The sequence below is a fragment of the Alosa alosa genome, chromosome 1 (genome assembly GCF_017589495.1).
Source record: "Alosa alosa isolate M-15738 ecotype Scorff River chromosome 1, AALO_Geno_1.1, whole genome shotgun sequence".
In the NCBI taxonomy this organism is placed as follows: domain Eukaryota; kingdom Metazoa; phylum Chordata; class Actinopteri; order Clupeiformes; family Clupeidae; genus Alosa; species Alosa alosa.
This window is the reverse complement of record NC_063189.1, coordinates 22,064,970-22,182,723: the sequence shown is the minus strand read 5'-3', so window position 1 is coordinate 22,182,723 and position 117,754 is coordinate 22,064,970. Positions and strand designations below refer to the sequence as shown.

Genomic DNA, 117,754 nt, shown 5'->3' with positions numbered 1-117,754 from the left:
GGATAAGAAACTCGAATGCAGTCTGAGGGAAAGTTTGCGAGTAAGATATTTAGGAAAGCATCGATGAAAAAACAAGTGATGTTTTGTTGGGTTGGCACTACGTTAGAACAAATCATCACCAGAAGCTGCACTCTAACTCGGACCACTCTGCACATTGTCAATTTTCTTAGCCCAGCTACCAGACAACTTTCAGTCCGTTGCGTAACGTCACAAGTTTCTTACTCGCCTGGACTGAGGATGCGCAGAACCGAAGTCGACCAACAGGAAAAGAGGCTCAAATTATTGTATAATTATTGTATCGTTCAAAACATCAGCAAGAGTAAGCTAAACTGCTAAAAGAGTAGGCTAAACTGTTCAACCATATTATTTCAAAACGTTCCTGAATGACTATGAGGGAATGTTGGCAGCAAACGTTCTAATATCCATACTAATTATCCATACAACAATGGGGTCATCCCTATGTTCCCCGGGTCCTATGTTCCCCGCTCGGGGTTAGTGTTAGGATTCGTTTTTTAAAAAAGGTTCCAATGTTCCCTGGTCCCAAAGTGGGGAACAAAGGACCCGGGGAACATAGGTATGCTCCCACACATATCCAGCGCCAACGCCAGGTCAGTGCTTCACTTGACTCTCCCCCATAGGTACCACACTGGTCTTGTGTGCGTACACTCTTGACTCTCCCCCATAAGTACCACACTGGTCTTGTGTGCGTACACTCTTGACTCTCCCCCATAAGTACCACACTGGTCTTGTGTGCGTACACTCTTGACTCTCCCCCATAAGTACCACACTGGTCTTGTGTGCGTACACTCTTGACTCTCCCCCAGGTAACACACTGGTCTTGTGTGTGCATACTCTCCATCATAGGTAACACACTGGTCTTGTGTGTGCATACTCTCCATCATAGGTAACACACTGGTCTTGTGTGTGCATACTCTTTTTTGGCTTCTCTTTTTACATTAGACCACCACATTTTAACCTCCTCTATCATACACACACTCACACACACACACACACATATTGATTTCAGCACTGACAATGATCATACACCTGCTCATCAGAAAATACAATTTTCCCATCTCAGGATGTTAAATGATCTATTTTATGTGTTTTTCTTGACATGCACACCATTTTTGGAACACTGTTACCAAAGTGTAGTCATTACAAGGCAGATGTCTGGAAGGCAGGCAAAATGGGAATTCCAATTTAAGTTTGTTTAGTCATAGTACATACATATACGTTACATATCATAACTAAAAACTCCAGTTCGATTTGTAATGCGAATGCGGTGAACCCAGGCAAATCTGTGAGCACATTTGAATTTGCTCTGTAGATCGATCTGGCCACCCTCCCATTCAAGCTGATTTCTAAATCACCATAAACCTAGGAACCAATCACAACTATTTATTTATCCAGCAGGGTTGACACCAGAGATGGCAAAAGTACTCACATCCCGTACTCAAGTAGAAGTACAAATACTTGTGTTAAAAAATACTCTGGTAAAAGTAGAAGTACTGATTTGACTTCTTTACTCAAGTAAAAGTAACAAAGTACAGGCTTGGAAATTTACTTAAAGTATAAAAGTAAAAGTAGTCTTGTGAATGACAACCATTACCTGGACCACACAAATGTTACTAGAGTGCAAGAGTGCCAGTCTCTCTTTTTAAATCTTCCCGTAACCTGTTGGGCCATTTCTAGGCTTTCCCCCCAACCCTGCCCTCTTCTTCAGAGGGCAGTGTGTTCTTTTGGCCTACCATCAAATGCTGGACATCTTTTGAAGCACTGGCACAGAGTTATAGAGCCTAGAATATTGTTTTTACTTTCTGCCGGATAACAAGCATCTCTGAACTGACTACATTTCAGCCCTCTAGGTCACTTGATATGATTTTAGAAACACAACTGAGCCCTAGCACCAGGTCTTGCGAAGCTGTGTGCAAAAGTAGATCCATATAGAATGAAAAATGAGTACTTTAGACCATTATTTGCCAAGGTATGCTCATGCATTTTGTAATGCCCTATGGAAACTCCCCATAGGACTTTTGGTTACCTAAAATGCACAATAAAACTATGCATTTCTGAGGTTTCTTGTAGATTATTTGGATTGTATGTCAGGTTCTGATATAGAATGATTACACAAAATGGAATAATTACACAAAAGTCTCTATTTTGCATTTTCTTTGTTGGCTTCATGGGTATGTATAAGATGGACTATACATCTGCACAACTAATATTGGATAAATCAACATGAATATTTAATTCCTATGGATTCCTGTGAATATTTCAAGACCAGTAATGTAGTGGTAAAATAAGAGGTAGGTAAATTATGAATTCTGTGATCATGGTAAGGTGGACTGCGCGATGCGGTAGCTTATCAGATTTTTAGAAAAGGCATTCAGAACATGTTTGATGATGATGGAGGTTACTGTCCAATGTTATAATAATAGAAGTGGCATTAAGTGGTTCATAGAGTGTTGATGAGTGTACATATTATTGTTATTGTGGATAGGCCTAATATAGTGTGATTTTTAAATGTTAACAGTTGTAATTGGTGAATAAACTCTTTTGAGAGCTGGATAAACTCTAATAAGAGGTGCATAAACTATTTCTGAAATTTGTGGGTAAACTGCATTTACCTGCGTTTAGCCTCCGTTACATTCCTGTTCAGGACCCAATGCTGCATCTACTTTGCTAAGGATATAGGCTACACTGTATTTTATTGCTAAGGATATAGGCTACACTGCAGCTTGAAGTTAGGGAAGCACCTAAGGCGAGGAGAGGAGGAGGGCATTTTTGACTAATTTAATTTAATTGAGACATACTACTATATGTGCTAACGTTAACATTACTGCCATCAAACTGCAATGATTTGCCGCGAATGAATGCCGCCCACATCTGTCGAGTCATCTTGTAGTGGTGCGTCAAGTGCAACGTAGGCCTAGCTTATATTCCCATCCTCTATTGATGACACGAAAAATAATAATGGTAAGTCCACTGAAATTATTTGAAACTAAAGTAACGAGCCAGTTTTGTAAAATGTAAGGAGTAGAAAGTACCGATATTCTTGTTAAAATGTAAGGAGTAAAAGTAAAAAGTCGCCTCAATAATAAATAGTAAAGTAAAAATACCTGAAAAATCTACTTGAGTACAGTAACAAAGTATTTCCCATCTCTGGTTGACACTGGCCAGGGAGCAACATCACACACCTGCACACACACACACACACACACACACACACACAGACACACAGATACACAAGATCGCGACTCTCTTGTAGAGAATATATCACCACTTTTTTATATTGATGACTATGGATCCGTTCGAAGAAAAAGGCATCTGCTTTAGGCGTCTTTTAAGATAATGTTAACACTACGGTATGACATTAAACTAGTTTACTTCAGCTAGCAAGCTAATGGTTGACAGACAGCACATCAATCACACCAGACATTATTGATGGTTATTACACGGCTCTTCACAAGGCAAGTAGAACGCTCCAATGACTTGAATTGGATTTCCCAAAGTTCCAGTTCCAGTCAATGGCAACGGAGTTTGTGCTTCTAATTCAGGTATTTCAAATCACTACGCAAGGACTGGAACTTCATTCAAAAGTGAAAGCAGACGGTTGATCAGCTGTGTTCTAAAGAATGTTTGATTCAAGTTCAGTGTGTGTTGTTGCAAACTATTTGTTACAGTAAATGCCACGATGAACGGTAACAAATAGAGTCCGGTTCGCCCTTTTGGGACTTATTTTGCCAATAATGACCGGCGTTCTATACATTATCCCATACTTACAGCATGGGTATAATCAGATAGTACAGTGTTAATTTCTCACAAGAACAGTTTCATCTGCCATCTTTGTTTACTTTTTTTGGTTTTGATCGTTTTTTAAAGTTATTGTGCTGTCAATATCTTGTACAGCAGATGCGATAGCGAAATTTAAATGTATACCTTATCTAGCGACAACCTTTTTGTTGTAAACAAAATCATCTGAAGTGCGCTCAGGTGACGTGATCGATTAAAAATTTGGTTTTGTCAATGGAGGTGACGAAGCCTGTATGCAGTGTTGCCAACTATTTCAAATAAAAAGTAGCTAAAGCCAGCTCCAAAAGTCGCTAAATGTCGCTAGATGACGTCACGCACTAATTTGCATATCAATTACGTCACCAGGTCGTGACACCCCCCAAAAAAAAAAAAAAAAAAAACGGTGATTGCCCTTTAATTCCCCTTTACACCTGTTTGCTTTTCTCCTAGGCCTACTCAAATAGGCAACTTTAAGAGCCTAATTTAAATATATTTAATTTAATATACTTGTATATTAGGGTAATTGATACACTTTACACTTCTGTAGGCCTACATCTTGTCATAGTATAGGCTACACCAGAATGAGCATTAAGTGGCTGAAAATCAGTAATTTCCAACCTATTCCCAACTGCTGCATTTGCTTTGCACAGCTTGAAATCTGATTATAACTTCACCATAGGCTACACACAATTTAACCTTACGACAATGGCTATATTTTGGATTTATTTAGTTAATGTCACTCGGACAGACCGACAGAATTGTTTTTCCCTCAGCCGACAGTCTGTCCTGCATTGACAACATTGAGGCTACATAGCCTAAACAAATGCTTTAGGATTTTCTAACTTGTATGCTCGATTTTGAACTATCTGCTTGTGAATGTCTCCAAGAGCGCCAGAAAAAGTAGCTAGATTTGTCGCTAGTCGCTTTTTACAAAAAAAGTCGCTTGGGGGGTCTGAAATCTCGCTAAATATGATGACAAAGTTGCTAAGTTGGCAACACTGTCTGTATGTTGAGTGTGGCTTAACGATGAAATGAAATTGAAAATAAATAAATAAAATAATAATAATCATGTTAAAATTAGTCTAATTTCCAACCGGCTGAAAAAGTCCAAGGGCAATGATGACCCGCGTGAAACTGCCAATGCAAGACCAACAAAGATCTTTCACTGACCAACTCAGATTTAGCACTATTGGCAGTCTGGAGAGCAGAGCACCGGAAGAACAACAGTCTGAAGTCATGATGGGCGATCTTCCTGCTGATCAGCAGCTCGGTGGCTTTAGCAAGACGTTTGTTGCTTCTCCCGACGTCTTTGAAAGTAATCAAAGTTAAACATTGATTTATGTATTATTATTGATATCATCCTCACAAGTGATATCAAGTCGTGTTAAGTCGTGTTGGAATTCGCCTGCCCCCTTGTGTGTAACTCACCGAGATGAACGACTTTTGTATGTACACTGCATCAGCCACGCCCAACAGGAAGTGAGGTATTTGGGATTTTGTGTGTGTGTTTTGTGTGACACATGCAGGATTCCAACAGCCAATCAGATTGCAGGATTCCAATAGATCCCAAAGGCCAATCAGAATGCTTGATTTTGGCAGCCACTCAGAATGCAGGATTCCAGCAGACAATCAGAATGCAGGATTTCCGCCAGCCAATTAGAATGCAGGATTCCAACAATAGTTCCCCCCTCCCCCCAGTAGGTATGAATGGCATTTTTCAGGATAACTACCGTTGCACTGCAGATCACAAAATGCATGTAATGAACTGGTCACTATAAGGTAGCGCCACCTACAGCGGTGCTTTGCCGGTGCTATGCCCGAAAATAGTTCCAAATCTAAATTGGTCTAGTAAATCCCTTCGTGTTAATTTGCATTGATATTTGTACTCGATGTGAATGTACAGGTTACGAGAAATAATTATAAAAAATCTTGAGTTATTTGATTCACTTTTGCAACGACATGCTAGCTGGAATCGCCGGATTACAGCGACTAAGCTAAAGCTAACCGGGCCGTTTCTAGATTAGGAGGCTGGGTCGGCTATAAAACACTTTGGCTCACTCATCCAACTCTAGGGACTGCGGGGAGTGACCCAATTTCACCTAGGGGTGGCGTATTCCTTTAACACCATCAGTGTCATATGTCACATCCAACAGGAAGTAAGTGCTTCCAGTTTATAAAACTAGCAAAATAAATTGCCGCACACCCATCAGCACATCCAAGCTCCTTTGTGAAGATGAGAAAAGCTTACAGAAGGACAACCATCAGTATAGCACTCCACCAATCAAGCCTTTATGGTGGAGTGGCCAGACGGAAGCCATTTTTTGCCGGCAGTTTGTCAAAAATCACCGGAATGGCTCTCAGACCGGATGAGAAGTAAAATCCTCTGGTCTGATGAAACAAAGATTGAACTATGTAACTTGTAGCCTACTTTCCTTTGTTAAACGGTGCTGGAAAGCGTGTCCCTGTCATCATTGCTCTCGTCTCGTTGACTGGTTGTAATCTCACCCGAAGTTGCTGCACCTTCCAATAACGTTGTCTGAGCTGTTAGATCTATAGAACATCTACTTCCGTGGATAACATGGGCTGATACTACATAGGCCAGTCATTACTTTTATAATCATGGGGCAACGCTTTGGGCGAACTCGATGTAAGGTAATTCACAAACGAAACAGCGCTGAGACTCTACACAGCACAGCTCAGAGTCTCAAAAAGTCTCCAAGAACGCCAGAAAAAGTAGCTAGATTTGTCGCTAGTCGCTTTTTACAATAAAAGTCGCTTGGGGGTCCGAAATCTCGCTAAATATGGCGACAAAGTTGCTAAGTTGGAAACACTGCCTGTATATTGAGTGTGGCTTAACGATGTCAAATGAAGCACTGAAACCTTCAAAACTGAAGCGCCATCAGGAGACAAGACACCCAACTTTGGCTGGTAAGCCAGTTAACTACTTCAAAAGGGGAGTGTCCCTATGTTTCCACAGCCCTATGTTCCCACAGCCTAACCCTAACACTAAGCCTAACCCTAACCCTAACACTAAATTCTTAGAAATGTGGGAACATAGGGCTGTGGGAACATAGGGCTGACCCCCTTCAAAAGAAAAGGAAACGGACTTCAGCTACAGAAAAAATCTAGCAAATTAATCTTTTTTAATGTGCCCCGGCCTGTTACAAGTATGTCTTGGTCGAAGGCAAAAACCCCCGGTGTACATCATGGCACAGAATTTAATTGCTTTCTCAATTTTACCCAATGGTTTATTTATCCAGTCTTGTTGTTTAAAGTAGAAATCTGGCAAGTTTTCACATAGAACTCCATTTTTCAAGGTCACGAGTACTGTTGGTACGGGAAAAAAAAGAAACAGTAGTCGGTTTTACCTAGCTCAAGCTACTACAGCCAGCAGCTAACGTAGCCGGGCAGCGCTACACTCTGGGGGCATGTCTCTGAGCTCCCATGTACATGCCCCCAGAGTGTAGCACTGTAGCTGCCCGGCTGCGGCCAGATCGGTCCCAGTGTTCTTTACTATCTACTGTATGTCAGGGTACAAAACGCTATATGCTATTCAGTTGTAAACATCTTTTTGCTATAGCTGGTGCAAGTTCAAAATCTAAGTATTTAGCACCGTTTTGCTACGGTTTTCTGACCGTGTGCCAAGCAGCAAACTAATGTATAGGATAGGAGGTTTTTTCTTGTGTTTTTTGGTAACATTTGTTCAAAATAACGTTGGTAGAGGTTTAAAGCAACTATTGTTGCAAACTTTTCTTCAAAAATCGACTCTAAACATGCTTCAATTACGTTTGTATCGGCAGCCATTTTGCACTGGTTTTAGTAGGTACTTTTGCCCATGAATAGCCTGACGAGCCAGACCCACATTAAAAAGCCATGCCATTTTTTGCCGGCAGTTTGTCAAAAATCACCGGAATGGCTCTCAGACCGGATGAGAAGTAAAATCCTCTGGTCTGGTGAAACAAAGATTGAACTATTTTGCCACAATTTCCAACAGCGTGTGTGGAAGAAACCATGCACTGAGCTGCACTGATGATTGTCATTCTGTAAGGGTTCTCCCATGTCCACAAAGGAACTCTGGATCTCATTCATAGTGACCATTCATAGGGTCCTTTGTTACCTATCTGACCAAGGCCCTTCGTCCCAGATTACTCAGTTTGGCTGAGTGGCCAGATCTAGAAAGACTGTTGGTTGTTTCCAACCAGAGTTTCCGCTTGAAAAATGGTGCCGGTGGTTTCGTTTTCCTGACATTTTGATGATATGCCGGTCAAATACTGTATCCTATTAACGCTTCTTAATTAGTCAAGTTGAGAAAAAAACTGGAGACAGGCTATGTATCTTAAAGAATTACATAATCAGGCCATATAGAATGCAACATGTTCATTAGCCTAACTTAAACATGCTAAGATAGTGCCAATTTAAAGATCTAGGCAGTCTCTATGCGGTTTTCATGGACAGCAAGAATTTGCTTTGTTCGTTGTTTTAAATAGGCTACATTGTTTGTTGCTGCTACTCACGTTATCTCCAGTGGTTCAACAGTTTCATGTAAATGAGCGCTCACACCACTACCCCCTAATGCTATGCCTCTTTATTTGATAACACTAAATTTAGAAATATTTCCCATTCTGGAAAATGTTTAGTTTCAATGATACCATTTGATTGTGCTGCAAATTATCCGCGGACCAGCAATCTCCTCGTTGAGGAGGCCCTAACCCTGCAGATCATAGACAGAGAAAGCATGCTCTGGAAACAGAACACAGTTGCATGTACAGTTTAGCCATGGGTCTGTCTACACGGAAGATGACAAGTGTCTTGGTGTGGCCACACCTCCACTTCCAACGCCACTGATTCCGACAGATACGCCTGACACTTCGGCTTTTTCACTGGTGGTGGTGGAGCTGACTGGACATCTGAGGCTTCAGGCGTTACTGATTTACCATCATCCATCGCGTCTGGCCTCTGAAAAAAGCTTTTAAGGCTAGTCTGCCTGGGCCTGGCCATGTTTGAACCGTCTCACTCATTTGTTCGTTGTTTAACAGACGTTTTAAGATGCTTTATTTGAAATGCAGCATATGCGCGTTGTTTAATAACTTTCAAATGGTAGAGCCTGTTCCTTTAAAACATAGCCAAAAAACGTATTCTTGCTTTAGTATAGGCCTACATTTTAGGCTTATTCTCAAATTTAGATTGTGTTAGGGGGATGGGATTATTAGCCAATTTCAATCGGACAATTTGACTGGAGAGATTTAGTCGGACATTTCATTTTTTTTTTCGGCCAATGTCTGGCAATTACCGGACAACGGAAACCCTGTTCTCAACTTTTCCATTTGAGAATGAGGAAGTGCTCTTGGGCACTTTCAATGCTGCAAAAATGTTATTGTATCCTTCCCCAGATCTGTGCTTTCAAACAATCCTATCTCACAGGTCTACAGACAATTCTCTCAACCTTGTGGCTTGGTTTTCACTCTGAGTGACCTTATATATGTGCCTCTCCTAATGTCCAATGAATTCATAGGCACATGGTGGACTCCAATCAGGTTGTAGAAGCATCTCAAGGACCATTGATAGGATGCACCAGAGCTCAATTGTAAGTGTCATAACAAGGGGTCTGAATACTTCTGTAAATGGTATATTTCAGTCTTTTAATTTTTTTTTACAAACTTACAAAAGACTCCAAACACCTGGTTTGTGGAGTATTGGAGGATTATGTGTAGAGTGAATCCATTTTAAGATGAGTCTGAAACATAGCAAAATGTGTAAAACTTGAAAGGGTCTGAAAACTTTCCGGTTGTTCTGTATCTATTTGTATCTATTGTACTGTATCTATTTTGGAATTTATGACGTTTTGTTTTCATTTTAAAAATAGATCATAAACTCCATGGTAGTTGACTGCCTCTTGGAGTAGTGAGGAAAACCCTTTTTTTTATCTTTCACACTTTCTTGCCTTGCATTTACTGAGGAAAAGTCAATCACCATTTAATGGCTACAGTGAATTTCACATCTCCTGGTGGGTGGTATTTGGGCATTGAAGTTGAAGAGTCTCCATCAGTGGAATTACGCTTTTGCACATCTCCACCTGTCCGGGCGTCTCTGACAGCGAGCCATTTTATCTGCGGAGCATCCGTTTCCCCCCAGGGAAATCTGCCTAGGTGGTCTTAACCTCTAGCGGGGCTTAGCTGCAGGAGTGAGCGTCAGAGAGCTGGGAGGAATGGGCCCCGCGTGGCAGGCTTTATTCCTGGCTGTATGCCTGCCCACACTCCTCCCGCTCCCCTCTCCCTGGATTTTAAGCGAACTCCAAGGAGTAATTAATAACGGCCATGCCAGATTTAAGCGTAGCCAGCATTTAGTCGATGGAAATAAGATCCCACTGGAGTAAGGTCACGGAACGCAAGAGTGTGAGGCACTGCGATGGGGATTCATTGATCGACCCCACCTGATCTATCGCATGTGTGTGTGTGTGTGTGTGTGTGTGTGTATGCAGATATGCATGTGAATATTATAAGAATATGAGTATATCCTAGTGTAGCAAATACACTTACTAGTATATTACAGTGTTTCCCACATAATTGAATTCTATTTGTGGTGGTAAGTTTGCAGAATTAACTTGAATGTTAACAGTTTTTAACAAATTAGCGCAGCGTGGTTATGCTAACAGATTTAAGCAAAATTTAGCCTGTTGGCTTCTATGCATTGCAGGACTGTTAATGTTTTCTTTAAACAGGCGTGTAGGTTCTTTTAGAGACAGAGACAAGGAGAGGCTGTACGAAGGTGCACATAGCTCTACTATGAACAAATTCCATCCGATTTAAATAGTACAACATGGAAAATCATTGTGTGGTGGTCAATGTTGATATTGTTGTGGGCCGCCACAAATGAGTCAATGTATGGGAAACACTGTATTAGTATCTTATTCACTACTCCATTATTTGAGTTTTATACGTTTCGTTAATCATAATAGAAACACTTATGTTCTACTCATACAAGTACCATTCGATATGGATGAATTTGGGAAATTACTTTTATTTTTTAAATGCCATCTCCGTAGACAGTAAACAGTAGAATAAACAGTTGAATGTAGCATTATGGCATAATTCCAATGTTGTATTCGACCAGCTCCAGTTTCACAAGGCAAAAAACAGAAAATTGTTACAGCGCAATACAGCTGCACAATGCTGTCAACAAATGTAAATACACAAACTGTTCCTATATATTTTTTCCATTAAGATTTAAGTTTAAAAATAAAGATGAATAGAGGATATTGAATATTAGTCTCTAATACACTATTAAAGACCAGGCTAAATGGAGTGTATGAAATAGGCTGGAAGGGAACAGGCTCTGAATGAGATGATGAGCAGTCATGAAGAAGACTTGATTGACAGAAAAGATTGTTGTGCATTCTGGAGGTGTCTCTGATGAGATCACCCTGCCTGCTTTGCTTGAGCTGGAAAAGGAGAAGGGAAAAAAGCAAGGGAGTGAGAGAGGGAAAGAGCGAGAGGGAGAGACCGGGGGGAATAAACAGAGCGAGATTAAGGCACGTTGCGCCTCGGCACGGCGTCGACCTTGGCTGTGTTTATTTAGAAACCCGCCTCATTTCCTCTCCACTGCTGTAATGTATGGCGCCTCACCTAGCACACATTAGCTTTCCCCGGTGACATGATACATATCGCCCTGAACCACCCTGCCTGCCTGCCTCCCAGCTCACCCAGCCGCGCTACGCCAGCCAGCGCTAATTGGAGTGTACACTTCCAGCCTATCTGACACCTCAGCTACTGCTGTCAGTATCCATATCTGCACTACCTGGGCGCATTCCTTCAGTGCTCCCTCAAACACACCCCACCTGTGATGGAGTGGGGCTCTTTTGGAGGTGTGCCGAGGAGAAGGAATCAGAAAAAGGAAAGAAATGTTATAAATGGTGGACTTTTCTAGAACTATGCGCACAAGCCACCTTCATATTAATGGTATTTCAGTTAAACTGCGATAGATAAAACTTTTCAAAAATACAGTTGCTATGTGCATGGCATCTAAGCTTATATGTATTGGTGTCACATAACCTGGGATAATATTTTTGTCTTTGAAAAGGAATCTGCATGGGATAAAATCCTCAGCTGTAGGTTGTTAGGGCTAGTCGTTATAGTTGTAAATGTATAGTACAGGAAACTACAGTAAAAAGGTTGGGTGGTTGTTTTTGAAAAGGGGATTCTCTTCCTCTATCTGGTCTTAGATGTTTCCCAGTTTATAGAGATGATTTTTGTCACACATTGTCAAAATTACATAACATGCCCATTTTAGATCCGATTTCCCATTTAATGGTTATTTTTTTATTTGGTTGATGTTAATCTGGACTCTGATATTAATGGTGATGAGTGATGTTATGTAATACTTTTGCTTACTTTTTCAATTACTTAGACTAGGGTATTGGAATTGTGGCCAATCTGCTTAGGAATTGACTGACAGTAATTTCAGGACGGACAGGAAAACAGTCATGAGAGTGGTCAGAGGGGCCAGGGAGGTGCCAGGTGCTTCCTTATGATGTTTGACTTCATCACCTCGGCAGGCCAATGGTGTCTTTTGAGGGAGTGCACCACTTTCTGGTTGATGGAGGATGGAGGTGGGAACTGGGGAAGCATTTGTGCTTTCAAGCCAGTATCTGCAAACATCGAGCCACACGGCTCTCATCTGTGCAAGCAGGTGGGCAAGCAGCCTTGGCAAACACTGACACTTTGGAGACACACTGCTAAGCCTGTGCAGCAGATTCCGAATGTGGCCAAGACAGAATGTGTCTCCTTCCTCTTCCCTCACTGATGTCCCTTGGTCCCCTCAGTGCTGAGAGCCATGGAAAAGGTCCTGGCCGATCTGCTTAAATATCAGCCTCCCTAAAAAAAAGAACAATGGCTTTGTTGGGAAAGCATTGCTGCTGAGAATGTAACACAAACAGTCAAATCAGACACTCTTTGGGTTACTAGGTTTATCAGTCCCAGACAGAGAGAGGAAAACAAATGCCCCATCCAGGTATTTGTAAAGGGTTGATTATGGGACGTATCTCACAAACTGAAGCATTGATTGTAAAGCAACAGATATAGAACGAAAAATAAAGTTTGAGTTCCTTGCATACACCACACACTATCTCCCTCTGCCAGAGAAATGTCGATGGAAAGGGCAGTAATACTTTATCGGTCTGTCCTCAAGGAGCGGAGTTCAAATATGCGTCTCTTCTAAAATGTAGAAAACAGATAATCATAAAAAAACATACCATCTCGATTAGGAAAAAGTTCAAAGTGAGGATGTTCAAATGCACACAGGGTGCACATAAAATGTCATAAGTGCTCTACAACCTGCTCCATGCAGCCACCACAAATATTTTGGATCAGTTCACTGTGTGTGTTCACACACACCTACACAGTTACTCAGAGGCATACTCACAAATATATTGCAGAAGTAACTCTGCCACTTCCTGAATTGTTTCATTGGTTCAAAATTAGTAATGAAATACAATTGCTTTTTAATGCTCTCTACTTTGTAGCCTTCCACCATTTGACCTCATCCTTCTCTTTCATGTCATGAGACATGTCTAGTTTGCCACCCTTCTCTTAATATCCACACAGTGGAAACCCAAAATCCATGTAATTACACCCAGTGCACCAGCCTGAACGTCCAGGTTCTTTAGTCTTAAACAGAACTCACACACCCCTCACATACCACTGTCATCACTTCTCCCCTTGCCGTCAGGGTCAGATTCGGGTACCTCATGGTCAGTGAGAATGGGTGTTTTCTATTGGCTTTAGAGTTTGATGGGGGCCTAGTTTGACTCGTCTAACAGATGCGTTGGAGCTGGAGGACAGACAAGCTCCATTTAATCCTCAGCCCTCCGTGGCTAGGCTCAGGTCCCCAGAGTGACCCTCATCAGTAAAGCAGGAATGATGTCGCTTTAATTAATGAGAAAACCAGTATGTTTCTATATTTCTTATCGTTTTCACTTATCGTTGACATTTTTCTTCTGTCTCTTTTGATTTCTTTTCTTTCGAAGATGTAGGATCTCATTCACTAAGATGTAAAATCATACTTGCCATGTGAATGGAAGGAAATGTTGTTGAGAAGTGTTGATGAATCTGACACATTCCAAATCTGTCAGTTATCTCCATAATGTTTCCATGTAAGGCAAAATGCACATCTCGACTAGAGGGATGCAGTCAAGTTTGAACAATGAGTTAGTGCAGTAACTCCCTGTTAAAACTATGGCAATCTGACAAAAACATGAAAGTACTGAAAGAAAAAAATATTCTGGCAAATAAGATTTGGTTGTATACACATTTTTATTATATTTTTTCTCCAACACCAACACTTTTTGATGCAGAACTTTTTGATGCATGTTTTTATGAACTGTATAACTTTCATATCATCTTCAAATGAAGTTTGATGGAATATATGGTCATGTGAACGACAGATAAACATACCTGTCAGTCCTGTCTAGGCTATGCACGATGTAGATCTGTGGTTAAGATCAGAATACCACACGCAAATTTAAATAAAGCCTTTATAGTGCCACATTGGCAACAATAGTCAAAAGTCACCAGTTAATATGTCACAAGCTTTTTATCCATGTCAGCTGGGCTGCTAGTGGTGTGTTGGCAAGGTTCTACATGCTTTTAGATAGGTAGCCTGCTAGTTTTAGACTAAACATATACCATATTACAATTATGTATCTTCAAGCAATAATATATGGGAGGCCGTGTTATACTGCAGAAATACCAAGGACAGGACAAGGACTGATATGAATGGCCAGCTGAAGTATATTTGTGATTAGCTTTGATATGTGTTTTGCTTTTGTTTTACGTCCCAATGCATTATGAAACATCCACAATTTAACCCAAACCCCAATTGAAACAGTTAAACTTTAAGACCTAGAACTGTTGGTTATCAGTTCCATTTTTCAACCCACAACAGCCAGTTTTTAGTTCCAATGACATTTTACCTGTTATCTTTGCAAAGATGTATCAGATTCTAAGCTTGACGAAGACTGCCGTTCAGTCTGCTTCAGAGAGCCGGAATGCAACTGATGAATTTTGTACAGTGACTCTGGAGTATGGAGCAGTGAATTATTGTGAACAGAACTCTAGAGAATAGAGCATTACAATAGAGAATTGAAATGTGCTGTGTTATAATTGCTCATCACCTATTCTCAGAGTGGCCTCACAATAGCACAATTTTGTGGTCACCATGATGGTTGTCATGAAGGCGTGTGACCCCCCTACTCACACAGAGGAAATGTATGTATGAATAAAAACATGGCGACATGCCACAAGGGGTTGTGGTAACAAGCCTTCATGGGGGGAGGAGGGGGGGGCAGCCCTGGAGCAGCGGGGTGTCAGTCAGTCTGTGGTGGGGAGAGATGGAGGGAGATGAGAGGAGGAGAAAAGGAAGGGGGGAAAGACAGAGAATGAACCGTCACGGACGCTGATATACGGAGCCCAGGCCATAAAACAAACATGGGGGAAGACTGGAGTGGGTTGGGGGAGGGGAGCGAGCTGAGACCTGGGGGCTTTAGCACCGTGATATAATGAGAAGCGCTCTCTCTCTCTCCGTCTCTCTCTCCCTCTCTCTCACCCTCTTCTTTTTTTCCTTTCCTTTCTGTTTTTTTCTACTGCGCGGAGGAGCAGGAATTAATTGCGGAGACGATGATGGCGCGGCTCAGGAGCGGGTCATTACAGCTCGGCTCCTGCGTGAGCGCCACTGGGCGCAGCAGGGAATGCCATCAACGCACCACCTCACCCCCACCCCCACCTCCACCCCCCTCCGCTGCAGACGGCCCTGCTGCTGCTGCTGCTGCTGCTGCCAGGCAGCCCCTCTCTCTGTGCCAGCCGGACAGGGGACGCTCTCTCTGCTTTTCAATTATCATATGACGATTGCACTTGCACTCCTCTCGCTCATCACCAACGCCATCCCACAACCCCCAAAGCGATTACAAGCGTGAGTCCCACTCACAATAAGTGAGCACAGACGTGCCAAATCTCCAGATAGACCTTGGATTATGGAACAGCCCTTATTAAAGGCAAGGCAAGGCAAGAGAAGGTAAGAGGTGGCTGTGAGCCGGCTGGACCTGTGGCTTGGCTGCAGCCTGAGTTATTGGCCTCCTGTGCCGCAGGTCTTGCTGGGTGATTTGTGGGGTCTGACTCCCACTGGACTCATTGGGTGATCCTACATTCATTATGGAATTCATACTTTGGGTGCCTGAAGTGAAATGAACTTGACAGGGTTTTTTTTAGATTTTTTAGATTTCCTGTGTTTATCCACTGATGGGTTTGCAGAACTGTAATTAAAACACTCATTGACATTTATTTGAATTCAATTCAATAATTAACATGTTACAGTCTCTTTGCAAAGATTCTCATGTGTGACTTAGAATGTTGTTGGATGTGTATATCTGACAGAAATACCGTTATATTCAAATATCTCTTTTTTTTTCAGCTCTGTGCTGCTACAGCTGCATTTTCTTTGTGTTTGGACTCCTTGGCTCTTCCAGAGATCCTTCTCACCATGCTGGATTTAATCCATTGGTCACATTGCCCTCTAGTGGTTAAATGTATACATCTCACACACAATTCATGAATGAAAGCACTTGACAATGTCCATTAGTTTTGTTTTACAGCTCTAAGTTGGGTTTTAAATCAGAGCAAGCAATGACAAATATTTTTCAAATAATTATTGATTGACTACTGAAACACTACAGAATAGTTTCTCAGGAAACCAGAGCTAAAGAGTGACAGTTAGTCAGTTATGAGATACAGTGCGTCACCTGACAAATAGGTTAACATTGAAGCATGGTTTTATCTCTAACCCTGGTGTTGACAAGACAGTAGGGTGCACAGATTCATATGCAAAGAAGCCAGAGTGTTAAATGACCAGAGCTTTAATTAGTAATTAAGCTTCCTGCTTGTCCGATCAACACACCTGCCCTATCTGTGGTAAATGTAATTAAAATTTAATTGGGACCTCGGCAAGGCAAGTTTATTTATGTGCCACAATTCACACATATTGGTAATTCAATGTGCTTTACAAATGAGCAGATAAAAGATTAAAAAAAAAATCAGTTAACAAAAAGCATCTGAGAACAGATTCCTTTTAAGTCTGGATTTAAAACAGTTAGAGCACATTTGATGTCATCAGGAAGATGGTTTCAGAACTCTGTAGCATTGCAGCTGTAAATACCCAGTAAGGACCATAACAGACATATGGGCATTCTCTCCATCTGGTTTATATCGCTTATTTATTTATTTATTTATTTATTTATTTATGTATTTATTTATTTGATATTATTCTATCGGCCTCATAGCATCCATTTCTACCAGTGTCCAGAAGCCAAGTGGCGTTTATGGCCATTGAAACGAATGAAATGGTGAGTATAAAAAATGAAAGCAGCAGACCCACCTCTTTGATGGGGAGTTTAATGACCCCGTTCAGTGCTTTTCCTTCCTGGGACTCTGCCAATTAAAGTCCTAATGAGACTGGTGCTGTTAGCCGTGGGGAGGCAGGAACCCGGCACATTTGCACATGAAATCACTTAGGGACGTCTTGCTGAATGAAATATCATTAAGCTCTGCATGAGTGCCGTCTACAGACACGCTAACTTAGTAACAAGCAGAGCTGACCACTGGACGACGGAAGCAGGTGGGAAAAAAACTTTTCTCTCAGATGCTGTCAGATTTGTTGTGGGCTCAAATGACATACAGACTGTTTTGGAGTGTTTGTAGAAAATCCATATCCTTTATGTGGACAGTTTTCTTTTATTGTAATGGCAGTTCAACATGCTTCTGAAGGAACAGAAATACATTGGTATTGTTGTATAAGACGCATGGTATGATGGAAAATGTTAGTTATTGCGATGTGTATGCAGAGTGGGAGGAAGAGGAGGAGGGGACACTTCTGTTAATGTAAATATTTATGTTTAAATATTTGCCAGCCCCACATTCTGCCTTCAAGCACACACCCATATGAAATTGATTTCTGGACCATCTGGTGCCTATGAGCATTCAGCTACACACACAAACACTCATGGTACATATACTATGTGGACAGACACAGAGGAAGGTCATAGCCAAGGACACATCTCTGAGAGAGAGAGAGAGAGAGAGAGAGAGCAGTCCAGGTGTCACAGTTTTTTACCACCAGTACAAGCACATGATCGTGTTGGAGCCACAATGTCTGCATTTTAGTCATTGTGCATTTCAGTCATCACACTCATCAGCCAATTCTAAATCACTGCCTGAGATAAGATCCAACATAAATTTATATATACTAGGGCTGTCAATCGATTAAAATTAATCTAATTAACATACTCTGTGATTAATTAATCTAAATTAATCGGATATATATTATTTTTGCTGTGAAAGGATTTGAAATATTTAAATTCAAATGAATCATTGAATAATCAGCATTAGTGACATTAAAGTTCAAAAACTCTTTTATTATTATTTTCACTGTTCAAATAATGGCCATAATAATCTAAGATATGACCTAATATGCTGAGGAAATAAATTCAACAGTGCTTCGGGAAGTTTTTTTTTCTCACATACAAGGCATTTCAGGCCACAGATATAACCTAGGGGACACAATGAAAATAAATTAACACTCCCTTCAATGTCGACACTTATTTCTTTGCATTGATGTGCGACTATAGAGTTGATGAACTCCGGTGATATGCAAATTCCTTGCTGCAGACATTGCAGAGGACTTTATTTTCAACACTTTATTTTTATCAACATCATCAGGCCATTTTATAAAAGTAAATGTTCCAATCAATGATCCAGGCAGCACGTTTTCTTCTCTCTCCTTCATTTTACAGTCTAATTTTTACTGACTAGAATGGCTCGGGGTCAAAGGTCATACGGAATCGATAAATCTGCACTAATTTTTTTAATCAGTTATTTTTCTCAAATTAATTAATCGAAATTAATCAGTTATTTTGACAGCCCTAATATATACTGTAAATAGACAATTGTCTGTGCATCCATTTACTGCATTTAAGATTGATGTTGTCTGACATTTATTTTGCATTTTTGTCATTTGTATGTTTACGTATTTTTTGCCTGGCACTCTGTCACTACTTTTATACTGGCATGATGAAATCAGAAACAGGTTCTGCCTTAAAGAGGAACACCAGTATTTCAAAACCTTGGCCCTATGCCAGTGTTTCTCAAACTTTTTCAGACCAAGGACCACTTAACCAATATAAAAAAACTCACGGACCACCTAGCTAAAAAAAAAAAAAAAAAAAAACAGTAGACCCACTTCAACAGTATATTACACAATAGGCCTACTCACTAAACCACCTTGCTTATTGTATTTGCACTTTGCTTGATTTAAACTGGCATAGCTTACATAGGCAGTGTTGCAGAACTGTTTGGATTTACATACAAGTTGGGATAGCTTATGGACCACCATTGGTCCCCGGTGCTGGACCACACTTTGAGAAACACTGCATATATTTTTAGGTAACTGGTGCAGTTTCAGGCTAGCATGCTAGTACCGGTGATGACTAAGTGGATGCAGTCCTGTGGGGCATGTCATCAAATATTGCAGAATAAGTTCAATGGCATTGCCAGTGTCTGCCAACATGGACATGATTCCTATGGATATGTGTCTGTTTATCTCAGCAAATGTACAATGCATTTGATCATGTACATGTTATTTGCATTTAGTGGCTTTCTCTTGACATGTCCAACCTTATTAGCATACTTAACTGCATCGATTCCCATAATTTTGTCCCTACTAAAAATCTGTATAAAACATCTAAAAATACGGCCTTGGTTGGAAAATACCAGATTTTCTCTTTTACACCTGAATCAGCTTTGCCTGTTTGTGTTGTTTGTGCTGCTGTTTTAGGCTGAAGTTAGACAGATACTTTGCTTCAATTTCAAATTCTCAATTCAGAGTTGGTCTGGACGAATTATATTTTCAGGGGTCATAACCATAGTGAAATTAAACCTAAATTGGGACGTTAAACTTTTGCCTAATCATTTCCAGAAGTACAACAAACAAATTGTTCTTGTAAATTAAGGTTTTCAATACAGTTGTTTCCTCAAATTCAAAGAAAATACATATATCTGTGTCATCTAATACTGACAATACTGCAGCCAAAAAAGCGGTGCCAACCGTCCTCCATCCTCCTCATCTGTCTGTCATCGTATAAAGCACACCCATGCTGAATGAGCGATTGCCTGGGATTCCGTACTCTGGAAATCACTGGCAATGGGAATTTGCCAAAGCAAATTCAAACGTGTTCTTGGATCAGGCTAAGAATTTCCACTCACCAGAAACAAAACCATTTCTATCTTTAGCCAAGAATTTGCTCAACTGCGAGCCAGCAAGTAATTTTGTCTCAGAATGTCTCAGAATTGGGAGGAAATAGCTTAGCTATTTTACACTGGACCTGAAGGTGACCATAAGGACAACATGTCTTTATGCAGTATGTATGCATCTGTGTTTTGAGGGGGCATGTATGTGTGTAGCAGGTGAGGAGATGACTTCATGTCAGTGTTATCCAAAGGCCCAGCTCAGCTGCTGCCATCCAAGAGATAAGCAGTGGGGAGACAGCTGCAGTCACCGCCAGCCGCTCCACAGCCTGTTGCAACACACACACACACACACACACACACACACACACGGGCAGCACCACTGTACCTCAGCACACAGACAGAGAGAGGGTCAGTGACAGGGGAAGGCATTTGAAAGATTACCTTAACCAATACAGTGCATTTAATTTCTCAGTGATGCTGTCATAACTAATGACAAAGTTAATAGCATTTAAAATGATAATTAGCCTACATGAAAACTGTCATTTTCAGTGCCACAATAACATTTGAATTGAATCACACTTGAAATGTGTAACTAATCATAAGTTCCAAATCTTTCAGTGCAATGGATAATAGTGAATGCCTATGAATCATAATCCACTTTATTTCAGTCACTTTAGATATTGTTTGCATGCTGATGGTATTGTTATTAAACACATTTAAGCCATACTCAGCTACCATGTTATAAATACAATATAAATGGGTGTAGACAATGAGGACTATAGTGAGTGCAGTGTATGTGAAGACTGCAAAAACATTAGGTTGAACTGAGAATATAGATTGACATAGAAAAATGATCCCTTCTTGCTCTTACAGATCACTCAGCTTTGAAGAGGGCATCGCAGCAGCGCCTTGTTTAAAGAACAGGTGCCTAAAATAATCTGTGCCGTCCCTCTTAGACGCTCCTCCAGGTTAGCGGGAGTTTTAGAGTTCGGTTTGTGGGGAGAAAGTACCAGTCAGAGGCAGATCAGACTGGGAAGGGTCCCCTTCATGTGTGTGGCACAGAGACCCTCGTGGGGAGCAGGGATTAACGCACACAGATGTCGCGTGCCAGCTGGCTACACACAGGGGCCTCACAATCTCCCCCTCAGAGCCCCACTGCCCTCCGCACACACACCAGCATAGAGCGCTCCGTGCCCAGTGAGCTCATGCTGACATGTGACAAACAATTGGGGAATTCTCTCTGCCACACAGGTGGTCCAGGAGTCTTCAACGCTCCACTTTTTGGATACATGAATTTGAAATGAAATATTATATATATAACACACACACACATACACACTACCGGTCACTTAATTGTCAAATGGTTCTCCAATGTTTTCTCAGTTAGCCTTTTAAAATGATATCATATTAGTAAACAGAATGTGCCTTTTATGTGGAACATTGGAAGAATGGTTGCTGATAATTGATATTGGGCAATGTAGATATTGCATTAAAGATCAGCCATTTCTTTCTACAACAGTCGAGAGTCCTTTTGCAATTATATATATACTTCTGGTGAAAAGTTTGGGGTCACTTAGAAACATGTATATATATACTAACTAATATAACCAAATGCCAAAGAGCATTTTAAGCATTCATTTGTCTTTCACATAGGGCTATTTTTAAAAAATATAGCCCACGTTCATTTTAGGTTATAAATCCTGAGATTCACAAGTGGATTTACCAGTTTGCTGGTGGTGCTGGAGGTCTTTGTTCCACCAGTGGGGGGCATAATTTCCTCCTTGTTCAGAAGTCACATAAGAATTTTAAAACAATGGGGCTTTCTCCCTCTCTGTGTCCTGTGTCCTAAGACACAAGATGTCTCCTGAAGAGCAGCGGTATTATGCTGTGGTTTTATGACCAGATGGCACCAGAAAAGCCTCACTTTTGCAGCCAGGTTAATTAGTCTGCCCAGAGAGCTGGGATCTGCTGACCTTAGAATATGTGTAGAACCCAGGTGTGACCCACGGAACAATAGAAACCTGAGCTCAAGGCTCCAGCCTCCCTCTCTGTCAGCTGGAAGTAGTTTCTATTCAGCTGCTGGCCAATGACCAAAGCAGAGAAAGCATGTTTACTCATTAATGCAGCTTGTATCTAAGATGATAAAACTTCAATTCCATTCAATCCATTTAATTAGCACTGTGTTGCACATTTCCTCTTTGTACTGTTGGATGATGTTTAAAAGAACCATATGTAAGATTGTGGCCAAAACTGGTAGATAGGTGGAGGGTGACGCATCAGGCCAATGACATGACAAAACACAACATCAACATCAGTTGAGGGCTGCAACTTCACTTGACTAAATGACAATATTCACTTCACTAAATGACAATATCCTGGTCGGACTACTGTTGTCAGTGATATAAGTATTTGAAATGAACATGATTTCTTAATGTCTAGTGACATTTCAGGGCCATTTTATGATTAATTGAAATGCATTTCTTACATACGGTTCCTTTAAGTAGATGATGCGTTGATGATGTACACATTTGTGTGACACTCATGGCCAGAGCTGAGTAACTGAGCTGCTCTGAAGTGGCTAATCCTTAGGCATATGTGGATGGAGGGCTGGACAGGCTGGAGGCCAGGTTCCTGGAGCAGCATGGTATCCCAATGGGAAGCATAGACCCTGGGGATCATGCAGGGACCCATTCTCTGGGGGGGGGGGGACTCCACCAGGCCAGGAGAGAGGTGAGGGAATAATAGGCATGCAGTCATCTCACTCCCACTCCCCCCGAGGACTGAATAGAGTCCCATAAAACCCAGCATCTCACCAGAGGAGCTGACCACAGGCACCTGCACACTGAGTGCGGGAACCACAACCTACTGCTGCTCCCCCAAGCACTTACCAATAGCTCACGCATGCACGCACGCACGCACGCACGCACACACACACGCACACACACACCCTTTCTTTCTAGCAGGGAGGTCGCCATGGGAACTGGGGTTGTCCTCTTTGAGCATTGTCCAATCAGTGTTGTGCCTAGAGGAGCACCTCTGTGAATGATTATTCACCGAGAGACAGAACACTGTGCACAGCTTTAGAGCAGAGGCCAGGGGAATGTCATATGGCCGGTGAATCTTCAAAAAGAAAAACCTGACTGAATGTATCTCTGCTCAAATCTATAAGATAGATAGATAGATAGATAGATAGATAGATACTTTATTGATCCCCAGGGGAAATTCAAGACAAATAGGAATTTTTGTTGAAGAGGATTTGAGTGGGATTCTTAGCGATGCTCCTTGTTTTGGTCTTGGTGGCTCCAGCACCAATGTTGTTTGCCCCCCTGCTAGTCCCCACGGTCCCCACAGTCACCCCTGCAACCCCCTCCCCAACCCCCTGCTGTGACTTAAGCAATTAGGCTATGCAGGCCTTGCACTAACGACTCTCCCTTGTCTTTTAAGATAAGCACAGGAGGGGGCATTCTGGAGGTGACATCTTGTTAGAGAGGAGCTTGCGGTCACTTGCGTATTGGCACGGGAGGTGTGCTGTGATGGTGTGGAAGTGTGTGTTTTTGAGAGGGGGGTGTCTTGAGAGGTAAGGCTGTGGGTGTGTGGGTGTGTGTGTGTGTGGTTGCGTAAACATGTCAGATGTGGTGTCAACTGTCACTGATGGGCTGTGAAAATTGTCAGCTCTGGGGACAGTGTGTGAAGCACTTGGGTCCCTCTACACTGTATGTGACAGTGGCTGTGTGGAGCCAAGGCACATGATCAGACCAACCCACTGCACATATGGCCACCTTTTTGGTAAAATCTTGCAGATTTTGGAAAATGGTGTGGAATCATGCACCTACAATTCATGTAATTTGTTTACACTCTGTTTAGTGATTCAGTGTGATAGTTTTGAAAAACAGCATGGAATCTCAAGTCACCGATCAAGGTATATGATCGGGGATACAAGACATCTAGGCTGCACAACAGGTAGCCGTGCAGTGTGTTCCAGCATTTGCGGCTGACCAGCTGATCATCTTAGGTCAGTGTTTTCTAGTGTTACTGATCCACAGCTGATGTCTCAGACTCAGTGAAGTGTGAGGTTTGTTAGTTTGCCCGAGCAGTGGTCTAACTGCAGCCAAGGCCTCTAGGCCTTGTCCATGTCCCCTCCACTTCAACAGAGTAAAAAAGAGTTAATTGTTCATTTTAATCTCCCTCTAATGCACTAACATCTAGACGAAGTGTGAATTCACTCAAGTGACAAGTGTGTCCATATCTTGATTGCCCCCTAGTAATTTAGGGTGAAGCCCTCCCTCCTTTCTCACTGCTGAGGTCAGGGTTGCTCACCCCTGAAAGCTGATGGAACTGGCAGCAGAGACCGGAATGACAAAAGAAACGGTCTGCCGTACCTGACACCTCTGAATCATTGGTCATTACTCGTCCATAGTGAGCACAGCAAGAGTCTTACTGGTTCACTAATCACACTATGCAAGCAGATGGGCACCTGCTCTGAGCAGGGTTCTGCTCAAGGGGAGTCAGGGCTTGGGCTCACTGAAGCACTTTGAGATGTTGCCTATTGTTAATAGCAAAAATTAAAAAAATAAAAATTGAACTGAAGGACCATGACTGAGAATAAAATGAAGTGTAACACAGACAAGACAAAGGGATGGGGTAAGAAACCAAGTGTAAACTTGTTTGAATTATAGTTTCAGCATTCTTGTAGTGTTGAAAATGCTGTATATGTTGTCTTCCATTCACCTAGTATTTGAGCCATCAGCATCAAACACTACCATAAGCTTTACCCAAGGATTCAGCGCCACACAGATGTGTCTACAATTTCTCCCCTGAAAACAGCCCTGAAAGCAGTACTACTAATGGCAGTATGCTAAAAGGCTCACTAATTCCTACAGAGAAAAATGACATTGCATAATGCAGAAAAGAAAAATGATAATTATAAATTACATTCAGTTATATGAAAGTAGTTAGTTATACAGTCAGACAGTTAGCTGACGACATACATTGTCTTCATTGAATCATATCCTGCCATGGGCTGTTCTCAAAAGTGTACTCAAATGATATGTCCAACCATCCCAGGACAGAGGAAGCAAGAGGAGGAACTGCACTCCTGCTCTGGATATTCCCCAATACCTAATGGCCATCTCCTCTTATCAGCTGGAGCATTTGGTGTCATTTCACAATGATGAATGGTGTTACAGATTATGTTAACGTCACAAGAAACTTTGTTTCAGATGTTCACTCCAACACACTTCCACTTCCCGTTTCAGAGTTGTCCGTGGCCCATTGCCGTACATTTGTCAAAAAAGACAAATGAGGGCATTTCAAGAATGTTTCATTTTGAGCCTTTTGAAAACAAACGTCTTACCCTGACTATCCTCATCACATGTTTGTTGTGAAATGGATAATCCATGATCCTACACAGCCCCACAATATAGGCTACCAACCCCACATACATTCTATTAATACTCTATTACAGCTATGTATCTCACATGTATTCTATTAATGCTTTATTACACTTATGTATTTCACATATATGTAATCTGCAATATGTTTGTATACATGGGCTTGTAAATGGATGGCAAATTTGCCCATCTATATGAGATTCCTTATCTGGGCCTGGACCCAGGGCTGGCCTAGAGGACTATCTGTTCTTTTGAAAAAACACTTTCTATTTTTTGGAGTTGGTATGCAGCTCTACTGCTTCTAGCTTTTGTTGTGCTATATAAAGAAAATCCTTACTTCAGGTAGAACTTGGCAGGAATGATGACAGTTTCCTGTCTCTTTCATACAGCTCATCTGGGTTGTGACTGGACAATGTAGTAGAATGTGGGCAGCAGGGTATTGTATAAGTTATCTTATTGAGTCTTTGTACATATAAACGCCAATAGGGGCCAATGTCCAGAGTTGAGTTCAACGGAGATAGTTATGAGATACAGGCTTGGGAGCCTGTCTTTTGTCTTTTGTTCACTAACCCTGTTGTGTGATATAACTAACAGGTTAGTATGACTACTACTACTATCTACTATCTGTGTACCCACAATTTTGATCTTTGTGAAATCTTAGCATAGAGCAGAACACACAATGATAGTGCTAGCTAAAATGAATAGGGCTTAAGATTCACATTCAGTCTTTTGTATGACCTGTCTCTTTTCCCAGTAGTCTTGGTAGAACTACTGACTAAACCAGCCCCCCCCCCTCCCACCTTTTCACCCTTGCACCCTTTCACCCGCCCTCTTCTCTGCCCCTCCTCCGCTGTGTGTAAAAACAAATCTCCTTTTCTGCTCCCAGCCTGAAACTATTGAGTCAACAAATGTCATTGCAGCTTGACTTGGAAGGCAGGCAGGGCAACCAAGCAGTTTAGTAGACATAGCAGGCCATCAGGAAAGGGGTGGGGTCTCCTTTTAAACTGGAGAAGAGCCAAAGGCAGATTATTTTCAGACAAGAGCCACCTGTTTAAATGTGCATAGGACAGAAAAGTGTTTCCCTCTCTTTACCAGAGGGAAAGACTGCTAGCTTTCACATTGGCAGCACCATTTAAAAATGATGCAAGGAGCTGCAGCAGCTGGAATAATAGTGATAGATTAAACGTTGTGTTGTTGTTTATCTGTTTTAATTCATTTTAATTTCAATCTTCAATTTCAATTCCATTTCAATTTTTCACTTTTGTCTGATGGAGTTTTCAAAGCTCTGTTGTTTCAGAACATTAATACACTACCATAACAAGCAAATAAATGTAGCTTACTTTTTTCTATATGGTCTTGGAAGGAAGAGCACTTAATACAGCACATCACATGGTGTTGGCAGCCATTTTAGATGATGCAAGAAATGCTGTTTTACATTTATATTAAGATTGGCTGTGTGATAGTGGGCTTTTATTGTTTTAATGATGTAATAACATTATTTTTGTTCTTTTGGAGTTTGAGTGTTGTCACCTAAACAAACCGTTAGAACCAGCTTCCTTAGATTGACTGTGTAGTTCATCTTGATGATTTAGAGTAGGCTATATTTCACAAAAAATGCATAACCACTGGCAGCAATGTTGGTTCTGTGCATGCTGCACATCTAGCAGCCAGTATAACATTTCGTTTCAAAATCAAACCTCATCCTTGACAACTTGCATCCTGATGCGTGCCGCATGTAAAAATGCCTCAGTCACACACACACAACTCTGTCTTCTCCACTCAACTGGTTCACACTGCTGAATTAGTCTTTTTAACCCCCCCACCCTCCTTCACCTCTCCACCACCAGCCCGCTCGCTGAAACCCACGTGGCCAATGTAAACAGGAGGTGGGCCTTGGCAGACACATAAAGAGAAATATGCTGCCTCTGCTGAGCCTTTGAAAGGTTGGAGTGTTGTCTTACCCCTGCTCTAAAATGAGCCTGTGAGCCGAGGCTGGGCCAAAATAAGACTGTGGCTGTGGAAACGAGGGCAGGGCTGCCTCGCGGGGACAAGTGGAGTCTCTCACCCTGCACTCAGAGCAAGAGGCAAAGGCCATGCCAGAGGGGAACTCCCCTGACCAACACCGTTAGAAACAGAATACTGCAAATAGTCGTCAGCGAAAGAGGCAGAAAGAGATAAAAGAAGAAAAAGAAAATAGCACCCTGCCTGTTGCTGAGTCTTAGTATGACTCACTCTTCCTTCCTGTTTCTTGGAGGCGGGTGCTTTTTGTCAGCCTTATAAACCCACAGTTGTGGAGTGTAAGTCTTTTTAATATTTTTTCTTCACAAAGTGAGGACAGCATGGGACTTTAAGGTGAAGTTCTGTTGGATCATGGATTGAGTCCTTAAGATGACTAACATCACTGGATATTTTTAAATCGGTTTTCTTCTTTTCATGGTAACTCTTTCATGCTTCTTCATTTGTTTTGTCTAGTCTTACCCTCCTCCCTTCTGTGGTCTGACTTGTTGGAGCCATATCCTGTGCAGTAATCCACTCCAGGGCTTCGGGCCAGCCTCAGTAGTGTGCACTATTGTGTACGGCTGAAAAAAGGAGGGGGGAGAGAGAAGGAACCCTGGCCCTTTGTGTGGGAAGGACTCAGCAGGAAGGTGATTTTGCGATTACTTCAGCTTGCCAGCAGAGCAGGTTCTCTCAGATCCACATGCACACCACTGTCCAGTCTGCCAGCCACAGCCTCAGCTAGAACTACATATAGTGAGTGTGTGTGTGTAGGTGCTTGTGTATGTGTGTCAACGTGTGTGAGACTGAGTGTGTGTGAGTGTGCGCCAAGTGGCCAACAGCGTCGACGCCGGGCTTCTCCTTCTGATGATGAAGGCAGACGTCAGACTGGCCCATGAATATTGATGTGGAGGATAGTCTGTTTCATAGAAGAACAGGAGGAAGCAAGATGGCTGCCCTTTAGGATTTGTTAAAGAGGAGAGCCAGACGGTTTGCTGGAATTCTACAGAGTGGAGGGACGTAAACTGAGGTGAGAGTTCTTTTCTGTGTTTCTCCTTGTCTTGTCCTTCTTTTCCTCTGGCTTGAGAGTATTTTCAGCTAATGTAGGCTTAGCCCTTGCATGCTAATATCCTCTGTAGCACCGAGAGCTAACATAATAAGGAGGGGATATTAGATAAAGCTTCTCCAACATGGCTGACATTTTTTTCTTTTTTCAGCTAGTAGAAATAGAGAGATATCACAGTGATTTTAATCCTTTACCATGGTCCACTAGACAGTTCTTGGTCTAAGGAATTTTACTGCTATAAAAATGGTGACCTTTGAATAGCTGCTGGTTACCTTTCTTGAGGCTTTATCACCAAATACATCTGCTATTAATGGAACACTCAAGCCCCCAGCTGAAAATGTATCTTATCTCTTAAATGCCTCTTGTCCTTATTTGGATATCTGTGTTAGGAGTGATAAATTGAAGGTGTTTTTGGAAGGGAAACTATTTGTGCTGATTTTTTTTGTTCTTTTTTGGGTGGTGAGATATTTTTGTTACAATTATTTAATGTATCCAAGTTAACTCCATTAGTGTTTTTTAATAACGAATATACAGGTGATGGTTTCCTGCTTATCAGTGACTATGGATGGAATTTTGAGCAAGTGTTCTTTTGGGGGCAGTGGTGCTATAATGGCACTGAGCCTGTAGTGGAGTTGAGCGGGGGATAGTGTAGCTTCTGGCTTTGTGCATCTCGTGAATCAGCTTTCATTGCATTCACTGATGAATGACAAGCAGACACAAAGGCAAGCGTAGTCCAAGGAGAGGGGAGAAAAAAGAGAGAGAATTGTAGTGGTGGAAGACAACAAGGTCAGGAGCTTTAAAGGAAATGAAACCCAATCCCTGAGCACCATTAGCTGAGGAATTGGGAAGGGAATTTGGGAGCTTTTTTTTACAAATAAAAGAGAAATTCTTCTTACCACACATATTTATTATAGACAATGAAAGAATCCAAAATTAGATAGACACAAACAAACGAGATTCAAAAATGTAGTGCTGGAAGATACCTAGAATCCTTACAGTGTTTGAAGAAAATCATCATGTGGTTTAAGAAAAAAATGCTGGCTTTGCATTTTCCACTGTATGTGTATGTTCCACATCCATTCCATGCCTTTAAAGTTCACATTCCATGATCCGTTTCAGGGGTCTGGAGAATATTTGCCTCTCTCTGGTAGTAGGCTCTGGACAAATTCCATACTTAGATGTGTGGGGGAGGGACCAAGTTCTTAACAGAGATTCAAAACTAACAGAAAAGTTAAACAGTCACTGCCAGCAAACTTTCAAAGGTATTTACATTGCTATTTAATGTTAGCATTTGCCCAACTACACTTTTTAGTGCCTAAAGTTGCTGTTGCATCTGCATTTAAGACAGCAAAAAACCAAACCCATATGTATTGGTAAATACAGAGGTTTCTGGGGTGTTTGGCTTTGTGTTACTGCTACTGATGAACTTTACATTTAACTATGGGGTGTGATAACTTTAATAAGAGCAGTAATAAAAGATTTACATTTGTGTGGGCTGGTTCTCACACATCACTCTAAACATGGTAAATTGTTTTTACAACCCCAGCCAAGACCTCTTGAACAAATGAATTGCAAATTAGCTTTCTCTGAAGCATCTGAGTTCACTTACACTAACATTAGGATTAACATCATAATTACCCATTAGAATATGACTGATGAAGGGCTCACCTTCTGCTCATCAGGGTTTGTGTATTTGACATGTGTATTCCCTCCTTGCACTTTCACAGTGGCAGTTTGATGTGCTAAAAAAGCTTACGCCTGCAGGGGGTTACAGCCATGAGTCTCTAACAAGGTGTTGTACACAAACCTCTGAGAGATGGGAGGTACCAATGTTAAGGTTTCTTTAATGAAGGAATCTGGTTAGATGTCAACCCTGCAAAAGCTACATACCCTGTAAAATCTCAATAACAAAAAAACTCAACATTATTGTTGTGTTGTTGTAATAATACATGTTATCCAGCATTTATCCAGCATGTGTTGCAACAAGAGGTTGCTGTTGAATAGGCTATTGACAGATGTGAATTTCCTCACCAAAGGAATACAGTTTAAGACCTAATCCAGCTGTTTGGAGAGCTGATAAAGAAATGGTAACGTTGATTGTTACCTGGTGCCCTCCCTTTAAGCAGAAACATTCCAGCAGAGCTGTGCAATCCACTGAAATGATCACTCTCTCACATGTATCTGGATCTAAAGCTCACTGCATTCATAGCAAAAAGTGAAGCAAAAACAAAGTATGGTCAAGTCACTGTCAAACGGCACTAAAAGCAGTTATTATCATTCACTGGCATTAGTATATGATGAGTCACGTTGCCCAATCCAGAACAAGAGACCAAATTGTGTTAATCCATTAGAGTTTGTGGTTGTATGGTGCTGAGGCTTCCAGCATTCTGTGCTGAGAGCTCACTGTCAGGAGCCTTCTATGTAACAATGGCAGAGTGCTCCACCCAGCCCATGGCATGGCACTGTTTTGATATGGTAAGCATGGTCGGTAACTGCACCGTGTCAACATGGTTCCATACTCAAGCCCAGTGCAAGTGAGTCTGACATCAGGGCTGTTTTGACTGGGAGAGCACCATAGACTTGTCCGGTTTTAGCTCACTTTGTGGAAGACGTGTTGATATTGTATAGATTCTGTGTGGGTACACTGGGTTCAGTAATGCATCATTTTCTGATTGGGTTAAACTTAGAAAGCAAAGATTTACTATTCACAACAAAGCTTAGACTGTTCTCAGATATCTCAGATTACTGACTCTGTCTTTGGGAATAGATTTAAGTCTATGTTTTTAAAGATTATGTTTTATATCTTTGCACAAGCAAGCAGCACCATGTCAAACAATTCACTGAAATATCTGAATTAACAGTGAAGAATTTACTACAGTGGTTGAATCAAATTAAAATACATTGGGTTGCATAATGTATGCACTTAAATCTAACAAGTATTTTGTAGAACAACCCTTCCTAAATTGAAAGAATGTCTAGGCAGACTAATGATTTATTTTACTTTGTGATAATTATTTCTCAAAACATCTTGTGTGGAAAAATGATTTTTCTCTAATACATTGTGCAACAACAAAAATGTGCTGTGCTCAACACCGCTATGTTGCTAGCTTGATATGCTTGATCCATGCATGGAAGTACAACAGATCTGAGGAGACCTCAGTGGGGAGGTTTGCCTAATGGAGGAGAGTTGGATAAATCAATCAGGTAGGCATGGGCAGCTCTCATCAATCAGCACAGCCTGATAAACACAGCATGGAGGAGACTGTGGGGGAGACTCCTCTCTAGTGTGGAGCCTCAAAAGTTCCCTCCACATTCCAGTCGATTCACCAACTATATCTGTTTTTGTAAGAATGTTCCACCACCACAGCATTCAACAACAATGCTGCCTGTTACAATGAGCCAGGCTGACCTTTGACTTCTGACATCAGCTTAGTGCATCATATTTCTAACCAGAGGCCATTCGGATCATGACATGGTGGAACAGGTTTAGAGCAGTTCAAAGAGCTTTAGCGTTTCCTAGTAACCAGCTGCTGGGTCCCTGATTCCAAATAGAGAGATAGGTGGTATTGATCAGCCTGCTGCTGTTGCATTAATCTCTGCAGCAGGCACTGGGGATAGGCTCTGAGGTGCCATTTTATGTGCCTCCCTGTGTCTGTCCTCTCTTGGTTGTCCTAGTTGACTATGTCTCTGAAATTCACTTCCATCTTGTTAATTTTACTACCGTGTTCATTTTGAAACAGCAGCACTCTCACATGTGGGGAAACCACAGACTGGTTTTTAGGCCTTCCTGACTATTTGTGAGTGACATTGCACAATTCCTTTGTCTGATTAAGTAATCTGACAGCTTCCAGTTTATAATTGCTGACACTCCCCCAGTGTAGCCTTAATGATGTCCTCGCTGCGGAATCTAAAGGCAACCCCAGTGCTGGGCGTCTCCTGTTGGAGTGGTTCTTGGCACGCTGGCGTGTGTTGGCGGCGGCGTGTGTGTTGCGGCCAGGGTGGGAGCCCGGAGCCCCAAGCTGGACAGGAGCGTATCAGTGTCAGGGTTTACCTCAGGGGTGAGCCGGCAAGGGCGCCACTCCGAGCTGTCTCCACGTGAGCGAGCGCACATGGCCGCTCTGTTTACAAACACTATCCTAGCATTCTGGCACGCTCGTTGCGTAACCACCTCAGTGAGTAGCATCCCTGAAGCCATCTACCCGCCCGCTCTAGATGTGGGAACACCATCACCATCCTGTCATGGGAAGTGGAGAAGGGGTGGGGTGTGTGTGAGAGAGATTGTGTGCCGAGTTAGGTGGGGGGTGGTGGAGTTGGGAGGTGTGGCGTTGCTGGCCAAGGTATCTAAAATATAGAATGTGTCCACGCCAGGAGCGGTGGCTCATGGAAAGGCCGTCTGTCTGACAGCAGCAGGGTCACCGGTTAGTGGAGGCCCAGACATGGCTGGATAAGGCAGTCTGCAATATGAAAACATTATCCAAGACTGAAATGTTACTTTATTAACTTTGAGTTAAAAAGTTATTGATTGATTGATTATAAGGTGACTTATTTTCTTTTGATTGATAAATGGCAGATCGCACATGTCCTCTATTAACCCGTGATTTGTTCCTTATCAACATTTCCCTCAGACAAAAGTGTTCACTTCCCTTGTGGTCTTCTTCTGGAGGTAGACGTTCTTTTAAAAGGTGTTCATGTGATGTAAATGTGGTTTCCAAAAACTGTGTGGGTACATTACGCTTACCATGTGTGGAAATTCAAAGAAAAGGTTATCTAAACAGAAAACACGAATATCTAACTGGGTCACTTGTCTCACTCAGAAAAATGTATATGAACATTTGGCAGTTAGTATTGTAGATAGATACTCCTATCTCTCAGATATGGTTCTACCGATTTGGCAGTTATTTCTTATACGTATATATTTATGTCAAAATTACTTTTGTGTGTTAGGTTTGAAAGTGAAGGCAGACAGAGGGATATACCACATGTGCATAAGACACTTTGAATGATTTTGCATACATATACTCTCAGTTCATTTCTTGTAGACAAATCATTGTTTCTACAGTTAACATTGATTGTGAGGTGGCTTGGCCAGATCTTACAGTCAAACCTTCAAAAGTCCTTTACTTTACGGTGTATCTTACATAAAGTACAACAAGTTTGAAAGGGAAGCTGAAAGTACCCAATAGTCTTTGGAGGTAATGGGTGAAATGACTAATAAGCTTAGCCTGTGATTCAGAGCAGGGAAACTTCAAACCTATCCTCATCATGCATCAGTCATGTGATCCTCAGCAAGCTCCTCCCACCACCATATGAGAGATGGGACTCTTGACAACTACAGCCAACTAAACACATTCAAATGTTTGCCCTGTCTAAAATGGCTGTCAAACAGACCAGGGAGGGTTGGGAGGGGGAGGGTGGTATTTAGGCCTTCTATTCACACCAACGAGAGTCAGCTGGCTATGAGTGTTATCCAAGACCGTAACCTTACCATAGTCTTTCAGTGACATCACTAGCTAGCTACTTCTGAAGGTCTCAAGCATACGCTCAATATTAGGTTTCCACTCAGGAATGTGAAGCCATGACAGCTGGCTAGTCTGGCTCATCCCCTTCCACTGACAGGTGTGTGTGTATGTGTGTTTGTGTGTGTTTGTTTTTGACAGTGTGCAGATGAACATATTTAGGATAAGGTTTTTTTCAAATGACCTACTTTGATTCTGAATAAGTTGGTGTCAGTGTGGGCGCTAGCATATTCCCTGTGCTAAGATGTTGGAGTGACATGTGGAGTCCTGTCCTGACAGGTTTGCATTCCCTCAGCCCTGTCTATTGATCAAGTAATCTACCTTAATCTACCCACATGACAGCCCTATCCCTACACCTCTTGAAACAGTAGAGTCCAGTATCATTCTCAGCTTTATATTAGAGACATTCAACTTGCTGTTTGTGTTTCAGAAGTTGATTTGGTTGATTAATTCAACTGTGCTCTCCTACTGAATAGCAACAGCACTCACCTACATCATCACATCAAATCACATCACAGCACTTACAGTGATGACTTGTATTTGTTGTTGCTTTTGGCCGGTGTGCCCTTCTCTTGGACGCCCTGACTCATGGTGAGACCATCCTTCACTCTGAGTGATGTGCAAGCCATAGCTTCCATAATAGGAGAAGACTTGCGTCACGTGCCTGCACTCATGGGAGGGGAAAAGACACCATAGCAACAGTCGTTGAGGTCAGGCTGCCTGGAAACCAATGAGAGCAAAGATATTGATACATTCCTTGCCAATATCAGATGCAGAACACATGACTGATTATCTTACCATCTACTGCATTTGAAAGACATCAAAGCTTTCCTAGCTATTCCTGTCACCCTACTCATATGGAATAGAGTTCAATCAGAGAATTAAGACTCTGTTTCAGGGAAGGAATTGCTTGCCATTAAATAGTTGAATCAACTGTATGTTTGCATTTATTTATTGGGGAGCTCTTTAAAACTGGAATCAGATGCAGAAGAGTTGTCTGAAGAGAAGGTTCCCAGCTTGCTGCTGTTTCATGGGTGCAGTGTTTAGATTTCCTCTCATGTGACTGACCCATGTTTACCACCAACTTCCTCTTCCTGTTTAAGTGAACGCTTTTCTGGGCTTGGATTTACACAAACTGAAATCAGACATTTAACCATGTCTTTCTGGACGAAAAAAGGGATCTTTTGGTTCTTACAATTGCAGATACTTAAAATAAAGCTATAAGCAAGTTTTTTATTTTGTCTTTAGTCTTCAAAAATCAGCCATTAGCTCACCATACACACTGAAAAGAGGCCAAAGCATTACCAATTAATTATATAGTATGTGGGATTTCCTCTTGACTATGGCTAACATTATATAATTTCTATAGAATAAAGAAGACATCTGAGAGTAATAATGTTCATATTTTAAATGGGAGCCATATTGATATGAGGTGATTCATTGTGTACAGCTCATGTGTGCTAAGGCTCACTCCAGTCAGCCATACTAGGTTAATGTTTGGAGCAGATGGCTGTGAAGCACTAATAAGGTGGTCGTCATGGCTACCGTGCACCCTGAAAGAAATTAACTTTGCACTGAGCACAGTTCATCAAGTTAGTCAGATATATTGACTGGTTTCCAGACAAAGGAATGGAGAGAGAGGGGAGAAGTGGAGTGTGCATTGTGGGGGTGGGGAATAGCCTTAGTGTCTCATGTGGTGATGTGTCGTGCATGCTTAGAAAGACCACCTCTTAATTAGATCCTCAGTGTGATGAAGGCTTTGCACACAAACATAAGTGCACAGACTGACAGCTGAATCTTTGGCTTCATACAGGCTTTTGGTCAGACTCTGCTATTGTTAGTTGATGGTGGTCTAATCCAAATCCAAACAATCCCCAGAAATGCCTATCTAAACAAGACAAATACAGCTCTGTGACTACTTTTTTCCTTTCTCGTTCTCTCTCACTATCTATTTGTCTGGGTCAACTGGTTCAGGGAGGTAAACCCCAGTTATACAGTTACACGACCTGATGTGAGGTAATAATCAACCACTACCCACTATCGCTGACCTCGGAGACCTCAGTAGAGGTGGGATCAGATACTGTCAGCACAGAGCAGCGCAGATGAATCAAAGACACTAACACTGCAGCACCCTTCAGACCACATCACAATGGTTGCCCAGCAAGGCAGCATAGTGGTGGTGGTGGTGGGCTCAGTCATGACAGCAGTCATGTGATATCAGCAGTTAGGTCCTGGAAAGAAAACTCTGTTTAAAACCAGTTCAGGTGATGTGTTGTTTTTTTTTTTTCAAAAACACTGACATGGAGGGGAAAGGGCCAACAAAAGACAGCAAGGCCTGGTTTGGGAAATAGCACCTTAAAGCTGAGGCCTCCTGTCGTTTTTAAAACAATAAACTGAGACAGTTTGTAGGCCATTGAGACATGTTGTGTTACTCATAGAAGCAGTAACCTGCTGTGCAACCCAGCTAACGTACAAATAATTCAGATGTCTTTTTATCTACCTGTAACCAGAAAATCTTGCCATGCAAGCTTTAAAAGCACGATATGGAGTCAGGTCTTTGACATCATATGACTGACTGGGAAAAGCTGTCAGACTGGTTATCAATGAGCACCCTGGCAGCTGAACAGAGGCTCAGTGCAAGTCCTCATTGAACTCCTAAAACCCTCATCTGGGCTGTTTTTACTTCTCCTATATTAAAGCTCATGGAAACCAGACATCACATGCCATTTTGTATCTCTTTCTCTGGGCCACTTTGGTGGCAACAACTGCTAATTCATTTTGGGTTGCACTGACTGAAGTGGGGCCCTTTCGTCTCCAAGCAAAACCACACAAAGTAGATTTCCTTGCTGTTGAGTCCATGTCAAAGCTAGGTTATGGGAGGCACACACTGACTGATGTTCATTACCATTACTCCATGCTCTGAGCAACACAAAGGACTTCAATGTGATCGGTACCACACAGCCACATCTGCCTCCTATTACCAACAAAGAACAATGAGGGCTGGTCTGGCCCCCACTCTGTTTCGAGGGGCTTCTCCAGGGGTGAAATTACAAACAGAAGTGTATATCCACCCCGGTTTGAGGTAATCTATTAATCTAGTCTCCAGATTTCTGGCCTCCACAAGAACACAAAGAGGATTTAGAATGGCATTACCATGTGTGTTGATGTCATTAGGGACATGCCCAGGGCACCGTTTCATACTGTACAAGGAAAGACAGGAGAAGACAGAGATTATCAGCACACAACTTACAGTTGTCCATATATCTCCTGTGGAGAGGGGTGTACAGTTGCAGGGAATTTAAAAAGTGAATACAGATATGTACACAGAAATTGTACACAATATAGGTAGGTGTGTTTAACCTGGTATTTTAAGTTCTAGGATACCAGAAAGCTATTTTGAAGATGTCTGCTGTCCTTACAGCATTGAAATAATTCTGAAATCATTTCTAAAAATTATTAGAAATTTGATTTCCCCCTGTTCTGAATGTTTCCCCATATAATAGTTATATGTAATAGTTCCATATGATAGTTGGTCAGTGTTATTGGTAATGTATCTTTCAAGAGCTCTGTCATCACCTTTGTCCTCCTCATTCAAGACCCTTGTAGAACAATACTCTGAGTGAATAACTGTTTTACCCCAATGGCCTAAAACACCTTCTTGTAAACTTATAACTGGGAATACCCAGTTAAAAGCACATATAGGTTGAAAACCTCACAGACCATATGGTGGTTTGAGACAAACACCAATTAGTTCCAGAGGGGGAACTTTCCTTTTCTCTCCATTGATATGCAGATCCCATCGCTTGGGTTACAACAGAAAAAGGTGAAATGTTGTGGACGGAAGGACAATGCCAGACCAACAAAAGATAGGCATCAGCTCGAGCAGTGGAGAGTGGGGCCAGAGGCAGCCCCAGGCAAGCTGGCAGCAGCAGGATGCAACTGTTGTCTGTTAGGGCTGGTGTGGCATGTGTGGCTGGTGTGTGCTGTTGCCCAAGCAGCTGTTTGGGTCTCTGCTGTTGTTTACAGTTCGGCTGAATGAGCTTGGATGGAATGAGAGTAAATGTGTGGTCTTAGCAATAGTAAATATTTTTTCATGGTCACTGACAGCAAATCCCAAAGTCACCTATTATATCCCTCCAGCACATACCGGTACTCAAAGCAACAATGTATTTGCTTTTACTGAGGCTAACATTGAGGGCAACACTGTAAAAATGAGTATAGACCCTTTCAAGAGAGTTCCATTATCAGCATCATAGTTGTCCCCACAAGACTTCCTTTTTAACATTCCATATGTTATCTTAATGCAGAGGAAGTAGATCGGGAACCAAATAGAACATTCAAGCATTGTTTTTGTTTTTATTGTTGAAAGGGTCTATGTAAGTACGTACGTATGTATGTACTTGCCAAAACAAAAAAAATAAACTCCATGATATGTCTCTTTACACTTATTTGTTACCGTTTCGTCGTGGCTTTTGCTGAGAAACAAATAGTTCGCAACACACGCTGAACTTGAATCAAACATTCTTTAGAACACAGCTGATCAACCGTCTGCTTTCACTTTTGAATGAAGTTCCAAGCACAAACTCCGTTGCCATTGACAGCGGTCATTCTTGTTTTCAGAGGTAGAACTTTCGGAAATCCCATTCAAGTCAATGGAGCATTCTACTTGCATTGTGAAGAGCCGTATAATAAATAGTGTATTAACGTTTTTCATGTGACGTATTCTAAGTTCTATAGCTTTGTTTACATCCAGCTGGTAGGCAAGGGACAAGTTGAACCCATTGAACATCGTTGTCTGCAGCTGCCTCTCAGTAGGCTACATCTCTGTATTTCAGCAATGTCAACATTTCAGGCATCAATAAAGGTGATGATGAAACGTTATCCCATTGTTCAATATTTGATAGCCTGTCACAGGAACGTTGTTTCGCTAAAATCGCCCTGATTTGGTGCATTGATCTGTATCGATAACGTTATGGGAGAACCTGCATGTAGCCTAATGGTAGCCTAACTTTTTTCTCTGTTCAAAACTCGGTTTACACGAAGACAATAGCCTTTCTTAGAAGCTGTGAAATTTGACCAGAAAGGAACATGTCTTCCTTCTGAAAGCTGACACAAAATCAAACAATATTTGATCATTTAACTTCAACTGAACAGCGACAGGTCTTGGTAGGCAGTAGACTCAGCAGACGTTAAAACGGTAGCCTATGTTCTAGCCAGAGTCAGTCAGCATCATGTAACATTAATGGCGTTAGTCATGAATCCTGTAACATATTATATCATATAACAGCGATGGCTTATTCAAGACGATCTGCATGGATATATAACCACCCAGAAAAACTCAGAATGTGAGTGATAAAGTTCATTAATTGTATGAAACTTTTTATTAGTTATCCATTGCAGCATCGCCTATATTAGGCTGTTATGCTAGCTCAGCCTTTAAATATGTTGTTATTTTGGTCATGTGGACTTGATTAAACGAATAAAGATAATTCATAAACTGCTTATTTCTTACATGACTGAAGCAGTAGCCTAGGTTCAACAGTGGTGTTTGAGGTTGCTGTGTTAAGTTGTTGTGTGTGATCGTTAAACAATTAGGATCAAATCAGTTTATTTTGACATACGGGAGTTAGCCTGACCTGTAACGTTAGCCTATAGCACATAAGCCTATTCTGTTTTCATTTATTAGCATTTGTTGTGATTATATAATCAAATGACACTCATGATAACTTGAAATAGAAGGACAGAAGATAGGTGATTGATGTCCACAAGCACGAATTTCACGAGACAAATTAGAACAAACTGTTCCGGTAAAAATAATCTTGCCATGTTTAAAATGCTGCACTTTTTTTTTCCTTCATAGCCTATCTCTGGCAATTCATTTTTGGATGACTGTAGATAGTAGTATTTTAGCCTACGTCTTCGTAGACATTATTGTTTTTCGCAGTGTTCTGTAATGCACTGGAGCTGCCCAGTTATACCTCCTCTCACCTCACAAAGACACATGTCTATTACAATTCTCTCCCACAGCCTGCCAAGCCTCTCTCATCTAAAGCCTCTTGGCACGGCAGGCAATGTGGAGGAAAACTGCATGCAAATATGCCTCAGAAGTAACAGCCCCCACCAGCAGACACAGAAGCCTTTTTGTTGGGAGCCCAAAAGGCGTATTTGTCACATGTTGGGAGTGCTGTGTGCCATGGTTAGCCATATGAGGTACTTTATAACCGTCCCCAGCACATGTGACACATATTACAAATGTGAGGTGAGGAACAAAACGACATGTGTACTCCCCTCAACAGATCTTCCATGGGTGGCAATCTCCACAGCCAACACTGGCGAATACTCTCTATATTACGGTCATTCAACATTTTGCATTTACTGGTATGTTTAAATTAAATACATTGTGTCTCCACTGAAATGCTTTCGGGATTGCTACTACAACCAATCAGTAGTTTCATACTGTGCTTAATGTTTCCCCTAGTCACTACTGTTCTTGGACATGTGATATTTACCTTGAGCAATGTGATTACACAGGAGGCAAAGATACTATACTGTAGATACTCTGCTTGAGTTTGCATAGTTTGCCAACCGAAGACCCAGTGGTGTAGTCTAGTTAGCTGTAGTGGGTATACTTTGATCAACCCCAAATGTTAATACGTATCCTTGCCTATTTTTAGTGGGTATACTGAGATGTCAATGCTTTTTAAGTGTGTATACTGCATAGCCCTGTGTATCACGCAGACTACACCACTGTGAAGACCTGAACTCAGGGTGCACTCGGTACACCTGATGAAGGCACCACTTGTTTACTACAGCCCGGTGAATGACAGTTTGGAGCCTTCAGTAATGCAGGCGGAATGGGAGCCAGGGGCAGAGCGCAGCTCTATATTTGTGTGAGGGATTTAAAGTGCTGTAGCATGCCAGTCATCTGACCCAATTACACAGAGGAAGGGAGCTGAGGATGAGGTTTCACTCAGATGCAAGAAGCAGGCGTTTAGGTGTTTGCGCACTAGACTGATTTTTTTGCAGTCCCTTGAACCTTTTGAGAAACTACCACTTTAACCATTCTAGCTACCTTGGAGTGGGGACTTTTCCCTGCACATAGGAACCATGACTGATGTACTTACATGTTTATTGGTCAAGCACAATAGCCAACTTAGCCAATTCAGTAGAAGCGCCATTTTTTAAAAGTCCATGGAAAATCATTCAACTTATGTTTAAATTTGCTTAACATACACACTGCATGAGGAAGCTGCAGAGGCTGACTACTGTCACGCAATAAATGCCTTCTGGGCACATACAGAGACAGATGAAAAAAGCGATGCTGATCTGCCGGTTACCCTAACGTCAATTTGATGGTAATAATCTGCCTATAAAAATGTATTAAACCTGGACAGACACACAAAGGCTACATTTTCCAGCAAAATAGGGTAGGCTATGTATATTAACATTATTCACAGCATATTTATTGTCCCTTAGTTTAGTTGTCTGTTTCATTACTTTATGTTGATGTTAGAAATAGGCTGCTACTGTACCATGATGTCAGTTAGATGGTAAAATAATATGCCTGGTAAAATCACTGATAGATTTATTTGCTGTTATCACCTGGACATCAGGCTACATTTCCCTTTGTAACAGGGTAGTGATTGTGTGAATGTAAACCAGAAAACAGCCCTTTAAAAACTGTGTAGGGTGTTCTTAGAATCTTTAAAAAACGTCTACTTGTTACAACATTTGCTATTTAAAACCCAGAGGAATTGGCAACCAGTGAATGTAAAACCAGCTAAATGAATGTTACTGTTGCAGGGTTATATACTGCATGACTTCTGATGCTGTTCTAATCCATTAATCCAGTCAAGTACAGTGCCTTGCAATGCTGCCCTCAGTCATTCATTTCATCTTGTGCAATGTGATAGGTTAACTGAGTAAAACATATTAGGATTTTGTTGAATATGTTCAATTCATCAATTTTGGCGCTGAAATAATGAAGTGGCTAATTGTGTGCAGAGGAAACCATCGGAAACAAAACAGTCATTCAGTTTTTCTAACACAACTGAGGAAATACTTTCAACTACAACCCATTTTCCCAGGCATTTTTGAAATGGCCCAGGGCTGGCCACTGAGCATTGCAATCACATGTAACAAGACCTGTATATAAGAGCATTTTGTGATCTTCTGAAGTTCTATTGACTGTTTCAACTGACTCAAAAATGCAGTATAAGGAAAACAACAGCTGAGCAGCAGCACAGCAAATTTGTTCAATGTGTTAGCAGTTACTCATGCTAACCAACATTTCTTTCATTATGGGGAAGTTTGGCCTCAATCATGGAGATGAAATTGGGGAAACAGTAAAACATAAAACCCACACTAAAGACAAAAACTACCTTCACAGCTTTTATGGGCTGGATTTAGAATCAGACAGACCTGTGATCTCGACTCAACAAAGGAAGTGTTTTTCTTAAAAAAAAGAAAAAAAAAAAGAAATTTACTGCCACTCTTTTCTTCAAGTGTGTTTCCCTGTGCTTATCATCTCTGAGGAACACGCTTATGGGGCTATTGGGTGTAGAAAGAGGAAGCACACACTCGAGATAATGCTTTATTTTTGGAGGAAAAGAAAGAAACGGTGGCTGCCGTGTGATTTACGAGGTCTCCCGTATCTCCCCTGGACGTGTCTGTTGGGGCTGACCCTCGCCACCCGGGCCTGAACCTGAGAGTGCACAGCCACGGGCCTCACAGCTGTCGTTATCAGTGAATGTCACGTACGGCTGCCAAGTCTCGCCATAACGACCCTCTCTCTCAACAGCCCTATTTCTGATCATGGTTTGACAGCAACGTAGTGTGTTTTGACATTCATTGTACCTGTATGCTATCCTCTCATTTGTTTCAAGAGATGCTGAGGAATCAGCACTTCCCAATTTACTTCTGTGCAGCAGCAAAAATGGCAAAGCCAAAGCAGTAGTCACTTAGGAGGCATTTAAGTTTGGGCGTGTAAGATCGGGTCCTCCCAAGGATTACCACAACACAGACACCACAACAACCAGACAAAAATGCAGTCTTGCCCCATATCTTTGTCTTTATTTACATGGCCCACCAACTGGTTGCCTGATTCCACTACAGCCGCCAGCATGTGGTGAAGTTCTTATTTGGCACCGGGCTGCACATTGTCAAACCCCAATAACCCTCCGTCTGTCCCACCCCTGCCCTGGGGCCAAGGAGCCAGTAACCTACAGAGTAGCTATAAATACCGGTTAAAACATAGTCTCAAAGGCCGTAGCAGTGCCCAGCCTGTCAAGCCTCTTAAAGCACTGGACAGAGCAGTTTACAGGTGTGCAAAAATAAATGTCCAGACAGACCTTTTTTCCCTCTGAACTGCAACAGGAAAAGGGCTGTGGCACTCCAGAGACTAGGAAAAGTAGAGGGGTCTGGGTGGATAATTACAGGCCGTGACAAGAGTGTCACATCAGGGAGAAAAAGAGGGAAGACAGGATAGACAACACAACACACTGAGAGCAAACCACACCTCAAAACAGTCATGGCATTGCACGCCACATGTAAATGACAAAGAATGTGAAAAGGCAATAAAAGTCAGATGGAAAATAAATCAAAGAAAACATGCAGATAAATCAATATATGCTACACAAAGATCTGTTTTTTAGTTAGTTAATGTGCAGTTCCTTAGCTACAGCAAAGGAACTTGGAGCTTAAAAATATATTTTTAATTAACTGTACACAGGATGCAGTCCTATTGTTTCAGGGTAGTTGTAGGCAACATGAGTATTTTTGTTTTGTGCGAGTGTGTGTGAGTCTATGTGTATGTGTGTGTGTATGAGTGCTCAGAGCTCAGCTGGGATCTCTGGCTTTGTTATCCTCAGCTCTCAGAGATTTTTTTTTTTTGTTTTCGGAGTGGGTGTATCCAACTGTGACAAGCTGCTTGGCTGTCCCGGGCTGGCTGCAAAATCTGGAGTGTCGCTCCAGAGTGGATTGGCACCAGGGCCAAGTGGAATAACCCATCACAAAGAGATTTAGCCAATCTTCAGAGCTGACACAATTTACAGTTAAAACTGTGTACTGGTGTACATCTGTTTCCAACACCTGGACATTTTTCCAAAAGAGTTATTTTAAGTAGTTTTAGTATTTTACATTGAAATAGTACACTGGTTTCAAATAAAAGTCACACAGAGAAATCGACTTTTTTCATTCTATGTGACTTGTGGCATTCTTCTCATGGGGGTTCAGGTCAAATGAAATGGTTCCCCCCCCCAGAGCCAACAAAGGGGCCATGTCACCTCTCATTAGCGGAGCCTGAAAGACGGGGGACACCCACTGTACCCTGCGCCACCACCAGGGTTGGCAGCAGCCGAGAGGAGGTGATCCCAGTGCTGCTGGGCCTGGTGGAGAGGCGTCATCGGGAGCGCATGATAATACAGTTGGAGTGGAACCAATGTGTTGGTTCTGCTTTATTAATCTCACATGCACCCCTTGTGTATCTATTCTAAGGCACTAGGCTCAGTCTCAATGATAAGCCTGGCAGGAATCAGAGGTATAAACAAATGTCTTCTTAGTTTTGTAGCTTCTATTTTGGTTTTGTAATTCTCAGCTCAATCGTAATAGTCAGCAGTTTGCTGTTGCCTATAAGTGGCAGATACATACAAACAGATATATAAGACACATTCTGTTTACTAATCTGATATCATTTTAAAAGGCTAACTGAGAAAACATTGGAGAACCCTTTTGCAATTATGTAAGCACATAATGTATTCTGAAAACTGCTGCACTGATTAAAAAAAACAATGCAACTGATCTCAGCTGATATTCTGTCTATAATGAATGGACATTTCTAAGTGACCCCAAACTTTTGAACGGCAGTGTATGTAAACAAACATAAACCATTCTGTTTTCCATTATTTGAGACTTAGCCTTATTAGTTTATGAAAGTACTGGTAACCTCTGACAGACACAGGACAGACAGCTAGAGACCTGATTTGTTGGAAATGTGTTGATGCAATTTTTTAAACAGTGCTGTGCCATCTTGTTGCCATGGCTATGTTTTGATCGAGGTTACATTCCAGCTGGCCATTTCAGGCTTGGCTGGAAGAGCTGTCACTGAGGAACCCATTTCCAAACAGAGTCTGGTGGCTTGGCTCGTTAGTGGAAGATTTAGCACTTTAACACCAGGGGCGGTGTATGGCAGCAGTCCTGCACAGGATGACAGGCGGGGGGACATTGTTAACTTGCCTGCCTGCACCACGGGCCCTGATGCCTGAGTGCTAACTGTGTTTCTCAGATGTCATTTTACAGTCTGAACAAAAATGCCAATTCTAAAAAAAACAGCAATGGTTAGGGATGTGAGAGCAAGAATGGCTTCATTTCTTTACTTTGAAATATTTCCCCTTTTTTATGAAAGTCATAACAAGACATGTTGAATGGTTATGACACTTTCTGTGAGTGAAGTCAGAGTTTTGTCCATATTAAAGGTGCTCTAAGCGATGTTACTCGGTTTCTAAGCTAAACATTTTTTTGTCACATACAGCAAACATCACCTCACCATCCACTAGCTGCCTATGCCTTGAATACACTGTAATACAACGCAGTCTCTTTGGACAGCCCAGGCTCCAAAACATGGTTCCAAAACAAACTTGGTCCAGCCTGGACCATAAAAAGTTTAAATTGCACGGGAGGGAGGGGGAGGGAGTAGCGAGCTAGCTCTCTGTTTTGTTTAAATACAAACAACAGAAGTGACATTACCCAACATCGCTTAGAGCACATTTAAGTTAGATCAGCAGGTGCTACTTCAAGCTGCCCTTCCAATCAGACACCTGGAATAAATTTGCTGAAGATCTGTTCTATATTAGCTTTCCTGTGCACTCAGTAAACTCCTTTGGTATATGGTTCTGCATAAACTCCAACTCCTTTTGACAGTTGATCCTTCATCTTTAAATCCTTTCCATCTTGTGTACCTTGCCCTATACATAAGACGGCCTTAATTGAAGGTCATTTATAGGCTTTTTTGTTTTCTTTGAGTGATTCTTGTGTCCCGTATGTAGACCTGACATGTGCAATGTAACAGCTGCAGTTTTGAAGGTGACAGTTCCTCTCCTATGATCATGAGCAAATGTAATCGACTCCAGATGTCATAATCAGCTCCAATGACGGAGCATCACGCTGCCAAATGAAACATACTATGCTAGCCCAGCTACCTCAACTCTTTCCAGCCATACTGTCCATTTATTACCTTTTTTTTCTTTTTCTTTTTACTGCACTCCACAGCTCCTATAGACCGCTCAGTCCTAGTTCAAGGCGAGGGTGGGAGGGCTGCAGAGGTTTTCGTGGGAATTGAAATCTGGCTTCAATTATGCTTTCAAAGGTTGGGGACTATGTTTTTCTTATCTCTCCATGGCTGCATAGTGGTTGTGTTCTATGGCCCTGTGCAGGAGAGGACATGATATATGTGCCAGTCAAATAAATAGTGCTGAGCACGGATTTCAAGGGGTGTATGTGGATGACGCTAAGAGAGAGAGACATGGCTGATTTAGGATCATAAATATATTCTGGTGGATGGGATCTGCTAGTAAAAGAGTATTTGTGCTTTAATTATGTTTTCTAAAAGATCCCCTCAAAGCATCCAGTTGGACTGTGATGAGCCCACCTTAGCACTTCGACACACTAGCACATTTCTTAACCTGTTAGATCGATTTATTTTAATGATGAGGCAAGACATCCAACTAGGTGTGTTAGCATTGGGAATGCATTCCTGGGATTTTGGAATAAATGGACCGTTGCGCAATGGAAAGGTTTTCAATATGAGTGACAGTGGACTGTGGAAGCCGGTCATAAGGCTACTTGGGTTATGGCTGGAGAGTCCTCCCCCATATCCCCCTTTATGTGCAGGCTGCCATCACATACGAGAGCACCACACAGAAAGCTGTGTTACTAAGTCCCATAAATCCCAACCACGGGATGACAGTGTTGCTCCACCTTAATGGCGCTGTCCATCTGAAGGCTATGGGAGTCACTGGGATATTTTACAGGAATCTGCCTCTTCTTGGGCATGGCTCCGCCCTGTTGCGTCTGCAGAGAGACATCGCATAATTATGATGGATTAGACTGCGGCTGGGTCTGGGGTCTGCACGCTGTAATTGTTTCACAGATGCTGCGGATGTGACATACATTAATAATCACAGCCTGGCAGTTAGAAATCAATGCCATCACAGAATTCTATATCTGCTCCTGGCAATGGGGGAGGGGAGCACAGAGAGAAAGAGCGAGAGAGAGAGAGAGAGAGAGAGAGAGAGAGAGAGAGAGAGAGAGAGAGAGAGAGAGAGAGAGAGAGAGAGAGAGAGAGAGAGAGAGAGAGAGAGAGAGGCACGCACAGATGAAGATGGGGAAAGACACTGTTTGGGCTTCTACTGAAATGTCAATCCGTATCTGTCTGGTCAGTTATCTTGAACTGCAGCTCATGCATTTGAATCTGCTATAAGTTTTTAAAATTCAGATGGCGAGTAGTAGATAGGTACAGTCCTAGTAATATTAGAGATGCAGTGAATAAATCGCAATGTACACACACAAACGAATCACAATATGCTATAACATGGCAATAAAAAACTTTCTACCATTGAAAGTGACTAAGAATTCCCAGTTTACACACTTTGTTGACAGGGCTACGCCACCGTCACTCATCTTTTCAAGCCTTTTTTAACAGGCTTAATGGTAATGCCATCAGTTTCACACAGACCTCCTGTGTCTGCTGTCTAAGTTGATTATCACTATGCCCTATTGGACAGCACAGACTTGTAGAGCAAGCCATTTTCAGCTCTAAGTCATAATGAACATCACACATTTGTCCAGATCAAAAGACTATTAGGTCAGTAACACCAATATCAGCATCAACCACTTGGCCTGAGAATTCTGAACTTTCTGAGGTTTGCATTGTTGTCAGAGATCGTTTTCCCTGCAGCGTAACCATAACGGAACTAACAGTGCGCCTTGCCTGTACTAATGAGTGATTCAGCCTCCCACCCCCTGCCATGCAAGCAAGCAGAATTATTCATGGGGTGGGATTACAATAGGGGGTGGAAGGTGTGGAATATCACAGCATAACAGCTGATGTGCTGCAGAGTCCCACCGCCATATCTACCATCTGTAAACACTGCTGCAGACAGAAATTAATTTGATATATGGAAGGTAAGACCTCAGATGCATGCAGTATTCGTTTCTGTCCATAATTCTTAGAGGTGCAGGAAAGTCTTGAGTCTAGAATGTCTCCCTGTCAGATTATTCGAAAGTAGTGAAAATTCAGAGAAAGGAAAACTGCCTCAGACAAAAGAGAGTTGAAACCCAAGCTTTATCCGCTGCTTTGTAACTCCTTCAATTTAAACTCTTGGCCCCCTGGAGACTTGCCGGTTAACAGGAATGAGGTCAGTGTCTAGCCAGATCCAGACATGGGCCTTTGTTTTGAGCATCTGCCTCAAAAGGAGCTCAGGGCCCGCTGGTATGCTGGCGAACAAAGGGCTGGCCCTCCCTCTGTAAACACCACGTTGCCCGTGAGCTGTGGCACACCGACAGCTGCTCAGGTTCACCCGTGTGCTGCTGGAAATGTTGAGCATTCCAAGAATGCTGCCAGACCATTTTTCCTTACTTTTTTTTCTTAATCAAGTCCATCATTGCTAATGATCCCATGTGTCTTCTATAGGAAGATACTGGAAGATAACAATCTGGAAAATGTTGATGTTTCAATTAGCCATACTGTACAATCTATGTAGCCATACTGTACAACAATATACTAGTATAGAAGATCCATTTATCCTATTCAAAAATGAAACATTTGTTATTGTTTTTTAATAAGATAAATGCTAGATTTGCAAATACAATTTTTTTACAAGGACATTTTTAGGCTTCATACCTTTATTCAGATAGGATAAGGAAGAGTGTTAGGGAAGTGAGTAGGAGAGACATGGGGTGGGATCTAGAATCGGATTTGAACCAAGTCCCCATGGGCATTTGGACCTAAATGTGGTATGGATGCTGCAGCCACTTGCGCCACAGCGCCCCCTAAAAAAACAATACTTTTATGTACTGCAACACAGTTACGTGTGAATGCTAGTGCTATTCTGTGTGATTTACAAAAAAGCCTAATCATTGTTCTCCCATGATATTTTCATATCATGACCTTGTGAATTACTGCAAAATGAATACTTCAAATCTATGCACATACATATGTAACATACCTGTCTACTATACCATATTCAGTTCACAAATAATCAATATATTTATATTTTGTGTTCCCTTTTCGCAGGACGCAGAGAGGGCAGCCTCGTGGATGGACTCAGAGCAGACCAGATGGAAACAGAAAAGGCCAGTCATGCGACGGAAGAAAGTCTAAGTAGAGCACCATTTGGCGTTACACACCCACAGACAGAAAAACTGATCAGCCAGCTGCAGAATGGTAGCCCCTCGCCTGAAGCTGGCTCCCCACACCAACTCAATGGGGACGCCTGGGGCCATTTCAAGCCCAGCAACGGCAGCAGCCTGGGAGCCAACCCAATGAAGAGACATCGGGAGAACTGTTCCAGCCCTGCAAGTATGCAGGGCCTATTTGACCAGGCAGGAGTGTACGGCGTGAATGGAGAGATGAAGCACAGTCTGAGCGAGCAAGCGCAGCTTGGGCCCCAGCAGCCCAAGAGGCCACGAGTGAACGGCAACAAGGAGCTGACAGCATGGGAGAGGACAGAGTCTGGTGGAGCCGAGGACAGGCTGGATGGATTTCCAGAGCTGACCAAGCTGCCACCACCGCAGTCAGGTGACTACGAGTGTGACAATGCTGTGCAGGATGGTAAACTGGACAGCAAAAGAAATTTTAACCTCACCAACGGTGACATTTTCTCACTTTCAAGGAGTAAATCGGTGTCAATTTCTAATGGTGCTACAGAGACCCAACCCTCCATGGTGGGCTCACCCAGTGACCTCTTAGAAAAAACTCTCTCTCAGTATTACCCTCAGCAGGTGTCTATTGCCCCGCAGACTGGCCAGTCACAGGCAGACAGAGAAGTCTGCTCTGCTGTCATTAGTGAGAGGCCTGAACAGAACACCCAGGCACCTTCTCTCACCTCAGGTTACCCCATTTCATCCCAGATGCCTGCCTCTGAACAGCAGGCTAGGATCTCCCCAGAGCTGGGCAATGGTGGCTTTAACACCCAGTTCATGAACGGATTCTCCAGCAACTTTAGAGGGGAGCACCAGCAGCATCCTCAGAAGCAGCAGCAGCAGCAGCAACAGCACCCTCTACCAGAGATCCCTGACCTAGAACAACCTCACAGTCTGGACCAGGCACCTGGAATGGTTCCTCCACAACGGGTCAGCCCTGGCTCTCAGGCCCAAAATGGCTCTGAGTGCTTCCACAGTAACCCAGAGGGCCCCAGCATTTTCTCAAAACCAAATGCAGAGTTCAACCAGGGCCCCTACCTCCCCTCGTTAGACTCAAGTACTCCTCTTCACACAAACAAGGGCAGTGGATTTGGGCCCTTTAGTAGCTCAGCGAGGCCCCCAAGCACTCCTGAAGGCCAGCTGCACATGCAGTATGGTGCCCAGCAGCAGCAGAAGCAGCAGCAGCAGCCTGGCCTCCCTGGCCTAGCTGAGCATTCCACCCTGCAGGGCGCTCCTGGCCAGTCCCATCCAACAATCCCCTCCCTACGGACGAGTGCAAATAGGGAGCCAGAGTCTCAGGCTGGTTCGACACCAATGCAGGGTCAATGTGGCACACTTGAAAGTGAGCTGTCACTGACCCACACACAGGAAATGTCACAGAGAGCCGAGGCCTGTTCTCAGATGGGCTGGATTGACTTAAACTCCCAAGCCACTACACAGTCCCCTAGCATGCCATCCATGTGGGGTGGCTTCCCCCCTCAATCCCCAGTGGGCCAGCAGCCACCACCTGCTCAGCAGACCCAGGGGCAATCACATGACCCCAGCTCCACACAGGGCTTCCTACCACAGGGCTTTAATCAGCCTGGCTACCAGAAGCAGCAACAGGACTGTCAAACACATGACTGGCAGCAAAGGGGCTCTAAACCCTCACCCACTGGGCCTCTGCCAGGGCCACCCAAACTTCAGCACATGCCCCAGCAGTGTAGTGTTCCACCACAGCAGGCAGACAACCAGTTTTGCGCTCAGCAAGAGCACTTATGCAAAGACCAAGACCTTGAGCAGATACTGTCACCCAATTTCATGCCCTCTCACCAGCAACCATTGCTCCCTCCCCACTCTCAGCATGAGGGTCACCAGGTGACTAACGCACTTCAGCGCCAGTGCTCTCAGGATAGCACCTCGAACATTACATCCCAGCCATCAGACCCATCACAGGGCCCCATAGACCCCGAGCTCTTAAACCGCCTCAAGATGGAAAGCTACATGAGGTCAGAGAAGCAACAACAGCAACTGAAGTCTCCAACATACAGGGCTCAACCAGGGCCATCTCCGCAACCCATGTCCAGCCCATCTCACAGACCCAAATCTCAGCCTTCACAAAACGACCAGGCCATGTTTGGGTTTGGCAGTGCAGAGGGGCCTGGTATGAAGGATAACTTCAAATTCAACAAAGCAATGGAGATGCAAAAGCAGCAGCAGCTACAGCTACAGCAGCAGTATAGCCCAGGTCCCAGTGCTCAGAAGCAATATCCTCAGCAGCAAACTCACAGTCACAACAGGATGCCAAACCACATGGACTTCCCCTCAACTCGGATGCCGCCACCTTCACCACAACAGGCGCCTGGCCAAATGTACCCCAAACTGGAACACCCAGAGGCCTGTGCCCAGTATCAGCGTGACGCCCTGCCCAGCCCTGGGCCACAAGGGGATTTTCAGAGGCATGCTGCCCTGCGGATGCACCTTCTTCAGAAGCAGGAGAGGCATGCTGTCCCACAATGTCCTAATGACCTCCGCCACGCCCTGCCAGCCATCAAGCAGGAGAATGGCCTGAGATTTGAGGCCCCTCACATGCCGCCTCAGCAGCAGGGCAGGGAGCTGCTACCAAACGGTGGAGGGCCAGTGATGGTGAAGCAGGAGCGGCCATCCTCCACCTGTGAGCAGAGCCAGCAGCAGCGGAGCATCCTGGCCACCATGGAGCAGCAGCTCCGTCAGTACCAGCTCTCGCCCGTGTTTGAAAAGAAGTCACTAGTGGTCAAATCGCCAAATAAAGTAAAGGTAGAGATGTCAGGCGGGGTGACTGTGCTCTCAACAAACGTTGGCACATGCGGTGGTGAGGACAGGAAGCCACCTGAAGTGAAAAGAGAGCCTGGGCTACAAAGCTTTTTGGAGTCACCCATGAAGCTGTTGGATACACCCATAAAGAACCTCCTGGACACTCCTGTGAAGACACAGTATGAGATTCCACCCTGCCACTGCCTTGGTGAGACCATTACCACTGTTCTATTCAATCACACAGTCACTGCAGTCACATACCAAACTAGCAGTCTAGTCATCTAAACCCATCAGTCTAGTTTGAACTCACTTGTTGATAAAAATAGATTGTTTTATGATATCATCTTGGCAATTACATTGTTATTATTGCCAAATCTCTCCAGAGCAAATCAGTGAGAAGGATGAAGGCCCATATTATACTCATCTTGGGGCAGCTCCCAATATCGCTGGCATCCGTGAAATGATGGAAAAGAGGTACGCCTTTCATTTCGCTTGAACTGCTCAAAACCATCATCCTCACCGTTTCTTTCAGTCTGGTCTAGTCTAGTCTCTACAGTTGAATCTGTACTTACTTGTTCTACTTACTGTCCACAGATCTGGTTTCACTGGCAGCGCCATAAGGATTGAAAAGGTTGTGTATACAGGCAAAGAAGGCAAGAGTACACAAGGGTGCCCTATTGCCAAATGGGTAGGTCGAATTAACTTTATGAATAATGTGTTCATTGTTAATATCACCTATAAAACTATAGGAAATGTAACCTGATTCAACAGCTAACAAAAAGCATAAACATGCATAAAGGGTGTGTTTCTGTGTATGTAGGTTATTAGGAGAGCCAGCGTGGATGAGAAGCTCTTAGTGCTGGTGCGCGAACGTCCAAGTCACAAGTGTGAGACATCCTGCCTCGTCATAGTGATACTGATCTGGGAGGGTATCTCGATCAGCCTGGCCGACCGCTTGTATTCGGAGCTGAGCAGCACACTGACAAAGCATGGTGCCCTTACCAACCGCAGATGTGCCCTCAACGAGGAGTAAGAGACCAACCATAATCCATATATTTAGATCCAATTATCATCTACATGGTGTCAGTTCCAGACAAGAACACAAGAAGCATAACCAGTTTCATTCAAGTACAGAAGAAAACTCTGCTGGTGTGCTATTCAAACCAGACCAAAAAGCTTACATAAAATGAGCCAAAAAGGTTGCATAACAACAGTTTGGTGTTAAATGGTCCACAGCGGTTGATTCCATAACTAAAGAGCCTAAGGCTTCTTTTTATGCCAGTCAGAATCGAGTTTACATGAATAATTCACCACAAAGGCACTGGTGGGAGATGATATGTCAGGGTATTGCTATAACCTTACAATCTAACCTGCTCTAATGTGTCTTAGCTCTGTATCATTTACCACAACGCAGCATGATCAAGCTACCTAAAGTGGCAGACCAGGGAAGCATTTGGCAGTCATATATTGTCTAAAACAAACATGAGAAAGGAGTTTTGAGCAAGACCGTCTTTTGCATTAACACCAAATTGTCTCTAAGCGAACCGGGCATACACTCACATCAAAAACAAACTATTTTACACCACTGACAATGTTCAAAATAGAATGACACTTAAGTATAAGTATATTGATCCTGTCAGGGAAATTTGGTCTCTGCATTTATCCCAATCTGTGAATTAGTGAAACACACACAGCACACAGTGAACACAGTGAGGTGAAGCACACACTAATCCTGACGCAGTGAGCTGCCTGCTACAGCGGCACTCGGCGAGGGGTTAGGTGCCTTGCTCAAGGGCACTTCAGCCATTCCTACTGGTCGGGGTTCGAACCGGCAACCCTCCGGTTACAAGTCTGAAGCGCTAACCAGTAGGCCACGGCTGCCCCAACTTCTGTGGTAGTGTAGTGGTGTCTACAGACAAATCGAAGTATTGTAAACGTTGTAAGTGTTTCGAAAGGTTATAAAGAATGTTATTTTACGAAGGGTGTGTTTTTAGGCTACCTTAGCTGACTTCCTGTCACAGGCACTTTGAAGGAATGAATGCAGCGCAAACCACAGTCAATGAACGCAAGAGGACAGTCGGCTACTCTCCTTTCGCGTTCATTGACTATGGTTTACGCTGCATTTGTTAATTGACTTGTTAGACGCGAGTCGTCTACTCTCGTGTTCATTGACTGTGCTTTGCGCTATTTGCATTGCATTTGTTAAGCCTTTCCTTCAAGGTGGCCGGGACAGGAAGACAGCTAAGGTAGTCTAAAAACACACCCATCATAAAATAACATTTCACTTACAATGTTTATAACCTTTCGAAAAAATGTTACAATGCTAAAACAGCCTTCACTAAAAAAGCTCTAGTAAATCAAAAGCTCTACAAATCAAAAAAGCGGGTTTACATGTGTATTATGAAAGGTGGGGAGGACTCTCACTGTAGCTGACTTGGAGTGGACATTGAACTAATGTGATCATCTACAAATGTGACCTCTGTGCTCTTTCCAGGAGAACATGTGCTTGTCAAGGGCTTGACCCTGATGCCTGTGGAGCCTCCTTCTCTTTCGGCTGTTCCTGGAGCATGTACTACAATGGTTGTAAATTTGCCCGGAGTAAAATACCTCGCAAATTCAAGCTTCTTGGGGATGATCCCAAAGAGGTATATTGTATCTACATCTTTGTCACTACCAAGCCCGAAGCTTTCTTCCTGGATTTGTGTCTATAGTTTTTTATTTTATTTCACAGGAGGAAAGGTTGGAGTACAACCTCCAGAATCTGGCAACGATAATGGCCCCAATGTATAAGAAGATGGCACCAGATGCTTATGGCAACCAGGTGAGGTGGCACATAATATTAATATACATCAAAAGGTTTTCAGGGTACTGATAGGTTGCAACAGCTCTGCACATGCCAGTCGAGGCTGGTTTAGTTGACCTGTGTGCTTTTCATCAGGTGGAGCATGAGCATCGGGCTCCTGACTGTCGACTCGGGGTAAAGGAGGGGCGACCGTTCTCTGGGGTCACTGCCTGCCTGGACTTCTGTGCCCATGCCCACAGAGATCTACACAACATGCAGGGAGGCAGCACTGTGGTAAGCTCTGCTAGAGATGGCCAGCAACACTGATCTGCTTAGGTCCATACCAATCTTTAGAGATCAGGGTCAGCCGATGGCCGATAAATCGTTCCGATATTTTGATATTTGGCTGTTTTTGTCCCTCTATTTGTATGATAAATCATGATAAGATAAGAATTTAAGACCCTCAGTTTTCCCCCAGGAACAATGTTGTTGTACTCTTCCAAATGTCTGCTGGTAATTTAATTGATACAAGGGGCAGTGTGTGTCACAGGTGTTCCACAGCAAAAATACTGGGCAGCCCGCAGATGCACCTGCCTGTTAATCGGCTTAATATACTCGGATATCGGCTGAAAAAATGCCAAAAATCGGCCTTATTAATCGCCCAACCGATTAATCGATTTACCTCTAGCTAATAGTATCCCCATTTGCAAGACATATTTTAAAGCAGCATATGGCTGAACTAACTTGCTCCTCTTCCCCAGGTTTGTACACTGACGAGGGAGGACAATCGTGAGATTTCAAAGATCCCTGAGGACGAACAGTTGCATGTGCTGCCGCTGTACAAAGCCTCCAACACTGATGAGTTTGGCAGTGAAGAGGCCCAGCAGGAGAAGACCCGCACCGGCGCCATCCAGGTGCTCAGCAACTTTCGCCGGCAAGTGCGCATGCTTGCTGAGCCTGCCAAGTCCTGCCGGCAGAAAAAACTGGACGCCAAGAGAGCTTCAGCTAACAAACTGGCTGGCCTCCCTGACACACCTAACTCTAAGGGAGACAAAACCGCTCAAGCAAAGAAACAGAGCACTTATGAGAATCCTGCAGGCCAGAACACACTTATATCAGGTATGTGCAGGGATAGGGTAGGGTTCAGTGTTCAAAGTAACACATCAGAGTTTAAATTGCCAAATTATTGTACAACCCCAAAACAGAAAAAGTTGGGACGTTGTGTAAAATGTGAATAAAAACAGAATGTAATAATCTGCAAATCTCTTAAACTCATATGTAGTTGCAAAAACGACACAGGCAACATATCAAATGTTGAAAATGAAAATGACCATTTCAAAATATATTTTTATTTTGAATTTGATACCACAACATGTTTCAAAAAAAAGTTGGGACGGTGGTAACAAAATGCTGGAAAAGTTATGTAATGATAAAGAAAACAAAAGGAAGAATGTTTCACAACTAATTAGGGTAACTGCCAACACGATTGGGTATGAAAGAGAGCAGGGTCTCTTAGAAGTAAAGATGTAAGGGTATTCATCACTCCAAATATGTGCACAAATGATGGAACAATGTAATTTTAATGCTTCTTAACATGAAATTGTATTTGTAAAGGTTAGACCAATCAAAATGTTCTTTTTGGAAATCATGTACTCATCTGGGCTAAAGAGGAGAGGGCCTATAAGTATCCAACCTATCCAACTTGTTTTAGTGATCAGTTCGAACATCTATGATGGTGTGGAAGAGCATTAGTGCCTACAGCATGGGCATCTTGCACATCTGACAAAGCACAATCAATTCTGAATTATGTATACAGGTTTTGAGCAACATATACTGCCATCCAGGCAATGTCTTTTCCAGAGAAGACCTTGAACATTTCAGGAAAACAATGCCAAAATGAATTCTGCCAATATTTAAATAGTATTTCTCCATTGAGGAAGAATTCAGGTGCTAAAATGGCCTGTCTGCATTCCAGATTTGTCAATGAATGAAAAACATGACTAAGAATACCCCATACTGTTGAGCAACTGAAATCCTATATCGGGGGAGTAATGGGACAACCTTTCATTCTCAAAACTCTAAAACTCTAACAAATGGTCTCCTCAGTTCCTAAAAATGAACTGAGGATGGAATGAAGAGGTGAAGCAGCACAGTGGTAAACATGCTCCCGTCCCAACTTCTTTTTGAAACATGTTGCTACCATCAAATTCAAAATTAACATACATTTTCCATGAAATAGTCCAAATTTTCATTTTCAACATTTGATATGTTGTCTATGTCCTTTTTGCTGCTAAATATGGGTTTACAAGACTTGTATATTATCACATTCTGTTTTTATTTGCATTTTACACAACGTCCCAACTTTTTCTGTTTTGGGGTTGTAGATGTGCTGATTAATAATAATGTTGCACTGTCTACAACACATGTTAACATGAGACTCTGTTCTGTGTTCCTCTCTTCCCACACAGGTGTCCTTGGCGCTTCCCTTCAGCATGGGCAGCAGCCACACCCTCTTCAGCACCAGCAGGCCGCCTCGCACCCTTTCGCACCCGCACCCGGCTCTCCTCATCCCGCAGGATACCCCCGGTTCCCCAGCTCTCCCAGTCCTTTTCCCAGCACTCCAAAGCCGGGCAGCTTGTACCCGCAGTCACCCATCTCAGCGAGTCCCTACCCCTCACCTCTACATGTACCAAATTCTTACATGAATGGAGGAAATCCAGCCAGCCCCTATCCCAACGCTCTTACACCCAATAACCTCTACCCAGGATATCAGTGCAATGGGGGAATGGCAATGGAGAACTATCATCCCTACTACCCCGGTAGTCCAAAGCACCTGGAGATGTACAGGCAGCAGAGGCCACCCATGTACCCTGAACAGCAGTATGGGGGTCATCAGCGTTACGGGGTTAACTATCCCCCACGCTACAGTGAGCCAGGCCTGCAAGTCAATGGCTTTGGCAACTGCGCTGTTAGGCCTGGGGTTCACCCAGTAGGGCCATACCCTCCTTACCCTCCTAGTGGGGGACCTGAAGCCCACTTTTTGGAGGCCATCTCCCGGCCTCCTTCATCCCATCCCAGTTTGGACTATGCATCTGTGAGCAAAGGCAATCAGTTCAGTAGGTACCCCAACACATACCTGTCACAGAATCCTCAGATGTTTGCTCCAGGCCTGGACCCCTTGCGTATGCAAGCTAAGCCTGACATGAGCTTGCATGGAGCCAACGGTATGCCTCAGGGGCTTCCACCGCTTGGAAGTGAATGCCTGACGCCTGGTGCCCAACCTCCATTTGGGCTGCCTAACGGCAGCATGCACAGCGCAATGGTCAAACAGGAGCCTGGTGCCCCGATTCCCACCACACCAAAGGGGAAGGAGGATGTGTGGTCAGACAATGAACACAACTTTCTGGACCCTGACATTGGTGGGGTTGCAGTGGCACCCAGCCACGGCTCCATCCTAATTGAGTGCGCCAAGAGGGAGCTGCACGCAACTACACCTCTCAAACAGCCCAACCGTACCCATCCCACCCGCATCTCACTGGTGTTCTACCAGCACAAGAACATGAATGAGGCCAAACACGGACTGGCTCTCTGGGAAGCCAAGTTGGCAGAGAAGGCACGGGAGAAGGAGGAGGATGCAGAGCGTGGTATTGAGAGCACACCGAGCAAGAGCAACAAAAAGGTGAAGCGTGAGCCTCCAGAGTACTCTGAGCTGGTGGAGCCCCCCTACAAGCGCTTCATCCAGACCCTGACCGAGAGGTCCATGTCCTCCACCACCAACACATACGTAGGCACAGCACCTTACGCCTTTACCAAGGTCACAGGGCCGTACAACTGCTTCATGTAGGCATGTGGGCTCTTTACAGTGTGAAGTCTCCAAATGCAGAAACACACACTCATCATTGGTGCTGGAAATGGTGCTAAAATGCAATGAGAAAATGACCTTGGTGTCGCTGCCTATGAGCTTTCGATAGTTTTCTCTCTCTGTCTCTGGGATATGTGAGTGACTTGTCACCCAGGAGCAAAACACCACATCCCCAGAACAGTTGGAGCAAACTTCAGAGATCCACTGATGACAGATCAGATCATGTCACCCCTCCAGAGATCAAGCTTTACTGACTAACCCTAAGGAGGTATTTATTTAATATTTGGTTACTTTTTACAGGATTCACACTGTTCTACTTCTCTGGTGCTTCTCTAAGTCCAATACATCAGGACAAATATTACTGGAAACAATTTGTTTCAAAAAGTTTCATTTTGGTGGCTTTACATTTTTTTTTTTTTTTTATCTAAAGGAATATCTCAAAATAGAGATGATTTTCACAGAAAACACTGATCACATTCTCGGTGCTACAGGTAAAGAGTGTCTTATGTTAAAATGCCTTCAAAGTCAAATTGGTGCATACACACTGTCATTCAAAGGCTACTAAACAGTTATTTTATGATTCGTTGGTGGGTAATGCCAGAATATCCTCAAAAACTTAAACAAATGTTTTACAGTGTTTTTGATATTGAAGGTATGAGGGTTTATACCTTCAAATTTGGCCTCTAACTAAAAAAAGGCTAATTGTATTTCTTGAATAAATAAATAACATGGTTGGAATTGGCCTGCAATACTCGATAGAATCATCATGCAAAAGGAAATTTGTCTGGTGCTTTCAGACGTTTCACAAATCCTTTACATGTACTTTCTATTTACTGTGTTTTGAGCCATTCAAAAGGTGCATTTTTTTACAACAGTAATATTTTTAGGAGTCAGAATAAATCTGCCAGGAGGTTTGTATGTTTTCCTTGAGGGTAACCTTTTTGTCAGAAATGATAGTTCTAGGCCATTGGCCCACAGAACAAATCTGGAGTTGGTGCTCATTCATGTTAATTTTAGTCATGTGACTGTTGTGTTGATGATCACGTTCCTCACAGCATGCAGGTGAAGCTCAAGGAACAGGGTTAGGTCTATGTTAGCATCATGGTTTTTAAGGCAGCTGGCTTGCTGTGGGGTCCTCAAATAATAATTGTAATCTAGCTGTATAATTAAAAAGTTGATATTTGTACAGTAAATTAATTCTTTTTTTCTGGAATTTAGGCTTTAGATTTTAGTACTGTAAAAACGTAATTTTCTTGTTTGGGTTTCAGCTGAGTTTTGTTTCAAATGGTGCTACTCGACCTGCTACAAACATATAATGTGAGAATCTTTATTGGGGCAGTGAGAAGGCTTATGAATGATGTACAGTACCTACTTGTCATATACCTCAGAACTAGTTTGGCAATAGGATTATGATACAAAGGCTTTTTATTATTTCTCTCTGTCTTTTTTCTTACGGCTTCACAGCACTTCACATTTTAACAGTTACAGTTACCACAGTCTCACAAAACTTTTAGGCCAAGGCAAGGTTAAGTTCATTACCTACTTTCTTCACACTTGATCTATTAGAAAGTATTACTTGAACTTCAGGCTTTGATCTAATAGCAAAATCAGGGATACTTCAGCTTATTTCTGTGCATCACAACATAAACATTGCTTGTGTCCTTTATGTTGTCTCCTCTCCTTCAGGGATTGGCCTTTGCATCATGAATCCCTATGAATTTATTTGTACATACTACAAAACACACAAAAGTAACTTTGTAAGAAACATTGAAATTACCTGCATTTTGTACTTATGTTTTAGTAGATTGTCGGTTAACTTTAAAACAATGAATTTGATGGTATGATCATATGCACTGAGTTGATTAAAGGGAAAGTATGGCATTGACTAAATAAGTGAAGCACTCGCTTTCTACTAAAAAAAAGAAGAGTAAAGCCAGGGCAGTTATGACCATAGATGCACATTTGCGTGCTTGTGTATAGCTAAAGTAAAATTTATTTATGACCACTAAACATTTATATAATACTTTTTCTCCCTCTCTTCCATTCAATTCAATGTGATATTTTGTGGGGTAACAGTTATGTGTGAAACATTTTCCCCATTCTAACATGTATAAACATTTTCTGGAAGCACTTCAATTCTTTTTTTTTTTCAGAAAATTAATACAATTAAAGATTACAAACATTTATTTAAAAGGTAGATTGTAAATGTGTTGTACATACCATGTGTTTGTATCACAGAGGTTTCTATCTTTGTCATTTTAAATCCCTGTCATCACATAAAAATGTGTAGAATCTGTAGTTTACCAGATGTACCTACGGCCCATGTTTCATAAACAATCATTGATTCATCTCTATCTATGGATAGATTTGGTATTTTACACAGACCCTGATCAGTAGACCACGGTGGCTGATGTAAAAGCCGCAGCAAACTGTCAAATAGCAACTACCTTAACAGTTCCCACAGTAGAGTCCTGTTAGCTAGAAGTCAACTAGACAGAATGAATAGTGATGAGAAATTCCATTTTTTTGTAAAGTGAAAATTTGATGTTAAATTTCGGTGTACAGGACCCAGCTTCAGTAGCAAATTGTGGAGGAGAGGGGAAAAGTGATTAGGATATAGCGGGTGACAAGCATAGCCATACTTGAAAAAGCTTATGAGTTTTTCTGAGTGGTGTCAACATTACTTGAATGACTTTATGAGTTTGACTAATGCACAAGAGTGCACAGCTCCAAAATTAAGCTAGCAGTTCATGTACACGTGTTGGTATTTTGCAGTTAGACACTAAAGGTTAAAGATATATTCTGCCTCGGTCCTTTTTTTGTTTTTTGAATAAAACTGCTTCTCTTGTTCCCCCCGAAGTTTGGTATGCTTAAAATGGAATGTGGATGGGTATACATACTGTAAGTATTGTAATGTACTGAAGTACTGAATGCAGTTTATTTGAAAGCTGTTTATTATATCATTCCTGATATTGCTGAGATGTGGGTGTTTTTAATAAAATTTATATTTATTTAAAGCATTTCAAACCTGTGCTGCTTATTTTTTTGCTGTTGAGTAAATGCATATTTACTAATTGCATCACAAAAATGACATGTATTGCACGGTTTATTTATTAGTCAATAACGAAACTCACCCATTGGGTTTTTGTCACCAAATTAACAAAATGCATGAATGAATCAAACTAATATGGAGCGATCATCTTGGCACATTGAAAACTGCTTGGCAGCTTTCATTCAAATCTTCATGAAACTCACTAACAAAAACATTTCCATACCTTGATACTAAGACCACTCTTTTCCTGAATTTGAAAATATAAAAAAGATCAGATTTTGTCAGAAATATCCAAGGCCTGCGATTATAGACTTCAAAAATTTAAAAATCAACTTAAAACAATATAAATATGCATTCAAATAAAGATGTGCAGTGAGTGGACACTATCTAGTCATACAGTACTTCAATTTAAACCTTGTTGTGTTAGACGGCCTTCTCAGTAAGTGCTTCTGCACAGGTTTCTCCCAATTGCGTCTTCTGATCAGAGGCCATTTCAGAGAAAGTGCCACTTATCCACTACAAAGGAAATAAGTTAATGTAATTAACGTGTCCATTCTACTGGGGACCACTTATAAATACTACTGTACACAAATAATACTACACTTGCCAGTTCCAGTATCAGCACAACATTCTATTTGCATACACATTTTTTAACTAAAATATGACATTCACTAAGGGTGTACTTTTAGAAAATATTGGAAATAATATGGGAGTACTTGAAGATAAGACTGTAGTTCCATATTTTAAGAAGTTGTCAAAAACAAAAGGTCTCACTCCCTGAAAGAAAATGTCTTTTCCCATAAATGCCATTTTCTGTCCAACATTTTAATGTGTTCACATGCTTAAATACATATCCCTATGTCTTAAACAATTTAACTAACACTACATGAACATTGCATCATAGGTAAGTAGCACATCTCCACGTACCTTCTGCAGACACTGATAAGGCCTCTCCACATGATGGAGCCTGTGGAAGACAGGAGAGAATAAACATAATTTCCTGTGCCTAAATGGCCAGTCTGAATTGGTGTAAGTGTGTACTTCTCTCACCGACTGGACAATGGCACTGGCTTCCTCCTGGCTGCATTTGAAAGCACTGTCACAGACTGAGGCATTCAGGCTGTTTTGAGACACGGATCAATCACATTAAAACTTTGTGACACCAGATATACCGTATAATCACTAATTGTTATTTTATTCCAACCAATTACTGATTCTGGTATTATATTACTCAATATGCTTAATTATCAATGTTTAACAAACTCACAGTTAAGTACAATGCTAGAATAAACACCTGCCACATTATGCCAGATGAAAGGGCTGACCGCTTCAATAAGGAATACTAAATAATGGTGTGAAAGTGCTTCAACAATATGACATGTCACACCAGTTCTCACCAGTTTATCTCTCCAGCTTCAGCCTGCTTCTGCACTAGGGCCCTCCAGTGGTCATGGGTGGACCTTATGACCTGCACGGCAAAGTCCTGGAAATGACAAAGGACAACAAACGCCCTTTTAGGTTCTCAAACTCAGGAGAGCCTCAAAATAATGGGATGATAGAACACACACCAAGAGAATCTTCAGGATTTCTCAGAATGAAACTGAGTGAGCTGAGCATGCACAATAACCCCCTTACCTTGTCCTTGAACTGTCCGTTGAATGCAAACTTATTCTCCGGCTTTCCATCTGGCACTTTGTATTTCTTAAACCAGTCAACAGTGGCTTCCAGGTGACCTGGCTTTTTCTTACGAACATCTGAAATGCCTTCCCACATTGAAAAAAGGAACATTGCTATAACTACTCAACATCGAAAAGGCTTCACCATAATTACAGTGATGTCTTACTCAAACCCACTGTTCAACTCTGGGGCATCTGGATCCTCTGCATTAATGGCAATGATTTTCCAATCAGTCTCTCCCTCATCAATCATGGCAAGAACTCCCAACACCTTTACTTGGATCACCTCCCCACGAGAACACACCTGTAGGACACAGTTGAATGAGTGCACACACATAAGGGAAAAGACTTGTGCTACATACACAAACAATTCCGGTACACTGAAGGATGTTGAACACTCACCTTGGAGCCAATGTCACACACATCTATTGGATCGTTATCTCCACCACATTTTGTGTCTTTGTCTGTGTGATTGGGGTCCTCCCATGTCTGACTCAAAGACAACACACACACAAAAAGGAAAAAGTGATAGGTGTGTAAAAAGAAAAGTGCATTCAAACAACTGAAACACATTAGCTGCAGTTAAGGAATGAGGAACAGCTAAGTGCAAGTGGATGTGGCATGGAGTGGAAAGAGGGGCCCTTGATGCACGTCTATTTTAAAGGCAAAGGGCCAAGTGCAAGCAGCCCGTTTTTAATAAGTGAACCCGAGGGCATGTAGAGCCTCAGCTCAGCCTTCAATTTCAACTTCTCTGAAAGTATTAAAAAGCCAATATTGCCAGCCAGATGGACCGGGGCAAATGACTCTACAGGCACCTTGTAAAAAATAACTGTAAATAATGCAAGGGCAGACACCATTCAGCCACCCTCGTTACTAATAAACAGGGGCCAAAGCCAGAGTTATGTAAAAATGTACCAACCCTGTTCTGATGCTCGAGAGTAATCTCACCTGAGGGAGAGCTCCATAATTCCAGATGTAACCTCGGTGGGGAAACACATTGGCCACGTATCTTAGCTTGCCCTTTTTCACGTCTTGTTTAATTGGGTTTAAATCTTCCTTTGTTGCAATCTGATAAACAAATCAAAGGAACAAAGCTATTCTTTTTGCTCCTTTTTCAATCATAACATAACTATCAATATTTCTTTATTCGTCGATCCCCAAATCATATGAAATTGACATTAAAATTGTATAGTTTGGGGAAATCATTTATAGACAATGTTGATTCTTAAGAGATTACTCATTGTAATTTGAACGATCTGAGTGAACGGTATCCCTTCTGTTTGACAGAAAAAGGTCTAAGAAAGTGTTTGTCTCTCTGGTGTTGGTGTAAGAACAACAGAAATGACCAGAGAATGTCTAAGAATGCATCTTGTGGGGGGGGGGGGGTTAGGGGGCACAGACACATAACTTAATGGGGTTGACATTTGCATCGATGCACCAAAATCAAGTAGAATTGTCCACAAACAGTGCTTCACACTTTCATATAATGAAAATACATCACTGGGTTTTGTACATATTGCAGATTACCTCCATTTTTGCATTTGACCAACGAGGCACTTCCACAACCATGTTAAACAGGAGCTGTTTAATATAAGATTAGAATTTTAATGTCTTGACTTTGGACAATTTCTCCAACAAATGCTATTCATGACTTTTATCATAAGTAATTGGGCGGTACCTGATCATCAGTCTTTAACTTCTTTGATGGTATCTCATTTTCCTGTAGTGAGACAAAGGCTTGCTTAACAAAAAGAAAAACGATACAACTCCACAACGTGTTTTTATATGTGTAAAAAACGTATATATATACATATATAAGCCTACAACTTCACTCAATTATGGACTAAGGACAAACCTGTTCATCTGTTACATAAAGTGGAATGTCATGAAAAGGTGAGATGTACTTCCCATCTGAGGTTTCTGGAATAGGAAAGGAGAAGCATCAAGAACAATGTCCTGCATGCAGTGTCAGTGATATTACGGTTTCTTGGTTTTGTGTCTGATTCATTTCCATTTTGACCCAATGATTGATCAAATACCCCTTAAGCAAGACTTTTGTATATGAAATGTAGCCTAGGCTACACGCTATTGTAAGATGTCTGCTGAACGGCCCTTCAAATTTAAGATGTTAAATCTGTATTATAAATTGGGTTTATGGGCCTACATACCAAACAGAAAAATGACACAAAGTTGCATTCCTCGTGGTAACATGTTTCACCTTGGCTACAAACTAACCTACCCCTATAGGTCATTGATTGTAGCATCTCAACAGATATTAGCCTACTTTACTCACGCAGACAGCTAGCCTACTCTTTATGAAATAAAAGTCCAATATGTACCCTTATGTAAATAACTGGAAATCTATAGACAATTGTGCGCCACTAGTGTGTAACGGTTGATAGTAGTCAGGTCGTTAGGTCGTTTTCTTGGCGACGTGGATGTGACCATTTCAAGAAGCTGCTATTCCGTCCAAAGATGCCATTCCTTGTGGGATGCATTTTGTAAGCGAGGCATGCCTCTGCAAGTGGAGCAATGAATGAAGTGCATTTCTCTACATTAGGCTATTCGACTTACTAAAATAAATCCTGTAGTCTGTCGAGTTTGGCCGTCCTCTCTCTTCCGTCTGATAATGCGTCATTTTTCTGAGAGAGGGGGAGATAATTCGTGAAATAACTTCGTTTTTACAAATGGTCTGTGCGTTAAAAACGGCAACTGAATACCTCACCGAAGAGCGTAGTAACAAAAGCATAATTCAAGCCTTCATATGTCCACTCAGTTCCTGCTTTCGTGTTACAGTTTCCTCCACATGGTACTTCCCAATCGCTTCCTTAAGCTCGCACTGCCACCTATCTTTACACTGTGGAACATGTTTCCAGTAGAGGAACATGGAAGACAGCGACCTTTGCCAACAGAAAATGGCTGACATCCGTCAACAAACACGAAGCGCGTAATGTTTTGCAACATAAATTCTACTCCAGAAATATGTTTCTTAACTCAGTAGCCTATACCAATCACTATAAAAATGTTTTATAAAAAATCTTGACACTAGACTTTGCGCAAGGATTGCCAATTCCATAACATAGCCTAAATAACAGGTCCATTTAATTCCTACAGTAGCCCAAGTTAATTTTCAGAGTGCTTTTTAAACTGAGAGGGCTTTTTGAAAAAGGAGTGCAGCACACTTGTGGTTGAAACAGTCAAAAATAGTGGCACAACTGCCAGTGTTTGTTTTCCTGACATCATGTGCTGGCTTTAGTAAACACTAGCCTATCTGTATGTTTTAGTGTTACCAAAGTACACTAAACCCAATGTCATTATGTAACTCAGGTTAGGTGTGGGTGTGTGTGTGTGTGTCTCTCTCTCTCTCTCTCTCTCTCTCTCTGTGTGTGTGTGTGTGTGTGCATGCGCATATGCGTGCATGCTGGAAGAGGTACTTTACTCTTCAGCATTTTTTTGGTAAGGTAGTGTCCCACACTTGTAGGCCTACTAAAGTAGCTCAGTTTATTTCAGCACCCCTTGAGAGCACCAGCATGGCATCGTGCTGCCTCAGATTGTATTCACAATGGTCACTATAGTAATGGTCTATCTGCATCGTAGGCCTTCCTTTGTGTATGTATTATTTTTAGCACATCCTGAAGAGTGTAATGGCCTAAGTGTAATTAAACCAGCAGATTCAGAGACTACAGTCCTTATCGGCTGTCTGTGCTTGGTGCTGAGTAAACAAACATGCACATTAGATTAATCTCTCCCCTTCTTTATTGTCTACCTCACTATTTGTTCAAACAAAAGATATCAGGCACATTCAGTGCCAGAAAACTAGTAAATATGTGTTGCACTACACTCTGACATCTTTTGTATCCACCATTTCCATGTCAGGTTTCCACATGAAGTGCTGTGTGTAGGCTATGTGTTACTGATCTCACTAGTAAAGGTGAGTGACTGTGATGTAGGATTTCATCTGACATGAGACCTGCTGTTTACACTACAGAAAAGTAAAATGGCACATCTCAAACAACCTTCCATTCTCATTGCTCGGGCACTGATGAAATCAAAAGTCGGCCTATGAGACAGGTATTTACTAATGAACTCTGGGTACTAGATGTGTTATGAACGATTCATAATGAACTCAGTCTGTTTGGTTTCCTGATACAAGTCTTGTCTTAGTATTTTTGTATACTGTATATGGAAAGTCAATGGTAGCATTTAAACTCTGTTGGTATTATTTACTGAATAAACATTCCACACTGTGCATTGCTAACGTTTTCCCCACATGTGCAATATATGTGGCACCTGTGAATTTACTGGCAATGGTCATCTTTTTTCACCACCACCTTCCACAACAGTTGTTTACTGTGTCTCCTGGTAAAATACAACCACATTTACAATGCTGACATTAAAACAGGTTTAGAACGATTTTGTTGAACAAAGTGTGATGCTTATGTGACCGAATATATTTCTATTCATGTAAATAATCTTGTTAATAGTTACTGAAAGTTACAGAGTACTCTCAGTTACTCCTCCCCTCACTCACGCCAAGCTAGTTAGCTAGTATTTCTGAGTCATGTGAGAACAGAAAACTTTGTTTAAATAGGTCGCTAAACTGCTACAGAGAAACACTTTGCTGTGTTAAACATTAATAAAAAATATTACTATGATGGATTTTATTTTACAGACCCAGCAATAAAATACCGCTTCCCCTTAGTGTGTGGCCTTCTCTGCCATTTGAAGGGGCTTGTTGTCATAGTTCACCACTGTCAATATCTCAACATCTGATAGCAGAGCTTTGCCAGTGTTTACCTTGGCTTCAGAGCATTTTATGATCCTGTTTCATGTCACATTTCCCTTGGCCATTATTTTACTCTACCTATGAGGTCATTGTTGATCATACCTCTTTGTTCAGTGCTGAGCTGACTTAAACCACATGACAGTGTCCTTAACAAAATAATGGTTGATATGATTAACCATTTTTTAAATACAGACTTTGGTCTACCTCAAGTCTTTACGTGTCACAGTTCTACTAAACAACCTTTGAAACCTTTTCAAATCTCAAGAGTGATGTTATGCTGGTAGGTTTAGAGAAGTTAGTTATTAGTTTAATGTGTTGATTTACTTTTAAATGGCCAAATAAGAGCACAATTACTTCAACCATCATGGCATTTCTGGAATATCATGGAATTTTGGAAAGTCCATTCCAGACATGGAAAGTCAGGGAATTTTATCATCTTTGGGCCAAAGTCATGGAATATTGTGTAGCCGTGTAAAGTTTAAAAATACAATAATGCAACTATATTTCCATAATTTGTGTATATCTGGTTATTAGCTTTACTACTTGTTTGAGTAGCTCAGCTTTGTTTACTCAATGCCCTTTTTATTCATCTTCTGCACTAAAAAAGTAAAAGATTCTTGAAAGCTACGCGCTTCTCTGAAATCATTGGTTGGTATATACTACTATTCGTTATAGCAAGTAATGGAAATTCAGGTTTTTTGTCAGGGAAAGTCAGGGGAATTTTACAATTGACTTAGAGTGAGAACCCTGTACATGAGGATACAGCCATGAAATCCAAGAAGTAGGATTTTTAAAGGAGACTCTGAGCGGTGTTTGAATGTTGTTTAGATAGATAGATAGGTAGATAGATACTTTATTGATCCCCAGGGGAATTTCAAGGTCTCAGTAGCATACAGACAACACACACACATTCACTACAGCAGAAAAAGTAATGAAAAGTATATAATATAAAAAACACAACTAAGCAATAAGGACAGTAGAAGATAAAGAATATACTAAATATACTAAAATACAAATTATACTAACTAACACTTAATCTAAATCAATTCTAAAAAACAGTATCCACATAGTGGGTGATTAATCAATCAAGAGGAGCTTGCAATGACTGAGGCAGGGACTGAACCTGTGATTCTCTGTGCATAGTAAGGCAAGGTAAGGTGCTCTGTGTGAGTGAGTGTCATGGTGATAGTGCAAATGAGTAAGTCCAACAGTGCAACAGTGCAAGAATAAAGTCTATATATCTATATACTGTGTATAACTATATTAAGAAAAAGTGTGGCCACAGTTCGGCTATGTGGCATGGAGGGAGGGGTTATGCATATGTGCTAATATAGCACGCAAACAGTGAGGCAGAAAGACAGTGGTAAAAAATGGCTAGTGGACAGACAGTATCCAAACATGGAGGGGGTGAAGAGGCAGACAGACTATGCAGAGAAGTCTATCTCTCCTCTTCCCTTAAGTGAAGCATTGAACAGTTCAATTGCTCTGGTTTCTGCTTGGCCTTAGAAGTGTTCATCAAAATTTACATGTCACCTCTATGGCAAATATGCAAATAAGCTACTATGGTCCACAAATCTCTTTACAGACACTGTGTTGAGTTTTAATGTTGTGGCACTTGAGATATTCAGGTGGAAGAATAATGCATAAGGGCTACGAGCACTTCCAACGTCTTCCTTTCCTCTTCTTCAGTGGCATTATCTGTTGTTCCATGGCACTTTCTCTCTCTGTTTTCTGCCTGTTCTCTCTGTCTCCATGGACATAGGTACCTCTAGTGATGACGCATAGCAGTGCAGGAGAGGGGGCGTGGCCTCCAGGTCTCCTCTGTGGCAGGTAAGATAGAAAGACCAGGGGGAGGAGTTACCTGTATGCAGCAGGTTGCTAGTGTACACAGCAGTGCTACACCTGTTGCCTTTCCCAAGCACGCACATAGTGTCTCTCTCTCCCTGGGCCAGCCAGAGAGACGACAGGAGGGGGGCGAGGGGTTCACCATGGATCCCAAAGAGGCCAGCGGGATCGAAAGGGAGAAAGAGGAGAAGAAGGAGAAGGAGAAGGACAAGACGATAAAAAGGAGAAGCAGGCTTTTACTCAGGTACCTAGAGAGGAGGAAAACAGACACCATCGTGGACGATGACAGCTCCAAAGGCGATATTAATATTGGGACACTGATCAGAAGGAGCCAGTCGGATAAGACAGAGTACAGCGCCAAGCTCAAAGGTACGCTATCCTTAGACCCACATCACATATGCTGTGCTTATGTTAGCTCTAGTGAATAACACTGCCAGTGAAAATGCCTTTCATCTCAGGTTCTACTAGTTCCATAATGTGACACCGTCTTGTGGTGTGTATGGCCTGTGCATGTGATGCTGAGCACCTGTTGTATGTGGAGGATGAAGCAATTCCTTTGGGATGATGTCATGTCACATATGCAAACCGGCCTCCCGGTAGTGTTGGGAAGGGCCGGCCAACAGGCTTGGCGTAAACAAGAAGGAGAAGTAACCTTTGATTGGGACTTCACTATGGCAACTCCACTGTGCATAATATCACTGAGCTTACTACATGGAATCTATATGTTGTCAGTGCAAGAATAGCGAAACACATGACAGGGTCCATGCTATTAGTAAAGCGAACATTGGGGATAGCTGCAATTATGTCCTTCCTCTATCTTTTGATGGATCAAATCAACTGGGCTGCAATGTCATAAAAAAATACTACTTTCTGAGGTTACAGAAAACGAGACCTCAGCATTTCAGGAGAACCTGCCATGCCTGTCTCTATGACAAAGGTCTGTGTGTCACACACAATAGGAATGCAGACCTGCAGGCAAGACAGAAAATCATTGGTAATGCTTTAAAGAAAACTATGATGGCAATCTTGTGCTACTTGTCTGGTTGGTATTTACAGTGATGCACTAAAACTTGTAATTAAGAATGGTCTGACAGACTTAAGTGTATAGTCACTGATAAAGTGAGGCAAACAAATAGGCCTTTCTTTTTGTAATGTTCTAAATGCCAGGAGATCAGCTGGCTCGTTATGTAGGTAAAATAGTGGCAGTAAACAGCACATCAGCACTTTCTACAGCTTTCTTGTTATGTGCCTGAAGGCAATACAATATCCCTGTCTGCAAAACCCCTTACAGCAGGTTCTAGTTTGACTGACCTTGGTCTACTCATTTGGTCTTAGCCGTGCAAGAGCTGGGATGACTTCACTGAATGAGGAAATATAGGACTTGCAGAACAATGACTTCCCTTCACGGTAGCACTGGTTGGTTAGGTCATAATAATTACAACCATTCACTCTTTCTGGTGCATACTCTCCTTACTTGTTTAGCAGGTTTAGCATCTTAGTTTATAAATCAGCATTTTTGTGTATGGGTATGTGTGTGTCTTGTCATGTAGGTGTGTATGTGTGTGTGTGTGTGTGCATAGCTAAGGAGAGAGTGCCCTTCATCAATAAATCTCAATATAGCTCAACTCACATGCATGCCACCTCCAGAGACAATGTGAGATGGTCAACCAGATGCTTAAACTAAGCCAGGCCTCCCTCCAGATCTCAGTGAGGGGAGAGAAGATTAGCTTCGTTCAGAAGTGTCTGAAGTCAACTGGTTTATTAGACATTCTCATGCCCCGCACTCCACAGGTATAGTGACCTGGCCAGAAGGGAAATCCTTCCCAACCACCTTTCTCACTCCTGAGGTTTGGTTTGGACTGCTGACATCCATCAAAGTACCATTGTTTATGAAGACAGACCCTGGTTCTCAACATGTCATTTTCCCTCTTGGTGACATGCAATCCAGCTAGGCCAGTCTTCTGGAAGCTTAAATGGGACAGTCTGTGAAAGGCTATCTACTTTCATGGGAAATCTCTACCAATGGAGGGTATTTTGCACTACAGATTTAAACTGAAGTTCTGTCTGGTTTTACTTTGTATTGTCTTATACAACACTATTTGAGGTCAAGTAGATGCTGCCAAATGTGCTGCTTTTTTGTCAAGTTATAGCTAGAGGCGAAAAAAAAAGGAAGCTCAGTTCACATTCTCACGGGTGGACCCTTTCACTTCTCATTGAGGCTGACGAGCATTGCTTCCAGTAGGACTTTGAACATTCTCACAGTCAGTTTTTTTCTCACAAAAACACGTCTGAATGTCCATGAGCTGTCTAGTAAATGAGAATAGTATGAAAGTATTTAGCATTTAAAGCAGTTGAAACATAGTGGACACTTGTAAGGTGATATCATGGGTGGGGGCGGCAGTATCCAGTTTACTCCCGTACGCCTCTGTGAGATTGACAGGCTTATTGTCCTCTATTTTCATTCATAGGAAAGCTCACAGAATACCACTGCCATCCCTCTCACCAATGGAACAAATATTGAGTCACCAATATAGCAAATATTTTTAAGCGTATAAAATAGTTGAGAATTGTAGGAAGGAAAGCCCTTTCAAATGGCATTGTTTTCATATGGATTGTTTGTATTCCAGATAGGAATGTGTTACCTGGGGTAATAAATGAGAAGATTCTTTAGAGATATCTGACCATAACATATACTGGCTTTCACTGTGCCCATCACTTTCTTGGTGCCAATGACTGTCTACGTCATACACTATGAGCTTCTTAAGCTTTCTCCAAACAGTATGCTGTTTGACTGTTTGGAGAAAGAGTTTATGTTTGTGCTCATTGGATGTGGGCGTGGCATGAAGTTGTCAGGTACTTCCTCCAGCTGAAGCAACTGGAATGTCTGCAGTGCCATGACATTACATCACCACGGTGATGACTTCTGTAACCTGATACCAGGACATGTCTGCCTGCCTCTCTTCCTTCTCTAGCTCTCTCTCTCTCTCTCTCTCTCTCTCTCTCTCTCTCTCTCTCTACCAGTGAATTTAGTCTTTCTTGTTCTTTCTCTCTCTCTCTCTCTCTCTGAGAGGAAGAAGCGAGGCGATGAGGTGGTGCGGAAACATCACTCTTCCCTGAACACACGTTCAGGCCTCGTCTCAAATGCAAAGTGCAGGCAGCGAGAGACAGATTAGCCGCTCTGAGCGATAAAAAGAGAGAGAGGAAAAAAAGAGAGAACCTGACTGAAATTCTAATGAAGGTGGCTGGCATCCAGTCAAAGTCATTAGATCTGTGTATCCACGGGCTGGAGTCTGGCTGCATGTCAGGCAAACAGAGCTAGATTTATGTGTACTTTCACGTCCACCTACTGTTCCATACAAGACACTTCTCATTATATAAATGCATATTCACATGTTCTGTAGGTATCATATCATTTTAATTTTCAACCAGCCTTTTTTAAGTATTAATATGCCCTTAATATACCAGCCATGTAATATTAATGGAAAATCCAACAAGCATTATTATTCGCCAGAATACTCATCCTTCACTGTGTACATTTCTTGTCCCATCAGAGAAGATGGCTCCTCATGACCTCTCGTCCCTTGCACTTGACCCCGAGGAGGTTCGGCAGAGGAAGATGGCCAAGAGGGCCAAGGTTATTGAAGAGCTGGTGAAAACTGAAAGTGATTTCTTGACCGACCTGGAACTGTGCATTAGAGAGGTGTTACAACCTCTTCGAGTAGCTCAGGTACAGTCCTGCCCTCACTGGAGAAAACATATATCACATCTGAGCATTGATTCATGCAACATTGCATAGGACAACTTTTTTTTCAAGAAACTGATGAGAGCTAGTGGAACCAGTGGAGTTTGTTAACAGTATATCTTTTATCTCTGCTCGGCCTGTAGGTAGTGGATGTGGACCGCCTGTTCACCAACATGGAGTCAGTGTGTGCCGTCTCAGCTGAGCTCCTACACCGGCTTCAGGAGGCCACTGCCGAGCCTGACCCCCAGGCAGTACTCACAGGTAACCTCTCAGCAGTCAAACACAGGGGCATCGGACTGGGGGTAAAACCACTACTGATTATAGGGGCCCAAGGGAGGTAAAAGTCTGGAATATATTTTATTTTACCTGGGTTGAGGAACATGGGGGCCCATCAGGACTGCCTATGCAGGGGCCCAGGATCTTGTGCTATGCCCAGCAGCTTTCAGTTGTTTCCGCACCACTAGATAAGGTGTAAAGTTGCTGACCTGTCTCTGGAATAAAGCTGAAGTTCACACAGTTATGTTAAGGGGGAAGTATTCAGTATAACAGAAGCATACCACCACTGAGAAATGACACAATCGCCTAATGTGTGAGGGATTTCACCTGCTCTGTTTTGCTTTGTGTTCACACATCAGGAGAGGTTTTCATCCAGGCCAAAGCTGTATTAGAGGAAGTCTATAAAATATACTGCTATCATCACGATGATGCCAACACCTTGCTCAAGTCCTATGAGAAGGAGAAGGAGATTCAGCAACAGTTCAGGACATGTACAAGTTCACTAAAGTAAATGCAGACATTTTCATTATTTCATTTCCAGTATCATAATTTGAAATATCATCCCTCAGAGTGATAATAACTGTGTTTAATTTCACTTTACAGGAAGATATATGAACAAGAGTAAGTACACATTCTGACAAACCATGCAACACATTTGTTTATGACAAAAATCTTTCAAATGTGTTTGTGAATATATTCCTTCAGATGTCTATTTGGTATGTGGTTGGTACTGATATCTCCTGAATTTTACCTCAGAGGAAAATCCAACCTGCTGGACATGGGCTCTCTCCTTATCAAGCCGGTCCAGCGGATCATGAAATATCCCCTGTTACTGGCCGAGCTTTGGCAGGCTACGCCCGATGACCACCCCGACCGCCAGCCACTGCAAGAGGCCCTCACTGCAGCCAAGATCATAAACCTGAACATCAATGAGTTCAAGAGAGGGAAAGACATTGGTAAGGGTGATCTCATAGGGGGCACAGTGGCAATGCCAAAAGCCAGTTGCCAGCCTCAGTGTACTGTATCTCTACTGTTCTCTGCCATATCTTCTCATATCAATGTGAAAAATCACTGCCATTTTGATGAATAGAAATAAGTACAATGTGTGAATCAATTGTGTACTGTCTCTGTGTTCAGTAATGAAGTACAAAAGGAGCGATGAAGAGGGCACCTTGAAAGGCAGGCTGAACAAGTTCAGCATCCACTCCATCAGGAAGAAGTCAGATAGGTTTACAGGTTACCTGAAGTTCCTCACAGGCGTCGAGCCACAGGTACTGATTAAAGCACTGAAGTGCAGCTGTGTTTGTTTGTTAATGTTAATTTGTATGTAGTCATTTACATTTGAGGATATACATTCAGTTGAAATTTTATGTTATAGACATAAATATGCCACATAGGTTTCCCACTGGAATGACAAATAACACTATTTTGTATGTAGGTTCGAGATGAACTGTTTGATAAGGAGGAGAAGTTGTTTCGCAGCCTGGAGAAATCTGTGCGACTGCTGGTCAAAAATGTCCTGTATTACTTGCAGCAGGCACAGGTACTTTCCCCTAAAACCACTGAATAGTTCTCCTAGAATGTTCTTGTTCTGTTTAAGTGTAGACAAATTATGAGGTTTTAATTTTCTCTACATACAGTAGATGTGGCAAAGGTAACACCCTCATGTCTTTCTTTTTCAGGAAATGGTATCTGTGACCGCACAGAATGCCGATGATCTTGGAAAAATTATGATGGATCCAGACGTAATAGACACCCATGGGTTTCACAGAACCAAGAATGACAATACTACCATAGACCCGTATAAGCACTTTGTGAGTTGTTTTGCTTAACTTGTATCAGTTTGAAAAGATGTATGAAATCCACCTTATTTTTATGTTTTCTTATATTTTCTCTTCTCTGTTGGCTACACCTGCTTCCTTTTTTTTATTTAACATCCACATTTTTTTTTTATCCTGCTTCTCACTTTTACCAGCTGTCCACCCCCTATTTAAAGAACATCCATTGCTGAATATTACTTGAATTTCCCCTAATAAGTATCTATCTATCTATCTATCTATCTATCTATCTGTCTGAATATACTTATTTTCTACTATGAGATACATTACCTTGAGCGTGTTTGCTGCAATGTTGTCTTGTTCTGAGTGCGAGTGTGTTTCTGTGCTGCTGTCCTCCACAGACGGAGAGAGTGGAGCGGCAGGTGTTGGCCCCTCTGTCCTCGTTGCAGAGCATGTTCGCCGCCCCGCAGAAGCTCATCCAGAAGCGCTACGACAAGCTGCTCGACTACTGCAGTCGTCTAGAGTCACGTTCTTCCCCCTCCTCCTCCGCTTCCCCCTCTTCTTCCTCTTCTTCCTCTTCCCCCTCGCCTTCTGAGGAGTCGTGCCTGGCGGGCCGAGACTACCAAGCCCTCAATGCCCAGCTGGTGGAGGAGCTGCAGAGGTTCAACGCGGCCGCTTGCAGCATCCTGAGCAACTGCCTTTTCTTCTTGGTGGCCCTACTACAGCAGCTGATGGAGATGGCCATGCAGAAATGCCCCTCCATCCACCAGCTCCCGGTTAGCACCTGATACATAGATAAATTAATGTTATTTCCATCTGGTTTGCCAGAGAAGGTATCCTAATTTAAGGTGGTGACCTAGTACAAACACCAAAAGAAACAAGCACAATGAATTTAGAAATTCTGCCTTCTTCAGTTCGATTCTTAATTAGCAATATTAATATTTTTCATTGTTTCTCATTGTGATATTCAGGCACCTTTGTCAAACATCAGTGAAGTCCAAAATAGTATCATGGAGGAGATTGGTAATCTCGCTTTCGTCAAGGATAATGCACAACGCTTGATGGAGAGGAAAGTGAGCTTCGAGAAACGAGACAAGAAAATAGTGGTAAGTGATGTCAAGATGGCAATTATAGAAATATAAAAATAACAACTCAAACAAGTATTCTACATGTCTGTTACCCCTGTGTGAGAGCCACTGTAAAACGTGTCTGGCATGATAACAGTGACAATTCAACAGTGATAATTACCCTGAATGGGGGTTTCAGCGCAGCATAATCACCTGAACACCCTCTTTAATAACTCGTCTCGGCTTTGGCTAGCTCCTTTCTACATTGATCTAATCACAAGTCAATTAAATGCACAATGTTGAGATCTTATCTTAGTCAGCAAAGTGCAGTGCGGTGATAAAGCTGTTGGGTCTTGGTTACTCATTGCGTACTTTTGTACCGTTTGCTCCCAGAGGGCGGCAGACTACTCAGTGGTGCTCCACCCTGGAGGACTGGTTAGCAGGTGCCACTGCCCGTCATGGGCGCTGATGGCTGTGCTTCTGTCAAATCCCCGCAGGCCCCAGAGATTCAGCGTCAGGAGGAAGGACACAGGGCCCGGCTGCTGGAGGAGTACCCTGCTCAGCGGCTCTACCAGCTGAAGCGCAACTGCAATGCCTGTCAGGAGCAAGACGTGAGCCTGCTGGAGGGGGAGCTGGTGGCCCTGCTGGAGGACCACGACCCACTGGGGAGCAGCAGCCGCTGGCTGGTACACACAGGCAGTAAGTGTGTGGTGTGTGTTTGTGTGTGTGTGTGTGTGAGTGAGTGAGAGATAGAGAGAGAGAGAGAGAGAGAGAGATGGAGGAAGGGATGTTTGTCAAGACATTTTATGTCAGATGAAATGTTTGCTCCAACCGACATGAAAATGGAGGCATCTTCATTTGAATATGGGCACATATGGGTGAATATTCGTATATGTGCGGTGTAACCAGCTGCATCATAAGAATGAGTCTCTATAGGTTACAGGTGTTCCATTAGGATGCTGTGATCTCCACTGAGTGACAGACATGAATCTAAGAGCTCTTTATTTTGAAATGATTTGTCGATATATATATATAAAAATATTTGTATCACATACCAATTATGCTCCTCTGTTCAGTGCACAGAACTGTCACACAATTATTTGTCCTACAGTATATCATGAATATATTTATCACTAAAATGAATATTTTAGAGGTGTGGAGGAAATGTAATCTTTTTTACTTCAGTTAATGTTATTATACAATTCATTTAAATATCTTAGTCATGGGATAAGAAATGCAGGGATGTCACTTGGAAGAACTGCTTTCCACAGTGAGAACAGTGGAAAAGTCCCAGCAGGCATTGCAATGTCACAGTTCTCCAAACTAGGCTCAATCCTGTCCCCTGAAGACTGTTGCCTCACAACAAGGCCAGCCTGCTGTTTGTAACTATGCTGTGATCTATGCCATGAGCAACAGCACCCACATCAACACAGCATGCCTTGCTGTGCAAAACCCAGTGACTCTCTCATGCAATGGAAAAAAAGGCTTAGGAAAATAGTTTGTGTATAGTGCAGTTGATGACAAACAGGTCTGAGTGAGTGGGGGGGTAGGGTAGGTGTTGGGGGGGGCAGTGTGGGTAGGTGTGTGTGTGGAGTGGGAGGTAGGTGGGGGGGGGGTGTGTGGGCTTGTGCACCCATGTGTGTGCACGTGTGTTTTCACTTTACAGAAAATCCACATAGAACTTTGCAATGCTGTGAATAGCAATTAGTCAATATTTTGAAGTTGAACCATACTTTAACTGCCTACCACATTTCAGTACTTTGAAATAAGATATCAAACTTCAGTCCACTGTCTATCCAGGTCCCCATCTGCTGACTCTGATCCCATATAAGCTGAGCTAGGATCACCTTTTTTCTTACAAAGCTGCCATTCACTCCCCATGTGGTTCAGAGGTGATCTCCGGTTTCCCCTCTGCTCTCCTGACAGACAGAGCTCTCTTTGTGTGTGTGGCAGGTACGCGGGGCTACGTGTACTCGTCCTTCCTGAAAGCCTACAACCCTCAGCGGGAGCAGGCGAGGGCACAGGCGGAGCAGACGGATGACTTTGACAACCTGAGCCTGTTTGTGTCAGGAAGCGGCAGCAGCAGCCTTCGCAGTTTCAGCCTCCATACCTCTGACAGCACCTCCACCCTCTCTGGCCTGCAGGGGGAACCAGAGAGCGCAGAGGACGCTGAGACCAGTGAAGACCAGCAGGTAAGTTTCCCACACTGGTATTGTCAAATATCTGGGGAGGACAAAATTAGAATCTGCTGAATTTCAAACTGCTAATATGCTAACAATGCCTGCATGCCATTATCAGTGTTAGAGGAATACAAAATTGCAGTATTTAGTGTTTGGGGAATACAATTTTTAAGAATAAATTAACTTGTCTGAGAATGCCTAGTTGAAGGGCTGCTTAGGATAAAAAAATAAATTTAAAAAAATCAGGCGTACTTAAAATGTTTGTGATGCTACTGTGCTGCCTGCAGTTACATGTCACTGGCCATTCCAGATAAGCCTGACATAGCAACAAACTGCAAAACAATATAGATAACTCCAACATACTGTCTTGAAAAATGCTGTCAGTGTATCGCAGGTAACTTAAATATGACATATCATGACATGCCATTATCCAGTGTGCCATATGGCAGGAAGAGCTCTCTTATAGAATTAATCATTAGAAACCTCACAGCATATACAGGAAATTAGCAGCTGTCAGGTTCATAGGGATTGCTTCTGTCTCAGAGATAAGAGCTATCTGACATTTATGACATTATTGTCATGTAACATGTTAAGAATGCATAAGTTCCCCTACGTTTGTGTCAGTGTTTATGCTGGGCACACTTGGAATTGTCTGATAATCATGAACATATCACACCCTCAGTTATTTAAACATGCTGACCGGATGCACTAGGTGGTCTACATGTCAGTTGTGTTCCTTGAATGTCACCATGTCTGACAAAAATAGTGTAACCCTAGAGGTAGATGAACAGTGCCATCTGTTGGTGATCTTTGCCAGCCATAAAAATAAGGCCAATCAGGTGGGTTGTGATGCAGGAAACTAGGTATTCAGGGAGCTTATCTGTTTTAAGCCAATAGGCAACACCACCTACAATTGATCAACTTGTTGCTTTGCAGTTTTATGCAGTGTATGCTTTCCAAGCACGCAGTGACCAGGAGCTGACCCTTCAGGAGTACCAGCATGTCCGCATCCTCCAGTTTAACGACCTCGGAGGCAACAAGGATTGGTGGCTTGCTGAGGCCAACGGCCAAAAGGGCTATGTCCCAGCTAATTACCTCGGAAAGATGTCCTACGCTTAGACCGCAATACACATTTATTTCTTAAGTCCGTCTGACTGAAAGACTGGTCAGTATGAAGTGATGAAATGGCCGTGGACAGTGCAGTTCCATTGTGAAATCGAGCATTTCCCTAAATAATTTTCTTATACGTGCTAAGCACTTTCCACACACATTCAGTGTTGAAATCAAGAAGTGTGTCATCAACTATCTTATTATATTATTGATACAAATGTAATATATGCTTATATGAATATATTATTGTTTTTATAGTAAATATATTGATCAAAAATAAAATCTGAATATAGTGCAATTATCACTTTTACAAAGATCTACAAAATGAATAAAGATTGTATGATGAACATTGTCTCTGTTGTGTAAAAACTTAAAAAATACAGTCTGTTATCCTGATGAAAGGTTGTTGATATTTGAGCTGAACAGCCAATCAAATTATCACACACATTGAATGGACAGCTAGATCACTGAATTTGATAAAAGGTATATTCAGGGTTCCCACTCTAAGTCAAATGTAAAATTTCATGACTTTTCCCTGAGAAAAGAAAACTGAATTTTGATGACTTACTATGTAATGAATGGTACAATATACCGACCAATGATTTCAGAGCAGTCATGTAGCGTTCAAGAATCTTTTACTTTGTTAGAGCAGGAGATGAATAAATGGGCACTGAATAAACAAAGTTGGGCTCCTCAAGCAGGCAGTAAAGCTAATAACAAGATGTACACCAGTTCTGCGTGGACATATTTGTGTTCATGTATTTTGGCAAGTAAATTGTAAACTCCTACAACAAAATTCCCTGATATTCCATGACTTTGTCCCAAAAAGGATAAAATTCCCTGACTTTCCATGTCTGGAAAAGACTTTCCAAAATTCCATGATATTCAAGAAATTCCATGACCCGTGGAAACCCTGTATATTGGATTAGCGTCACACACCACATTTGCTCAATTAGCGAGATGTTTGTGAGTGGAAAACATGGTAATTTCATGGTCACTAACATTTTCAGGAATTTGCTTTAGAATTCCAAGATGGGTTGCTTTACAAAGGGCAAAGGAAAAAATGACATGTCATTGTTACTGTATTTTAGGATGCAAACACAAAAAAAATCTTACTTAAAAATGTTATTTATTAAATGTCCTTAAAAACACATTGTCAGTGATCCATGGAGACAGAGTGAGGCAAAACATACCCACATAAAGGTCCATGCTACTCCAGCAGCATTGATTTAGTATCTTAATGGAATTAGATGATAAATGGCAATGTCTCATCCCAGCAGTCTGGCTTCCCCTTCATCTCAACATTGCCCCCTTTCACTTCTTCAACTTCTTCTGTGCTGCTTTCTTCTTCACCATCTGCAGTCTCTTCATGGCTTGAAGCTGAGACTCCTGTGAGGTGGGTGCTTTACCGTCAGCTGATGACTTGTTCCCGTTGTTGCCGTTGCCACCTCCGTTGCCGCCCCCGTTATTCCCTGAGCCCCCGTTCCCTCCCAGGCTACTGCTGCCACTGGAGGAGGAGGATGAAGAGGAGGCCCCCGGGGAGGAGGCTCCAGCCACGGTCACCTTCCCCAGGCTGTCCCCACTGGAGGAGCGGCTCAGCACCTGCTTCCCCAGCGTCAGCGGTGGAGGTGGCTTCAGGGGCACTGCGCTAGACCCATTGTTCCCGTTATTGTTTCCTCCTGGGCTGCCAGACACTTTGGTGCCCAGGCCTGATTTGCCACCGGCCATTCCAGACAGGCCAGCAGGCTTGGTGCCAGAGGAGGGAGGCGTGGATTTACCACTGGTGCCCTGAGTGGTTGAGCCCAGCTTTGTGCTAGAGGGGCCGGCAGTGGAAGTCTTGGTAAAAGCTGCCCATCCAGTTAAGCCACTAGACTGCAAGGATGCACTGCTTGCGGTGTTAGATGAAGCAGCTGCCGATGCCTAAAAAAACATTTAAATGTGTTGCATTTAAACACATTAATGTGTGAACATGGACATAGCTTGCTCTATAAAATAGTTGTGGTGATACTATGCACACAGTATGGTTTACAATTTCTAACTTATCTTTATGAAACCTACTGACCAGGTTATGAAACCTGCAGACAGGAAACCTGGTAAGTGTGGTTGTGCTCAAGCTTACCTTAACTTCTGTTCTCTTGAAGGCCTGGAATGTGTTGGTGGTTTCCACTTTGGGTTTCAATTCAGGCTTTTTCACTAGTGAGTCCTTCACAACAGGGGCTGCACATGATGTCATAGTAGGAGAGGGCTTCTGTGGGGGCTTCTGGGTTTTCTGTGCCTGTGAAAGAATAGAACATACAGGTGATATACATTCAAAAGCTCTATTGAGAACAGTGACGAAGAAAAGGTTGTAATGTACCCTGTGTATGCTTTATCTTACCATGCGCTTCATTTGCCTGGTGCACCGTGCACAGTACCACACCAACCGTGGATCATTAACGTCCTTGTCAGTGACTTGTGGTTTGTGGCAGTCCTGGTGATACAAGTTGTGGCACTCCTGACATTCTACTAGCTGATTACCTGATGTGACAGTCATCTGCCTGTAAAAAAATGGAAGGCCATATGTTTAGCACGCCAACATATTTAACCTTTAAAGGATTTCATGTACTATCGGTAGTATAGTTCCACACATGCAGACATTACTACAAGACTGTTTTGTGGACACATGCCTGCAAACCACACAAGCAAGGCCCATCTCCATAGCAAAGATATCAGCGCTGGTTTCATCAAGGCCCGAAAGGTCAGGCAGGCTCAGTTCTTTGCTAGCTGGAACAGTGATTGGGGAGGTGCGGTTCTCCAAAGGTTTCTCTGTCCGGGCCTTCTTTGGTGGATCAGCTACATCCAATAAATCTGTAACCCTAACCTATAGGATCACAAAACAGGTTTATATTTTACAAATAATTGGGGCGGGACAAGGATATTATGGATTCATGACTGTCTTCAAAAAGAGAACACACCTTTTCACTGGGCCTTTTCTCACTCTCCTTTTTGCTCTTTTCTGAACTGCTTGATTTACTGCTACTGCTGCTGGAAGATGAAGAGCTGGAGGAGGACTTTGAGTCCTGTTTAATTAACGTTACCTTAGGGCCTGGCACCTTAGGAACCTCAACCTCCTGCAAAACAGCAGCAGCATCAGGGAGACATTAGAGTTCTGAAAGGTTTCTGAATTTTATTCACAGGAAAGAAAGGAATGGGGGGGGTAAACCTTCTGTAAGGTCCGGTAGGTCGAGTCGCTCCCTCTGGCCATTGATTCATCAAGTAACGCCTTCAACTTTTCGGAAGAGTCTTTACTTTTCGAATGCAAGTATCCCAGGCCTTTCAGAAAGATAGGGTCTAGTTCAAGACTAACTGATCCAGCCATAATTTTACCTGTGGGTACAGATAAAATAAAACGTACATGAGAACCCCTTCGGCTCAAATAGCAATAGTAGTAATAATAACGTTACTGCTAAAAAGACATTGCTGAAGACATTGCTGAAATTGCGTTAATGTGGCGAATGAATTTACCTGATGATGAATTCATTTATTTAGAAATAGCAAGCAACAGTGATGATACTTGAAGCTAAGTAAATGTTAGAAACTAACATCACTGTCTCCAAGAATCTTAAAATCATAGTTAAATAACCACAGTAAATCGGACAAATGTTCATTAATTTGCAGGAAGTGCAGGTAGCATTATGGCTAGGTTATTTTTCACCGGTATATCTTACCTGTTATTTGTTAGGATTATAAAATGTATTCAGCTACCAGGCGAACAAAGTCACAGTATTTGAGAACGTGCTATTGATAACATTAAAGCACAAATATTATATCGGACAGTAATGTCACAATAATAAAGCACTTTCAAGCTTAGCCAGCTAGTTCGCCGCCAGACGTCTCCAACGCTGTCCAACCTTTAAATCCTCCTATGGAAACACGGCCTAGTTCATCATTTCATTTATTCGTTCGTACATTCGTTTTCCCCAATATATTATATATGTATACAACAGACTTAAGCAATAATCCAATGTAAATAATCCCCATATTTAAACAAGGGCTATACATTTATGTACAATTTCACTCAGGGAACGCTCGGATCCTATCGACTAGTTTTAAGCGTTACACAAGGAACATGGGACATGTTCGCGATAACGATTGGTTGCGCAGGTTGTGCAGGCGGGCTAACACTGCGCAGATTGGACACAAGATACTCAATGATGACAGCATTAGCAAGTCAAGTCAAGTCAAGTCGGCTTTTATTGTCAATTTCTTTACATGCACTGGTCATATAAAGAATTGAAATTTCGTTTCTTACTTTCCCATGCAGACAGACATGCTTTAAATACAGACATAGACATACTATAGACATAGCCATAGACAATAAACATTAAATTAAAGTGCAAGACTGAAATATAGAACATGTATGTATCAAAATAGAAATATAGGACATATATATATAAAAAAATAGAGGTAGTTGTGTTGTATATTTATATAGTCTTAACAGTTACATGAAGTTTAAACTTGTGCTTGTGTGACCTGTATATTTACATTGATATGCAGTATGCAGTAATTTCAAGTATATCAGGCTTGATGTGAAGCAGCAACACGTTAGGCTCTTGCAGTCACAGTGCAGTTCCACAGGGCGGTGTTGGGGGTGGGGGGTAGGGTAGACAGGATCCTAGTTTCCTAGGTTCCTGGCTGGCTGGCTGGTGGGTGGGGGGGGCTGTCAGTGATGGGAGAGTGGGTAGAGTGTTCAGCATCCTGATTGCTTGGTGGATGAAGCTACTTGCCAGTCTGGTGGTGCGGGAGCGGAGGCTCCTGTACCGCTTTCCAGAGGGCAGGAGGCTGAACAATTAGTGGTGCAGGGTGGGTTGTATCCTTGACAATCATTAGTGCTTCTAAGCGGGTGAGGCGGGTGGTGTAAATGTCCTGCAGGGAGGGGAGTGGTGCTCCAATGATCCTCTTAGCTGTGTTAACAGTGCGCTGGAGGGTCTTCCTGTTCTGATCTGTGCAGCTTCCGCCCCACACTGTGATCCTGCTGGAGACGATGCTCTCGATGGTCCCTTTGTAGAATGTAGTCATGACAGGAGGCGTGGCACTTGCCTTCTTCAATTTGGCGCAAGAAGTAGAGGCTGCTGGGCTTTCTTAAGCCAGTGATGCTGTGTTGGTGGTCCAGGAGAGGTCGCCGCTGATGTGCACCCCCAGAAATTTTGTGCTGCTCACTCTCTCCACAGCATCTTAAAATTGGATGGACAGTGGTGGCAGTTGTTTGTGGCCTCTCTGAAAGTTGACAACAATCTCCTTGGTCTTGCTGACATTTAGCAGGAGGTTGTTGTCTTTGCACCATTTAGCCAGCAGGTCTACTTCTTCTCTGTAGTGAGCCTCATCGCCCTTAGTGATGAGGCCCACCAGTGTTGTGTCGTCCGCAAACTTCACCAGATGGTTGGAGCTGTGAGTGGTTGTACAGTCATGTGTTAGCAGTGTGAAGAGCAGGGGGCTGAGCACACACCCTTGAGGGGCCCCGTGCTCAGGGTCAGAGTGCTTGAGGTGTTGTCCCCGACACATACTGCTTGTGGTCTCTGCAACAGGAAGTCCAGCAGCCAGTTGCAGAGGGAGGTACTGAATCCTAGCTTGTCCAGTTTGCTGATGAGTTGTTGTGGTATTATGGTATTGAATGCTGAACTGAAGTAAGTATTGAAGCATTACACTGTTCTATATAATAATAATAATAACAATTTTAAAAATCATGGGTTTTCCCAGCACCTCTTCACCATGCTTATCTTTGTAATCACGATAGCCTGATACAATCAGCTACACCAATTTATTTTAGCATTTCCCTTTAGTTTACTCATTTGACAGGGTTTGGAACTAGAAAAAGTAAAATACATGAATGATAATGTAGTCTAAGGATTTCACGTCATAATTCATGTATCCAGTCCCCAGTCAGTTACTGTGCCTAAACGGGGATTCGAGCCCTGGATTGCAGGGGTAAAACAATCAAATTGGGGGGGTATTCCTTTAAATACCAATCTCTGAAGAGCAGAGATCAAAAGCCACAGTAGCCTATCAGTCTGGAAATAAAGGCGTCAGGCAGTCCTGTTATATAAATATACTCCTAGCACGATTATAATCGGCTGACTGAATCACTGTTTGACATAATTTATTTGATCACTGTGTTCAATTAGATAGGTCCTTAAATATTTAAGGTAAGTGTACATTGTGGACTTAAACTACCATGCGAAAAATGCTAGCAAGTTAGCATAACTAGCTGGGGGGAAATGGCCAACTTGTAATTCATGAGCAAAACTAAAATGTCCCTTTGTCTAATGATACGTGTTTTCTGCTACTACCTGTCTGCCCGTCAACTACGATGTCCCATGTTCACCATATTTCCAACTACACGTTGACATTGCAACTCAGTTCCTTTGTCGCATAAGATAACGTTAAGTTAACGTTAGCGGTGTTCGGATAGTAGTTGAAGTGGCCTACCGGTAAGTTAGTTAGCTGATGGTAAGCTAGATTGCTATCGGTCTTGGACGAGTGTTAACACAAAAGTGAACGTTAACTTTGAGCTTAGCAGTTACCCCAAGTTTGGGATATAAAGTCTGCTATGTGTAACGTAGTGCTATCATGTTAACATTGTAGTCTATCTAACGTTAGCATTCTGTCAGGACACCCTTCTTCATCTTGGTGTTACTTTTAGCTGCTAGGCGAGGGAACGTAAGTTAACTTAGTATGGCTAGCCTATGTCGCCAAATAACGTATATGATTTCAGTGCCGTGCCTTTTATAGTGAAATTATTTTGCATTTGAACACGCGTGCGTAGCATTATGTCTGAGAACGATAACTCACCTAGAACTAGGTATGCGTTGATTTTCGCTCAAATTCGTTTGTTTTAGGTGTAGCAGTAGTGTAACGTCAGAGAATGTCTAAACGGGCTCTGGTAACGTCAGCTAACTTTACCCTTTCGGTGTCGTTCTCTCATGTGTATGGGCGTATTAACGTTGTATATTACTGGTAATTAAATTGTGTTGACCTCCAGTAGTTAATAATGATCATTGAATGTGTAACGTTATTAGGTGGATTTCTAGGCATCATAAATGGTTGTTTGTACGCGCTCGATACCAGGAACACATTGAACAGCGGTGGTGCCTGATGGAAAAAGGAACGACGCCACAAGTACACTTGCTAAACATTTACGGCTAGTTGGGTTTTCATTTCATCTTATTGAGAACGTTTAATCCATTTCCGAAAGATCTTACTTGCTGTGCAAATAAAAGTGGGGTATAGCTGTTTCTCCCCCTGATAAATTTGTTATATTGGTAAAATAAACGAACTAATTGTTAACGTTAGCCGGCGTGAATTTAGCATTCCATTAGCAGCTAGCTATGAAAGATAAGTGTCATCCACTGCAAACGGGTCAACGATATCTTCAGACCTTGCATCCTTAACTTGGTCAGTGCAAGGGTCTTGTATAGTAACAGTAGCTATAAGGTTCAATCATGCGTTTTGTTTCTTATGTAAAAATTGTCAGTCTGTGTTGAACACGGTCGTCTATACATAGTGCCTTACTGTCATACGAAAATAAGACGGGTGTGATAACAACGTGCTAATGTTCTACACGCACACATTAAGTCGAAGAAGTAGGCTTAGTCATGAAATAGGACGTTGAATATTATATCAATTGACGAATGTGTTGTCTAGCTGTGCAGCAGCCTCGTCCTTTAAACTTTGGTCTTGGGTGACTGGAGGGAGAAAACGGAGATTAATCTAGAAAAACTCATAGAGCTCTCATAGATTCCTTTCATTTTCATCCCAAGCCCAACAATTATGGCTTCAAATTTGGAGCAATGACATTGTAGGCCTATTAGTTGTAATATTTCATTATTTTGAATGTACTGCAGCATCAGTCACTTTCAATGTGTATACAATTTGTACTTGCTTGGAATTATAATATCCTGTACAGCAAGAAAATTGCACTACAGCCTTACTTGGATGATCAAGATTCACGTTCAGATTTTTGTTGCTTGTTGGTCTCATTTCAGTAATTCAAATTGTTTACCAAAGAAATGGTGATGGAGAAGCCAAGTCCCCTGCTTGTAGGGCGGGAGTTTGTGAGGCAGTACTATACACTTCTGAATAAGGCACCAGATTTTCTCCACAGGTATGTATAGTTAGTACCCTGCTTCAGTTGTAGGTTAAATACTTTTGTATTCCTTGCCAATATTACTAGAAATGTTACTGCAATCTGTCCTCTAATCTGACAGGTTCTATGGAAGACACTCATCGTATGTGCATGGAGGTCTGGACTCCAATGGAAAGTTGGCAGAGGCGGTGTATGGCCAGGCTGTACGTACATATTTGAGTCACATTCCTTATTCCAGTGTGTAATATTACACTAGTTTCTTTTGAATAGACATCTGTCATGTCTGGCAGGATGAAGCCTGGTTTTAAAATTTTCCTTAATAATCCACTTTTGCAGGAAATTCACAAGAAAGTCATGTCGCTACAGTTTAGTGAATGCCACACAAAAATAAGGCTTGTTGATGCCCATGCCACCCTGAATGATGGGGTCGTTGTCCAGGTGTTGGGGGAGCTGTCAAACAATGGGCAGCCCATGAGGAAGTTCATGCAGACCTTTGTCCTTGCTCCAGAGGTAACTTGTTCACACAAAACATTGCAGAGTATTTGTCCTACTTGTGACTGGAAATGGGTAATGATGTGTCTGTGATTTAGTTACTGGTGTGATTGTTTCCACAGGGTTCTGTGGCTAATAAATTCTATGTACACAATGACATCTTCCGCTATGAAGATGAAGTTTTTGGAGATTCTGAGGCTGAACTTGATGAAGGTGAGTGTTTACTTGTCAATGATGGTTATGTGTAATAATGTCAAAAAATAGTGAATTGAATTATGAGATCTTTTATTCATCTTCAGAATCAGAAGAGGAAATGGAGGAGGAGACTGAAGAGAGGCAACCCTCTCCTGAACCTGTTCCGGAGAATTCCAATGGCACCAACTACTATGAGCCACATCCTGTGAGGTGAACCTTCTCTCTCACGCAGACACAACAAATTGGAGACATAGTAATGGTTTCTGCTGTCACAGGCAAACACACGCAGTCTCCCTTACACAGTCGGTCTACTTTCTCAGTAATGGTGTTGAGGAACCGCTTGAGGAACCAGCCCCTGAACCAGAACCAGAGCTAGAACCTGAGCCAAAGGCCAAGGCCCTCAAGGTGGAGATAGAGGAGAAGGTTGTGGAGGAGAAGGAAGAGAAGGTACCCTCACCTGTGCCTGAGGAGGCGCCATCCAACACCCAGGAAGCACCCAAGGTCAGACACCACCTTGGTTTTGTTGAAGAAAACGAAGTCCACTGTGCCTTTGTTTTGTGTGTTTTTTTTTTTTTTTTTTCGTTTGTTTTTAAATGGTGATGTCTTGCAGACTTTTTCCTGGGCCTCGGTGACCAGTAAAAACCTTCCTCCAAGTGGCACTGGTGTGACGCCCCATGTTCTCAAAGCACCAAGCTCACAGGTGAATGTCTTGCATTTGTGATGTTTATATTTATTTGTGTGTGTTTAGTAGGGATGCATGATATATTGGCGGCCAATATAATATTGGCCAATAAGTGAAAACATTTAAATATTATGATTATTGTTCCGATCAATTCCGGCCGATAATTTTCGCCAATATTTTTTAAAGCCCTAATTTCCCAACTAGGCCAAAGACCCATCTGGCTACACTGAGCTACTTAAGCTTCTTCCTCAAAATAATGTATGTTGATGTATTTCACCATTCTAACAAGATCTGTGGATCTGAGTTGTAATCTGTGCAGCCCAAAATCCTCTCATGAATGATCCTTCACTTAATTTTAAGTGAAGGATCCTCCTTCACTTAAAGGAGCCACATATAGGCCTAGGCTACTGCAGCTGCTATTTTGTTGACTGCTGTACCATTGAGGACTGTTATGAGTTTTGTCCAGCATTGGTGGTAGGTAAAATTACTGCAATTAAATGATGCTTATTAAATATTGTCCCCAATTCATGACATGAGACATGAGGATTCAGACATGAGGCTGACCTAAGCCACACTTGAATAAACGAAGGCTAGATGCAGCTAACTTGAGTTAATGGAATGGCTTCAGCCTCAAGTGAAAGTCTACGCTAGTTCAAGCCAGGATATTTTAGTTAAGCGCCACCTTCATTAGCGAGGTTGATGGAATACCCTCCTGACTTGATGTCCTAGTTTATTGATGTGCTTGTTTCTTGTTTCTCTTTTTAAGCCCCGAGGGGACATTAAGACTGAGGCTCAGGCTCCGCCAATGCGGCCCCGGGACCAGCGGACTCGTGACAGACCAACCTTCACTTCAAGAGGACCCAGGCCTGGTGAGAAAATAAATCATCCACCTTAAGGCACTACTGTTTTTCACCACCAGGGATCTCTGCTGATTACTTCATTTTAATACCATTTAGATGGTGTTGCCCCGGTGGAATCCCAGGTCGGAAAACCACATTTAAGCTTCATCAACAAAGGTGAGGTGTAGTGTTTCCTTTGTGTGTGAAATAAACTTTGTTTGAGGGGAGAAAAGTCTTTCTACCTAAGCAACACCAAGATGTGAGGCATGTTTTTGTAAGGCACGTTCTGAAGAAAACCCAGCTTGGTTGTCTCTGAATATGGAGTTTGATCTGCAGGGAGGGGAGAGCCAGAGCAGAGTGACACAGAGGGCAGACGGATGGTGAGGTACCCAGACAGTCATCAGCTCTTCGTGGGCAACCTCCCTCATGACATTGATGAGAACGAACTAAAGGACTTCTTCATGTGTGAGTATTGTCCTATTTAATCAACTTTTGTTTTTAAAGGAATACAAAACGTTTTTGAAGGAAACATTACAATATATAGAACCCTAGACTCACAGGTGTCTCATTTAAAGCCCTCCTTTTGCCCCTCTGACATCATGCCCTCTCGACTGTTCAAGGAAGTTTTCAGTATACTCTGCCCCATTATACTAGCTATTATAAACTGCTCTTTATCCATTGGTACTGCCCCCTCTAGCTTTAAGTATGCCATAGTCCAGCCTCTGTTAAAAAAAAAAAAACCAGTCTGGACCCCAGCGACCCCCAAAACTTTAGACCCATCTCTAAGCTACCTTTCCTTTCTAAAATCTTAGAAAAGGTGGTTTTCCAGCAGCTTTCCTCCCACCTGAACAACTGCAACATCTTGGATAAGTTTCAGTCAGGCTTCAGAGCCCTTCGCAGCACAGAGTCTGTCTTACTTAAAGTTTTTAACAACATTCTGCTCACCGTAGACTCTGGTTCATGTGCTGTCCTTCTCCTTCTTGACCTCAGTGCTGCATTTGACACTATAGACCACAACATTCTGCTGGCACGCCTACATGACAAAGTAGGACTGCGAGGCTCAGTCCTAAACTGGTTTAGGTCCTATCTGGAGGACGTAACCTTTTGTGTCAAAGTAGGTAACCAGTCTTCCCAGTCTTCCTCCATTGCTGCAAGTAAATATGGTGTCCCCCAAGGGTCCATTCTAGGCCCCCTGCTCTTCTCCCTCTACATGCTGCCCCTGGGCGCCATGCTCCAGAAGCACAACATCCAATATCACTGCTAGGGATCGACCGATATGGATTTTTTTAGTACCGATACCGATTTTTTTTCTATCAGCCTTAGCCGATGACTGATACAGGCTGCCGATTTTCTTGAGCCGATATATGGAGCCGATACTGCTTTTGGTCCCTCAATTTACATCATACAAATGACATATAATTACACAAATGATGATAACAAATGTTATAAGTCTCAATTTTAAAAAAGGAACTTTTATTAAACTTATGGATGGGTGCACTGCATATGGTTAACTGTACAAGAGTAGAAGGCTTTCATCAACATCCTACAACACAGCCTTGATGATGCATTGCTTGCTGACATATTATAAGACATAATTCAGGTCATCGCAAAATGTCCTGTCAACACATTTAAATCATTTAAGAAAACAATAAGACTGAAAAGTAGCTGAAATAAAATGCTTAATTTGTAATTTAAGACTGTATGGTTTCAATTTTATTTTCTAAAGAGTTGCCAGATTTGTCAACCACAGAACATAAATCAGCAGAGGAAAATAACGTGGCGTCAGATGTTTCTGTTCTAAACGGCATCAACGTTTAAAGGTGTAAAAACAAATCTCTCAAAGTTTTAAAAGCGCTCCTTCAGGTAGCGCAGCACTCTCATATCAGCTCGGATGCGTGTGTCCCACTGAGTGAGACAGACACACAAACTTCTGTTTGGCAGCTCAACTACCATTGAACTGGATTAATGATGATAACGTTAGCAAACAGCACTAAACACAAGGCATACACGGTACATTTATGTCTGGTACATGATAAACGTTAACACAAATTAATATTCAACAACGTATAACACGTCTCTCATTATTAAAGCTCTGCGATGGCAACTCCGCCCAGTTCAAAGGGAGAGGAGTAGGGAGAGACACACACACACCACACGTGTCCAAAACTCAGCCAGGTGGTCGCTGAATTAAACTCCCACAAATACCACGGAACAACGTCGGCATTAGGCTACTTAATCATATCATTGGCCAGTGTTCGTAACAGCTACCGCTACGCATAGGCCTACATAGCCTACAACTTAGCTATTTGCAGCTCCCTAAATACAATGGAAAGCAGTTTTATAGACGAGGCATTCAGGGAGGGAGACACACAAACACCACACGCGTCCAAAACTCAGCCAGCGGTCGCTGAATAAAACTCCCACAAATACCACGAACAACGTTGGCATTACTTAATCATTGACCAGTGTTCGTAACAGCTACCGCATGCATATGGGTAGCCTACAACTTAGCTATTTGCAGCTCCCTAAATACAATGGCAAGCAGCTTTTATAGACGAGGCATTCAGCATTAAATAAAGTATCTATCTATCTATCAATCATTTGCGTTTTCCATTTGGACCCACAAACTTGCTTCCACTTTCAAAGTGTATGGCAATATTTCAGCTAAGTCAAACAGTTAAAAGATGCTTTTAAAGTTTACTGTTGTCTTGAAGATCATGCCTTCAGCACTCTGCTAGTGGGGGAGGGGCACTCTGCACGTGAATTGCAGCATCTCCAGCAACACAGAGCTGCCTGTGGACGCCTGTATGTAAATAATGCGGGGGGAAAACTATCGGCGAACGCAGCCGCTTATCGGCCGATGCCGATACACTTAAAAAACGCAAATATCGGCCCGATCTATCGGTCGATCCCTAATCACTGCTATGCTGATGACACACAGCTCTATCTGCCTTTCAGTCCAAATTGCACTTCCACCCTCAACAAACTGTTTAGCTGTCAAATCCTGGATGGCATGCAACTTTTTGCAATTAAATGAAAGCAAAACAGAAATAATTCTTTGGCTCCCCCTCCTCTGTCGCCAACCTAAGCAGTGCACTTGGTCCTCTCTCACCTAACCTGCATAGCCTAGTCAAAAACCTGAGCGTTCAGTTAGATGGGTCCTTGAATTTTAACAAACAAGTCAGCAGTGTAGTCAAAGGCAGTTTCTACCAATTAAGAACCATAGCCAAGCTAAAACCCAAATCTAAAATCGGTCTGCAACTGATCTTGAAACCGTTCAAACTGATCTTGAAATCTTCATCTCCTCCTGCTTAGACTACTGCAATTCTCTGTACATTGGCATGTCACAATCAAATCTAAATAAACTCCAGCTGGTACAAAACGCTGCTGCTAGGCTCCTCACCAACACCAAAAAGAGTGATCACATAACACCAATTTTTCCGGTCAAATTCAGGATTGAGTTTAAAATTTTACTTTTTGTTTTTAAAGCCCTAAGAGGTTTAGCCCCATCTTACATCTCTGAACTTCTGCCCCCACACTCTACTACCAGGTCACTCGGGTCACAAGACCAACTACTGCTGTCCCACGTACACGCCTTAAAACCTGTGGCGACCGAGCTTTTTCTGTAGCTGCTCCAAAGCTCTGGAATACCCTTCCTCCACATATCATATCATCCCCTACAATTACCTCCTTCAAATCCAATCTCAAGACATATTTTTTCTCACTTGCAGTATGATGTTTTTGGTCTTGTTTTAATTTTTTTATTTATCTTATTTATTTTCTTGTCGCTTCTACTAATGCTGTCTTGATATGAATAATCACACTTAGTTTGTGTAGATGTATGGCCTTTGTGTAGATGTATGGTCTTATTGTTATGACCTACTAGCTAACCTTTTCTTTGTTCAGCACTTTGTCTCAACCCCTGTTGTTTTTAAATGTGCTATATAAATAAATGACTTGACTTATTGTAGCTACATTTTTTTTTTTTTTATGAATTTGTGCTTTTTCTCCTTTTCTCTAGCATTCGGCACTGTTGTTGAGCTCCGGATTAACACCAAGGGCGTCGGCGGAAAGCTGCCGAACTTTGGTTTTGTCGTCTTTGATGACTCTGATCCCGTGCAGAGAATCCTTACAGCTAAGGTGCGAACGGTATAAAAGGTTTCCCCCACATTACATATTTTAAAACAGGTTTCTAGTGTTGCTTTAGGAAATCTGTTCTATATGTGCCTTTTAAAAAGAATCATATAAAGTGCAGTGGACCGCACAGTAATGTACACTACCAGTCAAAAGTTTGAAGACACTTGGAGAAATTTCCATTCCACTCCATTATAGACAGAATATCAGCTGAGAACCCTTTTGCAATTATGTAAGCACATAATGTAATCTGAAAACTGCTGCCCTGATTGAAAAAACAATCCAAATGATCTCAGCTGGTATTCTGTCTATAATGGAGTGGAATGGAAATTTGGAAAGTGTCTCCAAACTTTTGACTGGTAGTGTAGCATTGCTAGAATGTCAGTCACTACATTTGAGGTCCTGACAATCAAAACAAAAGTTTTTGTATTGGCTGTAAAATTGTACCCTCATTTTGACCCACGTTTGTCTGGTCTTGATTTCGTCTCAGCCCATCATGTTCCGTGGCGAGGTGCGTCTGAACGTGGAGGAGAAGAAAACGAGGGCTGTGCGGGAGCGCGAAACCCGTGGCAGCGGACTGGACGACCGCAGAGACCTGCGACGCAGCGACCGCGGCCCTGGAGGCCCCCGCGGCGTGTCCGGTGCAGGGATGATGAGGGAGCGCGATGGTAGGGGCCCACCCCCCAGAGGGGGCATGGCCCCTAAAGCAGGTCAGGGCTCCGGCAGAGGGGCCGGCCCACAGGGTGAGGGCCGCTTCAGCACCCAGCGTCGCTGAGCCTGCAACGCCCCTGCAGTTTGGAAGTAGTACCATGTTCATCTTTACCGTTCGCGTTAACGAAAGAAAAAGATCTACATGTATACAAGTATATACTTTTTTTTTTTTCTTTTTTTTTTATTATGTTTTTTTTTTTTTTTTCAAGTTGGAATGTGACGCAGCCTGCCAACCATTTATTTTGGTTTGAAACAGACAAACAAAATCCTTTGCTACTAGCTTTTGAGCAGAGCATCCTTTTCTGGTTTCTCCAGATTTCACGAACTTCAATTTGTAAATGTGACTAAATACAAACCAACAAGGAATTATCTGCAGAGTTTGGCGGAACTGGTAGACTTTGGTTTTGATAGTTTAGCCCATTTGGCAAAGAGATTACATGCCTCAAATTTATTGAGGAGATACTTTGAGAAAGCCCTCCATTGCACATTTTTTCTATGATCGGTTTCTTCTCATTACCATTTAATAAGTGTTGGGTACACATTTTGTGCAGTTGGCAAACTTGCCTTTTATTTCTTAAATTCTTTTTTACTTTTCTTTTAATAAATACTGCTTCAGCAGCATAAAAATGCACTCATTCATATGCACTAATGGGTACTTTGACATATTGACACCATAATATGCAGCTTGATGGACACCCTGACTTGATGTCTTTAAGCTAACCTATTGAACTGGGCAGGATTCCCTTACTGCCTGTGTGTGCTGTGACCAATATTTCTCATACCTGTTTAAGGTTTCTGTTATTGCTGGAAAGTAACAAAGTTCTTTTTTTATTATTATTTCAAGAAAGCTGCACCCTGGACTCAAAGCCTAAAGGGAAAAAAAACAAACCTTATGTGCACACAGCAACAATGTACATGAACAATAGGAGGGTGTGACATTGAAAGTGGCAGTTTGTTTGTTTTCTTTATCACTGAAAGATTTGTTTTTATTTTATCATTGTTAATGTTTTTTTAACCCTACTCTATAGTGAAGGATGGCTAGAGGGATGTCTGGATCAGCACTGACTCCATATGAGATGCCATATGAAATGTATGGTTAAAAACTGAAAAAAAGATACTTTAATGAACAGTCCTGTTTCAGCAGGAATTTCTTCTTACCTTGACTTAATACAAGCATGATGGTGCCTTCTCTTGCATCCCTTCAGTCTTACTGATGAGCTGTGGCTGGGTGGGTTTCTCAGCAAAGTGCAACAGCCATTACAATGTCTAATACAGGGCAACGGGGCAGTATTCTACACCACTTCGCTGGTGCATATTTCTCTGGCTCAAATTGTATTTTTTTTGGACAGCTTTTGAGTTCCAAATATATGACCTGCTGTAAGTTTTGTATGTTTATTTTTTTATATTGGCTATAAGAGAACAAAAAAATTGTGCCTAAATTATGATTGAAAAGTCAAAAGTGGTTGTGACGGCAGATGTGAAGCAGTTGACCAAAGTTGCTTCCATAAGCGAATAAACAACAATTCCAGGGGAACTACAGTGAGATCTACTGCAACAAATGCATATACGCTGACAATTTGGACACTAAAAAAGAAAACGGAAACACTTTTTTTTGGATGGACTACAACTTTCCTGTTGCAAACTTTTGAACTCGGAACTGAATGGATACAAAGACAAAAAAATGGATTATTGATGTCTCATCTCGCTCTGAGGTGTAGCTTTGGAGATTGAGGTTTGACATTTTATAACAGTTTTCACATGCCATAAATCTTAACCCACCTCAGACCAGCGTGGATAAGACCAAGACAGGAGCACATTAGGCTAGGCTTTCAGATGTTTACTTTGAGATGAGCAGCTCCCACTTTGTACTGACCTCCCCTGCCCTTGCAGAGCACCCAAGAGACTCTGTGTTGCCATCAGCCATCCTCTTTGCATGCTGTGTGCTCTGACCCATCTCCACTGGGGAGGCTGTGGTATTTAAGCCTGTCCTTCTCTGCCAGTAAATATGAGTGGGAGTGGAAGGGCCTCAAGAAGCAGCTCGAACAGGATATGTATGAAACAGTGAAAGATTTCCAGTTGTCATTAAGCTATTATATTTTATTTTTGCACTGATTTGGGAAATACTATTTGATGTAGCACCTTTTTTTTTTTTTTACAAAAATGGACTTAACAGTCTTCCTTGCGAGGTAGTCTTGCACTATTTCCAATGGTTTTGGGACAATCGCTGTCAGTGTAACTGCATTGTTCTTACTTTTTATGCAGATTGATTGGGAAGAGGAGTGGTGGCTCTCTTGAGCTGTCCATATCAAGTGTTAATTAATTTTGTAAAATACATGACCAAAAAGCACTCTATGAAGAGGTTTTGCAATGTGGACTTAAGCTACTGTTCTCTGTAGAAGATTTTCTCACAGTGCATTAGTGTGTCTGACCTGGAGTGGTCATTTGCATGGCGGCTATTGGAGTTGGCATTTTGACCTGGCTCTGTAACTGGCACGCCCTGTGTTTGGGATGGATCCACCTCAACCCTTATCAATAACTCTTTATTAAGGTGTTGCATACATGGTTAATTTTTTTAAATTACATTTAAGGATTGAAAGGAGTCCTTATTAGAACAGAATATCTTTGTCTACAGTTAAACTTGTGAATACCCGAATTTGAATGCTCAGAGCATTGTCTTCGGAGAAGTTTACACAGACAGACTGCGTTACTCTTACCACAGTAACTTCAGTGACCCTAATCCACCCAAATTCAAAGCACCCCCCAAAGCAAAGGCTGTAAATTTGATCCACTGTTAAAGGTGCAGTGGAGAGAATTTTTGTGTCATCATTCCAGTTCTGTGTGTTCCATAGAGTAGAATCATCCTCTTGGCTTTAGCAGGTGTGGTAAGCAGTGGATTGCCTTTACTGTTTTTTGTTTTTGCCTTTATTGTTTTTTTTTGTTTTTTTTTTTTTTTTGTAAGTAGAAAATGTGTTGCAGGTGGAGCAATTTTATTTGGTTTGTTTCTAGTTTTCCATTTTGAATGTGTTAAACTTAACATACAATAAAACTACTGATATCTGCACTATGTGGTACTGGTGTTTTGCATAAAAGTGTCTATAATAGGGAGGGCCTTCACACACTCAATTCACAGAAGAAATTCAATTCACGGAACTCAAGGAAGAAATTTCTGGTACAAGGCTCAACATGAACCAACTGAAGTATTATTTCTCATGTAGACAATAAACGCACTTAGGTTTACCACAAAGTGTTTGTCAACACTGGCATGATGAGAAGAGATTGTTTAATAGAACCATAATCATTGCTTTCATGTTTCAACTAGCTGGCTAAACTGAGCAGGAAATCTCCAAGAAGATACTTCTCTTCAGCCCTGGCAGCCACTGTAAATGCACCTGGCAGAACGTTAGAGGCATTCCAACTCACTATGGAACAACACTGCAAGTGGGCTCTTGCCTTCAACTGCTTTCAGATGATGAACAAATCAGACCCAGCAAAAGACAACATTGTGCTTGAGCAAATACAGTCATTGGCTAAAACAAAATAAGTACACAATATATTTAGCCTGGAAGCCAGATCGAATTTACCCTGCCCAAATTCTGACTAGAACTGAGTGGTTACGCCTGGCTACAATATCTTGGTACTATGAAGATTAATATTATGTATTACAAAGATGGGATTTTGGCTGATGGTTGGTGAAAACATGAAATGCATAATTTATTGTTGGATTATAAGGAAGCTACTTTCATGTTTATTTTCATGTTCAATCCAACCTTAACTCTGATCTGTTAGTCACTTATCTCTTCAGAAGAGCCAGTTACCCCTAACATAACATGGACACTTTGGACGCCGTAAGGATAGCCAAAGACTCTTTGGTGCCTTATACCTGGGATATAGGAGTGTGGCCCAATGACTGGTCTTTGGAACTGATATCCTGCTGGAGGGAATGGCCATCTGTAATTGGTTGGAAGAAGACGGTGGTAATGCATTCCCGTATGTGCATTAGTAGGAAGCCACGCTGGGCCGGACCAGCCGCCACGACCCTGTATATAGCCAAGTCTGCCGTTAGCCAGGTATGGAGGGTAAAGCACAATGGTGTCGTACGAAACCCCAGGCCTGGGAGGCTCAGGTGGCACAGTGGTGGTAGGTGAGGGGGATGAGGGGCCTGGGGTGGCGATGGGGACAGTGGAGAGAGCTTCTTCTGTGACTGTGATGACCTGACAGTCTTCCTTTGTTTCTCTATCTACCTGAGCCAATGCAGTTATGGGATTTTTGCTGTCTTGTCCAACAAGCAGCCCTGAAAGAACATTTTAAAAGATTACATGATTTTGCTACAATTAAGGTAGTAATTGTAAATTTGTAAGAAGCTGATTTTGTCCCACAAAAACGTTTATTGACAACTTAAGGCTTTTGGGAATTCCTCCTATAATACAGTAACTAGGCTACTTTACTATGGATAGTTTGGAAGTGAGACCTTGGTCTGAACCATCTCCAAGCTTATTCCAGGGGTGATCATCATTGCCTGCAGCATGGTAAAATCCAGAAACCATATTGTTCTCTGAAAGCATTATATGGACTTGTCAAGATTCATGCGTAACTCACCCATATTCCATTTATGTCTCTAAATAAAACAATGTGTTTTGAGTGACACAGAACACTGACTTTTAAATCTTTTTTTTCTCTTCTCAGCATTCATTGTAAATCCCAAGATATTTTAAATGACAACTACCTATAACAAATCCAATATTTTGTATACAGGTAACAAAAACTATTGTGATTTTATTACTATTTAGATACAGTATTTATCTTAAAACGTCCAATATGTCCTACCTGCCAGGTGTACCTCTATGAGGAATCGCAACAAGACAACAGCCACCGTGAGAGTCATGGTGAAACAGTGAGCGGTGATGAGATGAGAGGACTGTTATATATTGACAAAGGTATTTCACACCACTAATAGATGTGCCCTTTGGCTAATTCTGTGGCTTATGATTCAGTGTGACCAATATCATAAAAATGTTGGTAGAATTAAACTGTCTGGGTGGCACCTCTCTCTCATGTCAGGAAAATGAGGAAAGAATAGAAGAAAGTGGAAAGAAACTACAAGCCCAATTCCAAAAAGTTGAGATGCTGTGTAAAATGTGTAAAAAAAACAGGATACCATTATTTACAAATCATGTTAACCCTATTAATTGTAGTCCAACGACAACATATCAACAGTTGAAGGAGAACAAATGTATTGTTTTTTGGAAAATATATGTTTTCATTTTGAATTTGAGGCAATACGTCTTAAGAAAGGTGGGACAGGGGCATGTTTACCACTGTGTTGTACACTGTCTGTAAATGTTTAGGGACTGAGGAGACCAGTTGCTAGAGTTTAGAATGAAGTGTTATCCCATATTCGCCCGATAGGATTTCAGCTGCTCAACAACAGGCTGGAGTCTTCTTAATCATGTTTTTCATTCTATGATGTGCCCACTTTCACAGGTCTGCAGACAGACTATTTTAGCATCTGCACTCTTATTCAATGGAGCCATATAGACTCGTTCACTCACTCACTCACTCATTCACTGTTATATAGTGCACTATAGTGAACGAGTGAACATTTCGAACACAGCACAGCAGTATACAGTATGTTGCACAAAACCTGTGTACATAATTCAGAATTAATTGTGCCTTGCCAGATGTGCAGGATGCCTGTGCCATTGCCACTAATGCACCTCCATATCATAAATGCTGGGTTTTGAACTGAGCACTATAACAAGTTGGATAGTTCCTCTCCTTTTTATCCCAGAGTATAGAGTCCATAATTTCCAAAAAGAATTACAAATTATAATTGGTCTAACCACAGGATCATTTTCCACTTGTACAGTATACCTCAGTCTATGTTAAATGAGCTTGTACCCAGATAAGACAGCGGAATTTGTGTATTATGTCTGCAATTTCTTCTTTGCATGGTACAGTTTACACTAGTGAATGGAGCATCAAACTGTGTTCATAGACAATGGTTATCGGAGGTTTTCCTGAATGAACGATTTTCATTACAGAAACAGATCTGTTTTTAATGCAGTGCCATCTGAGTATGGAGTAATTTGAATATGTTGTATTTGCATTTGAATTGCTGAATTTGAGCAATTGAATTGAGAAACCGAATTTGCATAGGTCAATTGTGATCACTGCATGGGAGCCTCTATCTCCGTCACTGTCTGTTAGTTGGTAAGGAGGTCCCAGAGACGGTTTGATAAGGGGGCGCTATGCTCTTTGGTATCTACAGTGCTACGTGCTCCGCTCTAGTCATGCGCTGACGGAGACGGAGGCTCCCTTAATACTCAATTGATCTGCACTCGATTGCTCTTCCTTAGCGACCTGTTTTTGTCTCTGAAATTTCATTTCAGCTATGATATGTTTTACTCCATTACTTCATCACATTACTTCATCTTACATTACTTCACATTACTTCATCTGCTAAATACCATAAACATAAAAATAAGATGAAGTATACAAATTCAAATGGATGCCTTCCAGTAGGGGCTCTTACTTACAAATGATAGAGCAACAGGCCTACAAAACCTGACTCTATACCAGAGGTGGAAATACATTTACTCACGTTACTGTATTGAGTAGTTTTTCTGTGTATTTTGTATTTTTTAAGTAGTTTATAAAATACGTATTTTAAATTTTACTTGATTACATTTTGAGTGAAGTATTGTACTTCGCTACATCAAAAATCTACGGAGCCCCTAAGGGGACATGAGCAAAACAAAATCTAAAGTTTAGTTTCATGTGCTCACGTGAAACTTTCATGTGCTCACGAGAAACTTTCAGGTGCGCACGTGAAACTTTCATGTGAAAAGGTTTTGCATGCACACACGAAACTTTATGTGCTCACGTGAAACTTTCATGTGCGCACATAAAAGTTTCACGTGAGCACATGAAAGTTTCAGGTTAGTACATGAAACTAAACTTTAGATTTTTTTTTGCTCATGTCCCCTGCTCATAGCTCCGTAAAAATCCCATCCGTTACTTGAGTAAAAAAAAAAAAAGTTAAGACTAACGAAAACAGAAAGGGAGATAAAAAAAATCGCACCCTAAACCACTAGCCTAGTGATAATGATCAGCATGTAGGCTAGCCTACAACAGGACATGAATCAAGCTTTGGCCTTTGTTTTTGGTAACCTGACTTGGCTTGGAGCAAGACATTGCACCAGCAGCACAACAATTAGCGGTCCATTAGGCCTACTAGCGATGCTCAACTAAATAAACAAAAGATAGACTACCTTATGAATTGTGCAGGCAGACTCGGCTAAACCATTTAGTTCTTTAGCAAGGGAGAGTGAGAGTGACCTTAGACAGTTTTCACTATGTTGTATACAAAATCCAGTCAGTCAAACTTTAAATTTCGTCTGACATTCATTTTGATATTTAATTTGGAAGTTAAAATATTCAGGTAAAATAAATATATGGTGGAAATAAGTATTGAACACTTAAATGTTTTTTTTCAGTAATTAGCCTAAACTTCCAGTGAGTCTATTCGAAATGTTCACCACACATTATATTAACACACATATAAAACATCCAAACATAAGAGTTATGTGTAATAAAGTGGAATGACACAGGGAAAAAGTATTGAACGTGCCTACTGAAATTTCTTCAATACTTTGTGGAAAAGCCTTTGTTTGTAACGACAGCTTCAAGACATTTCCTGTATGACAAAACTTATTAGTCGCAGTATCAGGTGTGATTTTGGCCCATTGTTCTAAACAGATTCCAGGGGTCCCTCTTGTGAATCCTGAACTTTAGTTACTTCCAGAACTGTTTAATTGAATTTAATTGAATTGGCTGCCTTCAAGTCTTACTGGAGCTTTCTCCGAGTGGTCCTTGGCTCTTGGAATTGACTATCCTTCTGACTCCCTGGTCAAAAATATTGCGAGGAGATCCTGTGCATGGCCGGTTGATGATGCAGTGATGTTCCTTCCACTTGCAGATAATGGCTCCAATGCTGCTTACTGGACGATTCTGAAGTTTTGAAATGCATCTGTAACCAGTTTCGCAACTGGTAAGGTTGCAAAGGTCTTGGGAGAGCTTTTTGCTTTTATCCAGCATGAAATATTTCTTGTGTGACACCTTGGTAATGAAAAACCTTTTTATAGCCCATCAATATGTAGGCTACTAACCAAGCTTATGTTAATTTGCACAGATAGAAAGAATAACTACTCTCTAATTACTTTAATTACAGATTCCAGCTCGTTCCTTCCCTTTCCTTGCCTTAGTGCTTTTTCTTAGCGTGTTCAATACTTTTTCCCTGTGTTATTCCACTTCATTACACATGACTCTACTTATGGAGTTGTTTGGATTTTTTATGTGTGGATTACCTGATTACTAATGCCTGGTGAAAATGTTTTTTTTCAAGGGCCCTCTCCTCCATTGGGGCCCTATACTTCCCACTTTCCCCCCGAGTTCGACGCCCTTTAATCTACTGAACCTTCTGCTCGTTTCAAATATAAAAAAAACTCTCTGCAACTCAACATTGGCCTGCCTGCCTCAGCTGCCTGTGAGGGGCTTTTCAATTGTGCTGGATTACTGTTCACTGCAAAGTGACCAAGGATGAGTGCAACTAACTTTGAAAATCAACTACTGCTCAAACTTAAAGGAGAACTCCGGTGATTTTTCACATTTTTGACATTTCTCAACGTCACCGAGTACTGTCGGTATGAACAAAACTGAAACAATCAGTTTTACCTAGCTCGAGTTGCTGCAGCTACAGCGCTACACACTGGGAGCATGAACATGGCTGCCTTAGCTCCCCCCCCCCAAAAAAGTAACTAAGTAACTTTTAAGTACATTTTAAATGAACTACTTTTTACTTTTACTTGAGTGCATTTTCAGATCGGTATTTTAACTTGTACTTGAGTAATATTTCATCAAACTATTGGTACTTTTACTTGAGTACAATATTTTCGTACTTTTTCCACCTCTGCTCTATACATACACACCGCCGCCGACTTCAGCTTCCAAAGAAGCTCGGGTCGCCCTGTCAAGGACACTTGTCAAAAAAGTACAGGGAAGCTTTGGACGCTTTGGCTGCTCTGACGTGGCAGCATTCTACGTTTGATGATCTTAATACTTTATTTAAAGGCCGTCTATTCTGATTGGTTGCTGGTCGTTGGTCGCTGAACCGCGTCATAGCTCATTACCATAAAGTTGACTTACTTTCAACTTTCTGCTTGATGCTCAAGTCACTCAAGACGCCCAAAACGCAACGCAGACGGATTTGTCACTTCTTGCAGCTGAGAGATAGAGTGAACCCAGCCTGATCTGACGGCGATTTCTTTTTCACCCTGCAGCTCAGCCTGGAAACCTTTGCATCTTTTTCTGCTGGTTCCGTTACAATTTTGCCGGGACCAATCACAAGCTGGCTTATCCACCTGGCACGCTATTGGCTAATAACCCCTACTGACTTTTCACGTCGCTCTGCAAACGTCACCCGGTTTGTTGGTCAGATTGGTGAATGACTATCCAATTGCGTACAGAGTCATTTGAACTATGTCCGTTGATCACGCCTCTTGTGCAGTAGAAAATACATAGCGGACTCCCCAGACCAATGTTCAATCTTAAAAGATTGTGCTTGGTCTGGTGAAAGCCAGACTAGCTAAGAGAAGCCGGCTTCCATTGAAAATGAATGACCTTCTGAATCTTTGGAAGCTCAAGTCGGCGGCGGTGTGTAGTAGGCCTAGTAGTATGGCAAGTAGGCCTATCTACTGCAAAATCACTTCTGATCAACCGTTGACCTTGACCAGATTACACATTTGCTTATGTGACAACAAACAGTTAACCCTATCTGGTGTGCTTGCTTACAAAGGAAACATAAACTTAAAGCAAAACTATGGAATGTACCACATGAAACCACACATTTATTTAATTTTAATGCAGAATCTCTTAAAATAGCCCACAAGCCATAATGGTCTAATTTAACACACGTTCTCTTTAAATATTTAGCTCCCCTGGTCTGCTGAGCCACGTAGCGCCACGTCTCCGCGCTTGCGCATTACAGAATGCTAAGTCCAGTTCCGGGGTCGCCATAGTGGCCTATGTACTATCTCAGATCAACACTGAGGTACTTGGTTTGTTTTTTTTTTATCACTGAAGGCCCGTAAACACCAGAAAACACGAAATAAGTACATTAACTAAGAGAAACACGTTTAACTCTTGATCAAGAGGACATCAAAGAGGATGAATTTTTTCAGAGGAGTAATAGGCGGGCAGCCAGCGGGGCCACAACATTCTGGGGTTGAGACGGTGAGTTCGCAGTAAGCTAGCTTTTCACAATTTCAGGTAGTCAGCCATTAAGTTTACTAGTAGCCCAGTATTTAAATTAACTGTCAACAGCAAGAGAAATTGTTGTAGCTGGATCATATTCTCTTGAGAACCCTGGTTTTGCACTGGGGTGTCAATGCTCCCTGTGAGGTGGGTGGCAGCTGTAATCATCAGAGTGACAGTGAGGTGTTGAGGGGCAGGGTTGAATTTATTCTGTGCTAGCTTGATAACCAGAGCTAACCGGCATCGTGTAAAGCCAAACTGGAAAGAAGTCCTAGCTGTTACAAATAAGTCCCTGGTCGCTTGCAAACATTCAGATAACATTATTTACCAGCGTCATGAGTTGTTCACCATCGTACGTAAATAACGGTTAACTTTTGCCTGCCTTGCTTTACATGTCTGATAGCCAAACAGCTACCGATGTCTTGCTAGCGCAGTGTGTTAGCGAACTAATGAGCTGTCAAATGGATATGGCTAATCGTGAATTTATTGTTTGACATATTCAAGCATTTTTCTGTCATCTCGAAGTCGGGGTTTCTGGTATAAAGGCAGTTAAACAAATGCTTTTTGTGGTAAAGTTAGTTAAACAGCTTTTTTGTAACGAGCCTGTGCATTAGGACAGCTGACAGTATTCACATTCTTGGCATGGCTAAGAGGGATGGAGTGACAGTGACAGATTTGTGTTGGAGATAGTCTAAATTCTGAATCCCAGTATATGTATGCAAGATGCTGCACAAAGGCATTTAATTTGTAATCTGTTATTATTCCACAGATCCAGAAGCTTTGTGATCGTGTTGCCTCCTCAACACTATTGGAGGACCGTAGAGATGCTGTCCGGGCCCTTAAATCTCTGTCCAAGGTATGCGCCGAAGATGAATCTCAAGTGTGACATTATCAGAAGCCAGACGAAAACCAAACCCAGTTTCTCTCAGTGGCATGAAGGCCTATCATTAGGGCACATCAGCATCCAGAGGTGTTTCTAGGGTCTGGAGGTGGAACCGCTCTATCGGTCCACACATGCACATTTAGAAGGGCTTTCTTTAAGATAATGTTTTATTATTCCTTTATAAGTAGCTTGCATAGCAAGGTGCATCTTAAAATAGATCTAGTGATTGGGATCTAAGTCATTTTTTATGAATAAGTATCCAGTATTCAAATACGTAGTTTTGGAATAGGGCTAAGCAAGCTAATGGGATAGGGTCCCCAAAAGGGCTTGTTTGGCATGTCATTGCTGTACATCAATGTAATCTGTTTTTTGGGGTGCCCCCTTCCAGCTCGAGAACCCAGGCAGGCAATTACCTGTTTTTGCCTCCCCTGTCGCCACTGAGCTGGTGGTGCTACTGTTTCAGTGAGCAGCCTGCCTCCCCAGCCATGACTAATGTGTTGATCAGACATGAATGTCTAGTTCTGAGGGTAGCCAGGGGAGAGAGTGGAGGTAATCCCACTCAGTGGCTCAGCTGATCTGGATGCTGGGTGCTCCCCAGTGGGCTCGGAGTATTCTGCTGAGCAAAGCTGTCCACAGACCTCTGGCTCCCACCAGCTCATAACGGTCAGCACATTACATGGTTGGGTGTCAGATAGAGAGCTCCTCCCTATCTAATGTTTTCTAATTTCTCTATATGAATGACATTTCCTCTCCTGCTGTTGTTGGGTAGCCTGGCCCCGCCCACCTAGTGCCTCTGCTAATTTTCTTTTCACTGAAGTACTAGTCTGGCTCCTCTCAATGCGTTTACATTGGTAAAAGGTAGTAGCAACGCCTGCAAAGTGCAAACATAAAAAAAATTGCACAAAGAATGTGTACATTTATACAGCAAAGGTAAAAACATAGTTTCCTGACTGCCGATGGGTTTATTATTAGTTAGTTTGTAGCTTAGGCAAAGTTGGAAATAACGCTAGGAATACCTGATCAATGAGATAGATCAATGGTTAGGCTGGACCAATTTATTACGATTATTACGATGCTAGGGTTGTAAACATTTCCCAGTGTGAGTATCCAGACTCTTCACAAAGTGAAACGAAGCATTGAGTTTAGTGAAACCAGGCTAGTTGTTGCATGTATTAACTTAAATGGCTGTTTTTGCTTGTAGAAATACCGCATGGAGGTGGGCTCACAGGCTATGGACCACCTGATTCGTATTCTTCAAACTGACAGGTGTAGTACATGTGAATTGTTCTGTCTGTGGAATCCTTGAAGATAATATCTTTTGTCCACATCTTCTAGTTGGTATACAATGTCATACCACTGCTTGGCTGAATTTCCTATTGTGATGCAGTGTTTAGAATGTCAATTATTATTACGTCAAATATTTCTGATAATTGCACACCTATGAAGTAGTTCAATTTTTTTTGGCTGCTTTTTTGGCCGTATATCTGACCGATGTTGTAGCATTTGACTAAGGTGGCTTATAGCTCAGTTGCACTGCAGTAGGCTAAGTAACAATCCGGAGATATGCCCGCTTGACAATGAGAGAGATGGAACTAATGACTGGCCTTTGGCCATAGTAACTATCCATCTAGAACTAGTAACGGCACTTTGTCCTGCAAGTTGAGAAATGAGTTGATATGTGGCGGATAGAAGTAGTTCTACAAACAAGACAGTTTTAGCGATCAAATGGTAGGAATTATAGCAGCAAATTAACACAACACAACGCAACAGTGGTATAAGCAGGATAATGGACTCCACACCGTCTGGTTATCAGAAAAATAATGCACGTTCGAGATATAATGACCACTTCGCTGCGCATTGTGTCGTCCATTATCCCTTACTTATAAAGCAGACAGATGTCCGCTACGGTGGAATTGTATTTCACTAAGTAGAGTGTTGCCTGTTTCTTCAGGGCGGACTCTGAAATCCTTGGGTATGCTCTGGACACTATATACAACATCATCTGCAGTGACGAGGAAGAAGAGCAAGGTAGTTTTGTGTGGCATTGTTTCATTTTTTTTAACTCACATCTGTGATGGTGAATTTTCTTGCCCTGCATGAATAATTAATTCAGTTAATTTACCAATTTATGGCACCAAATGGCCTACTCATTGTGATTTGATATTGGTGAATTACCACGTTTTTGTAAACCTAATTTGACTCGCTGTCCTCTCAGCCAGTCTTTCATGATTTTGATGATGAATGTGCTGTTTCAGCAAAGATCATGTTTTGAATCCTCCCCTTTCTTTTCTTCCATGTTTAACCCTGCAGATGAATCCGAAGGTAAATGACTTATGTGCATGACACTTTCTAAACCTGCAGGTGGCCTGTCTCCGCTAACGTTGTCTGGCTCTGGCCTGGGTGCTGCCAATGAATCCGATTCATTGTGCGCCATTTTGTTGAGAGTGTGAGAGTTTACCTGTTTTTTCGGTCCGACTATGCATCTAGACTGTTTGATGATGTGCTGATCATTTGGAAATGTAGATGCTGTGAATGTAGGAAGGAGAATAGGTGGATGTATGGAGAGCTCTTCCTAAATGATTGAGGTGGGATTCACTGTCTACCTCACCCTTTGCAGATGCTGTACCCCCTGTTTCAGGGAAGACTAGGAATATTCCTGGTCAGTATGGTAGTCGGCTGTAGAATCCTCACTATCCTTCCCCAGTGTTGGTCTATTAACTATAATACTGAAATAAGTGTGTTAAAACAGTGGGGTGTTGACTTCTTTTCTTTGTGTCTGTGTGAGGGGAATAGGTGGTGTAAATTCTATTCACTCATCTTTTTCGGTCTTCTTACAAATCTTTCATGCAATACGCTCACTACACTTACTGTGTGATTAACTATCATCCCAATCAGCCAGTCACTAATGTCCTACTTGTATGAGTACCTTTATGAGGATCTGTGTGTGTTGCAGTGTCTTAATCCCTGCTCTAGTCTAGTCCCTGGTACTAAGCGTTTTGTGTGCTTTTAGAGGTTCTTTACATTCAATCACTCACAAGCATGAATCTCACTCACAGGACAGCTGTGAACATGCAGCTTTTCTCCTTTTACTACTATGCCACTGCTCTCCACTCATCCTCTCCTAGACCGCCCTTGTAACCCCCAGCCTCTTCTTCCCCCAGACCTTAGCTGTTCCCTTTGTTCCCTAGACCTCCTTTGTTCCCTCTCTTCTCTTTTCTCTGAATAATTCTCATCTGAATAAAACACGTGACATAGCATTGCAAGCGAAAAGGTTTCACAGTCCCCCCCAATCTGGCTCTCAGAGGAGATGCAGAAGCAGGAGGATGATGTAGGAGCACAGTTCACAGAGCGGTTCATCCAGGACCCCGAGAACATCACACTGCTCCTCACACTCCTGGAGGTGAGATGGCACACACACACACACACACACACACACACACACACAAGCGCCAGCACATTGCCACATCCATACTTACCAGAATAGAGAGCTACAGCCGCGTGTTTGTGTGTGTGTGTGTGTGTGTGTGTGTGTGTGTGTGTGTGTGTGTGTGTTTGTGTTTGTGTTAGGAATTTGACTTCCACGTGAGATGGCCTGGTGTGAAGCTCCTTACAGCCTTGTTGAAGAACCAGTGTGCTCAGGTTCAGGGGATCATCCTTGTGAGCCCAATGGGTAAGCGTGCAGACACTGCTGTTCTCCCACTGGCTCGGGGTAAATGTTCCTTCCATAGAAGACCCTTTTGTGAGGGAAGTGTTACTCTGGTGTCTGGCATCTGTTCACCTGGGACTTTTTGGGTTCTCTGCAGGAGTGTCCAGACTAATGGACTTGTTAGCTGACTCCAGAGAAGTCATTCGTAATGATGTAAGTAATTCCTGTCATTTTGGAAGTGATTGCAATGTTTGTCATTGGTAGATTTAGACTGTAGATGTTTGTTTACAGGACATTTAGATGGTGTAGACAACATTACCTATATCAATTATGGACTTGATTCTTTTCAGTTTTATGAGTTATGTTTAGTCGTCTAAATGAGCTTTCTGTCTTCCAGGGTCTGCTGTTATTACAGCAACTCACGAAAAGCAATGCAGCCATTCAGAAGATTGTAGCTTTTGAAAATGCTTTTGAGCGACTCCTAGACATCATTACAGAGGAGGGCACCAGTGATGGAGGTATGGAATGCAGATGCATTGTTGAATGCACATTTAAATGGATTCTTTTGTGTGCTAGATTTCTTTTTTTCCATAGTTGATGGCAGGTTCAAGCTCTCACACAAGCTCCCTGGTATTCTGTGTACAGGTATTGTTGTGGAGGACTGTCTGTTGCTGCTGTTGAACCTACTCAAGAACAACAGCTCCAACCAGAACTTTTTCAAGGAAGGCTCCTACGTCCAGCGGATGAAGCCGTGGTTTGAGGTGGGAGACGACAATGCTGGCTGGTCGGCTCAGAAGGTCACCAACCTTCATTACATGCTACAGGTGAGAAAGTAGTTTTTTGTAGACATAAAAGAGCATGATCGTATTGGTCCACTGTGGTTTGACTGTAGTATAAAAAGGTAGGGAATAGTAATTAGAGACAAGAGTAAAGAGACAATGAGTGTTTACATTCATATTCTGAGTACTGACCTTATTCAAAATAAGAAAATATTGCGAATATGGATTTTACATGAGTTGTTAATGAATCATATTATCATATTCCCGTTTACGTGTCATGCAGCATATTCTGATTAATAACGACTTTATTAGAATAACGACAAAGTTCTAAAGGTTCCTTCTATTCTGTGAATGTTTCCATAGTAACCTTATCACTACTTAAGCTATACTGCCACTTATGTTGCCACAACGTTGTCTTATGTGTTTCTTCCTTGCCCCAAAAGTGCAGCCTACCTTCTCATTCCCGACACCTTTTCTGAAGCTCCACATAGCTCCGCTCATAAACTAACTTTGCTGCCAAGGGTGCAAACTTTTCACCGTAACACAAGTTCAGAGGTTTACACAAAGTTCAGGGGTTTATACAGTGAACACAGGTCACACATCGTTCATGGGTTACATATCGTTCACTCAATTTCTCTCTTACTAGCTGTTTTGAGGCCAAGCATGCTTTTTTTCCAAACAGGCTTCGCCCATCCACAGTGAGATACAAAGCGACAAAGAGAGACATAGGGATACAGAGCGCACATAGGGTGAATTCTGGTAGAATAGCTTCAGTATTTTAAAAGTATTAGTTAAACTTGTTATTTAAAATGTTATAAAAGTATGTTAGTTAGGAATAACTTCAGTGTATTACTTGATTATGGTTGAGGTTATATGAATACATGCTTTACCATTTCAAACTTGTCCTCTCATCATGGTGTCTACAAACCATAGTGATAATTTTATACCACAATGTAAACTTACTCAGTGTCAACTATTTGAAAAAGATTTTGTTTTTTGTCAGAGCTTTGGAAAGTTATTGTCCTGTTTGCATGTCTTCCCGTCCCTCTGTGTCCCCCTGTCTTGGTAGCTGGTGCGGGTGCTGGTGTCCCCAGTGAACTCTCCTGGGGCCACGGCCAGCTGTCAGAAGGCCATGTTCCAGTGCGGCCTCCTGCAACAGCTCTGCACCATCCTCATGGCTACCGGCGTCCCCGCAGACATCCTCACAGAGGTCAGACTCGCTGCAGCGCCTCGCACACCCCTATTACCCAATCAGCATTAGCTGCCTCAACTATGGTCATTTATTGGAAAAGATGATTCCCTTGACATGGTTTTACTGTCTACCCTTCAGACTATAAACACAGTGTCAGAGGTTATTCGAGGTTCCCAGGTTAACCAGGACTATTTTGCATCAGTCAACGCTCCATCCAACCCCCCCAGGTCAGTTTCCTACCGACTCCTGCTCAACTCCAAAGGCTCCCCGAAACACATCCGCCTTATTTCATGCAAAGTCTTCAACAGTGTTTGCACTCGTCCCACAGGCCGGCCATTGTGGTGCTGCTGATGTCCATGGTGAACGAGAGGCAGCCGTTCGTGCTGCGCTGTGCTGTGCTCTACTGCTTCCAGTGCTTCCTCTATAAAAACCAGAAGGGCCAGGGGGAGATTGTGGCCACACTGCTGCCTTCCACCATAGATGGTAAGCATCTGCACCTGCCCTTCACTTGTGTTGGACAAAATGGAACATAACATTGATGAAGTCTGAAATATTTTGGATATTTTCCCATAGGCTGCAATTTTTGTTAGGCATTACCATACTCATACCTGTTTTATCTTCCTTGGTCTTTTTCTTTTCTACCATATCTTTTTATATCTCTCTGTTCCTGAATGTCTTTTCAATGAATGCCTCATCATGTGTGCTCTCTCTCTCTCTCTCCCTGCCCCCCTCCCCAGCTAACTCCATCTCGGCAGGTCAGCTGCTGTGTGGAGGCCTGTTCTCGGCAGACTCTCTGTCCAACTGGTGTGCGGCGGTGGCTCTGGCCCACGCGCTCCAGGACAACCCGACCCAGAAGGAGCAGCTGCTGCGGGTGCAGCTGGCCACCAGCCTGGGCAAGCCCCCCGTCTCCCTCCTGCAGCAGTGCACCAACATCCTCTCCCAGGTAGCCCCCACTCCGCCCTGGCCTGCCCAGCTTGGGCTTGGGTTAGGTCAGGAGGCAGGCATTGTAGCCAGGTCAGGAGTAGGGCTCAGTAAGAACTGTAGAGCTATGAACATGGTGTTTTGTCCCTGGCATCTTAACAGGAAGTTACATTGTTACCTGTAATCAGGTATTGTACCTTGGTAGGACTTATGACAGTTAACTGTGTTGATTTATACATTAGAAAGTGCAGAATTATGATCTCAAAAGAAGTGCAGTTTATTGACAGTAAAAACAAGGACGTAGTCGAACACTGGTGCCTGCAGTATAAATGTTCATGAACTATTTGTTTTAATGTGCACATTGATGTTCGCCCCTGGCTTGAAAGTGCCTGGTTGTGTTTGTCAGTGAATGTCAATAGTGTTGCATTGTGGTTTTGCAGGGGGATAAGATCGACCGGCGGGTGAGTATGTGTGTGAGCAGCACATCGTGATGGTTTGGCTTGGCCTCTAGCAGGGTGCCTCTCTCCTCTCTGTTTTGGGGGTTCTGGCTTCCTGTTGTGTTCCCTTTGGTTCCTCTTGTTTGTCTGTTTTCACCCAATTTGTTGTTCCTTACTGACCCAACACCCCAATCTCCCTGTTAGCCCTGGCTTTGAACTTTGAACCTTTGCAGTGGTACTTTTTTTTGTTTGTTTGTTTGTTTGTTCTGGGGAGGGGTGGGGTTGCTCTCTGGAGGATCTAGATGATGCCAGTGTGTCCATCCCTTTGCGCTTCTCTGCTTAGAGCGGGCTCACAATGTCACTGGCATTCACACCCAGGCGCCTAGGTGGCAATGTGATCAGAGCACAGGAAAAACAATCACCTGTAACATGTTCATCTTCCTACTCAAGGACCTCCACAGCTAACTGTTGTGATTCCTCTTGTTTCTCATCCCCTTCCCCCTCTCAATGCATTTCTGTTTTTGCATTACGTCACCCCTGGAGACCAAATCTGAAAAGGTGAAGACTTCAATTGCTCTAATACTCCTACTGTGTCTCTGACTGATGAATCATGTCCGTGCAGCACCATGTCTCCATTTTGGAATGATGCCCCTTTCTTTCTGTCTTTATTTGAGCACCTGCATCTGCAGCAGCAGTAAGGACTGCATTGCACAGCACAGCACAGCACAGCACATGCCTGCCACAGGATTCCCCCCAAAAGGCCCTGAGCTTGCCTCATCTCCCCTTTCATTTCCCTACAAAACAAACCTGCCTACTTGAAGGCAAACCTTGTTGAAGTTGGGGTGCCCCTTACAATGTTTAACTGGAGGCCTTAATACCAAAAAAGAACTGTGGCTGTGTTTGTGAACTCACCACAGAAACACCAAACGCATACAGATCACTTTGCTATGCATTTTTTGCAGTCATTGACTTTTGTCAAGCAAACAAATGCCTTCAATTTAATATATTTTAGTAGCAATTATTCTTTTGATTTTGTTTTTTATTTTTACACGTGTTTGAGTAGCTCTTGTTTTTCCCCACTGTGAAGGGGTCTACTCTCTTATTTCTTTCATGAAGCAAGGATGTCAAAGTGCCTTTGAATTTACATTTTAATTTCAAATAAATATGAAGTGATCCGTTTTGAAGTGCTTTTGGTAACGCTTTCATTATTTCTCTTTGAAGTCTACTTTAAAGGGCATGCAGCAATAGCTTTGCCCATACATGCCAATCATGTGTAGAGATTATTCCATCATATAATTCTAATGTATAAATCCTGTAAAAATGATAAACATTCAGATTATATGATTTGGAAGAACACAACGATCTGTTTGCCTTCATATTATTTGAAGTGGCATCTTAAATCAACCCCTAGCCTGCGCTTTGTCAGAAGAGCCATTTGCTTCAGTGATCGCTCATTCTAGACCTTGAGGTCGGCTGAGCTCTGTCCATGCTGAAGCAGATTGCCGTCCAGGCTATAGAGAAGTGCATGCTTCTTCTAACTGTGTGTACAATTGATTTCTCTTGTGACCCAGCTGTTGTTTTTAAGTAACCTTATTAATCACTAATAGGTTGTGTTTGGTTTGTGTTTTTTGTGATTTGATTTGTTTTGTTTGTTTTCTTATCTGATGCTGCGTCCTTTAAGATAATAGTGGTGTGATGCTATTATATTTCAGTTCATTTGTTTTCCCACGCTTTTAAAATGACATTGTTTTTATTTTCTGTCCATGTCGAGTCCACCCAGGAGCGTTGTGACTTGGCTTAGAAATTTTCAGAAGGTTCCAGAATATGTACATGGATGTTCTGTTTTGAAAGTTTCTCTGAGTTCTTAATCTTCCTGTTCTGTCTGTTCAGCTAACATAATTTGTAGTTAGATTAAATCAAATGAGACCCATCAGTCAGCTGACTGTGAGACACACTCATTAGGTTATTTTATTAGTGTTGTGATCTGTGTTGGGGATTAGTTCCAGGCTGGAGACAATGACTCATGGGTCGAGATGTTTCATTTAATCTAAACTCACTCACTGTTCCAGATAGATGAATGTTCTATCAGGACAAGGTGACCTCTGATGTAGGACTGAATGTTATGCGTTCTAGAACAGTGGCCAGCTTGTCCTGTGAGGAACCACTCAATGAAGAGGTGGGCAGACTAGCCTAGGGTGCATCTGCTGTTATCACATACACACACACACTAGAGATCCATATAAATATTAGTGGGGCATTTAGAGCTCAGGTAGTAATCAAGGTAAGAACTGCATGCACCGTGTCTCTCCTGGTCTGGCTTGCCTACCTCTCATTTTGAATGGGCGTCCATGTATTCCTTCTCATGACCGTGTGTGTGTGTGTGTGTGTGTGTGTGTGTGTGCGTGTGTTGTCTCCACAGGGCAGTAAGGTGCAGACCCGCGTTGGCCTCCTGATGCTGCTCTGCACCTGGATCAGTAACTGTCCCATTGCCGTCTACCACTTCCTGCACAACCAGGAGAACGTGCCCTTTGTATCCTAAACAGCAGGCTTAGCAGGCAGGAGGAGAGTGGGGAGGAAGCAGCAGGCAGTGTGGTAGCAGGAAATTCAAATGGCGGAGGAAGGGAGTCGGTAGGGAAAGGGGTCGAGGCAGTGGGAGTTGGAACTGTTGTGTCCTTGACCTTGTGCCGTGTCAGCTGACGGCGCAGATCTCGGAGAACCTGGGAGAGGACGAGCGGCTGGTGCAGGGCCTGTGTGCCCTCCTGCTGGGCATCTGCATCTACTACAACGACAACACACTGGAGAACTCTACCAAGTACGCCCCCACCCACCACTGGGCTCACAGGCCACAGTTAAACCATCATCCGTCATTATGTCTGTATTCCTGAGTTTCTTTCTCTCTCTCTCTCTCGCGCTCTCTCTCTCTCTCTGTCTCTCTCTCTCTCTTCCAATGGAACCTCTCTCAGAGAAAAGCTAAAGCAGCTGATTGAGAAGCGCATTGGGAAGGAGAACTTTGTGGAGAAGCTGGGCTTCATCACTAAGCACGAGCTCTACTCCCGCGCCGGCCAGAAGCCGCAGCCGGTCTTCTCCACGCCCGAGCACATGCTCTTCGACCACGAGTTCACCAAACTGGTCAAGGAACTGGAGGGTCAGTGGCTTGCCTTTAGACAGCACCAACTCCCCCAATGTTATGTCATGGGGATGGTGCACTGCAGTAAATGACACTGTGTGGCATTGAATTTTGTGATTCAAAAAGGGTGTGTCTTTGTCTCTGTCTGTCTGTCTGTCTGTCTGTCTGTGTGTGTGTGTGTGTGTGTGTGTGTGTGTGTGTGTGTGTGTGTGTGTGTGTGTGTGTGTGTGTGTGTGTGTGTGTGTGTGTGTGTGTGTGTGTGTGTCTGTCTTTTTTTAATGTGAAGGTGTGATAACTAAAGCTGTCCATAAGTCCAGTGAGGAGGAGAAGAAAGAGGAGGAGGTGAAAAAGACGCTCGAGCAGCATGACAGCATAGTGACTCAGTATAAGGAGCTGATCCGAGAACAGGTAAGATAGTAGATTTGTGGTCTCCGTGATTGCTTGGCTCCTCATAGATGCCTTGTGGATGTGTATCAAACAAGGCTTTGTGTGTGTGTACAGGACGCTCAGATCAACGAGCTGAAGGCGCAGGTAGCCTCCATGACGGGCCAGAGCGAGCAGATGCAGAGCACCCTCACACAGCAGCTGGCCCAGATCCAGCAGCACAAAGACCAGTACAACATCCTCAAGCTCAAACTAGGTAGCAAACACAATCACATACACACATTCACACATTCACTCACACACTCACACACTCACACACTCACTCACTCACTCAGAGTCAACAAGCTCTTAGGTATGCATGGTTAAATTAAGCACTCGTACACAAGCAAAGCAACTAGCCTACACAAACACACGCATACACAGACACACGCTCACACACATGCACACTGGAACTGTAAACATTAATGTACAGATGTGCAGTAGTAGTATTCAGTGTTTTAATACTT

The 117,754-nt window shown here is 42.3% G+C and overlaps 6 protein-coding genes across 19 annotated transcripts in view; 4 read left to right on the top strand and 2 right to left on the bottom strand.

Annotated features, from left to right (window-relative positions):
- Positions 1-27,631: 27,631 nt before the first annotated feature.
- On the top strand, positions 27,632-61,901 carry tet2 (tet methylcytosine dioxygenase 2). 2 transcript variants are annotated; one of them, XM_048240166.1, is made up of 11 exons: positions 27,632-27,768; positions 27,944-28,496; positions 49,338-52,445; positions 52,621-52,711; positions 52,832-52,925; positions 53,058-53,266; positions 54,732-54,882; positions 54,969-55,058; positions 55,176-55,313; positions 55,781-56,138; positions 57,488-61,901. In XM_048240166.1, the coding sequence occupies exons 3-11, from the start codon at positions 49,382-49,384 to the stop codon at positions 58,861-58,863; spliced, it is 5,571 nt and encodes a 1,856-aa protein (XP_048096123.1). In that variant the 5' UTR covers positions 27,632-27,768; positions 27,944-28,496; positions 49,338-49,381; the 3' UTR covers positions 58,864-61,901. The 2 variants fall into 2 exon arrangements, with proteins under 2 accessions (XP_048096123.1, XP_048096124.1); XM_048240167.1 differs by lacking the exon at positions 27,632-27,768 and adding an exon at positions 27,786-27,823.
- A 68-nt stretch (positions 61,902-61,969) lies between these two features.
- On the bottom strand, positions 61,970-66,459 carry ppa2 (inorganic pyrophosphatase 2). 2 transcript variants are annotated; one of them, XM_048240188.1, is made up of 13 exons: positions 66,335-66,444; positions 66,184-66,251; positions 65,465-65,529; positions 65,288-65,329; positions 65,137-65,190; positions 64,558-64,677; positions 64,012-64,098; positions 63,787-63,913; positions 63,569-63,696; positions 63,331-63,416; positions 62,984-63,053; positions 62,861-62,900; positions 61,970-62,449 (listed from the first exon to the last, which is right to left on the bottom strand). In XM_048240188.1, the coding sequence occupies exons 2-13, from the start codon at positions 66,245-66,247 to the stop codon at positions 62,427-62,429; spliced, it is 906 nt and encodes a 301-aa protein (XP_048096145.1). In that variant the 5' UTR covers positions 66,248-66,251; positions 66,335-66,444; the 3' UTR covers positions 61,970-62,426. The 2 variants fall into 2 exon arrangements, with proteins under 2 accessions (XP_048096145.1, XP_048096137.1); XM_048240180.1 differs by having other exon boundaries at positions 66,184-66,459.
- Positions 66,460-70,310: 3,851 nt separating this feature from the next.
- On the top strand, positions 70,311-80,768 carry arhgef38 (Rho guanine nucleotide exchange factor (GEF) 38). Its single transcript, XM_048244951.1, has 14 exons — positions 70,311-70,609; positions 73,792-73,967; positions 74,126-74,243; positions 74,618-74,765; positions 74,862-74,879; positions 75,015-75,214; positions 75,396-75,529; positions 75,697-75,801; positions 75,941-76,072; positions 76,438-76,812; positions 77,008-77,142; positions 77,601-77,802; positions 79,057-79,295; positions 80,220-80,768. The coding sequence occupies exons 1-14, from the start codon at positions 70,384-70,386 to the stop codon at positions 80,400-80,402; spliced, it is 2,391 nt and encodes a 796-aa protein (XP_048100908.1). The 5' UTR covers positions 70,311-70,383; the 3' UTR covers positions 80,403-80,768.
- Positions 80,769-81,505: 737 nt separating this feature from the next.
- On the bottom strand, positions 81,506-87,339 carry ints12 (integrator complex subunit 12). Of its 2 annotated transcripts, none has more exons than XM_048244989.1 (7): positions 87,222-87,339; positions 83,596-83,759; positions 83,348-83,503; positions 83,060-83,253; positions 82,771-82,930; positions 82,513-82,668; positions 81,506-82,313 (listed from the first exon to the last, which is right to left on the bottom strand). In XM_048244989.1, the coding sequence occupies exons 2-7, from the start codon at positions 83,749-83,751 to the stop codon at positions 81,708-81,710; spliced, it is 1,428 nt and encodes a 475-aa protein (XP_048100946.1). In that variant the 5' UTR covers positions 83,752-83,759; positions 87,222-87,339; the 3' UTR covers positions 81,506-81,707. The 2 variants fall into 2 exon arrangements, with proteins under 2 accessions (XP_048100946.1, XP_048100940.1); XM_048244983.1 differs by lacking the exon at positions 87,222-87,339 and adding an exon at positions 84,101-84,475.
- g3bp2a (G3BP stress granule assembly factor 2a) lies at positions 86,166-98,629 on the top strand. Of its 4 annotated transcripts, none has more exons than XM_048244962.1 (13): positions 86,166-86,575; positions 88,415-88,533; positions 88,637-88,718; positions 88,852-89,025; positions 89,130-89,220; positions 89,307-89,412; positions 89,523-89,703; positions 89,813-89,902; positions 90,651-90,753; positions 90,841-90,900; positions 91,060-91,188; positions 94,745-94,863; positions 95,348-98,629. In XM_048244962.1, exons 2-13 carry the CDS (start codon positions 88,439-88,441, stop codon positions 95,630-95,632), a joined length of 1,515 nt encoding a protein of 504 aa, XP_048100919.1. In that variant the 5' UTR covers positions 86,166-86,575; positions 88,415-88,438; the 3' UTR covers positions 95,633-98,629. The 4 variants fall into 4 exon arrangements, with proteins under 4 accessions (XP_048100919.1, XP_048100921.1, XP_048100931.1 ...); XM_048244964.1 differs by lacking the exon at positions 86,166-86,575 and adding an exon at positions 86,597-86,860; XM_048244974.1 differs by lacking the exon at positions 86,166-86,575 and adding an exon at positions 86,876-87,089.
- Positions 98,630-105,622: 6,993 nt separating this feature from the next.
- Positions 105,623-117,754, top strand: part of uso1 (USO1 vesicle transport factor) — an 18,013-nt gene continuing 5,881 nt past the window's right edge. Inside the window, exons 1-22 of one of the 8 annotated variants that reach the window (XM_048245390.1) lie at positions 105,623-105,858; positions 106,649-106,735; positions 107,964-108,028; positions 108,714-108,790; positions 109,073-109,084; positions 109,380-109,421; positions 110,065-110,162; positions 110,330-110,432; positions 110,566-110,621; positions 110,806-110,926; positions 111,054-111,232; positions 112,257-112,397; positions 112,518-112,606; positions 112,708-112,862; positions 113,117-113,322; positions 113,741-113,761; positions 114,281-114,295; positions 116,157-116,267; positions 116,431-116,549; positions 116,701-116,882; positions 117,151-117,272; positions 117,366-117,504. In XM_048245390.1, the coding sequence (XP_048101347.1) occupies positions 105,793-105,858; positions 106,649-106,735; positions 107,964-108,028; positions 108,714-108,790; positions 109,073-109,084; positions 109,380-109,421; positions 110,065-110,162; positions 110,330-110,432; positions 110,566-110,621; positions 110,806-110,926; positions 111,054-111,232; positions 112,257-112,397; positions 112,518-112,606; positions 112,708-112,862; positions 113,117-113,322; positions 113,741-113,761; positions 114,281-114,295; positions 116,157-116,267; positions 116,431-116,549; positions 116,701-116,882; positions 117,151-117,272; positions 117,366-117,504 (2,206 nt within the window). In that variant the 5' untranslated portion in view covers positions 105,623-105,792. The remainder of the gene's footprint in view (positions 105,859-106,648; positions 106,736-107,963; positions 108,029-108,713; positions 108,791-109,072; positions 109,085-109,379; positions 109,422-110,064; positions 110,163-110,329; positions 110,433-110,565; positions 110,622-110,805; positions 110,927-111,053; positions 111,233-112,256; positions 112,398-112,517; positions 112,607-112,707; positions 112,863-113,116; positions 113,323-113,740; positions 113,762-114,280; positions 114,296-116,156; positions 116,268-116,430; positions 116,550-116,700; positions 116,883-117,150; positions 117,273-117,365; positions 117,505-117,754) is intronic. The other 7 variants (XM_048245399.1, XM_048245438.1, XM_048245419.1 and 4 more) reach the window with 7 other exon arrangements.

Excerpts from the sequence above, each read along its gene's own strand:
- tet2 (XM_048240166.1), top strand. The coding sequence starts at position 49,382 with ATGGAAACAGAAAAGGCCAGTCATGCGACGGAAGAAAGTCTAAGTAGA. Across the intron at positions 53,267-54,731 it reads AGATGTGCCCTCAACGAGGA|GAGAACATGTGCTTGTCAAG; the intron begins GTAAGAGACCAA and ends TGCTCTTTCCAG. Across the intron at positions 55,314-55,780 it reads TGCAGGGAGGCAGCACTGTG|GTTTGTACACTGACGAGGGA; the intron begins GTAAGCTCTGCT and ends CCTCTTCCCCAG.
- ppa2 (XM_048240180.1), bottom strand. The coding sequence starts at position 66,358 with ATGCTTTTGTTACTACGCTCTTCGGTGAGGTATTCAGTTGCCGTTTTT. Across the intron at positions 63,417-63,568 it reads ACGGACAGTTCAAGGACAAG|GACTTTGCCGTGCAGGTCAT; the intron begins GTAAGGGGGTTA and ends TGTCATTTCCAG. Across the intron at positions 62,901-62,983 it reads CCAGTGCCATTGTCCAGTCG|GCTCCATCATGTGGAGAGGC; the intron begins GTGAGAGAAGTA and ends TGTCTTCCACAG.
- arhgef38 (XM_048244951.1), top strand. The coding sequence starts at position 70,384 with ATGGATCCCAAAGAGGCCAGCGGGATCGAAAGGGAGAAAGAGGAGAAG. Across the intron at positions 75,530-75,696 it reads TCACAGGCGTCGAGCCACAG|GTTCGAGATGAACTGTTTGA; the intron begins GTACTGATTAAA and ends TTTTGTATGTAG. Across the intron at positions 75,802-75,940 it reads ATTACTTGCAGCAGGCACAG|GAAATGGTATCTGTGACCGC; the intron begins GTACTTTCCCCT and ends TTTCTTTTTCAG.
- ints12 (XM_048244989.1), bottom strand. The coding sequence starts at position 83,751 with ATGGCTGGATCAGTTAGTCTTGAACTAGACCCTATCTTTCTGAAAGGC. Across the intron at positions 82,931-83,059 it reads CTTGCTTGTGTGGTTTGCAG|GCAGATGACTGTCACATCAG; the intron begins GCATGTGTCCAC and ends ATTTTTTTACAG. Across the intron at positions 82,669-82,770 it reads CCAGGCAAATGAAGCGCATG|GCACAGAAAACCCAGAAGCC; the intron begins GTAAGATAAAGC and ends ATTCTTTCACAG.
- g3bp2a (XM_048244962.1), top strand. The coding sequence starts at position 88,439 with ATGGTGATGGAGAAGCCAAGTCCCCTGCTTGTAGGGCGGGAGTTTGTG. Across the intron at positions 88,534-88,636 it reads GCACCAGATTTTCTCCACAG|GTTCTATGGAAGACACTCAT; the intron begins GTATGTATAGTT and ends CTAATCTGACAG. Across the intron at positions 88,719-88,851 it reads AGGCGGTGTATGGCCAGGCT|GAAATTCACAAGAAAGTCAT; the intron begins GTACGTACATAT and ends CCACTTTTGCAG.